The sequence below is a fragment of the Lithobates pipiens genome, unplaced genomic scaffold (assembly GCF_037356315.1).
Source record: "Lithobates pipiens isolate NorthernLeopardFrog02 unplaced genomic scaffold, aLitPip1_a1.2 Scaffold_16, whole genome shotgun sequence".
Lineage (NCBI taxonomy): Eukaryota > Metazoa > Chordata > Amphibia > Anura > Ranidae > Lithobates > Lithobates pipiens.
Genome location: NW_027507748.1, coordinates 24,725,314 through 24,868,517, shown reverse-complemented (window position 1 = coordinate 24,868,517; position 143,204 = coordinate 24,725,314). Strand labels below are relative to the sequence as shown.

At 46.0% G+C, this 143,204-nt stretch overlaps 2 protein-coding genes across 2 annotated transcripts; one reads left to right on the top strand and one right to left on the bottom strand.

The window, feature by feature from the left end:
* Positions 1 to 26,860: 26,860 nt before the first annotated feature.
* Positions 26,861 to 50,484, bottom strand: QTRT2 (queuine tRNA-ribosyltransferase accessory subunit 2). The gene is given in 11 exon segments (XM_077479696.1): positions 26,861 to 28,314; positions 28,317 to 28,377; positions 28,379 to 28,484; positions 30,703 to 30,823; positions 32,799 to 32,989; positions 35,580 to 35,779; positions 39,412 to 39,621; positions 44,076 to 44,152; positions 46,939 to 46,994; positions 47,127 to 47,350; positions 50,394 to 50,484. Coding segments are annotated over 10 exon segments (1,287 nt in total). The 5' UTR covers positions 47,330 to 47,350; positions 50,394 to 50,484; the 3' UTR covers positions 26,861 to 28,252.
* A 73-nt stretch (positions 50,485 to 50,557) lies between these two features.
* Positions 50,558 to 142,548, top strand: CCDC191 (coiled-coil domain containing 191). Its single transcript, XM_077479695.1, has 17 exons — positions 50,558 to 50,755; positions 52,549 to 52,587; positions 55,154 to 55,298; positions 58,635 to 58,775; positions 79,781 to 79,959; positions 87,916 to 88,139; positions 96,477 to 96,630; positions 99,145 to 99,335; positions 102,334 to 102,571; positions 105,165 to 105,625; positions 107,642 to 107,754; positions 113,539 to 113,621; positions 128,806 to 128,907; positions 131,297 to 131,440; positions 134,400 to 134,552; positions 135,463 to 135,617; positions 139,243 to 142,548. Exons 1-17 carry the CDS (start codon positions 50,663 to 50,665, stop codon positions 139,394 to 139,396), a joined length of 2,769 nt encoding a protein of 922 aa, XP_077335821.1. The 5' UTR covers positions 50,558 to 50,662; the 3' UTR covers positions 139,397 to 142,548.
* The last annotated feature ends 656 nt before the right edge of the window (positions 142,549 to 143,204 follow it).

The following is a 143,204-nucleotide window of genomic DNA, read 5'->3' as shown; positions in this document are numbered from 1 at the left end:
TTCACGACTCCGTTTTTTTTGCGATATAAGCGCAAAAAAAAGCGAAAATTTGGAAAAAAACCTATATTTTCTTTTTTCTATTTTAAAAGAAATCCAATAAAATCAAATTTTGTCATAAATTTAAGCCAAAATGTATTCTGCTACATGTTTGTGGTAAAAAAAAATTCCGTTAAGTGTATAATAATTGGTTTGTGTGATCACGGACATATGTACGCAAATGATCATGTACAGATGTGTGCAGGTGATCACGTACATATGTGTGCAGATAATCGTTGGGACATGTGATTTTAGTGGGACATATGTGGGGGACATGTTTTTATTATTTGGAGACATGTGTGTTTTGGGGACATATGTGGGGACTGTGTTTATACTGTGTGGTGTGTTGTGTATTACACTAGACTGGTGATCAGTGAGTAAAAAGCTGTAAAAAAACAGTTCATACTCACTGATCATCAGCCGGCTGCAGCGATCTGCTCTCCTCTCCTCAGCGATGACTTCTGTGTGAGGAGAGGAGGAGCCGATTGCCTAGCAACCGGCTGTTTGTTTACATCACATGACAGCCGTGATTGGACACGGCTGTCATGTGATCAGGAGGGCCAATCACAGAGCCCTCCTGCCGATCTGAGATGCGCCGTGTCCGGGTGACACGAGCACATCGGGATCGCGCCGCTGCGCGGGCACGCGCGCGCGATCCCGCTCCTTCTGAAGGACGTTCCTGAACATCCTATCAGAAGTAGACGGCTCCCACCCGACCGTATATGTGCATTGGCTGGGTGGGAAGTGGTTAAGAACTGCCCAGACAGCATGGGGTTCACTTTTCAGTGAGGTAGTAGTCAGAGTAGGATAGATCTATATATTTTTTTTAAAGGGAGACTCTGCTTTTTTGGCACCTGTGTGTCGGGCAGTGGAGTTTTCTGATCACTGTATTCTATCTGTGACTCTGAATGCCTCAGACATGCCTCCTAGGGGGAGGGGTATCTGGACATTGAATTCAGCCCTCCTGAAAGATGAGAGAGTAAGAAAATCCTTTGAGGATTTTTTTCAAGCACAGGTAACGATCCTAGACTTTTGCAACAGTAAGTCAGAATGGCGGGAGCTTGTAAAACAGCAGACTGTTGGGCTTTCAAGGCCATAGGAAGAAAGAAGCAGCAAGATAAGTATAGCACCTAACAGCGTTTGTGGAGGAAACTTGACTGCCTTGTTTCGAATGGAGGAGATTCTCCTTAGGAGACATCAATATGACCGGCACGTGTCTTTGGTTCAGGAGAGGGATTACAGGAAATTTCATTCTCCTGACCCTTACCAGAACTGTAAACAGAGTAGCAGTTAAGACGGTCAATGGCCTGAAGGACCGTATGGGCTCTCTGATGAAGTCTAGGTCAGGGATCCTGGAGGTTGTCAGGTCATACTATGCCGATCTCCTGGGAGGAGATCAGACAAGGATGTTGGGTTTTTTGGACTCCAAACTAGGTCTGGAGAGTAATGTTCCTTTGATGAATTTGACAGATGAAATCACTGCACATGAGGTAATCCAGGCTATTGATAAACTGGCCATCAAGAAAACGCCAGGGCCAGATTGTTTGACAGCCCAATTTTATAAATGTTTTAAGACGATCCTGGCTCCCTACCTTGCAGAGGTTTTTAATGGCTGTTTGTATGAGGGTTCTCTCCCTCCTTCCATGAGGCAATCTGCAGTGATCATTCGGTCAAAGGGTAAAGATCCTTCGATGCTTGGGAATTGGTGCCCATTATTAGGTATTAGTCTTCTTAAGGTCGATAGAAAGATATTGGCAAAGATTTTTTTTTTGGCGATTATCACCAGTGGCAGGAAGTTTGTTATCCCACCACCAGCACTGCTTGGTCCAAGGTAGAAGCACTTTCTCAGCAGTGTTAGCCATCCGGGAGGCCTTGGAGTGTTGTAGGGCTGCTGGTTGGGGTAAATGTTTGCTAACATTGGATCAGACTAAGGCCGTTTGATCGGGTTAATCATGAGTACTTATGGCTCCTTCTTGGCATTGGCAAATATGGCCTGGAGGGGGGTTTCATTGACTGACTCAAGATTTTGTGCAAAGGGGCTGAAAGCTTTCCTATGGTTAATGGTTGCTTTGGACAGCCCTTTGTGGTCGGCTGTACATCAGGGGTGTCCATTGAGTCCTCTGCTATATGCATTTGCAATCGACCCCTTCATTAGAAGGCTGGAGAATGGACCATTGTGTGGGGTACCTATGGGCATCGCTGGTGAGCCTCCTTTGAAGGTTGTGGTCTATGCTGATGATGTTTCTGTTTTTGTCTCTGAGGCCGCGTACACACGCGCGGACTGTTCGCCCAACCTTGTTCGGCAAACAGTTTGTCAAACAGTCCGCTCAAAATTTGCATGAGCGGACTTGCCCACACACGAGCGGACTGTTTCAGCGAACTGTTTGCCAAACAGTTCGCTCAACTTTTGAAATGAACGGACTCGCCCACGTAAGGCGGAGCCAAGTCCGCCCATTTCGAGCGCGTGTACAGGTAGGCGGGGCCCGCGAAGGAGACGTCGCGGGCTCCGCCGCCTGGAATGGGCTTAAAGGGGAACCCCAACGCCGAAAAAAATCGGCGTGGGGGTTTCCCCAAAGTCCACACCAGACCCTTGTCCGAGCACGCTACCCGGCCGGCCAGGAAAGGGGGGCGAGCGAGCGCGCCCCCCCTCCTGAGCCGTACCAGGCCGCGTGCCCTCAACATGGGGGGGTGCCTTGGGGAAGGGGGGGCCGCGCGGCCCCCCCACCCCAAAGCACCTTGTCCCCATGTTGATGAGGACAAGGGCCTCTTCCCGACAACCCTGGCCGTTGGTTGTCGGGGTCTGCGGGCGGGGGGCTTATCGGAATCCGGGAGCCCCCTTTAAGAAGGGGGCCCCCGGATACCGGCCCCCCACCCTATGTGAATGAGTATGGGGTACAATGTACCCCTACCCATTCACCTGTGAAATAAAGTACAAAAAAAAACACAACACAGGGAAAAAGTATTTTATTGCACAGCTCCGGGGGTCTTCCGTCTTCGGGGGTCTTCTCGCCGGACTCCTCCGCTATGTGTGTGTAGCTCTTTTGCTAGCGGAGGAGTCCGGCTTTCTTCCTCCCCACCGCCGGCCTCTTCTCCCGACTTCGGGGGTCTTGTCCCCCTCTTCGGTTCTTCTGCCGGGCCGCCGCGCCTTCTTGTAGCTCTTTTACAGGCGGTGGCCCGGTCTTCTGTCGCCGCTGTCGTCGCCGCCGCCGCCGCCGCCTTCCGTTCTTGTTCTTCTTCTTGTTCTTCTTCTTCTTCTCCTGGAGATGTTGACTCAGTTTCAGCGGACAGTTTTTTGGAATTTCCGAAAGACTTTGTCCGTCCAACTGTCCGCTGAAACTGTCCGCTGAAAGCCCACACACGAGCGGACTGTCCGCCCAAACACTGTTCAGCGGACAGGGTTGGGCGAACAGTCCGCCCGTGTGTACGCGGCCTGAGACTGGGGAGGTGCAGGAGGTGGTCTCAGTGATAAGGCAGTATACAGAGGCATCGGGTTCAAAGGTCAACCAAGACAAGTGTGAAGCTTTCTGGATGGGCGTGAAAGGGGAGAGCTTTGTTCTCCCGGATGACTTCCCGGAGCCCCAGCAAAAAGTTTGAGTTCTAGGCATTGAATTTGGCCCAGGTGTCTATGGTCATGCAAATTGGTTGAACAGACTGGAGAATGCTGATGCCAAGGTTTCCTTGAGGGAAAAGGTTGATGTGATCAAGACTTGCCTGATTCAGATTTTTCTGTATGTCAGTTTTGTTTGCATTTTGACGGTTTTTATAGTTGTTTCTTCCAGCTGTTATGGGGGAACAAAATAAGCCTTGTCAAGGGGAAAGTGACTTACCTTCCTAGGCGGGAGGGTGGTCTGGGGATGTTCAACCCTGTAGTCTTTTTCTCTCTTATGTTTGTGAAGTACAGTCTTGGTAAAATGTTGGCAGAGAGACCTCCTGGGTGGGTTGGTATTTTTCAGTCCTGGTTTAGGCCATTTCTGCGAGACTGGGAAAATGGTGGGCCAGTGAAAAGCCTGAGGGTCAAGCATGATAAGCTCCTGGCCTATCTTTCCCCCGTGTTTGAAAATGCTTCGGCAGTGGCAAGTAACAGCAGAAGTCAGATCTCTTCCAAGGAAACTTCTTAAGAAGCGCATCATAAGCTCTGCTTTTTGCAAGCCACTGGCCTTGAGGGATTGCCCAAGGCTGGTTTTTGGGTGTGGGTTTGTGATTGATTCATTTGGAGAGAATCCCAATGAAGTTTAGGAATCAGGCTTGGCTTGCCTTTCATGGAAAACTATATGTGAAGGGTAACTTGAAGTTTCTTTCCATGAGTGATCGGGGCTGCCTGAGTGTGGAGTAGGGGTGGAGTCCATGGATCACTTTCTACTTCAGTGCCCTTTTAATATAGAGGTGTACAAGAGGGTGGGGAGGACTCTGAGCATACCCTTTCTCCCCCATATGAGTTATGCAGAGTGGGTGTATGGGGCATTCCAGACTAGTTGGGATTATGATATGGAAACACTTTTTTAAGTTAGTCTAGTAGTGCGTTATTTCACGTGGCGTGCACGGTGTCAGGTATCCTTACGGAGTAAAATCCTCCCTGACGAAGTGGTGATACAGAACATTCTGGGTAAGGTTGGGAAGATTCAGGATCTTGAGAAAGACAGGTGGCAGCAGGAGGCCTGGATAAGGGTGTGGAGGAATATCAGGGCTCTGTAGCTGCTGCCTGTTGATCTCGGGGTGTGCGGCTTTTCTTGGTATTCTTGTTTCACTCCAATAGATTTTCAGATCAGATATAATTTCGATAAAAGGCTACATGCATGGTGACGGTGATGTTCCTTAGTCTGGCTCTCTTGTAGGGATTATGTTGTGCGCAATTTGGTTTTCACAATTTATTATGTTCTTGTTTTGTATAGTCATATTCAATTTTGTAAAAATGTTTTATTTATTTATTATGGTTTTATTGTATATAAGTTGTTGTTTGTAAGATTTTCAATAAACAAAATTAACCCCTCATAATGGGCACAGCAGGTGTACAGACCAGGGAACTCAGGACAAGGAAGGTGGGAACCCCTCATAATGGGCACAGTGGGTGGACAGACCTGGGAACTCAGCACAGGGATGTTGGGAACCCCTCATAATGGGCACAGCAGGTGTACCTACTTGGGTCCTCAACGCAGGGATGGTGGGAACCCCTCATAATGGGCACAGCCAGGGTACAAACTGAGGGAACTCAGGACAAGGATGGTGGAAACCCCTCATAATGGGCACAGCGGGTGAACAAACCTGGGAACTCAGAACAGGGATGGTGGGAACCCCTCATAATGGGCACAGCGGGTGGACAGACCCAGGAACTCAGCACAGGGATGGTGGGAACCCCTCATAATAGGCACAGCGGGTGGGCAGACCTGGGAACTCCTCATAATGGACACAGCAGGTGTTCAGACCCAGAAACTCAGCACGAGGATGGAGGGAACCCCTCATAATGGGCACAACAGATGTATAGACTCTGGAACTCAGAACAGGGATGGTGGGAACCCCTCATAATGGGCACAGCGGGTGGACAGACCCAGGAACTCAGCACAGGGATGGTGGGAACCCCTCATAATAGGCACAGCGGGTGGGCAGACCTGGGAACTCCTCATAATTGACACAGCAGGTGTACAGACCCAGGAACTCAGCACAGGGATGGTGGGAACCCCTCATAATGGGCACAGCAGGTGTTCATACCCAGAAACTCACCACAGGGATGGTGGGAACCCCCCATAAAGGGCACAGCAGGTGTGCAGACCCAGGAACTCAAAGATCTCACCAATAGCCCTCAATAGATAGAAGAGACTATCAGAGGATTTTAACTTTAAATGCAAGTAAGGGGGGGGGGAGTTTTTTGGGACTTTAGATGAGGCCTGGATAACGCCTCCATCCCGGTAATTTGATATGTGTAGAAAGGGAGGTTTGGGACTTTATATGAAGCACTTGGATAGTGGAGGAGAATTTTAACCATAATTGGATATTTATTGATTGTTCAATGAAAAACCATATTTTGTAATAGTAGAACAAATTCATAATATATATATAAGCATCAGTACATTAATACATTAAAACACAGTATATAGTATCCACATAACAATACTTGACAATGGTAATTACAATAAATAAATGAAGTGGCATAGTAATGCCTCTGACGGCATGCCCGGCATTGATGGGTGTACCCACATGGTGAATAAACATCCACTAGCAGTAATTAATATATAGTTAAGTTCATCAATTCATAACTCAATAAGTATAATCTCATATAAAATATAACTGAAACATCTAATCAATAAGGCTCGACGCGTTTCGTGGGTGTCTCCCCACTCATCAGGAGCTGATGTTATTACGAAAAATTCCTGTGAAACAAGATAAAAAGTATAAAAATAATATACCATCCATAATGTTGAGGATTTAATGCACATAGATAGTTTGGCCAAAGCAAACTCACCAAATCAGACGGTGAGCACTGCATGTGCCGGTGGATGCTGGGCGGGCGAGGCATATATTCCCTCCCTGGGAACTGAGGCGGCTAAAAGATGGAAGCGGCCTCGGGCAAAGCAGAGAAAGCGCCAACATATAAGAGTGTGTCTAAAAATTAAAAAATATGATGATAGTTGAACCCAAATAGATCTAGGGACAAGGTGTGGGATGTAGATATTTACACTAAAATAATGTAATAATAAGAAATTATTATGAAATAAGTGGTGAACCCCAAAAACCCAAAAAAGGGGATGAGCAAATAAAACAAAATGGTGCATAGTTGGACTTGTGTGAATAAGAGTGTCAGTTGATATGATGTACTAATTGGAGGGAGTGGCATGCATGTATGCATGGAAGTGTGAGTACGTAAATTGAGGTGAAAAAAAGATAAGTGAGAATATGAAGTGTATGTGACGAAATAAACAGAGGGAGATGGAGAAATTAACCATGAACAGAAATGTGATAGTTGAATAAGAAAGGGGACAGAATTTTTACCCGAACGTCGCTCCAATGGAAACACCAGCCAACCGAGGGGTTGGTGTGTTCAGACCCCATGCAGAGAACAGCGGCAACAGACCGCTGACTCCGAGTGGGGTTTAAATGAGCCGCCAACGCCACGCACGTGAGAGCGCACAGGGAGGGGCCACGCCTGGCCTGGATTAACAGCCAGCGACAGGCGTGCCGTGCCCTCCCACTGGCCTCACGGAGAAGGAAATGCCAAGCGCCGGCGCAAGGACGTCAGATACTGACGTCATACGCACAGCGTAGGCAGCGTGACGCCGATGCGCAGAGCGGAATCCACCAAAACATCCCGATCAAAAAGCGATAGGGGAGGAAGGGAGGATACGCTGGCGCATCGCAGTTCCCACACGGAGGAAAAAAAAGCCCAGCAACGCCCAGACACCCAATAGCCCCACACAGGACAACACCAGTCGACCAGTGGGCATGCAAAGAACAGGCCCTAATAATTAAACATCCATGTGGGATACCCATACAGTGTCGATGAATGCTGACAGTTAACAAAGTAAAATAGAAATTGTAAGTATACAAAACCATAGATCTGAAAGTATCAACATCGTTTAAGTACAGTGCTCACCGTCTGATTTGGTGAGTTTGCTTTGGCCCAACTATCTATGTGCATTAAATAGGATTTTAACTTTGTTTTTAACCCAAGAACAAAATGTAATATATGTGATATATTAAGCAAACCAAAAGAGATCAAATAAGAGAAGTTCATTCTTAGGGCTGACATATACTTTAACTCTCCAGTATCTGCCGAAGACTAATTTCGGTTGTGAGTGGAATGCCCCTTTAATTAATAATTGCACAAGATGATATGGGGGTTGACGGTTAATGATAATCATAAAACAAAAGAAGCATCCGGCTGGCTCTTCAGAGGATCTAAGAAATGTAAAAATTCTATGGCTCTAATTAGTAATTGGATGACAGTAGATACCTACTTACCTGCTGGTCATGTCCACCTGTAAAGAGGACCTGTGGCCCTCCCAGCCCCGTACCTTTCCTGTGCAGTGTCGCTTGCATCATACACAACCATTTACAATGCCGGAGACAAGCGATAAGCAGCAGACAGTTTAATGGGTCTCGTTTAAGCCGTATGTATATACATTTATAATGGCTCTAACAGCTGCCGGTGGGATTCCATTAGATACTCTGCGAACATAATGCCACAATGTCATCGCAAACTCCCAGCGTGAATCTGATGAGAACACAATGTGATCTATTATACCCGGCCGCACTGCCTCATTAGCCTGATTACAGGCGCCAATTTCCTCCCAGACACGGCGGCGGAAATGTAAGAATGCGCCGTATACATAACCGCACTCGCTGTAAAGCTGGAATCTGTTTTTAAGGTGAAATCGCTAAATGTAGCTGATTAAAGTGCATCTCCATTCAAAACATTTTTGTTATGGAAGGGTAAGAAGGAACCCTGGTCAGCTCCCCAGCACTTCCAGTTCCCAACATATAATAGTAAGGCTAGAGGAAATTTCTGCAAAATTAGGGGAGATCCTCTCCGTAGACAGTTGTCACCAGAAGCTGTGTCCCTTTTATTAAGATTTCCCCTCACTTCCTGTTCAGGTGACAACTGAAAAAACGTGGGCTTTCCCATCCCTTTCTGTCTTGGTAACAGAGGTGATCGGGATGCGTGGAGAGCGCGATTCCCCTAGCTGGGACAGAGACAGGAAACAATGGCTGGACCATCCAAATCAATAAAACAGCCAGAGATATATTGTAACCATCTAAGTGCTCTCTGGGAGCTCCTCATTAAAGCGTTTCACCCAACAATGGGAGCAGGGATATGCAATTAGTGGACCTCCAGCTGTTGTAAAACTACAAGTCCCATCATGCATCTGTCTCTGGGTGTCATGCTTGTGGCTGTCAGAGTCTTGCTATGCCTCATGGGACTTGTAGTTCTGCAAAAGCTGAAGGTTCGCTAATTGCATATCCCTGTTATAGAGCTTAAGTCCAGTGTTGGATGATGAGGAGGCTCCATGGGGGGGGGGGGGGGCTATTAAAGTTTGTCCTGGAGTAATAAAGTTTGACAAGCGTTGGGTGTTGCGAATAGGATCTCACTACAGTTATGACAATTAATGGGTGCAATGCAAAAACGATGGACATCCCAGGTCAGGCTTCTTAGAAATATGTTTTGGAATAATAAAGTCCTGATATGTAGCTGCTGTACCATGTCCTAGTATGAGAAAGCATCCTCTTCTCTTTGTATTGCTTCCTCTGTGTGAAATTCCTGGTGTTCCTGCCAGTCCCTCTGCTTTCCTATGAAAAACCGACCACACTAAGCAGGAAAGCACGGCGTGGTCAGTTCTCTTGCTATACTGGGAACTTAGTGTGCTCTCCTCCAATGATCAGACTTTTCCTGATACACAGCCATTCACTGGGAAGCTGACTGTGCTGCTGCTTATCCTTCCCCCAGCTCTTATGCAGCTGAGAACAGAGGGAATGTGATCAATTATAAAAAAGGGAATACAAATAAATTTATGTTATGTTTGCCTTTCATTTCAATTTTAAACTGAATGTGTTGTTTTACAAGTTGATCGTTTACAATCACTTGAAGCCCATTGTTAGGGAAGGAGGTCCCATAGGGGGCTTCATAAAGTTTATCCAGAATTAATACAGCTTTACAAGTGTTGAACGTTAAAAAGGCTACATATTTTAAAGTCATCCCATTGTTTGGTGAAACTCATGATCCCAGATGGGTCCCAGTTTGTCCTGGAGTAATAAAGTTTTACAAGCATTGGATGTTGCATAAACAATATCTATACAATACAAGAGGAGGAATTCCCAGACATTATGAATATAATATCTCTATAATTAAGCCCATTGCTAGTTGAAATGCATTAGAGGAGGGGGTCCTAGATGGAGCTTCTTAAAGTTTGACCTGGACTAATAAAGTTTTACAAGCAAGAAACCTTATTTCTACAATTAAGCCCTTTGTTGAGAGAAACCCAATAGAAGAGAGGGGGTCCCAGAAGGGGTGTCTTAAAGTTTGTCCTGGACGAAAAAAGTTTTACAAGCATTGGGCGTTACGAATATCTTATCTCTAAAATTAAGCCCAGTGTTCAGAGAAATGCATAGAAGAGGAAGTCCCATTGGAACTTCTTATGCCACGTACACGCGATCGGACTATCCGGCGGACAAACCGCCGCACTATGGAGGGAGTCCGCCAGACTTTTGAAATGGACGGACTTGCCTGCACAAGGAGAAAAGTCCATTCATTTTGAACATGGCTCTAGGTAGCCGGGACTAGCGAAGGAGGTCAATGTCGCCGCCTCCATCGGCGAGATTGACACCTCGCTGGCCCCGTCACCTGGTATGGACTTAAAGCGGAAGCCCTATGCCAAAAAAACAGCGTGGGGTTCCCCCCCAAAGTCCATATCAGACCCTTATCCGAGCACGCAGCTCGGCCGGTCAGGAAAAGGGGTGGGGACCAGCGAGCGCCCCCCCTCCTGAGCCTTACCAGGCTGCGTGCCCTCAACATAGGGGGGGTGCTCTGGGGAAGGGCCCCCCCACCCCAAAGCACCTTGTCCCCATGTTGATGAGGACAAGGGCCTCTCTTCCCGACAACCAACGGCCAGAGGTCTGCGGGCAGGGGGCTTATCGGAATCCGGGAGCCCCCTTTAATAAGGGGGCCCCCAGATACCGGCCCCCCACCCTATGTGAATGATTATTGGAGTACCATGTACCCCTACCCATTCACCTTGTGAAAAAAAGTGTAAAGAAAAAAACACCACATGTTTTTAAAATAATTTATTTGACAGCTCCGGTGGTCTTCCATCTTGGGGGGTCTTCTCGCCGGACTCCTCCGCTATCTTCTGCTAGCTCTTTTACAAGTGGAGGAGCCCGGATTTCCTCTTCATTGTCGCCGCCACCATCCGGTGGTCTACTTCTGTCTTCGGGGGTCTTGTCCCCCTCTTCAGGTGTCTTGTCCCCCTCTCATTGTTGTGTGAAATGTGTCAGTCTAGGAGGTTCCAGGTGGGGCTTCTTAACTCTTTCGTGGTGACTGTACACAAATATGCAGCCTCTCGGCGGATGGCCCTTGGCATGAAGCAGCTGCATATTTGCATACCACACTGGAGATACAGCTGTACCGAGAGTGTCCACCCTAAGAACTCCCGCCACAGTTCCCGGTGGCTGGTGGAAAGCTTTGTGATCATGTGACCATCATGACAGCCAATCAAGGTGTTCACATAATCATAACCCCCGCCCCCCCTCCCAACATTATCAACCTCTTAAAGGGCTGGCTCAAAGGGGTTAAAGTTTGTCCTGGAATTATAATTTTACAAGAGTTGTACATTTACAGATCTGATATCTCTATAATTAAGCCCATTGTTGGGTAAACTGTATCAGAGAAGGTAGTTTTTAGAAAGGAAGTTACAAATGGAGATTTTCATTGTTTGTCCTCGAATAATAAAGTTTTACAAGCATTGGACATTACAGATCTGATATCTTTTTAATTAAGCCCATTGTTGGGTGAAATGTGTCAGTGTAGGAGGTTCCAGATGGGGATTCCTAAAGTTTGTCCTGGAAGCATTGGATATTACAGAACTGATATCTCTATCATTAAGTCCATTGTTGGATGAAACGCGTGAGTAGGTTCCAGCTGCGCCTTCTTTGAAGTTTGTCCTCGAATAATAAAGCTTTACAAGCATTTGACATTATAGATATGATATCTCTATAATTAAGCTCAGTTTTGGGTGAAATGTGTCAACGTAGGAGGTTCCAGGTGGGGCATCCTAAAGTTTGTCCTGGAATAATAAATTTTTGCAAGCATCGGACACTACAGATCTGATATCTCTATCATTAAGTCCATTGTTGGGTGAAACGCATAAGCAGAAGAGGTTCCAGCTGTGCCTTTTTTGACGTTTGTCCTTGGATAATAATGTTTTACAGGCATTGAACATTTCAGATCTGATATCTCTTTAATTAAGCCCATTGTTGGGTGAAATGTGTCAGTGTAGGAGGTTCCATTGGAAGCATTGGACATTACAGATCTGATATCTCTCTCAATTAAGTCCACTCTAGGATAAAACGCATAAGCAGAGAATGTTCCATCTGTGCCTTCTTTGAAGGTTGTCCTTGAATAATAAAGTTTTACAGGTACTGGACATTACAGATCTGATATCTCTATAATGAAGCCCATTGTTGGGTTAATTGTGTCAGTGTAGGAGGTTCTAGGTGGAGCTTCCTATTGTTTGTCTTGGAATAATAAAGTTTTACAAGCTTTGGATGTTGTTGTGAATACAATACCTTTACAATTAAGCCCATTGTTGGGTGAAACGCATAAGAATAGGTTCCAGGTGGGGCTTTTTTTGAAGTCTGTCCTTGAATAAGGACTTTTACAAAGAATAAGGTTTAACGTTGGACATCACGATGAGCTTCCGGTTGATCTTCTCCAGATATGTTGGCCGATCGGAGTGAGGACGTGGCCCCCTGCTTGAGGTCTGCTGAGGGAGTGATCCATTATATAGGACTTTTACTCTTACGCCCCATACATACTATCAGATTTTCTGCTGATTTTTATCTTCAGATTTACCAAAACCATGTAGTAGAAGGGCCTACCTGATTGCATACACATTGAAACTCCTAAGGTTTGACCTCATATTATATGATTTTGGTAAATCTGAAGGAAAAAAACAGCAGAAAATCTGATAGTGTGTATGGGGCTTAAGTATTTTGGCAGAGCAAACAATCCCCAACACCCACATCAGTCCCCGAAACCCCTCGCAACAGCAGAACCTGTCCCTGAAAAAAAAAGCTGAACTTTTAAAGCTGTGACAACGGTGATATTCCAGGTAAAAGTGGAGCCGGTGTTTTGACACAAAGTGTCCGCCTATCGGATAGTGTCCGGGACGTATTGTGCAGGCGCAGCGCTTGCGCAGTATGTGGGACAAGGAGAAGCCGAACATCTCAGAAGAAGAAGAATAGTCCAGGTTGAAGCCCCACCATACAAGTGGACATAGGGTTGTAAATAGTAAGAGGGCCCCTCGCGGGCTTGTCATGCTTCGGGCACGGCCTCTATGTCCACTTGGATGGTGGGGCTTGACCTGGACACAGTGTGCAGGCGCGTTCTTCTTCGTAGATGTTCGGCTTCTCGGCAGACACTATGTAACGGGGGACAGTATCTGATAGGACACCAGGTGGGCTGAATTCTCTACAACAAGAAGATCTCTGGCCATAATTCCTGACTCCTATTCCTGTCCACCTTGGAGTGTTGGATGTTGCCACTGATCTTTGTGTGTCCCGGCTCTTCCCTTTACATTCTCCATAAAATACAATAAAGAATCGAGCAGGGATGGTGGGAGCCTCTCCTGGTTGGTTGGCTGGATTGGATTGTGTTGGCACCTTAACACGCTGTAAATAAGAGAAATGTCAGAGGTCCAAGCTGTTGGATCTTGGTGGCTTTTCCTCTTTGACGTTCCACGTTAGATCAGCACCATGGACAGCGTCACGTCTTCTCCATCACTTGAGCAATACCTGGAGGGTTCTGAATTTCCTTGGATTTCCCTGAATTTCCTTGGGATTCACTCTGTCACATGGGCTTCTAGTGGTGACTACAAGGGGCCGATTTAACACACATTACACAGGCATGGTCCACCGTTGTCACCAACGGAAAAACACGCTCTGAGAAATGCCGTGCATCCATTGCTGGTATGCTTGTAGACAAGAAGTGGTTGCAATGTGGCTGCAAGGAGATCAGAGATGTAACAAAGGGTGAAAAAAGTGGAAAACCGCATGGCACAGGTTTATTTATAATACACAATGCTTTAGCATACTTAGGGGCTTTATTGATAAAAAACAATCATTAGCTGAATGCCACAAGCATTTGTCAAGAATGTTCACCATATTTTGTCACTTCCTATGATTATAGGGTGTAATAGGTTATGTTCTTGAAATACCTCAATCAGGAAAGTAACTCACCAGATCTCAGGATCATTTGTGATGGCTGGGTGAATGCTGGTGACGTTCAACTGGAATTTTTTTGTAATGTCATTTAATTAAGGTTAATGTAATTTCAGAAGTCTTTTTTTTATATTTTGAAATCTGCAGGTTTCATTAAAATAATGCCAGCTAATTTATTGTTAATGGATTTATTGTTTTATTATTATTAATAATAATAATAATAATAATAATAACATTAACCTTAATTAAATGACATTTGTGGGTCAATTTACAAAAAAATTCCAGTTGAATGTCACCAGCATTCACCCAGCCATCACAAATGATCCTGAGATCTGGTGAGTTACTTTCCTGATTGAGGTATTTCAAGAACAGCTAATTTATTGTTAATTGATTTATTGTTTTATTATTATTATTATTAATAATAATAATAATAATAATAATAATAATAATAATAATAATGATAATCATAATAATATCATAATTATTATTCACTTTTTGTTAATTTATTGTTATTAAATAATTAGTTCATTAATAATAAATTAATTAAAAAAACTAATAATATTAAATATAAAATTATTGAATTAACCATAAATTAACAAAAAATAATAATACATATTAAATAATCAATAAATAATTATTTTTTTAATTATTATTATTATTATTGCTAATGTATTGTTAATCACAGAATTAATTGATTATTTAATATGTATTACTATTATTATTTGTGTTTGTTCACTTATTGTTAATTAATGTATTATTCATTTATGATTTGTTAATTTATTGTTGATGTTAATTGCGAATTGCGCCCCCCCCCCCCCCCCCACACCTCAACCTCTACTTTAGGCAGTCCTGTTTGTTCTAGGACACACCCACAACTAGTTAACTGAACAACAAAGAGGCAAAAAAAAAAAAAATGTAATTTCAAAAGCCATTTTTAATATTTTTTAAATCTGCAGCTTTCATTAAAACCAAGCCATGAGGGTCCTTGCACAGACACTTCCTATTACAGGGTGACAATGCTCAGTACCTGTTACCCAACTGTGCTCCTGCGTTGTCACCCTGTCACAGGGTCTCCCAACAGAGAGTACAAGCAGCTGTGTTGATGTACATTACACAGGCCATGTCCATTGTTGTCACCATCAAGAAGTCAACCTTCAAATTTCATTAGGATGAAAGAAGATGAAAACAATATTTTATTTTATTTTTAAATGTAAAAGGTTGCGCTGTCTCATAAACAAAGAAAAACTCTTATCAAAAAATATAGCAAACACAATGTATCAAATAGTGATAAATAAAGAGTTCAATAAAAGTGTCCATGTGTATCAAAAATGATTCCATTGGTATTCCACCAACCAACTGGATGTGCGATCCACTGTTCCCAGTGATAATAAGGTATAACACTCCAAACAAAAACTAAATTGGCCTTTTACCAACTTCTGATGATCGCATGATGAACGCTCTGTAAAGCCTCGTACACGCGATCCGATTTTCCGCAGACAAAATCTCGGACTTTAGTCCGAAGGGCGTTGGCCCAAAACTTGTCTTGCATACAAACGGCAAGCGATTGTCGGCCAACAAACAGGAACGTAGTGACCTACTAGACGTACTACGAGCCGATAAAGAGGAAGTTCAGTTGTCAGGCGCCACCCTTTGGGCTCCTTCTGCTAATTTCGTGTTGGTAGAAGTTTGGTGAGTGTTGATTCATGCTTTTCATTTGGTGCTTTTCATTTTGTGCTTTTCAGTTCATTTCTGAACGGCCATTTATCAACCAGTCATTTTGCGGAATCGGAGGAGATAACGTGTTATTTATTATTGGCTTTGGAGTTATTGCTTTGACCCAAGTCCAGCCCAGGAACAGGAGGAGGAGGATTTCTTGGACCAAAAATTGGTTGCTTTATTAATGGTGACCAATTATGTCATATGCCTTTGCTGCGGGAGCTCCAGGAGAATAATCCGGATGATTTCCGTAATTTTCTCTGGGTGGCGGACCCCTGCTTTCACCAACTCTTGGCATTGCTGACCCCCTATATTAAGAAGCAGGACACATGCATGAGGCTTTTATTTTTTGGTTGAATAACAATGATTTGATTTGGTATATTTTCTATATTTTTGAATGCATAGAATGAACTTTTTGGTTAAGTTATATTGGCAGATAGCATGTCTAATTTTATTTGTTTTCTTTTTTTTTAATGCACATTAAAAAAAAATTGTGTAGAATAATACTTGGCTGTGTGTTTTACTTCAAATGGCAGTTTTGGGAGTAGGCAGTTACTTTTTTTTTAAAAATACAATGAAAAATTCATGAGGGACACCAACATAGTTGTATATTTGATCTTAAAATCTATGGGATAATGGTGCTGTGGTAACTTGCACCAAAAAAACAAAACAAAAAAAAACAAGCATAATAATATTATTCTTGATATCACTAGAAAATAAAAAGCTATTTAAAATACGTTTGGCAGAACTCCATCAGTATCACCAGCAAAGCAGCTTCATTATTATCCCATTAAAGAAGAAGAGAATTGTGCGCTGCATTTTCAGATTTCATAATTTGCCACGTCACAAATGTTAATTCTCCATTACGATCGCTAGTTTACAAGACCGACCGCTTCCGGCTCATCCTTGCTTCCGAGCATGCGTGTTTGGACTTTGGATTTTTGTCTGACAGACTTGTGTATACACGCTCGGAAAATCCGACAACAGACATTTGTCTGCCGAAAATTTTAAAACCTGCCATCCAACATCCTGATTTAAGGAGGGGGTCTATGGGGGACCCTGATGTAAAGGGGGGATTTGGATTCTAATGTAAGGGGAGACTTTGGGGACCCTAATGAAAGTGGGGTCTCTGAAGTAAGGGTGAACTCTGGGGGCCCTGATTTAAGGAGCCGGGAGTCTTGTAACCCTGATGTAAGGGGGGATGACTCTGGGGACACTGATGTAAGGGGGCTTTAGGGACACTGATATTAGGTCCGTCCCTCCATCATCGCAGGCTAGTGAGCGCGCACTAGGGTTGCTTTGAGGACCCTAATGAAAGTGGGGTATTTGATGTAAGGGTGAACTCTGGAGACCCTGATTTAAGGAGGGAGAACTCTGGGGACCCTGATTTAAGGAGAGGATCCTGATGTAAAGGGGGGGGATTTTGGATTCTAATGTAAGGGGAGACTTTGGGGACCCTCATGAAAGTGGGGTCTTTCATGTAAGGGTGAACTCTGGGGACCCTGATTTAAGGAGGGGGGGCTCTGGGGAACCTGATTTAAGGAAAGGATCTCTGGGGGACCCTGATGTAAAGAGGGGGTTTGGATTCTAATTTAATTCATGAAAGTGGGGTCTCTGATGTAAGGGTGAACTCTGGGAACCCTGATTTAAGGAGACGGAGTCTTGGAACCCTGATGTAAGGGGGGAAGACTCTGGGGACACTGATGAAAAGAGGGGGGACTCTGGGGACCCTGATGTAAGGGGGCTTTAGGGACACTGATATTAGGTTGTTTTAGGGACCTTGATGTGTGGGGGAATTCTGTGGACCCTGATTTAAGGAGGGGGTCTCTGGGGGACCCTGACATAAAGGGGGGGATTTTGGATTCTAATGTAAGGGGCGACTTTGAGGACCCTCATGAAAGTGGGGTCTCTGATGTAAGGGTGAACTCTGGGGACCCTGATTTAAGGAGGGAGAACTCTGGGGACCCTGATTTAAGGAAGGCTGTCTCTGGGGACCGATTTAAGGAAGGTTGTCTCTGGGGGACCCTGATGTAAAGGGGAGGATTTGGATTCTAATGTAAGGGGAGACTTTGGGGACCCTAATGAAAGTGGGGTCTCTGAAGTAAGGGTGAACTCTGGGGACCCTGATTTAAGGAGTGAACTTTGGGAACCCTGATTTAAGGAGCCGGGAGTCTTGTAATCCTGATGTAAGGGGGATGACTCTGGGGACACTGATGAAAGGAGGGGGGGACTCTCGGGACCCTGATGTAAGGGGGCTTTAGGGACACTGATATTAGGTCCGTCCCTCCATCATCGCAGGCTAGTGGGCGCGCACTAGGGTTGCCACCTCATCCCTTTAAACCTGAACACATATGAATTTCACAAGTTCTGAGACTAATTTAGTGCAGATAAGGCACCAAGTGAGTTTAACCACTTCAGCCCCGGAAGGATTTACCCCCTTCCTGACCAGAGCACTTTTTGCGATTTGGCACTGAGTCGCTTTAACTGACAATTACACGGTTGTGCGATGTTGCACCCAAACAAAATTGAAGTCCTTTCTTTCCCACAAATAGAGCATCCTTTGGCGGTATTTAATCGCCTCTGCGGTTTTTATTTTTTGTGCTATAAACAAAAAAAGAGCGACAATCTTGAAAAAAAAAAAATATTTTTTAGTTTTTGCTATAATAAATATCCCCCAAAAATATTTTTTTTAAAAACTATTTTTTTTCCTCAGTTTAGTCAGATACGTATTCTTCCACATATTTATGGTTAAAAAAAAAAAGTTAATAATCGCATATTTATAAAACGCATGCAAATAAAAATGGGGGGCTGTTGCGCTTGCGTTGCCATCTTTTTTTGCATGTATAATATTTTGTTCTGTGCCTTTCACTATTAGCGGCACCCCATCGCAAAAGTGGCACGTTAAAAAAAAAAAACGCATACAGCCTGACGCTCATAAAAGGTGCGTGAGATAGTTTGGCGTGCGCCGGGCAGCGTCATGAAATCGATGGGCTGTTCTATACATAGGGCACAAAGAGAGCGCAAAAAACGTGGTTTACAAAACGCAGAACGTGGTCGGATCCTATACAGCTCTGACCATGTGACCAAAGACCAGTTGTCAGACTAAGCTCCGCCCACAGCGCCCGGCTCCCTTGTCTCGCCCCCCCCCCCCTCCAGAGATCCCCCTCTGCCGCTCCCAGCCGGATGAGTTGGCAGCTCCGGCCTTTCCATTCCGCAAAGTTTGGCAGCCGTTCCAATCACAGGAATTATTACAATTGCATATCGCCCCCAACTCGATAGACGGCGAGCGGCGCGGCTTTGTAATTGTCGCTTTCAGATGTGAACGTTTTCTCCTCCCCCGGGGGGGGGGGGGGGGGGAACAAGCGCAGTCACCTAAGCGTGCAATCGCCTCTGCCAGGGATGAGGCTTCGGTGCCAGTTAACGTATTACGCTCACAGCGGAGCCGGCGAATTAATAAAACTGCAATGGGATAGCATCAATTACCGCGCAACTCGTTTTTATCCAATTTGGAGCAGCTCATTTGTGGCGACGGCAAAACAAAAACAGAGAAAGCATCAGCCGCGGCGAGACGGCGAGGAATGACACGGCTGAGCTGTCGCCTGTCACGGGGAGGGAAAAAAAAAAAGTTATCGGGGGGGGGGGGGATGTGAATCGCGGTGACAAAACGAACTCTGCGGAGAGAGTCGATTAACCTCTTCACCGCCTGGCCTGATTGTATCCGCCAGACCCGACACGGGGAGGGGGGAGGGGGGCGTTGTCTTCGTAAAGACGGTCAAAGAATAAAACCGAAAGAGGAGAAATAAACAGAGAATTAGTCCTTGCAAAATCATGGAGCTAGTACAAGTACGATAGTCTGTATTTATATCAGCTTCCTGTACAGCAGCACAAGATTCTAATAATATTTTATATAAATAGATTAATATTCAAAATATTGTTACAAAAAAAAAAATATATATATATATACACACCAAACCACTCACGGGTCTTGAAAGGTGAATGCAATTCGATGTTTCAACGAAGAACAAGTTCGTGCTTCATTGAAACTTTCATCAGTGTCCCCAGAGTCGCCCCAAGACTCCCCTTTCCTTAAATAAAGGTCCCCAGAGTTCACCCTTACATCAGAGACCCCACTTTCATTAGGGTCCCCAAAGTCTCCCCTTACATTAAATTCCAAATCCCCCCCTTTACATCAGGGTCCCCTGGAGACCCCCTCTTTAAATTGGGGTCCCCAGAGTTCTCCCTCCTTAAATCAGGGTTCCCAGAGTTCACCCTTACATCAAAAGATGCCACTTTCATTAGCGTCACCAAAGTCTTCCCTTACATTAGAATCCAAAATCCCCCCTCCTTACACCACACATCAGGGTCCCCAGAGTCCACCCTCCTTTCATCAGTGTCTCCAGAGTCACCCCCCCCCCTTACATCAGAGACACCACTTTCCCCAAAGTCTCCCCTTACATTAGAATCCAAAATCCCGCCCTTTACATCAGGGTCCCCCAGACACCCCCTCCTTAAATCAGGATCCCTAGAGTCCCCCTCTCCTTAAATAAGGGTCCCCAGAGTTCACCCTTACATCAGAGACCCCCTTTTACATCAGGGTCCCTCAAAGAACCCCTCACATCGGGGTCCTTAAAGCGACCTAATATCAGGGTCCCTAAAGCCCCCTTACATCAGGGTCCCTAAAGCCCCCTTACATCAGGGTCCCCAGAGTCCCCCCTCCTTTCATTAGTGTCTCCAGAATTATCCCCCCTTACATCAGGGTTCCAAGACTCCCCTCTCCTTAAATCAGGGTCCCCAGAGTTCCCCCTAACATCAGGGTTCCCAGAGTCTACTCTTACAAGAGGGCAGCCATCAGAAGATTTGGGACCCCCTTACACAGCTTTAGGCCTGGGACCCTCGGGCCTGACCCTCTTACATCAGAGTTTACCTCTTTCATTAGGGGCCCCAGAGTTCCTTCTCCTTAAATCAGGGTCCCCAGAGTTCTCCCTTACATCAAAGACCCCACTTTCATTAGGGCCTCCAAGTCCCCCCTTACATTAGGATCCCAAAGTCCCCCCTACATCAGGGTCTCCCTGAACCCCTTCTTAAATCAGGGTCCCCAGAGTCCCCCCTGCTTTCATCAGTGTTTCCAGAGTCATCCTCCCTTACATCAGAGTTCCAAGACTCCCCTCTCCTTAAATCAGGGTCCCCAGAGTCCCCCCTCTTTAAATTAGGGCCCCCAGAATCTCCTCTTACAAGAGGGCAGCCATCCGAATATTTGGGACCCCCTTACACAGCTTTAGGCCTGGGCCCCTCATGCCTGACCCCCTTACATCAGAGTTTACCCCTTTTCTTTAGGGTCCCCAGAGTTCCCTCCCCCACTTTCATTAGGGTCTCCAAGTACCCCCTTATATTAGGATCCAAAGTCCCCCTTACATCAGGGTCCACCAGAGCCCCTCCTTAAACCAGGGTACCCAGAGTCCTCCCTCTTTTCATCAGTGTCTTCAGAGTCACCCCCCCCCCCCCCCCCTTATATCAGGTTTCCAAGACTCCCAGGTTTCCCTCTCCTTAAATCAGGGTCGCCAAAGTTACCCCTTACACCAGGGTCTCCACAGTTCCCCCTCCTTAAATCAGGTACCCCCTGTACATCAGTGTCCCTAAAGCAAGCCATATATCAGGGTCCCTAAAGGAGCCTTACATCATGATCCCTAGAACCCCCTCCCTTTCAATAGGGCCCCCAAAGTAAGAAGGGAAGAGCAGAGTGGGGTAAGGAGAGTGAGAATAGTTGGGGTAGTGGAAGGGGAGGAGGAAGTATTGTGAGGACCCCAGCTTACATCAGGATTTGTTCCTTCTCATTGCAGCAGTTGGCTACAGGACAGGTGGAAGGCTGCGCACTGGGACCAGATAGGTTTGGAGGAGGAACTTCCTCCTCCTCTGCATGCCGGGGCCTAGGAGAGGGGCAAGCAAGTGATTGGTTGCTAGGACATGGGCGGTCCTAGCAACCAAACCCTAGCACTGAGAACAGTGGTCGGCAGTGGATGCTGTCAGCCGCCGCACATTCAGGGACAGCTCTGATTGCTACTCAGTCTGAGCTATTGCTGTGCGGCTGTGGCAGCAGGAACGCTGACTGGGCAGGATGCTCTGGGGGGGGGCCCTTTGGCCCCAGCAACAACTGGTTGGTTGGGGCCCGGCCCCTACATGTGTATGAGCCGTCCCCCCCCCCTCCCGATGGTGGCCCTGGTGGGGAACATCGGCAGAACAGCGGCCGTTGCTGCGCCATAGGCAGCTGCCTAGTTCGCCTAGTGGTAGCGCCGGCCCCGGCCATGATGTTTTCAGGAAGCTGTGTACAGCCTCTCTCGCCAGCCACGATCTGCCTGCATTGCATAGAGAAGCATTGAGACCCAGTGTTGGCATTGCCAGGTCTACAGTAAGGGATTTAATAATAATTGGAAGGTTTTATTTAAATATTTAATTAGCCAGTTGTTGGGGAGAAGGAACCCAGGGAAGGCAAAAGGAAAAGCAGCTTCGAGGATCCATTCACACTTGTGCGACTTGGATATAAAAGTCGCACGGCAAGTCGCAGCCCATTCTTTTCATTGGCATCCCTGATCCTCTTCTTCTGGGGTCCTCTGGCAGCGCTCCAGGAGCTTCTTCTTCATTGGGTGTCCCCACGGAAGGCTGCTCTCCAAGGGGGCACCCGTGCGAGCTCGCTCCCGAGTCCCACTGCTGCATCCATTAACACAGACAGGACTCTGCCCCTCCCACGCATCACAGGCTTCGATTGAAAGCAGCAGGAGCCAATGGCTCCTGCTGCTACCATTCTGTCCAATGGTAAGAGAGACAGCGGCTGGAGACACTGCGCTCGTGCACATTGCTGGATCAGATCGGGCTCAGGTAAGGAAAAAAAGGGGGACGGGCTCTGCAGCACAGAAGGTTTTTCACCTTAATGCATAGACTGTATTAAGGTGAAAAACCTTGAGGGTTTACAACCACTTTGGGGTGATAAAACGACATTGTGATCTTGTTTTTAATTGCTCTGTCTGTGTCTGTATCAGATCTAATTACTGTGTAGCTCTCACCTGCAGAGTACTAGACTGAGAGACCCAGGAATTGTGGGATATGTAGTTTCTTCACAGGAATTGTCAGTTCTCACACTACAGACACAGGTCATGGATTAACCTGTGCAGTGTTAAGCCTCATGTTCAAACAGAAACGTCTGACAGAGGAATGTGAAGATTTCATCTACTATAGGCTGTGTGTACAGGGCAACAAATTACTCCATGGGGGTTGATTTATCTGCATAGAAACCAATCAGCTTCTAACCTCAGCCAATAATACCTGAAAGCTGATTGGTTTCTATGCAGAGCAATATGCATGTGAAAAACACAAGGTGTGGGTAGGAAGGCTTATATTGCCTTTAAGCATCAAAGTGAATATATCTTAATGAGTATATAATATTTAACCAGTTCCCACCCAGCCTAAAGCTGAATGCTCCTCCTTCCCTGTGGACGTCATATGACGTCCTCTCGGTCACAGCGATTGTGTGTGTCCCTGGGGGAGCCCAGTGTGGCGATTGGTGGTGAGCCATTTCCCTCAGACACAGCGCATCCCCAATCAGGGTATGGAGCCAATGACATTGGCTTTTTTTTTACCATGGGATTAGCTGTGTCCAATCACAGCTGATCTCATGTAAACAAATACCGGTTATTGTTATCGGTATTTTCTTTCCTCAGCGCTGTCATCGGCTTTCATGTGACAGGGGCCATTTGCACTAATACTCAGGGCCCTGATTATCAGTGTAGCCCCATCAGTTCAGTATATCAGTGCCCAATCAGTGCCCATCAATGCAGCCTCATCAGTACCCATCAATGCAGCCTCATCAGTGCCCATCAATGCAGCCACATTAGTACCCATCAATGCAGCCTCATCAGTGCCCATCAATGCAGCCTATAAGTGCAGCCTCATCAGTGCCCAATCAGTGCAGCCTATCAGTGCCCATCAATACAGCCTCATCAGTGCCCAATCAGTGCCCATCAATACAGCCTCATCGGTGCCCATCAATGCAGCCTCATCAGTGTCCAATCAGTGCAGCCTATCAGTAGACGTGTGCGATTAGTTTTGTACAAATCGAAAAATTCATACGAATTCCAGAAATTCGAACATTTGTGAGGATCCAAAATACGAATTTTTATGCGTATGAATTTTGTACGAAAAAACTAAATTTCGTTTACGAATGTCGGATAATTTTATCATAACAAACTTTCGTTATTGTTATGAAAAGTTTACAAGCCTAACGGAAATTTGTATTTCGTACGAATCCAAACTGAATTTCGGACACAAATTACGAATTATTTTTAATACGAAATGGAACTAAACAAATTTATTGATGGCGCACATGTCTACCTATCAGTGCCCATCAATGCAGTCTCATCAGTGCCCATTAATACAGCCTACCAGTGCCCATCAATGCAGCCTCATCAGTGCCCATCAGTGCAGCCCATCAGTGCAGCCTCATCAGTGCCCATCAATGCAGCTCATCAGTGCCCATCAGTGCAGTCTATCAGTGTAGCCTCATTAGTGCAGCCTATCAATGAAGTCTTATCAGTGCCCATCAATGCAGCCTATCAGTGCAGCCTCATCAGTGCCCCATCAATGCAGCCTAACAGAGCAGCCTCATCAGTGCCCATCAATGCAGCCTACCAGTGCCATCGTTGCAGCCTATCAGTGCAGCCTCATCAGTGCCCATCAATGCAGCCTATCACTGCAGCCTCTCATCATCAGTAAAAGGAGAAAAGTACTTATTTACAAAATGCTATAATATAATATTAATGAAGAAAAGGTTTTTTTTCATTAGTATAGCAAAAAAAAAAAAAACCCCAGCGGTGAATAAATACCAACAAAGAAAGTTCTATTGGTGTGAAAAAAAGGTAAAATGTCACATGGGTACAGTGTTGCACGACTGCGCAATTGTCATTCAAAGTGCGAGAGCGCTGAAAATTGGCCTGGGCAGGAAGGGGGTAAAAGTGCCCGGTAGACAATTGTATAAATCACAGAACTGTGGAGCAGCCATCAGGAGGACATGCTGGGACTTCTGGTTCCTTCATTGTATGGACACTCCTTATATCTAGAACAAGTTTTATAAAGTCTCCTATATTATATCTTCTCTGACATCTATAACAGACAATGTCCTGCAAGTGATGTGCTGAGTGACAGGACTACAAGCCACAGAGCAGAAGAACATTTCCCTGTCCCCGATAATGACGCAGAGTCTGCACTCATCTCATGGCGAGGTGTCACAGGGTCATCGTCTTTATCATGGTTTTGGATTGATTGGGTAAGAGCGTCAATCCTGTCACATGATCCAAAATACAGACCACATCTGTTGCTGTAACTGGACCACAGAGCTTACTATCACCATACACAGCAGTTGTATGAAGGTAGTGATGAGCGGGGAGGGGGGGGGGGGGGGGGGTCTTGACCACACAACCGACTGATCAAAATGTCTGCATTGTGAGGAAGGAAAGGTCTTCAGTAAAGCGGATTTCATTTTCAGTTCCACTTTAGGCAGAAAAAATAAAAATAAATTCTTTCTTCCGCTTGTAATCATCACATTCCGAGTGTCAGCTCCGCCAACCTGGGGGGGTTTTTATTTTTTGCTGAATAAACGGAAAAAAAAAAAAAAGTTTCATCGGTTTCTGTTTTTTTTTTCCTTCATTGATGTGCACTAATGAGGCAGCACTGATGTGTGCTGATGGGTTACAAGGAGGATTAGTGTTAAGGTTATGGGGGTTCATGTTAGGGTCACAAGGAGCGTTAGTGTTGGGGTTACAGGTACACTTTATGTTGGGATTACAGGTAAGGTTAGCTTTGCGGTTATGCGTTGAGGATAATGCCGCGTACACACGATCAGAATTTCGGTCGGAAAAAGCTCTGATGGTTTTCCCCGACGGAATTCCGACGGGATTACGCTCAAACTGTCTTGCCTACACACGGTCACACCAAATTCCGACCGTCAAGAACGCAGTGATGTACGACGGGACTAGAAAAAGAAAGTTCAATAGCCAGTAGCCAATAGCTTCCATCTTGTAGTTGAATCTGAGCATGCGTGAGTTTTTGCGTGTCGGAATTGCATACACACGATCAGATTTTCTGAAAGTTTTTCTGTCGGAAAAATTGAGAACATGCTCTTAAATTTTTGCTGGTGGGAATTCGGCCAGCTAAATTCCGATGGAGCACACACACGGTCCGCATTTTCCGATGAAAAGCTCTCATCGGTCTTTTGCTGGCCGAAATTCCGATCGTGTGTACGTGGCATTAGAGTTGGGTTTACAGGAAGGGTTAGTGGTACATAGGTAAGTCAGGTTGAAAAAAGACACAAGTCCATTTAGTTCAACCATAATAATAATAAAAAAGATATATATATATATATATATATAGTTATAGTTATGGCCCTATGACCGAGAGAGATGTGAATCACATAAACAGGCGACAAGACTTACAACATAAATAGACCTGAAGTATGCCTTGATGGTCTGGTCTGTATGGCAAGAAAAGGGGGCATACAGGAGATAAGTAATGGGTAGTTTGTGAAGAAGGATATGTTGAGAAGTGCCCTGGAAAAGGGAAGGGCGGGAGGGTATCGCGCACTGGAACCGACAATGAGTATGGGCGAGCGGGCTGCTTAAATACCCTCCGAGCTCCTCCCATAAATTCAGGCCACCATACTGGCCTTCTTATTTATGGTCGTGGCCCTATGACTTACAACATAAATAGACCTGAAGTATGCCTCGACGGTCTGGTTGGTATGCCAAGAAAAGGGGGCAAAAATATAGGGAAATAGCTCTTTATTGATTTCTTGTGGTTATTGAGCCAGCTTGGTGAAGCTTGTGCCATTTCTTCCTGAGCATTTGGGATGTAGGTGGCAAAGCAAGCGGACTTCCATTGGCCTAGTTTCTTGATTACGGGATCTGGTACTCCATATTGGGAGGCAGCGGAGGCTGCTCCAATCCGGAAGGAATGTCCACAGAACTGACTGGGGTTGAGGCCCAAGTTGCTTAGGAGGATCCTGACATGCTTGACAAACTGGCTGCCACTGAGGGGGCTGGTTAGAAAGAGCTATCTTCAGATTGGCTGGGTAGCCGGGACAGTAGGACTGCAAGGAAGCCCTCTTTGAATTTTTTGCGCCATTTTAGAAAATCACAGAAGCTTTGGATTAAAATGAAAAGGTAATTTTTAATATTACAATAGAAAACAGTTATCCCGGCACTTATACACAATAAAATATTTTAATGAAAGTTGCGCTTTCCTCTGATGTATTCGCACACTAGGAACCAAGAGCAGACAATCTGATTTAAAGCAAACTGATTATATAATACAGACCGGGAACCTACCTCCTCCACTATGGGTCAGGTACCCTTCCATACCTAAACTTAACCGTTATTGTCCCCTGGCTCTCATAATGCAGCACTTGGGGCCCTATAGCTGCCAAGTGGTGGCAGAGGGTGTAACAGAGAGAGCAACTGCAGACAATACTGGGTTCTGTCTGTAGTCAATATAACCCTGTAAATGCCAAAATCCTGTGCACTGCACATGGTTGAAGGCGGCCCCACTGACTTGCATGGGTCACTTTCGGCCACGGTAACCGCTAGCAGGATGGGACTTGCTGTTGAACGTTTGCCACACAATGTGTACAGCCCTGAGCAGCTGCATGTCTGTGTCCAGGTGGGCATGTGGGGGGGGGGGGGGGGGGGTGCGGGGCAATAAAACCATGGCTCAACTGCCTCAATAGCCAGCCCTGGTCACAAGTGTGAGTGAACCCTTAGAGGGTTGACATAGGAACAGGTGTCCAATTGGAGGATTTTTCCTTTACTTCTTGCTTTGCCTCTACATACACTTTAATCATCAGATAGTGTCTAGCACAAGGCTGGTGGTTGAGCGGTTCTTCCTTCTTGGACACCAGGCAAAAATAAGCCTTTCTGGCAATTATGGGGTTTGGCCACAAGATGCCGCTGTTCCTCTAGTTTCCCTTTATTTGCACCTGGTGCTTTCCTCTGCTGTCCCTCAATAAAAAGAGAGAAAAACGTTTCCCCTTTAGATACATGTTGGGCACCAACAACTTTTCCAGCACAAGGCAGGTGCTAAGGGTAAGGTTTTTGAACCCGCAGAGCAGGGTGATAAGAGGTCATGCCTACATGGAGGCTATGCAAAAAAAAGTGAGTCCCTCTGGCAGTTGTGGGGTTTGGCCACAAGGTGGTAGCTTTCACTTCGTTGCTTTTTACTTCCACACAGGGCTCCCCTCCTGCAGGTGCCACTATAACCCACTGGTAATGCTATAAGGATCTCACTATGTCCCTTAATGAACGTGGAGAAAAAAAAAGTGTTGCTTTTAGGTACTGGGAAAACATGGGTTGGGTTTTTATTTCAAGGACAGGTTCACTTTAATATAAATATTGTGGGGGGGGGGGGGGGGGGGAACGTGTGCAGTACCCATCTTAGCCAGCAATGAAAATTGCGCAGTTCAGTTTAGACCCCCACCAACAATAAATGCAGATTTATGATTGGCTGCTCTTGGTGAATGGAGGTGGAGTGTAGACTGGCCATGGACTCAGGACGCCTTCCTCTGGATGACCTCTTTGAGAACGTGGAGCTTTCCATCTCTCAGAGCCCCCGCATAGAGCCGAAGAAGCTGAAATAATGCTGGAAGTTGTGGATGATCAGCAGGATGCCCGCTTAGTAACTCTTTGGAGATCAGGAGGTGGTGAACGTAGGCCCGGCTGTGGTTGCGGCAACAGTAACAGGTACAGCCTGGAAGCAGCGGTCTGAAGTCTTCCCGGAACCTGCAGGACATGAAGTGATAGAAATACAACAGGCTCAATTCACAAAGCTCTAAAAACAGGCTAAGGCACTCAATTTTCAGCCATGTGGTGTGCAAGTGGGATGGCCTTTGAGTGAATTAAATCTGCTCAAAGCCAGAAACATTGGTCAGGAGGCCTTGTCCCTGTTGTCCTGATGTGACCTATAAATCCTGCAATTAACTCAGCCCAGACTGCCTAATCCTCGTGGGAGGGACCACAGCCTAAAACAACAGGCCAACTGCCTATGTGATTTTTCACTGGGTATACACCTGCCGGCTTCACACCTTTGGTCAACCTAACAAAAATCAAAGCAGGGTTCTGACAAACCATAGGGTTCCTCCAGGGGTTGGGAGCTCTATTGCTCAATACCATCAAAGCCTTGAGCTGTGGTTGGTTGACCTCCCATTTGGTGGTGCCTAAATAGTTCCAGGACCAATGCCCATGGCAGAGCCAGCTGCATGACACCAATGATCTTTTCTAGCTGTCTAAGGGTGGCATTCTAACCACCAATGTAAGGAGCATTCTGCCCACTGACCAATGTATGGAGTAGTCTTCCCACTGGCCACCAATGTAAGGAGTATTTCTCCCACTGGCCACCAATTTATGGAGTATTCTTCCACTGGCCACTAATGTAAGGGGCATTCTTCCCACTGATCACCAATGTAAGGAGCATTCTTCCCGCTGATCACCAATGTAAGGAACATTCTTCTCACTGATCACCAATGTAAGGAACATTCTTCTCACTGATCACCAATGTAAGGAACATTCTTCTCACTGATCACCAATGTAAGGAACATTCTTCTCACTGATCACCAATGTAAGGAACATTCTTCTCACTGATCACCAATGTAAGGAACATTCTTCTCACTGATCATCAATGTAAGGAACATTCTTCTCACTGATCACCAATGTAAGGAACATTCTCCCCACTGATCACCAATGTAAGGAACATTCTTCTCACTGATCACCAATGTAAGGAACATTCTTCTCACTGATCATCAATGTAAGGAACATTCTTCTCACTGATCACCAATGTAAGGAACATTCTTCCCACTGATCACCAATGTAAGGAACATTCTTCTCAATCACCAATGTAAGGAACATTCTTCTCACTGATCACCAATGTAAGGAACATTCTTCCCACTGATCACCAATGTAAGGAACATTCTTCTCACTGATCACCAATGTAAGGAACATTCTTCTCACTGATCACCAATGTAAGGAACATTCTTCCCACTGATCACCAATGTAAGGAACATTCTTCTCACTGATCACCAATGTAAGGAACATTCTTCCCACTGATCACCAATGTAAGGAACATTCTTCTCACTGATCACCAATGTAAGGAACATTCTTCTCACTGACCACCAATGTAAGGAACATTCTTCTCACTGATCACCAATGTAAGGAACATTCTTCCCACTGATCACCAATGTAAGGAACATTCTTCTCACTGATCACCAATGTAAGGGGCATTCTTCCCACTGATCACCAATGTAAGGAGCATTCTTCCCACTGACCACCAATGTAAGGGGCCATCCTTCCCACTGGCAACCTAATGGGCAGTTTTGGTCTTAGCAGGGGTTCCCCAAGACCTAAAAATTATTTTGAGGGTTCCTATTGGGGAGAATGTAGCTGGTCCAGGCTTATCTTTTTGCCACAATCAGCTGCCAAACAGCACTTGGCATTGATTAAAATAATCTGCCGTCAAAGCACCAATAGGAACCATCTTTTCTACTTTGGTAAAAACCCAACTCATATATTGGCTATTAATATAGCTGAAGATCCTATTCTTGCATTGTCACAACATCACAAAAAAAGGAGGATGCGGTGCAGCAAAATTGTGAGAGAGCTTTTCCAGTTGGCAGCTTTATGGACTATCGATGGGAATGGAACATTTTAATCTTCCAACTCTCCTGAGAGGAGTAGCTCCCCACTATGGAACTGATCAAATGTCACAACATTGGATCCATCTTAACCTGTGTTGTCCTCCCACTGAAAAGTCTATCAAATACTTACTGTAATTTTCCTTTCCTGGCACCAATCCATGGCAGCATAGGCTACCACATGTGCTGCCATATTGGCGCATTGAAATACGAATTGGATACAGCAATCGATAAGACTGCAGCTCACATTTGGCCAGAAAACAACACCTGATAAGTTGGCCAGACCTCCATGATTCCTCCCTTGTAATACAGACCTCTTCTCCTTCAGGCAGATCTCATAGGAGGTGATCTGGGATGGGTCGATCTCTGGCTCCTCGTTCTTCGTCTTCTCTTCCCCATTCTTCTCGCCATCACAGAGCTCGGCCTTGTCTAGTACTGGAAATGAGAATCACACGATCACCCTTGTGGGAATAGCTGATGCCAAGAAAATATTTACTGATTAAAAAAAATGGAGAGTAGCAGAGCATGCTGGGAAATAGAAATGGAAAGCTTTAAATAGTCTAGGGCTTAAACAACTAATCGATTAATCGACAACTAATCGATTATGAAATTAATCGATCACTATTTTCATAATCGATTAATCGGCCAGTAACATAATGGGGTTAAAAAAAAAACTAAAATAAGCCCTTTATAGTACAAAAAGAACAAATCGCTAATGTAAATATTACTTTCACAGTTCTACAGTAAAAAAAATTAACCCCTTACAGTAGTGATTATCTGCTTTTTTCTACTATAAAGGGCTCATTTTAGTTTTTTTTAACCCCATTATGTTACTAAACGTCTTAGACCTGGTTCACATCTATATGTTTATTGGTGCTTTTTGCAGAAATGCACTACAGTTCATTTACATGGTTTCCTATGGGACACGTTCACATCTGAAAGGGTCAGGGACTTTTAAACGCAAAATGGTGCTTTATTTGTTCAATATACTTCAATGGAGAAGCTGCAGAAAAGCACGTAATGCGTTTTTACAGCAATTTGTGTTTTTTAGTCTGCCCAAAAAAAAAAAAAAAAAAAAATGCAAAAATTGCAGTAAAATCACGTGCGCAAAAATCAAAAACGTACAGCAAAAAGTACTGCAGAAACAGATCAAAAGAAAACTGCATAGGTGAGTACCAAGCCTTAAGCTGGCCACACCGATCAATTTTCAGATGAGAATATTCAGATGAAAAATCTTTGTACATTCGCTGAATGAAAATTTTGTTTGAAATTTTCACTTGTTTTTAACATTCTGTTTTTAAAATGAATGGCATTTTTTAAAGAAAACCACAAACACTGTCTGAAAATTCCTTTGACTAAGAAGTTTCCTATTTTTTCAAAATGTTCCCGTCACTGTGGTTGAAAATGAACGTCAATTTGACCCACTTGTTTTTTTTTTTTAAGGTTATTAACCGATTAATCGAAGCAATAATCGGCCAACTAATCGATTATGAAAATAATTGTTAGTTGCAGCCCTAAAATAGTCCTGAGCTACCTTAAAACTGGAGCCATTCAGTACAGTTAATTCACACATTTACCTGGTATCCTGGCAGGTGCCCTTTCTCTAATTTATAGGCAGTATATGACACCCCAACATGCACCCTTACATTGGAGTGTCTTCTTACAGCAGTATCCCCATCAGAGTCCCCCTTTGCATTAGTGATCCTCACCATCAGAGACCCCCCCCCTTACATCGGGATCCCCCACCCCACATCAGGTTCCTATCAGAGACCCCCCCCCCCCATCAGGGTCTCCATCAGAGCCCCGCTTACATCAGGTCCATATCAGAGACCCCCCTTCCATCAGGGTCCCAGTTAGGATACTCCCTTACATCAGTGTCCCCATCTGAGTCCCCCGTTACATCAAGGTTCCCAGCAAAGTATTCCCTTACATCAGGGTCCCCATAAAAGGGTCTCTCTTACATCAGAGTCCCACTTATATTAAAGTCCCCATTAGGGTACCCTTTTACTTCAGGGGTCCCCATCAGAGCTCCATCTTACATCAGAGGGGCAGATAAAACCTTGCAGAGGGCCAGATTTGGCCCAATGGCCGTAGTTTGAGGACCTCCGGATTACACAAATTCCAGCACCTCTCTAAGATGTTCTTCTGGAGTACAGTCTTGCCTGCCAGTCGTGGTAAGAAACCTTCACATTCATGTACATGTAAAACTCACTTAGTTCCCTTTTCTAAAAAAAAACTGAGTCATTTTGAGAACTGCAGAACTTCTGCTATGACATTCCCATTTCCCTTTTCTTTGATGGCTGGAAGGAACATTGGGGGTTAAAGTTCAATATCACGGAAGACATCACTAATACACCATCACAGTGCGGTGAGAGGCACAATGATATGGCAACACTAGGCACACAGATACCATTAGACTCGGGGGTACGGTCAGGATTCAGATGTCCACCTGCAGTCTCTGGGTCCGGCTCGTACTGGTGATCAAAGGTCAGAGCGCAGCCTCTCTCCGCCACTTCATAAGGGAAACTGCTGTCAAACAGATCCACGCCGCACTCTACGCAGTCTAGAATCTCATCTGGCCGGCCAACGCCGTGGATGAACCTGCAGGTCGGAAAAAGTAAAAAATATTTCAGCAGGGAGCCTATGCAAAATCATTCGGAGTCTTCTCCAAATCCCACACCCAGTCTGCAGCATATAGTGAGAAAATCTATATATGATGTGCAAAGGAAAAATTGTTTATTTTTAAGAGGAACGGCATCTACTACTCCTGTGGTATATAGTACAGTAGGTAATAACAGACATATGACCTACATAGGAACTCAGGAATCCCTCCTTACATCAAGGTCTCCCCTCAGAGCCTCCCTTACATCAGGATCCCCCCCTTAGAGCCTCCCTTACATCAGGGTCCCCCCCTCAGAGCCTCCCTTACATCAGGGCCTCCCCTCAGAGCCTCCCTTACATCAGGGTCCCCCCCTCAGAGCCTCCCTTACATCAGGGTCCCCCCCTCAGATCCTCCCTTACATCAGGGTCCCCCCTCAGAGCCTCCCTTATATCAGGGTCCCCCTTCAGAGCCCCTCTTACAGAGTACCCCCTCAGAGCCCTGCTTACATCAGGGTCCCCCCTCAGAGCCTCTCTTACATCAGAGTCCCCCCTCAGAGCCTCCCTTACATCGGGGTCCCCCCTCAGAGCTTCCCTTACATCAGGGTCCCCCCTCAGAGCTTCCCTTACATCAGGGTTCCCCCTCAGAGCTTCCCTTACATCAGGGTCCCCCCTCAGAGCCTCCCTTACATCAGCCCCCCCCCCCCCGAGCCTCCCTTATATCAGAGTCCCCCTTCAGAGCCCCTCTTACAGAGTACCCCCTCAGAGCCCTGCTTACATCAGGGTCCCCCCTCAGAGCCTCTCTTACATCAGAGTCCCCCCTCAGAGCCTCCCTTACATCGGGGTCCCCCCTCAGAGCTTCCCTTACATCAGGGTCCCCCCTCAGAGCTTCCCTTACATCAGGGTCCCCCCTCAGAGCTTCCCTTACATCAGGGTCCCCCCTCAGAGCCTCCCTTACATCAGGCCCCCCCCCCGAGCCTCCCTTATATCAGAGTCCCCCTTCAGAGCCCCTCTTACAGAGTACCCTCTCAGAGCCCTGCTTACATCAGGGTCCCCCCTCAGAGCCTCTCTTACATCAGAGTCCCCCCTCAGAGCCTCCCTTACATCGGGATCCCCCCTCAGAGCCTCCCTTACATCGGGGTCCCCCCTCAGAGCTTCCCTTACATCGGGGTCCCCCCTCAGAGCTTCCCTTACATCGGGGTCCCCCCTCAGAGCTTCCCTTACATCGGGGTCCCCCCTCAGAGCTTCCCTTACATCGGGGTCCCCCCTCAGAGCTTCCCTTACATCAGGGTCCCCCCTCAGAGCTTCCCTTACATCAGGGTCCCCCCTCAGAGCTTCCCTTACATCAGGGTCCCCCCTCAGAGCCCCCCTTACATCAGGGTCCCCCCTCAGAGCCCCCCTTACATCAGGGTCCCCCCTCAGAGCCCCCCTTACATCAGGGTCCCCCCTCAGAGCCCCCCTTACATCAGGGTCCCCCCTCAGAGCCCCCCTTACATCAGGGTCCCCCCTCAGAGCCCCCCTTACATCAGGGTCCCCCCTCAGAGCCCCCCTTACATCAGGGTCCCCCCTCAGAGCCCCGCTTACATCAGGGTCCCCCCTCAGAGCCTCCCTTACATCAGGGTCCCCCCCTCAGAGCCTCCCTTATATCAGAGTCCCCCTTCAGAGCCCCTCTTACAGAGTACCCCCTCAGAGCCCTGCTTACATCAGGGTCCCCCCTCAGAGCCTCTCTTACATCAGAGTCCCCCCTCAGAGCCTCCCTTACATTGGGGTCCCCCCTCAGAGCTTCCCTTACATCAGGGTCCCCCCTCAGAGCTTCCCTTACATCAGGCCCCCCCCCCCCCGAGCCTTCCTTATATCAGAGTCCCCCTTCAGAGCCCCTCTTACAGAGTACCCCCTCAGAGCCCTGCTTACATCAGGGTCCCCCCTCAGAGCCCCCCTTACATCAGGGTCCCCCCTCAGAGCCCCCTTACATCAGGGTCCCCCCTCAGAGCCCCCCTTACATCAGGGTCCCCCCTCAGAGCCCCCCTTACATCAGGGTCCCCCCTCAGAGCCCCCCTTACATCAGGGTCCCCCCTCAGAGCCTCCCTTACATCAGGCTCCCCCCTCAGAGCCTCCCTTACATCAGGCTACCCCCTCAGAGCCTTCCTTACATCAGAGCCCTTCAAATCAGAGTTCTTCAGTAGTGCATTGCAATTCAAAAAACTTTTCAGCATGCCAGGTTGCAATGGTAGCCCATTCATTTGAATGGGCTGTCTTAGCATGTAACATAATGTGCATTAACGCACCGCAAAAATGTAAATGGGCCCTGAGTAAATCAGACATTTGAAGTGCCCAGTTTTGCAGCACTGGGAGAATGAGAGCCTGCTAGGAGCCTGGTATCCGGCATTCACATATGCTGAAAGGAAGAGATAACAGAGGGACAAGCTCATCGGTCTTCTGCTTATCCTTCACTGTCCAATGCTAGGCTGGGAACGGAGGTATCCAGGCTGTACAAGTTAACTTGTCATGACACCAACCTAAACGCTGAACTCTCAGTTTTGGATAGAGTGTCCATTTATTCAGTAAAACCTGCAGAAGTTAGGAAAGAACGAACCTTGGCTTATCCTCCGGTAGTTCTGCTGTTACAGACGTGAGGAGGTTCAGTTTAGTCTCCTGGGTCATCGCAGTCCCCTGGAATCCATCCAACAAGAATCCTCCCACTGGCCTCTTCGCTGTCTCACGTGCTGATCTCAGCCTCTCCTCGAGGAGGTCGCCTCCTTCAATGGCTCCGATCACAACCTTATCCTTTAGTACCTGAGGCCAGAAATATCCCAAATCACAGGTCAAAATGGAGTCCATTTATTACAAAGGAAATCGTAAAGATTCATCATATGAACACATAAAACATGCAACGCATTTTAGGGCTAACACACCCCTCCTCCTCTTGAAGTTGCTATGAAGGTTTAAACGAACTCAGCAGGTAATCTGGGGGTATTACTTTGCATCTGGCTTATTTTCTCCTGGAGAGCTGGTGAAAACAAGTCTCCCAGTTCCTGCCGTCATTATTGGAAGACTTGCTTGCACCAACTCTCCACGATAAAATAAGCCAAATGTAATACAGATCTTTCTGGTCACCTGCTGCATTGGGTCCATTTATTAACATCTCTAGCTCTGATGAAGGGGGGAGCGCATAGACATGTGTTGCTATGGCTATTTTAGTGATTTTGATAGCACAAATATAGAATAACATTTTAAGACCTTGTATTGTTTAGAAGCCAAGATTCCCCTGTTGGTATGCTAATGAACCTGTTGGACTGGTGCGTGAAGCTCAGGACAGGAAATGATGCTACAGGAAGTACTGGGAGGGGAAACTGGACTTGGACACAGCCATGTTCTGAGAAGACAAAAGGAACTGGTGCTGGAGGACTCCAAGAAGCAGTCTGGAAAGAGATCATGGAAGATGAACTCCATCATAAACAAAGACTGAAAATAGGAACGCTGCCTGGGGATGACACTAAATCTACAACCTAGGTTAAAGGGATTATAAAGGTAAATATTTTTTCACCTTAATGCATTCTATGCATTAAGGTGAAAACACATCTGACAGTGCCGGCCCCCCCAGCTCCCCCGTTTTACTTACTTGACCCCTCGAAAGTCCCGCGCTTGCCCCCGACGTCCTCTTCGCCGCTCAGCCTGGCCGCTGATTGGCTAGAGTGGATGGATTGAAAGCAGCGCAGCCATTGGCTCGCACTGCTGTCAATTACATCCAAAGACGTGGCGCACCGGGGCGGGGCCCGAGTGATACAGTGGGCAGCTATAGCCGCTGGCTGTATCACAGGAGTGCGCCCGCAAATGCTACTCACCATGCGAGGGAGCTCGCATGAACGTGAGAAGTACTTGTGGGGGGGAAGCCGAGACAGCCACCGAGGGACCCCAGAAGAGCAGGTTCGGGGCCACTCTGTGCAAAACGAGCTGCACAGTGGAGGTAAGTATAACATGTTTGTTATTTAAAAAAAAAAAAAAAATTAAAAATATTAATTAACTTTGCTAGAAAGGAAAGCTTGAGCATGTGTACATTGTAGACATATTTTGTAATATCTGCAGGTCTTGTACTCTATTCCTACAACTGCAATAGTTTGTATGTACAGCATTTTGTTTAGTAAAAGCACATTAATACACTTAATGCTTGCTTAGATCGCTAAGAACCCTTACCCTTACACACCACTTTTGACCTACAGGTAAGCCTATAATAAGTCTTACCTGTAGGTACTGTGGATATCTCCTAAACCTGTGCAGTTTAGGAGATATCCACTGTATCGGCACATGCACACTGAAGAAATGTACCGAGCGTGCCATGTCTTCAGCTGATGACCGGCAGCTCTGACACGCATGCGACAGTCACGCCATCGCGGCTCTGGCCAATCACAGCGCCCGTGAATCCAGAAGTAACATTCCGGAGACATGTCGCCCGTCACAGCGCTGTGTGGGGACCGCTGCACCAGCTTCGATCCAAGGTAAGTATTTCATAATGAGCTAGTATGGGATGCCTACTAGCATATTATGCATTTGTCTTGCAGGTTTTTTTTTTTTTTTTTAAACGTTAACACTTTAACCACTTCAGCCCCGGAAGGATTTACCCCCTTCCTGACCAGAGCACTTTTTGCGATTCGGCACTGCGTCGCTTTAATGGACAATTGCGCGGTCGTGCGACGTTGCACCCAAACAAAATTGATGTACTTTTTTTCCCCACAAATAGAGATTTTTTTTTGGTGGTATTTGATCACCCCTGAGGTTTTTATTTTTTGCGCTATAAACAAAAAAAAAAAAAAAGAAGAGCAACAATTTTGAAAAACAGGCAATATTTTTTACTTTTTGCTATAATAAATATCCCCCAAAAATATATAAAAAAAACAACAAGTTTAGGCTGATATGTATTCTTCTGCATATTTTTGGAAAAAAAATAAATAAATTGCAATAAGCATATATTGATTGGTTTACGCAAAAGTTATAGCATCTACAAAATAGGGGATAGTTTTATGGCATTTTTATTATTTTTCTTTATTAGTGATGGCGGCGATCTGCGATTTTATCGTAACTATGACATTATGGCGGACACATCAGACACTTTTGACACTATTTTGGGACCATTGTCATTAATACAGCGATCAGTGCTATAAAAATGCACTGATTACTATGTAAATGACACTGGCAGGGAAGGGGTTAAACACTAGGGGGCGATCAAGGGGTTAAGTGTGTCCTAGGGAGTGATTCTAACTGTGGGGGGGGGGGGCTACGACTCACATGACAGTGATCACTGCTCCCGGTGACAAGGAGCAGTGATCTCTGTCATGTCACTAGGCAGAACGGGGAACTGCTTCGTTATCTCCTCATTCTTCTCCTCGTTCTTCCGCTCCGTGACACGATCGCGGGCACCCGGCGGCCATCGAGTCCGCGGTCACAGAGCACGCGCACGCGCCCACGATGCCGCATCTTAAAGGGGACTTACCTATACTCCATTTTGCCCACCCGTGCCATTCTGCTGGCGTATATTGGCGGTCGGGAAGGGGTTAAAAGGTGCAAAGCAAACCAATTGGGGGCTCGTCCGGGATTTGCAAGAAAATTTAACTGAAGAAGACCTGTTTTCAGTGGTGTTTTCTGTTGCTTGTGCTGGGAAATATGCTGCGTACGCTGTTTAAGAAAAGCAAAACAAGACCCCTGAATCGATATGAGATGTGGTCCCCCATGCTACTAAGTTAATAAAAAAAGACCACATGTGATAAATGAAACTGCTGCTAAATCTAAGGTGTTCACAATAACAAACAGTAGTAAATGTATAGTGATCAGTGCAATTTATCAACATGAAATAACTCAGGTGATGGTGATCCCCCACTTCCGGGCTCCCGGCTAATGGCTCTCGATATTTCCCTCAGGATTCCAGATTACATGTGGGAATGAAATAAATGCCTCCCATGTGTGTGTAGTATATTTAAACAATCAAAGATTTATTGAAAGACAAATGGAAGCTTACATTTAAAAGGATTATAAAAGCGCATTGAATAAAACAGTGGCGTTACAGACGCCTCTCACGTCACTTCCAGTCCATTCATTACTTCCAGCCACGCCCTATGCGTTACATCACGTGACTTCGTCAGGGGGGGTCACGTGACTTCGTCAGGGGGGGTCACGTGACTTCGTCAGGGGGGGGGTCACGTGACTTCGTCAGGGGGGGGGTCACGTGACTTCGTCAGGGGGGGGGTCACGTGACTTCGTCAGGGGGGGGGTCACGTGACTTCGTCAGGGGGGGGTCACGTGACGTAACGCGCAGGGCGCATTGTAAATATTTACAGAAATGTGAGGGATTTACTCACTTTTGTGAGATACTGTATACACACACGCACGCACACACACACACACACACACACACTATACAATGAAGCTGCACTCACGTCATTTTTGGCCAGTAGCTGCAGACATTCATCCAAGAAGTTCAGAGAGCGGTCAACTGACTTCTTCGCCCTCTTCTTAGAGGAGCCACTGGGCATCACTTCACCATCAGCCAGACACTGGAACCAGTCCACCTTCAGAGCACTCTGAAGGGACATGAACTTCTGAGGTGTCAGTTCGATTCGTCCTCCGGATCCCCACACCGATACCGCCTGTGAAGCAGGAAACGTCCATTCAGTGGTTAAAAAATGCGACTTCTGTCCAAGTCAGTTAAAAGGACACAATATCTACTAGCAGTAGTAACATTTAAATGGAGTTGTTTCGTTACATTGAGGACATATTATCCAAGCCACTTCTTCAACACCATCTGTCACCTACATATAATGTCATATTCAAGCATGTGAACCAAAGGACTAACTCCTATGCAGACATACTGACACCAAGGATGGGATGAGGTCACCAGAACAAGGGGGTTCCGCAATTTTCACACCTCCCACCGGGTCCATGGATAATCGTTATCTACACACTCTGTGGTGATTGGATTAAGGGTTCGGTGCTACCTGTGTGGATATAAATGCTGGGGTATCTTCCCAACACCCAGTAGAACTGATGAAGTGGTTTGTAGAAAATACAAAACGTCTTCAACCTTACAGAACAAGTCCAGTTGAATGTGACAAACTACTACTAGATATACTATGACCTGGATACATGAAAATCTTCACAGACCAAAAACACATAAAACTTGCTAGTCCTGGATTTGGCTCTTTGCTCTCTTGCAGAACTTTCTCCGCTGTGGGAATCTCCAGCACCTAGTGGGTCTGCTGTGCCCACCCTTCCCCCTCCAGACCTCTATGTCACTACTGGGCCCATTCAAAGCAGCAAGGACAAGATGGTAGTGGTTGGGGGGAAAAGCCAAAGTGGGCTGGCAAATGAATCTGACATACCAAGAAGTACTGGATGCTGAATGTACATTGGCAGTTGTACCTCTGCAAAAGAGTGAAGATCTGAGGCGTGGCTGGTAGGATGGGTACTACAGAGGCTTGGATAGTGGGATGGGCACTACCGAAGGCACAGATTGCGTGATGGGCACTACCAAGGCATGGGTGGCGGGATGGGGATTACAGAGGCATGGATGGATGGATGGTGGGACGGGCACTACCGAGGCATGGATGGTGGGACAGGCACTACCGAGGCATGGATGGTGGGACAGGCACTACCGAGGCATGGATGGTGGGACAGGCACTACCGAGGCATGGATGGTGGGACAGGCACTACCGAGGCATGGATGGTGGGACAGGCACTACCGAGGCATGGATGGTGGGACAGGCACTACCGAGGCATGGATGGTGGGACAGGCACTACCGAGGCATGGATGGTGGGACAGGCACTACCGAGGCATGGATGGTGGGACAGGCACTACCGAGGCATGGATGGTGGGACAGGCACTACCGAGGCATGGATGGTGGGACAGGCACTACCGAGGCATGGATGGTGGGACAGGCACTACCGAGGCATGGATGGTGGGACAGGCACTACCGAGGCATGGATGGTGGGACAGGCACTACCGAGGCATGGATGGTGGGACAGGCACTACCGAGGCATGGATGGTGGGACAGGCACTACCGAGGCATGGATGGTGGGACAGGCACTACCGAGGCATGGATGGTGGGACAGGCACTACCGAGACATGGATGGGGGACAGGCACTACCGAGACATGGATGGGGGGACAATTACTACTGAGACATGGATGGTGGAACAGATACTACTGAAACATGGATGGGGGGACAGGTACTACCGAAGCGTTGATTCAGGGGGTGGGATTAGGACAGGTACTACCGAACACTGATAGGAGGGAGGGGGGACAGGTATTACCGAAGCATTGATGGGGGGGACAGGTATTACCGAAGTGTTGATGGGGGGGGACAGGTACTATCGAAGCGTTGATGGGGGGGACAGTTACTACCGAAGCGTTGATGGGGGGGGACAGGTAGTACCAAAGCGTTGATGGGGGGGGGACAGGTAGTACCGAAGCGTTGATGGGGGGGGGGACAGGTAGTACCGAAGCGTTGATGGGGGGGGACAGGTAGTACCGAAGCGTTGATGGGGGGGGACAGGTAGTACCGAAGCGTTGATGGGGGGGGGGACAGGTAGTACCGAAGCGTTGATGGGGGGGGGACAGGTAGTACCGAAGCGTTGATGGGGGGGGGGGACAGGTAGTACCGAAGCGTTGATGGGGGGGGGACAGGTAGTACCGAAGCGTTGATGGGGGGGGGACAGGTAGTACCGAAGCGTTGATGGGGGGGGACAGGTAGTACCGAAGCGTTGATGGGGGGGACAGGTAGTACCGAAGCGTTGATGGGGGGGGGGGGACAGGTACTACCGAAGCGTTGATGGGGGGGGGGACAGGTACTACCGAAGCGTTGATGGGGGGGGGGGGGACAGGTATTACCGAAGCATTGATGGGGGAAAAGGTACTACCGAAGCGTTGATGGGGGGGCGGGTACTACCAAAGCATTGATGGGGGGGCGGGTACTACCAAAGCATTGATGGGGGGGCGGGTACTACCAAAGCATTGATGGGGGGGCGGGTACTACCAAAGCATTGATGGGGGGGCGGGTACTACCAAAGCATTGATGGGGGGGCGGGTACTACCAAAGCATTGATGGGGGGGGACAGGTACTACCGAAGCGTTGATGGGGGGACAGGTACTACTGAAGCGTTGATGGGGGGGGACAGGTACTACCGAAGCGTTGATGGGGGGGGACAGGTAGTACTGAAGCGTTAAAGGGGGGGGACAGGTAGTACCGAAGCATTGATGGGGGGGGACAGGTAGTACGGAAGCATTGATGGGGGGGGGACAGGTAGTACCGAAGCATTGATGGGGGGGGGACAGGTATTACCGAAGCATTGATGGGGGAAAAGGTACCAACGAAGCGTTGATGGGGGACAGGTACTACCAAAGCATTGATGGGGGGTCGGGTACTACCAAAGCTTTGATGGGGGGGCGGGTACTACCAAAGCTTTGTAGGGGGGCGGGTACTACCAAAGCCTTGATGGGGGGGCGGGTACTACCAAAGCATTGATGGGGGGGCAGGTACTACCGAAGCGTTGATGGGGGGGGGACAGGTACTACCGAAGCGTTGATGGGGGGACAGGTACTACCGAAGCGTTGATGGGGGGGGGGACAGGTATTACCGAAGCATTGATGGGGGAAAAGGTACTACCGAAGCGTTGATGGGGGGGGGGCGGGTACTACCAAAGCATTGATGGGGGGGCGGGTACTACCAAAGCATTGATGGGGCGCGGGTACTACCAAAGCATTGATGGGGCGCGGGTACTACCAAAGCATTGATGGGGGGGCGGGTACTACCAAAGCATTGATGGGGGGGCGGGTACTACCAAAGCATTGATGGGGGGGGACAGGTACTACCGAAGCATTGATGGGGGGACAGGTACTACTGAAGCGTTGATGGGGGGGGACAGGTACTACCGAAGCGTTGATGGGGGGGGGACAGGGAGTACTGAAGCGTTGATGGGGGGGGACAGGTAGTACCGAAGCATTGATGGGGGGGGACAGGTAGTACCGAAGCATTGATGGGGGGGGACAGGTATTACCGAAGCATTGATGGGGGAAAAGGTACCAACGAAGCGTTGATGGGGGGACAGGTACTACCAAAGCATTGATGGGGGGTCGGGTACTACCAAAGCTTTGATGGGGGGGCGGGTACTACCAAAGCTTTGTAGGGGGGCGGGTACTACCAAAGCCTTGATGGGGGGGCGGGTACTACCAAAGCATTGATGGGGGGGCAGGTACTACCGAAGCGTTGATGGGGGGGGGGGGGACAGGTACTACCGAAGCGTTGATGGGGGGACAGGTACTACCGAAGCGTTGATGGGGGGGGACAGGTACTACCAAAGCATTGATGGGGGGACAGGTACTACCAAAGCGTTGATGGGGGGGGACAGGTACTACCAAAGCGTTGATGGGGGGGGACAGGTACTACCAAAGCGTTGATGGGGGGGGACAGGTACTACCAAAGCGTTGATGGGGGGGGACAGGTACTACCAAAGCGTTGATGGGGGGACAGGTACTACCGAAGCATTGATGGGGGGACAGGTACTACCGAAGCGTTGATGGGGGGACAGGTACTACCGAAGCGTTGATGGGGGGACAGGTACTAGCGAAGTGTTGATGGGGGGACAGGTACTACCGAAGCGTTGATGGGGTGGGACAGGTACTACCAAAGCGTTGATGGGGGGGGGGGGGGGGGGACAGGTACTACCAAAGCGTTGATGGGGGGACAGGTTGATGGGACGGGTGCTACCAAGGCATGGATAACGGGACGGGTTCTACCGAGGCATGCATGAAGGGACAGGTAGTAACCTCTCTTCTGCAAATGCTTGTATGTTCTCTATACCTGGGTATACTAGTACTGGGTATGTCACTTCACCAGGAGGTAAGTAGGGAAGTACAGGACAGAACAGAAGGTATAAATGCAGGCAAGGTGAGGGCATTAATGGACAGGTTCACTTTGAGGCAACCACTGACATCCGGTAATCTGCACGCACGCTTTAGGAATGGAACACAGAATGAAGTTATGGACGATACTGAATTTTATCTACAGATGCTGCTGGGATCAGATCTGTCCCCGGTGAGGACTTTACCTTGATTGTGTTGTATCCAGACGGGCCGGGGGTGACGGGGTCACTGACAGAACAATACAGAACTGTGTCACTCAAACCTGCATGAAAACAAAGCACAAAGCCGGAGCCATTAATGGGGTCACTTCCTGTTCTGCTCTTCCTCTGTCACAACTTTCCGACCACACTGATCACAGAAGAGACAAACATCCCCCCACAGGACGGGCCCCATATAGAACACCGTCACTGATCACCGCAACCGAGAGCAGGCCACAAGAGGACCTGCGTATACGGGGAACTGAAATCACAATCAGCACGTCTCATATTTATCACTTCCTCTGTTTGCGTTATTCCTGTATTTAGTGTTAAATATCACAGAAAATAACCAGTAACATCACATCAGTTTCTGTTCCAAAACAACTAATCCTGACAAACAGCAGAAATTCCACCTATCAGCAGAGGAAAGGGTTAACAGCAGGGCTGCAACCAACGATTATTTTCATAATCGATTAGCTGGCCGATTATTGTTTTGATTAATTGGTTAATAACCTTAAAAAAATAAAAATAAAATCATAAAAAAGTGTGGTGTATAATTTAGTTAATATGTAAAGTTTAAAAAAAAGCAATTTATTCTTAAATATATCTCTATGCAGTGGTAAATATAAATAACCAACTATATGGTTAAGGAGTAAAATCTTGAATCTACTCTGAGAATAATGGACAGAAGAGATATACTGTATATACCATTAGAAGAGAGATATACTGTATATACCATTAGAAGAGATATATACTATATATACTGTATATACTATTAGAAGAGATATATACTGTATACTATTAGAAGAGATATATATTGTATATACTATTAAAGGAGATATATACTCTATATACTATTAGAGGCGAGATATACTGTATATAATATTAGAAGACATACTGTATACACTATGAGATATACTGTATATACTATTAGGAGACATACTGTATATACTATGAGATATACTGTATATACTATTAGAGGAGATATACTGCATAAACTATTAGAAGAGATATACTGTATATACCATTAGGAAATATACTGTATCTACTATTTAGGAGGAGATATACTGTATATACCATTAGAAGAGATATACAGTATATACTATACGAGGAGATATATACTGCATATACTATTAGAGGAGATATATACTGTATATACTATTAGAAGAGATATACTGTACCATTAGGAGATATGTACAGTATCTCTCTTCTAATGGTATATATACACTATATCTCCTAATGGTACAGTATATCTCTTCTAATAGTATATACAGCATATATCTCCTCTAATAGTATATACAGCATATATCTCATCTAATAGTATATACAGTATATATCTCCTCGTATAGTATGTTCAGTATATCTCTTCTAATGGTATATACAGTATACTATACGAGGAGATATATACGGTATATAATATTAGAGGAGATATATGCTGTATATACTATTAGAGGAGATATATATTGTATATACTATTAGAGGAGATATATACTGTTAGAGGTTGAATCTGGTAAATTTCATCAGACTCAGAGATCAAAAAAAAAGTGAGACTGTTTTTCAGATTTTCAAACAGCCCTGTAATATATTATATGCTGGCCATACAAAAACAATGTCTTCCTTCAAAAAAAATTCATTTCAAGAACGTTCGTTCGATTTTGATCTGTTTCTGCAGAGCTTTTTGCTATGCGTTTTGATTTTTTTTGCGCACGTAATTTTGCTGCAATTTGCATTTTTGCATTTTTTTTATGCCTTTTTTGGCCAATTTGTTGTTGGGCAGATAAAAAAAAAATAAAAAAAATTAAAACCACAAATTGCTGAAAAAAAACCATTACATGCTTTTCTGCAGCTTCTCCATCAAAGTATATTGAACTAAAAGAGCACAGTTTTTGCATTGAAAGAAAGTCCCTGACGCAGCAACTGAAAAAAGCATAAATGTGACCGCTAAATGAACTGCAGTGCGTTTCTGCAAAAACCACCAAGAAACACAGAGGTGTGAACCAGGTCTAAGACGTTTAGTAACATAATGGAGTTAAAAAAAAAAAATAAATTAGCCCTTTATAGTACAAAAAGAGCAAATAATCACTACTGTAAGGGGATAATTTTTCTTACTGTGCAACAGTGAAAGTAATATATACAGTAGCGATTCTTTGCTCTTTTTGTACTCTAAAGGGCTAATTTCTTTTTTTTTTTTAACCCCATTATGCTACTGGCTGATTAATTGATTATGAAAATAGTAATTGATTAATTTCATAATCCATTAGTTGTCGATTAGGTGTTTAGTTAACAGAGCCTAGAGACCGGTGACATCACTAAGAATGCAGCCTATCCATTCACTAGAGACCGGTGACATCACTAAGAATGCAGCCTATCCATTCACTAGAGACCGGTGACATCACTGAAAATGCAGCCTATCCATTCACTAGAGACCAGTGACATCATCGAGAATGCAGCCTATCCATTCACTAGAGACCGGTGACATCATCGAGAATGCAGCCTATCCATTCACTAGAGACCGGTGACATCACTGAGAATGTAGCCTATCCATTCACTAGAGACCGGTGACATCACCGAGAATGCAGCCTATCCATTCACTAGAGACCAGTGACATCACTGAGAATGCAGCCTATCCATTCACTAGAGACCAGTGACATCACTAGGAATACAGCCTATCCATTCACTAGAGACCAGTGACATCACTGAGAATGCAGCCTATCCATTCACTAGAGACCAGTGACATCACTGAGAATGCAGCCTATCCATTCACTAGAGACCGGTGACATCACTAGGAATACAGCATGACCTAAATTGTTTTTCTCTGTGACCGTACCAGAAAAGTCTCCGGTGTACTCACCAGCAAACTTTCCAATCCCGTCCTTGTACTCCTCCAGGACCTCCTGATGTTCAGCCCTGCAAACAAAGACACCACAAAATTGTCTCCATTTCCTCCCATAGTGCTGAGAGCCAGAGGGGACATCTTCCAATTGGGACACCTGCTCTGGTGACAACTCACAGGAGATTTCTGTATAAAGCAGTACTTACAGTGTGGAGAGTGTGACATGAGTGACCGGGGGGACCCCTTCGATGGTTTGCAGCGTATCGTGGGTGAGATGGGGCGGGGACGCAGTCTTTGTGTACAGTAGACAGCCAGGAACCTCCAGAGACTTCTCCCCGTTCTGTCCCAGACTTGTGATGACTCCAAGACGAGCTTTTCCTGTCACCTTACTGATCGTCAGCTTCATCATGGTGACTTATCCCGTCAGATGCTGCAAGAAAGTAAAGAGGTGTTCATGGGTTGACATGATCAGGAACCTGACAACAAGCCTTATTTTAGACCCGGTGATGTTATTGCTGGGTCTCTCTGTTTCTCTATACAATGCAGGCAGATTGTGGCCTCCCAACTGCCTCCTAAGAAGGTTACATCACCAGGGCCTCCCAACTGCCTCCTGAGAAGGCTACATCTCCGGGGGCCTCCCAAGTGCCTCCTGAGAAGGCTACGTCACTGGGGCCTCCCAACTGCCTCCTGGGAAGGCTACGTCTCGGGGGCCTCTCAACTGCCTCCTGGGAAGGCTACGTCACCGGGGCCTCCCAACTGCCTCCTGGGAAGGCTACGTCACCAGGGCCTCCCAACTGCCTCCTGGGAAGGCTACGTCACCAGGGCCTCCCAACTGCCTCCTGGGAAGGCTACGTCACCGGGGCCTGCCAACTGCCTCCTGGGAAGGCTACATCACCGGGGCCTCCCAACTGCCTCCTGGGAAGGCTACGTCACCGGGCCTCCCAACTGCCTCCTGGGAAAGCTACGTCACCGGGGGCCTCCCAACTGCCTCCTGGGAAGGCTACGTCACCGGGCCTCCCAACTGCCTCCTGGGAAAGCTACGTCACCGGGGGCCTCCCAACTGCCTCCTGGGAAGGCTACGTCACCGGGCCTCCCAACTGCCTCCTGGGAAAGCTACGTCACCGCGGGCCTCCCAACTGCCTCCTGGGAAGGCTACGTCACCGGGGCCTCTGAACTGTCTCCTGAGAAGGCTACATCACCAGGGCCCTCCCAACTGCCTCCTGGGAAGGCTATGTCACCGGGGCCTGCCAACTGCTTCTTGGAAAGGCTACGTCACCAGGGCCTCCCAACTGCTTCTTGGAAAGGCTACGTCACCAGGGCCCCTCAATTGCTTCCTGAGAAGGCTATGTCACCAGGGCCTCCTAACTGCTTTCTGAGAAGGCTACGTCACCGGGGCCTCCCCCCTGCTTCCTGAGAAGGCTATATCACCAGGGCCTCCCAACTGCCTCCTGGGAAAGCTACATTACTGGGACTCCAAACTGCCTCCTGGGAAGGTTACAAGACCAGAGCCTTCTAACTACATCACCATGACCTCCCAACTGCCTCCTGGGAAGGCTATGTCTCCAGGGCCTCCCAACTGCCTCTCAGGAAGGCTATGTCACCAGGGCTTCCCGACTGCCTCTCAGGGAGGCTACGTCACCAGGGCCTCCCAACTGCCTCTCAGGGAGGCTACGTCACCAGGGCCTCCCAACTGCCTCTCGGGAAGGCTACGTCACCAGGGCCTCCCAACTGCCTCTCAGGAATGCTATGTCACCAGGGCCTCCCAACTGCCTCTCGGGAAGGCTACGTCACCAGGGCCTCCCAACTGGCTCTTGGGAAGGCTACGTCACCAGGGCCTCCCAACTGCCTCTCGGGAAGGCTACGTCACCAGGGCCTCCCAACTGCCTCTCGGGAAGGCTACGTCACCAGGGCCTCCAAACTGCCTCTCGGGAAGGCTACATCACCAGGGCCTCCCAACTGTCTCCTGGGAAAGCTGCGCCACCAGGTTCTCCCACCTGCCTCTTGGGAAGGCTATGTCACCAGGACCTCCCAACTGCCTCCCGGAAAGACTACGTCACCAGAGCCACCCAATTGCTTCCTGAGAAGGCTACGTCACCAGGGCCACCCAATTGCTTCCTGAGAAGGCTAAGTCACCAGGGCCTCCCTACAGCCTTTTGGGAAGGTTACATCACCAGCGCCTCTCCCCTGCTTTCTGAGAAGGCTATTATCACCAGGGCCTCCCAACTGCCTCCTGGGAAAGCTACATTACTGGGACACCAAACTGCCTCCTGGGAAGGTTACAAGACCAGAGTCTTCTAACTACATCACCATGACCTCCCAACTGCCTCCTGGGAAGGCTACGTCACCAGGTCCTCCCAACTGCCTCCTGGGAAGGCTACGTCTCCAGGGCCTCCCAACTGCCTCCTGGGAAGGCTACGTCTCCAGGGCCTCCCAACTGCCTCCTGGGAAGGCTACGTCTCCAGGGCCTCCCAACTGCCTCCTGGGAAGGCTACGTCTCCAGGGCCTCCCAACTGCCTCCTGGGAAGGCTACGTGTCCAGGGCCTCCCAACTGCCTCCTGGGAAGGCTACGTGTCCAGGGCCTCCCAACTGCCTCCTGGGAAGGCTACGTCTCCAGGGCCTCCAAGGAAGGAGCCGTCCTCATACAGGAATCCTGAGGCAGTGGTCATGGAACCATATTAAATTGGAACATAGGCGGGGATTAAAAGATAAAGAAGCTGCATACTCGATAAGTGATTCAATCAGCTGCTGAAAGTGCTTAAAGTGTAACTAAACCCACTACAGTAAAATCAGTGTGTATATGCAGTAAAGTGTGCTTGTTATACCCACTGTGGAACCTAAGGGGGTTAATTATCTGCATTGTGTAAAATGCAGTTTGATCCTGTCTTTTCTGATCCTTCCCTTCTTCCACTGTCCTCAATCCATCTCCTGATATTATAGAAGCCGGGGACAAGCTGCACATGCTCAGTTTGGTGTGTGTTGTCGGAGAGGGTTTTTTTCTTTTTGGGGAGGGTGTATGTGATCAGCACAGGGCCAATCAGCACTGTCCAGACAGAGGGTCAGGGGGTCATGCAGCCTCATAGGACAGTCAGAGCAGAATGGAAACTCCTCCTACAATCTTTAGACAGACACTGATAGAAGTCACACGACTGCTATATACTGCTGATGAGAAAAGGTATTTAGAATTTTATATTTACTAAAATAATTGCATTTCCATGTTCTGTGTACTGTGAGGGGCCGGATATAGTGAATGCAGAGTCCTGGGTTTAGTAACACTTTAAAAACTGAGGGTGTGATATCAATGTAACCGAACTGCCACCTATCCAGTACAGACAATGTATGGGGTCTGTGTATTGGGAGCATACATTGGGGGAGGAAGGATCCCGCTTTCTATCTCTCCACGTGATCTCCGGTGAAGAGCCCTAATACACAGAATTATCGGTGCCACCTGACCGGACACACTGAATCACTCTCACCTGTCCCATGTGTATGTGTCCCGGAAGTCGCTCACATTCTCCATCACCACCGTCCTCCAATCCGCCGCAGGGACGTCATCATCCGCCGCCCGTTGCCAGCAATTAGCTTCTGTTACCATAGATACCGCAGGACGCTTCCGTTGCGCCCCATGGCTTGTCGGGATATGTAGTCCGGCCTCAATTGCAACTGGAGTGGGAGGTCGCCTTGTAGAACTACCAATCCCAGGAGCCTTAGCGGGAACGGTTCCTGGCAGGGAGCGGAGGGTAGAATGCTAACCGGAGCCGGGGAGATGAGGGCAGGTGCTGGGGGAGCCCGGCCGGAGCTTTACCGATGGAAGAGGCAGAAGACGGGGGGCACCAAGGTGAGGGCCGGGGGGAGGGCATACCTGGGGGGTCTGTGTAACCCGGAGCCTTAGAGAGAAAGGGGACCATTGTACTACCTGGGGGCCTGAGCGAGAGTATAAATACATGGGCAGGGGTGATAACATGGGTAGGGGTGACAACACAGGGGGAATGGTGACAACTTGGGTAGGGGTGACAACACAGGGGGAATGGTGACAACTTGGGTAGGGGTGACAACATGAGTAGGGGTGACAACACAGGGGGAATGGTGACAACATGGGTAGGGGTGCCAACACATGAGCAATGGTGATAACATGGGTAGGGGTGACAACACATGGGCAAAGGTGACAACATAAGTAGGGGTGACAACAAAGGGGCAATGGTGACAACATGGGTAGGGGTGACAACATGGGTAGGGGTGACAACATAGGTAGGGGTGACAACACAGGGGTAATGGTGACAACATGGGTAGGGGGGACAACACATGGGCAGTGTTGACAACTTGGGTAGGGGTGACAACACATGGGCAATGGTGACAACACAGGGGCAATGGTGACAACATGGGTAGGGTGACAACGCAGGGGGAATGGTGACAACTTGGGTAGGGTGACAACGCAGGGGGAATGGTGACAACTTGGGTAGGGTGACAACACAGGGGGAATGGTAACAATATGGGTAGGGGTGACAACACAGGGGCAATGCTGACAACATGGGTAGGGGTGACAACACAGGGACAATCGTGACAACATGGGTAGGGGTGACAACACAGGGGCATCGGTGACAACATGAGTAGGGGTGACAACACAGGGGGAATGGTGACAACTTGGGTAGGGGTGACAACACAGGGGCAATGGTGACAAGTTGGGTAGGGGTGACAACATGTGTGTTTAGATGTACAGTGGTGGCAGTGTGTGAGTAATATCCTCAGTCATACAATAATATCCCCCCCCCCCCCCAGTACAGAGAACTACAGGGGGGCCTCATAGTTCCCATAAATGTATCTTCAGAGGAGAGGAGACACTCAGTACATGGAGCTGCAATGGAGAGGAGTCGGGACCCTCTACCAGTAACTCCACATTTTGAGAAATGCCCCCCCCCCCCCCAGGTGATCTATGTACAGCTCGGAGATTATAACTTGATTGCAGAGTCCTTTCCTGCATCTACAGTGAAGGAAAATCTCTTTCTTAGTCGATGTGCAGAGTGAATCTGAATGGGAGTGACTTTTATATTATAATCACCTGGTGCTCCTCTCTGTGTTCTAATGAAGAAAGTGGCAGTGTCGGCATCCCTTTAGAAGTAATTAACTCTTTGGGATTATCTCACCAAAAATGATTAAATTTTACAGAAAATGACAGAGCTGCAGATTGAAAAGGAAATGTCACTTTTAATTACATTCAATCACTTTATGAAGTGGAATTCCCCTTTAATCAGGGGACCCCCAACCCCCGAGCCGCGGACTGGTGCCGGTCTTGTTGATGAGTGTGATTACTAGGGGCACTGTGATGTTAGGTGGGGGGGCGGGGGCAGACTGGGGGGGGGACTATGATGAGGGAGGCTGTGATCACTAGGAGGACTGTGATGTAACGGGGACTGCACTGTAAAGGGGGGCACTGTAGAAAAATTGTCTGCCATAAAACCGGTCCCTGGTTCCAAAAGGTTGGGGATCACTGCTTTAATGTGATATAATAAGTTGGGGTGTCCCAGCATGAGGTCAGATCCAGACAGACAGAGGCCCCATTCATGAAATGTTGTCAGAGATGAGAAATATTTATGAGTGTTGTCACCTGATCTCTCCTCCCGTCTCTATTTACAGCCGGCCTTCGACTACAACAGTGTGGAGCACTGGATAAAGGTGAGACCGAGCGCAAGAGGAACAACAGCATACAACATTAATACACTCCAATATAGGACTTTACCTTTCTATATACTCCAATGTAGGGCTTTACCTTTCTGTATACTCCAAAATAAGGCTTTACCTTTCTGTATACTCCGATATAGGGCTTTACCAATCTGTATACTCCAAAATAGGGCTTTACCTTTCTGTATACTCTAATATAGGACTTCCCCTTTCTGTATACTCCAATGTAGAGCTTTACCTTTCTGTATATTCCAAAATAGGGCTTTAACTTTCAGTATACTCCCAATATAGGAGTTTACCTTCCTATATACTCCAACATAAGGCTTTACCTTTCTATATACTCCAATATAGGGCTTTACCTTTCTATATACTCCAAAATAGGGCTTTACCCTTCTATATAGTCCAATATAGGGCTTTACCTTTCTGTATACTCCAAAAAAGGGCTTTACCTTTCTGTATACTCCGATATAGGGCTTTACCTTTCTATTTACTTCAACATAAGGCTTTACCCTTCTATATACCCCAATATAGGACTTTACCTTTCTATGTACTCTAATATAGGACTTCACCTTTCTGTATACTCCAATGTAGGGCTTTACCTTTTCTATATAGTCCAATATAGGGCTTTACCCTTCTATATAGTCCAATATAGGGCTTTACCTTTCTGTATACTCCGATATAGGGCTTTACCTTTCTATTTACTCCAAAATAGGGCTTTACCTTTCTATATACTCCAATATAGGGCTTTACCTTTCTATATACTCCAATATAGGGCTTTACCCTTTCCATATAGTCCAATATAGGGCTTTACCTTTTCTGTATACTCCGATATAGGGCTTTACCTTTCTATTTACTCCAACATAAGGCTTTACCTTTCTATATACTCCAAAATAGGGCTTTACCTTTCTATATACTCCAATATAGGGCTTTACCTTTGTATTTACTCCAACATAAGGCTTTACCCTTCTATATACCCCAATATAGGACTTTACCTTTCTGTATACCCCAATATAGGACTTTACCTTTCTGTATACCCCAATATAGGACTTTACCTTTCTGTATACCCCAATATAGGACTTTACCTTTCTGTATACCCCAATATAGGACTTTACCTTTCTGTATACCCCAATATAGGACTTTACCTTTCTGTATACCCCAATATAGGACTTTACCTTTCTGTATACTCTAGTATAGGACTTTACCTTACAATATACTACATTGTAGGACTTTACCTTTCTTTATACTCCAACATTGGACTTTACCTTCCTATATACTCCAACATAAGTATTTGTCTTTCTATACGCTCCAATATAAGACTTTACCTTTAATTTAGTATATATGTATAGTATGTGTATATATAATGCCCAAATACCAGTCATTTGCTCTTATCATTCCTATTGAACAGCCCACTAAGACAAGGCGGGTCTTCATCTGCTGACTTTATAGAATTTATCCAATAGTACTCCCTGTTCTGTAGTCACATGATACATAAGGGTCCTGCAGACTCTATCTTACTGAATATACGTATGCATGTTCCTAATCATGTATTTTTTCCTGTAAATAATAACGCTTTAATAAAAAAAAAAGATTGAGGAAGAAATAAATGGTTCTATGGTAAGTGATTATATAGTGGCCAACAGCTGTGCCTTGTGGTTTTATTCCTCTAGGTGGGGGAGGGAGGGGGTGTTCTGTAGAAAATCCTGTCCCCTGCCAGCATGCTGTGAAGAAGAACCCTTTCTCTGTTTGAGGAAGCAGTGGTCTCTCTGCAGAGGTCCAGCACACCCTGGTGACTGAGACCGATAGCTCTGCAGCCAGCAAAGCTCATGCTCCCCACAGCTGTCCGCCGTCACCTCCACCATAAGGCCTCTTGCACGCTGCAGCTTGAAAAAGCTCAGTACAGCTTTTTTTTTTCCTTTTTTTTACTGAGCTAAAATACAGCCCATTAATTGTAATGTCTGTGCGTAAACAAGCATTAAAAAAAAAATAGAAAAATCTGGATTTCTGGTCAGTAATTTAGGCCTCATGGGCACATTTGCGCACAGTGTTTATTAGCATATTGTGCACGCGAGAATACGTTTGCACGCGAGAATAAGTTTGCACGCGTGAAATTGCACAATCGCATATGCAACAAAAATACGCGCAAATGCATACATAAAAACAGTAGTATCGCGTGCAAGAGGCCTGACACAGGTGTTGTGGGCAGGGCCAACATGCTGACTCCTCCCACAGGGTTGCTGATCCCTGGCTTGTCTAGTAAGGGAAGCCAGAGTGTGATTGGAGCCCACCCGCTGCCGAGAAGGGAAGAACAGCTTGGAAGCCTATTGGCAGCCATGTGACCTCCTAGAATAATATGGGAAAAGATATTTAATAGCGATTTTATTTTTTATGGCGTTATTATTGTTGAATGAATAACGCTAATAATAAAAGTCTTAGCAACTAGAAACATGACAGCTGGCACCACCTTGTGGATATGTGGCTACATTGTAATCAAATAGTCCCATCAGTGAATAAAGTCACTATTCTTGCTTCTCCTGTGTTCTGTCTTTTTTTGTATGTATAGAGGGTGGAGGAGGCCTCGGAATTCGCAGTTTCTGAAGTGTTCTCCAATAAAAAGCCAACTCATCGCACACAGAGAGCCCCGCGTCCCACGCTGGATCTTGAAACCACCGACCAGCTCCATGACCACGATGATGCTTACACTGAAGGTAAGCCGGATACGGGTTCTAGAGCTGCTGGTAAAGGTAGAACCATAGGAAGTAACTCCAATACAATCTTTGTCTTTTATGCCGTTAGCTATACACATCACAACCGCATCCAAAAACCCTGCAAGACAAAGGCATAATGAGCTTGTATGTATAGCAGTGATGGGCACTGATGGGTGGCAGTGATGGGCACTGCTAGGTGGCACTGATGAGGCATTGTTTTGCATCACTGGTGGGCATTGATAGGTGGCACTGTTATGCACTGGTGGGCACTGATTCGTGGCACTGTGGAGACTGGTGGTCACAGATGAGATCTGCATCTTCCTCTTCAGGACCGATGTCCTTTGCACAGAAGCTGTCAGCGTGAGGAGCGATTACCGATCTTCTGTTTACATCACATGATCAGGCCGGGACCTCATTGACTTGGCGATCACAGCGCAAGGGGAGCGTGCACAGGGGAGGACGTCTATTGACGGCCCACTCGACAAAGTAGGTTCGCGCTGTAGCCGTCATTCGGGCTATAGCACCGATCTGAAGGGGTTGTGGAATACTTTTTTTTTTTTTTGTGTTTGAGTGGAGAGGGATTAGAGCCCCTGTCAGTTTTTATTGCAGTCTGTGCCCTTCATTAAAGTGGTGTTGCCACCAAAAAATTAAAAGCTGCTTAAAATTCGTAAAAAAAAAAAAAAAAAAATAATTGACAAAAAAAAAATTTTTACTCACCTCTAAATACCGGTTGCTAGGGGGTCCCTCGTAATCTGCCTTCTTCATTGCCCGGGCTGGTGACATCACTTCCCCTCCCGCCGCACATTCACCTGGGACCTGTCATGTGTCCCAGGTGACTGTACGGCGTATCACGGCGCCCTGCACCGCTCGCGCATGCGCAGTGGGTGCCCGGCTGTGAAGCCACAGCCGGGTGCCCACAGTATGCATGACGGCGCCGCGAGCGGAGCGGGGAGCGAGGGGGGGGCTTCGTTCCCCCACATCGCTGGACCCTGGGGCAGGTAAGTGTCAGATTATTAAAAGCCAGCAGCTGCAGTATTTGTAGCTGCTGACTTTTAATTTTTTTTTTTTTTTAGGGGGTACCCCACTTTAAGGAGATCCTCCCTCTCTATTTGTCCTGTTTACGGTTATTGTTGAAAGTGAAAGAAAATCCCAAATTTTCATTACCAAAAAGTTTGAAAGAAAAACATTTTTCTTAGTTATAATTTTGTAAAAAAAATATTTTTTTTTCTCCTTTACTGATGGGGCAGCACTGATGGGGCGACACTGATGGGGCGACACTGATGAAAACTGATGGGGTAGCACTGATGGGGGGACACTCATGGGGGGGACACTGATGGGGCAGTGCTGATGGAAACTGATGGGGCGTCACTGTTGGGGCATCACTGATGAGGTGTCACTGATGGGCATAATTGGGCACAGACTGGGGTCACTGATGGGCACAAAGTGGCATCACTTATGGTCAATGCTGGGGCTGCATTGTAATCAGGGCACTGATGACCAGTGCCCTCATTACCTTTACATATCTTCCCTGTGACTTTTTCAGTGTGAGCCGAGGAAAGCTGATACACGGCATGTCCTTGTTTACATGTGATCAGCTGTGATTGGACACAGCCGATCACATGGGCAAAGAGCCGCAGCTGCGTCTCTTTGCCGAGATCGGGGTTGCCCTATGTCCCAGGAACACAGAGCGTCCGTGATCGCCATGCCGCGTGACTAAACTGGGCACCGTCATATGATGTCGTCCCAAAAAGCCGCAAGTGATTAAAGAGTAACTCCGCTTTTGTTGAGGGAAAAAAACATTCCCCCTCTCGATGATCTACGTACATTGCAGGGACTTTAACAAACTTTGTTGCAGAGACTTACCTTGTGTTATTGTGAAGAAATAGCAGTTTGTCTGTGTACAGAGTGAATGTGTATGGGAGTGATTATAATAATCAATCAGCTGCTGTTATCCTGACTGGGCGTCATATGACGTCTTTTAGGATACCGAGCCAGCGCACTTCCGTAGGGGCGTGCAGCATGGCGTTTGGTTGTGCTGTGTGTCAGTCTGACACACCGCAACACTGATCTCGGTAAAGAGTCTCTGACGGAGGCTTTTTACCACGTTGATCAGCCGTGTCCAATCACGGGGTAAACCGGAAGAGCCGTGTATTGGCTTTTCCTCTATCATGTTTGGCAGACATGACTAGAGGAGAGCCGATCGGCTGCTCTACTGACAGGGAGGGGGTCTGCACTGATTGATTATCAGCGCCCCCCCCCGAGGATGCCCTCATAGGACCACCAGGGATGCCACCAGGACCACCAGGGATGCCCACCACTGATGGCCACCAGGGATGCCAATCTGTGTCCACAAATGATGCCAATCAGTGCCCAAAACTAATGACTGACAGTGCCTTATCAGTGATGCCCATCAATACCACCTATCAGTAGTGCCAATCAGTACCACCCATAAATACCCATCAGTGTCACCTATTGGTGCCCATCGGTGCCACCTATCAGTGCTGTCTATCAGTGCTGCATAATGCCCCACACACGGTCAGACATTCCGACCACAAAATCCATCAGATTTTTTTCAGAGGGATTTTGGCCGAAATTTGTCTTGCATACACACGGTCGCACAAAGTTGTCGGAAAATCCGATTGCTCAGAACGAGGTGACGTAAACCACGTAGGGCGGGACTACGTAGAGGCCAGTAGCCAATAGCTTTCGTCTCCAAATTTTTTCTGAGCATGCGTGGCACTTTGCGCGTCGGAAAACACTACACACGATCGGAAAAAGTCCGATGGAATTTTGTTGTCGGAAAATTTTAGATCCAGCTTTCAAACTTTTTTCCGTCGGAAATTCCGACAGAAAAAGTCCGATAGAGCCCACACACGATCGGAGGGACAAGACCTGTAAAGCCCCATACACACTATCAGATTTTCTGAAGATTTTTGTCTTCAGATTTACCAAAACCATATAATATGAGGTCAAACCTTAGAGTTTCAATTTGTATGCAATCAGGCAGGTCCTTCTACTACATGATTTTGGTAAATCTGAAGACAAAAATCAGCAGAAAATCTGATAGTGTGTATGGGGCTTAAGTGTTACTTAACTGCAGCAGAGAAAAATCAGGTCTCCCACCTTTCCATACAGGGATGTACAGTGTAGCGGAGCTGTGTAATTCTCTGGAAGGATTTGTCTTTCTGTCCATCCAGTCCTTGGGTAAAACCGCTCCCTTAGATGTATTTCATCGGTATATTTATCTCTTTGCCTCTACTTTAACATTATCTCGGTATCTTAGACTGTATCCCTGTGATGTGTAAAGGGTTATTAATCCAGATTCTCTCCCTCCAGCCCAGGAGCTGCTAAGCGAGTGGCTGGGCAATAAGCTGAGGCTGGAACTAGCCAATGAAGAGGATGAAGAGCCAAGTACCGCCCCCGCAGAGCCCGCAAAACCCCCGGCTCCAGAGTTCATCAAGTACAACAGGTTTGATGGTAAGAATACTGGGGGGGGGGGGGGGGCTTCTCCAGCTGATGAGGACATTGGCTCCCTTTGTCCTTCCTGCACCCGGCAGATGGAAATCACACACGAGGGTCAGAGTAAGTCGTTCTAATGGGGTTTACACACATTTTACTCTACATAAAGAGACATATTTAAATCTTTCATTAGAGAGGCCAGACATTCATACTAATTTAAGACAAATTGTGACGGGGCGCTTGTTGAATAATCCTTTAAGCAATAATAAAGCCCATCTATTTTTTTCCCCCCTCAGAGTAATATACAGGGGTTTTTAGGGCACCTTGATGTAACTTTTTCAATGGTAAATACAGTCAGTAAGCTGCATTTCTCCTGCACCCTGCTGGACAGTGCTGGAGGGGTAGTAGGGACCCCAAGGACCCGCATATAGAGACCCCAAGGACCCGCATATAGAGACCCCAAGGACCCGCATATAGAGACCCCAAGGACCCGCATATAGAGACCCCAAGGACCCGCATATAGAGACCCCAAGGACCCGCATATAGAGACCCCAAGGACCCGCATATAGAGACCCCAAGGACCCGCATATAGAGACCCCAAGGACCCGCATATAGAGACCCCAAGGACCCGCATATAGGGAACCCAAGGACCCGCATATAGGGAACCCAAGGACCCGCATATAGGGAACCCAAGGACCCGCATATAGGGAACCCAAGGACCCGCATATAGGGAACCCAAGGACCCACATATAGAGCAATATGTTGTCTAGCTAAAGGGCCTAGATGTGTGCAGTTCATTTAATTCCGAATTGAAATTCAGACACATTTTTAGTTATTCGGAAATTGGAATGTATCCAAATTTGCGCATTACAATAGTAACAAATGTAAACAAATCCAATATAACAAAACAAAAATTTCAAATGAAATTTGAATTCGAATAGTTTTCGAATCGAATTAGACTTTCCAAAGAGAATAAAAGAGAATAGAAAATAAAGAAACAGAACAGAAAAGAACATTATAGCATAGAAAATAAAAGAATTCAATAGACGGTAGTAGAGTAAAACAGAACAGAATAGAAAATAAAAGAATAGAAAATAAGGGAAAATAATAAAAGAATAGACTAGAAATGAATAGAGTAAAAGAGAACAAAAATAGAATAGAAAATAAAAGAACAGAATAAAATAGAAAATAAAGGAATAGAGTAGAATAAAAAAAAAATAGAATATACCCATCTTCTGAAATTCGAATTTCAACTAGAATACAAATAGAATAGAATAGAGAAAAAAAACTATAGACTAGAACCTTCTTTGGAAATTCAGCTTTCATATAGAATACATTTGAAATCGAATAGAAAATAGAAGAGAAAATAAAGGAATAAAATACTGCAGCGGCGCTTTGTCGGCGGTTTTAATCCTTTTTCAGCCGCTAGCGGGGGTTAAAACCGCCCCACTAGCGACCAAATACCACTGCTAAAACTACGGTAAAGCGCTGCTAAAAATAGCGGCGTTTTACCGCTGACGCCCCCACCGCCCCAGTGTGAAAGGGGCCTTAAAGGAAAAACTAGTGTGCTTTAAAAGATCCCCATGTAAATGAGTTAAAGTGGGAGTCCGCGTTTTTTTTTTTTTAAAGCCAGCAGCTACAAATACTGCAGCTGCTGACTTTTAAAATAGTGACACTTACCTGTCCAGTGCGCCCGCGATGTCGGCACCCGAAGCCGATCTCTCGATCGTCTCTCGGGTGCTGCCGGCGCCATCTTGGGTATGGGAATCAGGAAGTGGAGCCTTTCGGCTTCATTTCCCGGTTCCCTACTGCGCATGCGCGAGTCGTGCTGCGCAATAAGGATGGTCCCCGCTGTCTCTGGGATCCGTGTGTTTCCCAGCAGGCAGCGGGGGACTTTTGGAAAGGGACGTAGATTCTGCGGAAAGGGGCGTACCTTCTGCAGAATCTACGCCGGAAGTGGGTGCAGATACCTGTACTGTACAGGTACCTGCACCCCCCTCCCCCTGAAAGGTGCCAATTGTGGCGCCGGAGGGGGTGAGGATTCCAATGAGCGGAAGGTCCACTTTAGGGTGGACCTCTGCTTTAAGTTATAAATAGTGCATATATCATTCACATTAACAAACATATGTGCCAACATTCCAAATATAAATTGCTGAGGAAAAGTATTTGCCACCTCCCGAATTTTTCTGCATATTTGTCACACTTAAAGTGGTGTTGCCACCAAAAAATAAAAAGCTGCTTAAAATTTGTTAAAAAAATAAAATACATTTTTTTTACTCACCTCTAAATACCTGTTGCTAGGGGGTCCCTCGTAGTCTGCCTTCTTCCTTGCCCGGGCTGGTGACATCACTTCCCCTTGCGCCGCACATTCACCTGGGACCTGTCACGTGTCCCAGGTGACTGTACGGCGTATCAGGGCACCCTGCGCCGCTCGCGCATGCGCAGTGGGTGCCTGGCTGTGAAGCCACAGCCGGGTGCCCACAGTACGCATGGCGGCACCGCGAGCGGAGCGGGGAACGAGGGGGGGGTTCGTTCCCCCGCATCGCTGGACCCTGGGACAGGTAAGTGTCCAATTATTAAAAGTCAGCAGCTGCAGTATTTGTAGCTGCTGACTTTTTAAATTTTTTTTTTTTTTAATTTTTTTTTTTTTTTTTTAGGGGGTACCCCACTTTAAGGCTACTTTCACACTGGAGCGGGAGCGCATTAGCGGTAAAGCGCAGCTAGTTTTTTGGGCGCTTAAAAGCGCCCGTGTTTTGCGGCGCTGCTGAATCACTTTGCAGGCTCTTTGGCAGCACTGCCCATTTATTTCAATGGGCAGGGATGGTGGAGGAGTGGTGTATACAGTGCTCCTCCACCGCGCCCAAAGATGATGCTTGCAGGACTTTTTTTCCTGTCGTGCAAGCGCACCGCCCCCCAGTGTGAAAGCACTCAGGCTTTTACGCTGGGGAGGCATAAGAAGTGCCTCATTGTGAAAGGGGTCTAAATGATTCAGATCAACATATTTTAACCACTTCAGCTCCGGACCATTTGGCTGGCAAAAGACCAGAGCACTTTTTGCGATTCTGCACTGCGTCGCTTTAACTGACAATTGCGTAGCCGTGCGAGGTGGCTTCCAAACAAATTTGACTTCCTTTTTTTTTTTTTCTCCCCCCCCCACAAATAGAGCTTTCTTTTGGTGGTATTTGAGCACCTCTGCGGTTTTCATTTGTTGCGAGCGACAATTTTGAAAAAAATTGCAATTTTTTTGCCATAATAAATATCCCCAAAAAATATATAAAACATGTTTTTTTTTATTTTAGTTTAAGCTGATACGTATTCTTCTCCTACATATTTTTGGTGAAAAAAATTGCAATAAGCGTTTATTGATTGGTTTGCACAAAAGTTGTAGCGTCTACAAAATAGGGGATAGTTTTATGGCATTTTTATTAAAAAAAAAAAAAATTCTACTAGTAATGGAGGTGATCAGCGATTTTTTTTATTTATTTATTTATTTTATTATCATGACTGGCGGACAGATCGGACACTTTTGGTGCTTTTTTGGGACCATTCAAATTTATACAGCGATCAGTGTAATTAAAAATGCATTGATTACTGTGTAAATGTGACTGGCAGTGAAGGGGTTAACCACTAGGTGGTGCTGTAGGGGTTAAGTGTGTCCTAGGGCAGTGATGGCGAACCTTGGCACCCCAGATGTTTTGGAACTACATTTCCCATGATGCTCTGGCACTCTGCAGTGTACTGGAGCATCCTGGGAAATGTAGTTCCAAAACATCTGGGGTGCCAAGGTTCGCCATCACTGTCCTAGGGAGTGATTCTAACTGTGGGGGAGGGGCTATGTGTGACACAACACTGATCACCGCTCCCGATTACAGGGAACTGTGATCAGTGTCACTAGGCAGAACGGGGAGATGCTTGTTTACATCAGCCTTTCCCCGTTCTTCCTCTCCGTGAGACGATCGCGGGTATCCCCACAGAAACAGAGTCTGCGGTACCCACAATCACACTCACTGAGCTTGCGGCGCACGCGTGCCCACAAACCGTGTCTTAAAGGGTAACGTACAGTTACATTAATATGCCTGTATGTGCCCCTTCTGCTGACGTATATCCGCGTGAGCCGGTCGGCAAGAAGGTTAATATTACACAAAGTTGACCCGAGTAAATACAAAATGCAGTTTTTGAATGATAATTTCATTTATTAAGGGAAAAAATCTGTCCAAACCTGCCTGGCCCTATGTGACAGGACAATGATCCGAAACACACCAGCAAGTCCACCTCTGGCTCAAAAAAATAAAGAAAATGAGGGATTTGGAGTGGCCTAGTCAAAGTCCAGACTTAAGTCCCATTGAGATGCTGTGGCATGACCTTAAACATGCCATTCATGCTGGAAAACCCTCCAATGTGACTGAATTAAAACAATTCTGCAAAGAAAGGCGAGACAAAATACCTCTGCATCGATGTGAAAGACTCATTGCCAGTTATTGCAAACGTTTATTGCAGTTGTTGCCGCCAAGGGTGGTATGACCAGTTATTAGGTTTAGGGGGTAATTACTTTTTCACATAGGGCAGGCAGGTTTGGACAGCTTTTTTTTTTCCCCTTTAAAAAAGGAAATCATTTTAAAAACTGCACTTTGGGGGCGTGGCCTGAAGTGCAATGAAGTAGGACACATGCAGTAAGTGCTCCGCTCGTCCATACTCCTGAAACGGCCATCCTGCACCAATCCTGCTTGGCCCAGTTCCCTGACAAACCTGCCTCAACCCTCGCACTATCCCTGGAGCCTTACGCCTGGTCAGGATGCCGCTCGGGGCCACTCTGGTAGAAACTCCCCGCCTGGGGGCTGCCTGTGGGACAGACCGTGGCTTCGGCCTAGTTACTGGAGCGGTGGCCATATTGCTCCACCCGGCGGCAGCCCTCGCAAGCCTCCACGGCCCACCTAACCACCCGCAAACTAACCTATAACACCAGCGGCCACCAGATTGCTTCTGGCCACCTTTTGCAGTGCCTGTTTCCCCTGTAGCAGCCGGTGGTACAGTCAGCGGCTCCGGCCCGGTCCCCGGAGCAGCGGCTATCTTTCTCCACCCGGCCGCAGCCCTTATAAGGCCGCGTACACACGCGCGGACTGTTCGCCCAACCTTGTTCGTCAAACAGTTTGACAAACAGTCCGCTCAAAATTAGCATGAACGGACTTGACCACACACGATGAACGAACAGTCCGCTGAAACCGTGCGCGATGACGTGAACGGCACGTACGACGGGACTAGAAAACGACGTCCTATACACTGCAATGCAACCTTCGGCGTGTAAATCCTTTCTGAGTATGCGCGGAACTTAGTTTGACGAACAAGCCTACACACGAGCGGACTGTCCGCTCAAACCAAGTTTCAGCGGACAGTTTTACGGAAATTCCGAAAAACTTTGTTCGTCAGATTGTCCGCTGAAACTGTCCGCTGAAGCCCACACACGAGCGGACTGTCCGCTGAAACACTGTTCAGTGGACAAAGTTGGGCGAACAGTCCGCCCGTGTGTACGCGGCCTAAGTCTGTCTGGCCTGCCTGACTTCCTCAACACCAATATCTTCCTCCCACAGCCACCAGGTCACCTACCATCACCTGTACAGCGCCTCTCTATCCCGCAGCAGTCAGTGGGACAGCCTGTGGAGCTGGCCTGGGCCTTGGAACGGTGGCCATCTTGCTCCACCCACTGCGGACCTGTGCAGGTAATACATGACCCACTGACCACCCTGAGCCCAGTTCTCTCCTGCTGCAGCCGCTGGTCTTTACAGGTACCCAGCCATTATTTATAACCCTAATTGCGACACTTTAAAACCATGGCGGGAGGGGACATTGAAGATCCGGCCTAGTACACAGCGCCCATATTGGAACACCCCAGACCATTTGCGGAACATGTCCCCACCTAAAAAGTCCTCCGAGGCTCCCAGGCCAAAGATGGCGCCGGTGCTCCCTCGGACACGGATCACTCTGTGACGGCCACTAACAAAGTGCTTGATGCTATAGCCCTATGTCAGAGCACGCTCACCACCAAAATTGAAGAGGTCAAAGAGACGGAGACCCGCATCAGCAGAGCAGAAGACATCTTACACCCCCTGCAACACACTACTGACGAGGTGCGCCACCAGCTGCAACAGATCAGCCTGAAACAGGACGACATGGAAAATCGCCTCCGGAGACGCAATCTCCACTTTATCGGCCTCCCTGAGACAGCTGAGGGCAACAATCCGGCGAGTTTCCTTGAAAATCTCCTGACATTCACCTTCAGAAGAGATGCATTTACGGTAATGTTCGCGGTGGAGAGAGCTCATCGAATTCCTGCCTGTCCTCCTCCCCAGAGGGCCCCACCGCGCACCCTGATAGCAAAATATCTTAACTTCAGAGACCGCGACAAAATCCTCTGCCTGACCAGGGAGAGGGGTAATATCCCCCATACCAATCTGCATGTGTCCTTATTCTCGGACTCTCCAGCGAGGTACAACGGCAGCGGTCCAGGTTCCAGGATGTTAAGCGACGCCTCCGAGTGCTACACCTCAAATACGCTATGTTGTGCCCTGCGAAGCTTCGTGTGGAACACGAGGGCCGAACCCATTTTTTTGAGGACCCTGCGCTGGCATCCACTTGGATTGATCAGAGTGAACACCGAGACTCGACATACTACCCTGCCTATAAGCTGTGAGTGCTCTTTTTTTCTTTCCCCCCGCTCCCCTAGGTGTTTGCGGTATCTCCTGCTGTTACTTTGATGATTAGCCCTTGGTGGGCACATCGCAAATATATGTCCTTTACTGGAGCAGGGGGCAGACCTGAAAATCCCTTTACACCCTGTAATAGACCTCGCAGCATAACTACTGTCTCCGGCCGACCTCACTGACTCATGATCCCCATCTCCCTTATACCCGAGAAATGCCTGCGGAAGACTGTAGATCAAACGTCATTAATAACTTTTATACTTTACTTTATCTACTATCCTGATGGCAGGCGGAGCTTCCCCCTGCTCAGCCGTAATGGGTGCTACACCTCTGTGGCTCCTACTCCCCAAGCACTTTTCAGAGAAGAAGTCACCCCCCCCTAGGATCTTGGTGTACTTTTTCATCCCCCATTTGCTTGACTTTCTTTTTTCCCCCTTTTTTGTTTTGTTTTTTCTTTTTATCATGGGTATCTATGCTCCTCTGAAATTAAGTTCCTTGCCTCCAATGGGTCCTAAATGTTGGATGTCGCCCGTTGATACTTGGTTATGGGGTATAATGTCCATGCCGTGTTGGGGTGGCACTGGACTGGGAGGGAGGGGAAATGTTGTGGTTATTATTTTTTTTACACCACCATGTTTGCAAACGTTTACTTATGCTAAAGGTACTATGTTAACGTCATACATGCATTATTGTTATTGGCTGTTATTGTGTTTTTATGCGATCCGATTTGGCCCATACCTGCTCTGCTGGTTCTAGTCCACCTGCGGTCTATTATATACGCCCTATACCCGCCATGTGCTCTCTAAAGTTCCTCACGTGGAATGTTAGAGGCATACAAAATAAGATAAAACGCACAGCCGCCCTGACATTCCTTAAGTCCCAGCATGCTGACATTATCACACTTGTTGAGACCCACGTTACTGGCCATCTTCAATCTTCTCTCAAAAAGCCTTGAATAGGTTGGGCATATCATGCCACCCACACCTCATATTCCAGAGGCGTATCGGGCCTAATTGCTAAAAGGTTGCCGTTTGACCTGGTGCTGCTCCAGACGGATCGGCAGGGCAGGTATGTATTTATGCACGCCACCATTAATGGATCCCCTATCCTGATATTGGCCTGCTATGTCCCCCCTCCCTATAACTCAGTCGTAATTAAGGAGGGCCTTGCCTTTATGGCACAATTCCCCTCGGTGCCGGCAGTGTGGATGGGGGACTTTAATATGACCCTCACTCCCGCTCTAGACCGAATGGGCACACCGGACCCCCCTTATTGACCCGCCGGCCCATACCAGACTACACCGCATACTGACCGACTTTGCTCTAGTAGATACTTAGTGCCACAAACATCCGCACGCTAAAGTCTATTCGTGCTTCTCAGCCAGCCATAACAGAATGTCGCGAATCGACTTCATTCTCATCTCAAAGACCCTGATACCCAAACTGGGAGATGTGGGCTTCGCTCTGATAATTCTCTCGGATCATGTCCCCTACTGGACTACGATACAGCTCCTGAAGGCCTCTCCCCCTCCTCCTTGGCGGCTGAACCCATTTTGGTTGACTGCCTTGCAGAAGCAAGACGACATCCCCACGGAATTGCAATATTATTTTACAGCCAACAGGGACTCGGCTACACACGACATAGTGTGGGAGACATTTAAGCTTCATGCCCGCTCCCTGCTCTCCACGCTTATTAACAGACTCAAGAGGTCGTCAAAACTTGTTGTCCAACAGGCTACAGAACACCTACAAATGCTGGAGGAAGCGTTTCACTGAGACCCCTTGCCCGACACTGCCAATAATCTCAAGATTCAGTTACGACAGGTCTCCCAATTGCATATTGAGAAGGCCAAGCAGCGCATCTTTTTCTGTAGGCAAAGGATATTTGAGTATGGAGAAAGATCGGGCAAACTACTTGCGTACCTTGGCCACTTAGATTCACGTCCGCCAGTGGTGGTGTCATTGACAGACATCTAGGGGAACGATATTACTGATCCATAACAAGTAGCGGAGGAATTTGCGAGATTTTATCATGCACTCTACACCTCCCGGGTCACACGCACTCCCCAAGATACCAGAGATTACTTAGCGAGAATTACATTTCCCAAACTGACAGACGCCCAACGTGAACTCTTAGAGGCTCCCATCACTAAGGAGGATATTTCTGAGGCCATCTCCTGTCTGGCCACTTCTAAAGCACCAGGACTGGATGGCCTACCACTTGAATTTTATGCCACCTAGTCTGAAATTTTAACCCCTAAACTCTATGACCCATATAAATCTATATTCGACACAGGAATCCTACCCCACTCTATGAGAGAAGCCCAAATTGTAGTAATTCCCAAGCCCGGTAAGGACCCCAAATATCTGGAATCGTATAGACCTATCTTCCTACTACAGGTCGTCATTAAAATACTGGCTAAGATTCTTGCCTCCCACCTTAACTAGGTCATCCTCTCGATGATCCATCCTGACCAGACTGGCTTTATGCCAGGAAGAAACACTGCCATGAATATTCGCCGCCTACTCATGAACATTCAGGGATCCCATGATGAAGTCGGCTTGAGGGTCGTGGTGGCCCTAGATGCTGCCAAGGCCTTCAATTCCGTGGAGTGGAACTACCTGTGGGCTTGCCTCTCGGGATTTGGACTTGGCCCCAACTTTATTCGCTGGGTCCAGCTCCTGTATCAATTCCCAAAGGCCAAGGTGTTTGTGAACGGCTGGCTCTCCGACCAATTCCCGCTGGAGAGAGGGACTCGACAAGGCTGTCCACTTTCTCCCATGCTGTACACATTGGCTGTGGAGCCATTGGCCATCATGGTTCGTGCAGACACCAGCATCCGTGGTCTTAGGATAGGGAATCTGGAAGAAAAGATTGGGATATATGCTGACGATACGCTCCTATACTTAGCCGATTTGGGTCCCTCCCTTGTTGCAGCCGTCCACTCCATAGAATGTATTGGTAGCCACTCGGGTCTGAGTATTAATTGGTCTAAGTCCCAGATCCTCCCGCTTCATCATCCCCCGTACCCACGTCCCCCCTGAATCTCCCTAGGGTCTCCATGATGAAGTACCTAGGAGTGCAAGTCACTAGATCGCTGACAGACTATGCACCCCTAAACATTGAACCCCTCTACACCCTGATCAAGAACAAAACACAAACTTGGGCCAGACTACCCCTGGGTGTTATGGGACGCATCAGTCTGGTCAAAATGATATTCCTCCCAAAGATACTTTTATTTGGTGTGACCTGCCCACCTGTATATACCACAATTTTTTTTTTAAAACAGTTGAATCAATTCTTAATTCATTTATATGGGGGCACAGCAGACACAAATTGTCTTGGAGAATTCTGAAGAACCCAGTGACATTGGGAGGAGCTGCTTTTCCAGATTTGCAGGATTATTATCTTGCCTCCCAATTATCCCATTTCTATCATTTTGACAAGAACAAGATACCAGCTATTACTCTGTAAACACCTTGATAACCCAGCTCATACCCCACCTCAGTCAGTCCTTAAGGCCCCATTGACAAGACATCCCCCCCCAACACAGAGCAGACATGCTGACACACCCCCGGAGGATATGGCGGACGGCCCTACAAAAACTTGGGACCCACCCTTTGGCTTACCATTCCAATTACACTGAAGCCAAGACTAGAGGGGTAACTATCCTTATCTCTACTAGAGTGCCCTGGACATTCATAGCTTCCCAAACAGACACAGAGGGCCGCTTCCTGTATCTGAAGGGGCTGATCGGGGACAGGAAGGTGACCCTGGCAAACTTATATGCCCCAAACGAACACCAAGATGCATTCCTAAAAAGGCGGGTAAACCACCTCATGCGTTTCTCAGAGGGTCAGCTAATCATAGGGGGTGACTTGAACATACCTCTGATCCCAACAGAAGATACCTCCTCTGGTACTTCTTCCACCACACGTGACACGCGCAAATGTATTGGCCTAACATTGCATTCCGCACAACTGGTTGATGCCTGGCGACTCTTCCATCCAGGAGAGCGCGACTACACCTTCTCCAAACCACACCAGATCTACTTACACATTGACTATTTTCTAGTTCCCCACAGACAACTCCATGCGATACAGGACATTAACATTGGTTCGATTACATTGTCGGATCACGCCCCGATCAGTATGCGCTACACCCTATCAGCAAACAAGACAGCGGCCACAATGGTGACTTAATGAAAGCCTAATACAGAACCCTGAAGTCCTAGCGGATGTGGTCAAGGAATTGGGACATTATTTCGATGACAATGGTACCCAAGACAGTGATGCAGGGGTGGTGTGGGAAGCCCACAAAGCCGTTATCAGAGGGGTTCTTATTAAACATGGCGCCAGACTCAAACAGGCTAGGTCTGCACAATTAGACACGCTTTTAACCAAACTCCAGACCTTGGAGTTGATTCATAAAATGACCCCGACCAGACAGCTTGGGATCGAGCTTAACACGATCCGCTCGCAAGTTACCGACCTCCTTCAATTTAAAGCCAAAGCTGCTCTGCAAATCTGCCGTAGGAAAAATTATGAATCGGGCAACAAATGCGGGAGACTTCTGGCCCAAACGCTGCAGACACAAAGGGCGGCATCCTACATCCCACACATCAGGACCACCGCGTGACTGAAAAGATCGTTACCCCTACAGATCACATAGGAATTTAAAACCTACTACAGCGCCCTATACAATTTAGCCACTACGCCACCCACAGCAGCGGCCACGACAGCTTATCTAGAATACACCCAAATGCCCTCGCTATTAAAGGAGACGCAAGAATCCCTGGAAGAACCCATCACATTACCCGAGCTTCACTTAGCCCTAAAAAACGCTAAACCAGGCAAAGTCCCGGGCCCGGGCGGTCTCACCGTCTTACTATAAGACCCTTCTCCCAACCCTAGGCCCACACCTAGTTTCACTATTTAATGGTTTAGGAACAGGGAAATCTTTCCACTACACTACACTGCAAGCACAAATCTCGGTCATCCCCAAGGAGGGCAAAGACCCGGCCCAATGCGGGAGTTACCGCCCGATTTCCCTCCTAAACACTGATCTGAAAATCTACACCAAGATCCTGGCCTCCAGATTACAACAATACCTGCCCCAACTCATACAGCTGGACCAAGTGGGCTTTGTCCCAACCAGAGAGGCTAGGGACAACACCACCAAAGTCCTCAACCTACTACACGTAGCGGTCGATAGTAAAAAGCCATGTATTTTCCTGGGAATGGACGCTGAAACGGCTTTCGACCGGGTAAACTGGTCTTTTATGTTCGAGACGCTGAGATACAGTGCCTTGCGAAAGTATCCGGTCCCCTTGAACTTTTCAACCTTTTGCCACATTTCAGGCTTGAAACATAAAGATATAAAATTAGAATTTTTTGTGAAGAATCACCAACAAGTGGGACACAATTGTGAAGTGGAACGAAATCTATTGGATATTTTAAACTTTTTTAGCAAATAAAAAACTGAAAAGTGGTGCGTGCAAAATTATTCGGCCCCTTTACTTTCAGTGCAGCAAACTCACTCCAGAAGTTCAGCGAGGATCTCTGAATGATCCAATGTTGTCCTAAATGACTGATGGTGATAAATAGAATCCACCTGTGTGTAATCAAGTCTCTGTATAAATGCACCTGCTCTGTGATAGTCTCAGGGTTCTGTTGAAAGCGCAGAGAGCATCATGAAGACCAAGGAACACACCAGGCAGGTCCGTAATACTGTTGTGGAGAAGTTTAAAGCCGGATTTGGATACAAAAAGATTTCCCAAGCTTTAAACATTCCAAGGAGCACTGTGCAAGCGATCATTTTGAAATGGAAGGAGTATCAGACCACTGCAAATCTACCAAGACCTGACCGTCCCTCTAAACTTTCAGCTCAGACAAGGAGAAGACTGATCAGAGATGCAGCCAAGAGGCCCATGATCACTCTGGATGAACTGCAGAGAACTACAGCTGAGGTGGGAGAGTCTGTCCATAGGACAACAATCAGTCGTACACTGCACAAATCTGGCCTTTATGGAAGAGTGGCAAGAAGAAAGCCATTTCTCAAAGATATCCATAAAAAGTCTCGTCTAAAGTTTGCCACAAGCCACCTGGGAGACACACCAAACATGTGGAAGAAGGTGCTCTGGTCAGATGAAACAAAAATCAAACTTTTTGCCCACAATGCAAAACGATATGTTTGGCATAAAAGCAACACAGCTCATCACCCTCAACACACCATCCCCACTGTCAAACATGGTGGTGGCAGCATCATGGTTTGGGCCTGCTTTTCTTCAGCAGGGACAGGGAAGATGGTTAAAATTGAGGGGAAGATGGATGCAGCCAAATACAGGACCATTCTGGATGAAAACCTGTTGGAGTCTGCAAAAGACCTGAAACTGGGACGGAGATTTATCTTCCAACAAGACAATGATCCCAAACATACAGCAAAATCTACAAAGGAATGGTTCACAAATAAACGTATCCAGGTGTTAGAATGGCCAAGTCAAAGTCCAGACCTGAATCCAATCGAGAATCTGTGGAAAGAGCTGAAAACTGCTGTTCACAAACGCTCTCCATCCAACCTCACTGAGCTCGAGCTGTTTTGCAAGGAAGAATGGGCAAGAATTTCAGTCTCTCGATGTGCAAAACTGATAGAGACATACCCCAAGCGACTTGCAGCTGTAATCGCAGCAAAAGGTGGCTCTACAAAGTATTAACGCAAGGGGGCCGAATAATTTTGCACGCCCCACTTTTCATTTTTTTATTAGTTAAAAAAGTTTCAAAAATCCAATAGATTTCGTTCCACTTCACAATTGTGTCCCACTTGTTGGTGATTCTTCACAAAAAATAAAAATGTTATATCTTTATGTTTGAAGCCTGAAATGTGGTAAAAGGTTGAAAAGTTCAAGGGGGCCGAATACTTTTGCAAGACACTGTGTATAGGCCTGGGAGATAGGATGCTAAATTGGGTGGCCGCGGCTTACAGGGCGCCATCGGCCAGAGTAAGGGCGAACGGTGTTCTCTCAGAAACATTCTCAATCACGAACGGGACTAGGCAGGGATTCCCCCTCTCGCCCTTGCTATTCGCCCTGACCCTGGAACCCTTCCTGTGCCACGTAAGATTAAACCCAGACATCACCGGCATAGGAGTTAATGAAGCACGTCACAAAGTATTGGCTTATGCGGATGACCTCATGTTTTTCCTCTCAGACCCCCTCAACCTCCCTACCACACCACCCATGGGAGTTCAACATTTACGGCCATCTCATGAACCTGAAAATAAATTTTACCAAATCGGAAGCTATGAGCATAGGGATACCGAAGCCCCAGCTCCAACGACTTAAAGATAGCTTCCACCTGAAATGGACTGACTCGGCCCTGAAGTACTTAGGCACCTACATACCCACTTCCATACCTCAACTGTTTAAGCTCAATTTCCCCCCACTACTGATAGCTGTTCAGAAATTACTTGATGAATGGGGAAACGGCCTCCACTCGTGGCTCGGTCGCTACAACATCCTTAAGATGTCAGTACTCCCCAAATTCCTGTATCTAATCCAAGCCCTGCCTATCCGAATACCAGGGAACTACTTTAAACAAGTCCACTCTGCATTTACTCAATTTATTTGGGCAGGGAAACACCCACGCCTGAATAGGAAATTACTTTCACTACCTAAAACACACGGAGGCTTGGCATTGCCAGACATCCGTATGTACTACCACCCAACACACCTTAGCAGACTGATGGATTGGTGTCGACATAAAGACACCAAATTGTGGACACAACTGGAACAGGACCAAAGCGCCATACCCCTCCAGAGAATCCCCTGGTGCCACAGTACCCTCCCACCCAGGATCAAACACCACCCCCTGATAGGCAACACGGCTAACATATGCTCGCAGCTAATGGCAAATTCATGCCTCACAACTTGCAACACCCCACTGCGGCCCATCATAGGTCATCCCCAGTTTGAACCGGGCCTACACGATAAGAAGTTCCATAACCTTCGAGTGGCAGGACTATATCAGGCGTCCCACTTCAGCACCTTGGGCAGGTGGCGGACATACGCGGAGCTGTCAGACCCCAACGGCCCATGAAAGTTAGACTTCATGAGAGCCTTGCAACTCAGCCACTTCCTAAACAGTCTCCCGCCCCCCCCCCCCCCCAATAACTCACAACAACCCCTCACTACTCTGGAAGAGCTTTGTACAGCAACTGGTGTCCTCACGCATACCCTCTCCCTGACTTATGCCATTCTGAATGAACCTCCGAAGGACTACCAACCCCAATCCCTCACCAAATGGGAAAGAGACCTTGACTGCCGTTTCACTGACAACAAAAAACAATACATAATCAAATTTATTCATAAATCCTCCCTCTGCGGCAAAACCCAGGAAATCCTCACCCGCTGGTACAGAACCCCTGCCCTATTGCACAAACTCTTTCCATCGGCCTCAGACAGATGCTGGCGATGTCAGACAGAGGAGGGCACCCTCCTGCACATTTTCTGGTCATGCCCCCGACTACAGAACTTCTGGGGGGAAGTCCGACGTATCACCCAAACATTCACAGACCGGACAGTGCCTGACGAACCGGCCTACTTTCTTCTACATGCGACAGACATACCAGCACGAGCCTACAAAAAGTCTGTGATCCGACATATCTTGGACGCGGCCAAGACCTGCATCCCACTAAACTGGAAGTCCCCACAGCCACCGACGGTTGCCCAATGGCTGCAAAAAATGGACGAGATCAGCCGTATGGAGGACTTGATCCTCACTAATCAACACAGACAAGAAACATACTCCCAGACATGGCAGCTTTGGAATATCTTTAGATACTCTGAGGAGGGACAAAGCCTCAGAGGGACTGAGTAACAACTTGTCCAATTGTCACATCCGATCCCGTTCCTACCTCGGATGCTGACTTTGAGTGTGTCGGAGAAGGGCGACGCTGCATAGAGGGGTTGGACACACGATTATAGGCTCAGACACATCACCTACCAATCCCACTTCCCCATTACCTCCTACACTCCCACCCCACACTCCTTTCTTATCTTCCTGCTCCTAGGGGCTTTGCCCTATCTTTTCAACCCCTACGGGGCCTGTGCTTTAGCTGATTTCTTACTTTACATACAAGATAATAGGGAGATCCTAGAAGAGAGACTGAGTCCACTGGACTAAGGGAACTCAACACTTCCACTTTCCGGCCATACCAAATCACGTCTACTGGACGGACCCGCTAAGGTTCCACATATAATATCCCGCACACCGACACCTTTTTAACATTCCGAATGGGAGGGAATATCATCTGTATAGATGTGTATTTGGATGTAACATTGTTATTTTTGTTAATGAGGTCCTTGTGGACTGGTCTTTCTGTCTTAAATAAAAAAAAAAAAAAAAAAAAAAAGTGGGACCCCTCAGGTTCACTCTCATACCCCTCTCTGGTTCAACACACACTTGCCTGAACTATTGTCCGTTCCAGACCCCGCAGTTTGGATACGTCATGGCATCCTGTACATGCACCAAATTATGACCAACACTGGGCTTAAAACATTCCAAACGCTAAAGGAAGAATTCTCTCTTCCTAACTATCTCCTCTTCAGGTACTTACAGCTCCGACATGCTATACAAACTAAATTTGCCTGCTCCAACCCATCCCTGACAGTCCCTTCTATAGTAGACATAATCACAGGTGCTGAGCCAGCCAAATTAATTTCCACCCTTTACTCCGATCATCCGTCTCCCTGGCACCGTGGCATTGGCTTATGCTGCTAAGACTAGATGGGAGGTGGACGTTGGAATAATTGAGGATGATGAGTGAAATGAAATCTTGGGGGACGTGAAAAGCGTCTCCCCCCAAGCTGTCGGACCGCCTCACACAGTTGTATATCATACACAGGACATACCTGACACCTCAGAGGATAGCGCGCTTCAGACCCATGTACAATCCAGGATGGCGCTTGTGCGACCACGCCCCAGGCTCCTTCTATCACTTTATATGGTCCTGTGCAATTATCCAAACATACTGGATACAGGTGATACGCTTCCTGCACGATCAGATGGGCTCTCCTGCTATCCTAGACCCAAAGATGTGCCTGCTCGGTCTGCCGCCAGATTTAGACGCTGACAAACCCCTTCGCACCTTTTTACATGAAACGCTATTTTTAGCGAGAAAAGTGATTGCTCGTAATTGGATGCAGGCCCTCCCCCCTACAGTCCAAAGCTGGAAAAAAGAGATTAACGACACTCTCCCATTCAAGAAGTTGATCTATGTACATAGAGAATGTCCACTTAAGTATGAGCAGGTCTGGAATAGATGGTTGGAGGATGGTGACTTGAAATGTTGATATGTTCATCCATCACCCCCCCCCCCCTTTTTTTTCCCCTTCCCTTGTTTTTTTTTAGGGCTGCGGAAATTAACGATTAATTGTTCGATTCATCGTTAATTTCTTTGATCGGTCAAAATAATTTTGATCGAGGACGATCCGCGGAGCGAACTCCGCGGTCTCACCCATAGGAAAGGCCGTGGCTTCGGCCCAGCTCCGGAGCCGCGGCCATCTTGGTCCACCCGACGGCGGCCTAGACGCGCGCGCTGACGTCATCATCGCCCGCCTGCTTGTGTCTACTCTGAGGGTGGACGGGTCTGCCTGCTGTCTATTCCAGACAGAGCAGACAATCATGAATATTAAGGTATGGGGGAGATGTGGACAGTACAGCATGGGGGGAGATGTTGGCAGTACAGCATGGGGGGGAGATGTTGGCAGTACAGCATGGGGGGAGATGTTGGCAGTACAGCATGGGGGGAGATGTTGGCAGTACAGCATGGGGGGGAGATGTTGACAGTACAGCATGGGGGGAGATGTTGGCAGTACAGCATGGGGGGAGATGTTGGCAGTACAGCATGGGAGGAGATGTTGACAGTACAGCATGGGGGGAGATGTTGGCAGTACAGCATGGGGGGAGATGTTGGCAGTACAGCATGGGGGGAGATGTTGGCAGTACAGCATGGGGGGAGATGTTGGCAGTACAGCATGGGAGGAGATGTTGGCAGTACAGCATGGGGGGGAGATGTTGACAGTACAGCATGGGGGGAGATGTTGGCAGTACAGCATGGGGGGAGATGTTGGCAGTACAGCATGGGAGGAGATGTTGACAGTACAGCATGGGAGGAGATGTTGACAGTACAGCATGGGGAGAGATGTTGGCAGTACAGCATGGGGGGAGATGTTGGCAGTACAGCATGGGGGGAGATGTTGGCAGTACAGCATGGGGGGAGATGTTGACAGTACAGCATGGTGGGAGATGTGGGCAGTACTTTATGGGGGGGGGAGATGTGGGCAGTACAGCATGGGGGAGATGTGGGCAGTACAGCATGGGGGGAGATGTGGACAGTACAGCATGGGGGGAGATGTGGGCAGTACTTTATGGGGGGGGAGATGTGGGCAGTACTTTATGGGGGGGAGATGTGGGCAGTATTTTATGGGGGGGGAGATGTGGACAGTACAGCATGGGGGAGATGTGGGCAGTACAGCATGGGGGGAGATGTGGACAGTACAGCATGGGGGGAGATGTGGGCAGTACTTTATGGGGGGGGGGGTGTGGGCAGTACAGCATGGGGGGAGATGTGGGCAGTACTTTATGGGGGGGGAGATGTGGGCAGTACAGCATGGGGGGAGATGTGGGCAGTACAGCATGGGGGGAGATGTGGACAGTACAGCATGGGGGGAGATGTGGGCAGTACTTTATGGGGGGGGGGGGGGGGGAGATGTGGGCAGTACAGCATGGGGGGAGATGTGGGCAGTACAGCATGGGGGGAGATGTGGACAGTACAGCATGGGGGGAGATGTGGGCAGTACTTTATGGGGGGGGGAGGAGATGTGGGCAGTACAGCATGGGGGGAGATGTGGACAGTACAGCATGGGGGGAGATGTGGGCAGTACTTTATGGGGGGGGGGGAGATGTGGGCAGTACAGCATGGGGGGAGATGTGGACAGTACAGCATGGGGGGAGATGTGGGGAAATGTGGACCGTACAGTATGGGGGAGATGTGGACATTACAGTTAAAGTTAAACTAACTTTCTACATTTTTCTTAAAGTTTAATAAAAAAAAATTGTAAAAACTGTATGTGCGTTATAATCGAAATTAGTCGATTAATCGATTAAAAAAAAAACGATTAATCGAACAGGAAAATTTTAATCAGTAACAGCCCTATTTTTATTTTATTTTTTTTATTTTTTATTTTTTTTATTTTTCCCCTCTGGGTTTTATTTTTTTTTTGTTTTTTTTTGTTTGCTCCCTCTTTCCCTGTTATCATATAATGGCTTTACCCCCAATGGGTATCCAACCCTATATTATGCAGATAACCCAATGTACTCATGTATGTACTACTGTTCTGGCCATGTTGGCCTATATCATTTATTGTACCATGCATATACCTAATATGTCCTCCCTTTTTTTTTTCTTCCTCTCAATAAAGTTTGTTTTTCGAAAAACAAAACAAAAAAAAACTGCATCTCGTGTTCACTCGGGTTATCTTTGTGTAATATTAACATTTGTTTGATCTGAAGCATTTAAAGAGGAGCTGCAGTCTGCTCACATAATTTGTAATAGAAACATCTTTGCCATTCTGAAGCTTCCCTCCAACCACTTTGCATATTATTTTATATATATACTGCATACCTCCCAACATTTTGAGATGGGAATGAGGAACACCTACTAGTGAACTATGTAGGCATAGGACACACCCCCTGCCACGCCCCTTTAAGGGGACATAACCAAAAAAATGTTAATTAAATCCATGAGAGTTGTTTTTTTGTTTTTTTTACCACTAATATTTCTTTATATTGGCTTTTAAAATTGACAAATGCAACAATTTAGAAATCAGATGAAAGGTTTAGCACTGGGAAACACTTTTTGAAAGATAAAAAGCGCATTTTATATGCAACTATATAGATCAGACCAAAATGAGGGACAAATGAGGAGGAATGAGGGACAGGGGGACATTGTTCCAAATCAGGGACAGTTGGGAGCTATATATAGCTCTGTACTTGCTATATATAGATTCTGTACTTGCCAAATATGCTGCAGAAATTTCCCTTCACTTAGTGCCCGTTCACACAGGGGCGACACGACTTGCAGCGCGACTCATAGACGCGACCTGCACACGACTTCAGCAGCGACTTGCAAAATGACTACTGTATAGAAGTCAATGCAAGTCACCTGAAGTCGCCCCAAAAATAGTACAGGAACCTTTTTCTAAGTCGGAGCGACTTGAGTCGCTCCTATTAGAACGGTTCCATAGTACAGAATGGAGCGCGACTAAGTCGCCTGACAAGTCGCGGTAGTGTGAACGGGCACTGAGTCTGGCTGCAGCCATTTTAACTGTGGGCAGCTGAAGCTGCTGCCTGTTCACTTCCTGGATTTACACAGAGGCACACCTCCAGCTCTGCAGCTCACATTGACCCTCTTATGACTCATCCCCACTCCCTTCCTGGCAATCTGAGAGAGAGAGAGCTGTGCATGATGTCATAAGCCTAGGCCTAATGACCAGATAAGAAATAGGAAGTGGGCTGTATAAGGGATTTACTGGCAGAAAAATAATGTTTTAGTATCCAAAGTTAAAACGACAACTAGGGCAGAGGATCTAATAGGTGAAAAGATACCACTGCTATTCCTTTATATTGGCTTTTGGAATTTACAAATGCAGCAATTTTGAAATCAGATGAGAGGTTTAGCGCTGGGAAACACTTTTTAATAGATAAAAAGTGCATTTTATATACAGCTATATAGATCAGACCAAAATGAGGGACAAATGAGGGACATTGCTCCAAATCGGGGACAGTTGGGAGCTATGATCGTGACTAAAGGATCATTAGTAAGGGAGAGAGGGTGTCCCTATCTGCTCTTAGCTATACACCACTGGCTGCATTTTGTGGCCCATTCATATAAGGAAAGGTGCGGTGATAAGTCCTAAATCTCCTCTCAGTTTACTGCTGCAGAGAGAACTATTAAACGAGTGGCCAATCACGTAACTTTGTCAGGGCACACAAATGGACTCTCCTCCCAGCTTTTTTTTTTTTTCCTTTTTAAGCAAGGGTATGGCCACGCCTAAGGCCATACTATTATTATTATTATTATTATATATATATTTTTTTTTTTTCTTATTTTTTTTTATTTACGGTATATATATATATATATATATATATATATATATATATATATATATATATATATATATATATATATTATATATATATATATATAATATTTATAATATATTACTTCTGCTCTTATTTTTATTTTATTTTTTTACTTGTTTCCCTGCAGATCTCTATCAGTATCTGGAACATGAGACCGAGGACACCACCACTCAGGACTTCCTGCAGAAGCTTCTCCAGAAAGAAGTGGTGGATTCCGGGATACTTGAGAACCTCCGGAGTGAGGAGGGGGAGAGGAAGGCCAAGCAGAGGGACCCCCGGGTCACCATGGAAGTGAGGCACCAGCAGGTGGGGTGCAGAAAACACAACACAAGGGGAATTACAGGACCAGAATAAATAAGAGGCTCGTATTGATGGAAAAATGCTGCTTCCTTTTATATACAGTTAGTTGACTCGCCAACTATTGGCATAGGTCAGTGATTCTCAACCAGGGTTCCGTGGGACCCTAGGGTTCCTCCAGAGATCGCTAGGGGTTCCTTCAGCATTGGGCAATTTCTGCCTCTCAGATAAGTTCCCACCGACACCATTGATCTTTTTAGATATCTGTAAGGGGGTAATTCTTCCCAATGACCACAAGTGTAAGGACCATTCTTCCCACCGACCATCACACTAATGTATCATGAGTTGTAGATTTCTCATTTTTAGCAGGGGTTCCCCCGAGACCAGAGAACTATTTCAAGGGTTCCTCTGTGTTGAAAAGGTTGAGAAAGGCTGGCATAGATTGTACAGCCTTGTCTAGTGCCTCTCTTCAGTGGGGCAGGTTGCAAGAGAGAGTAGTGGATGACTGTTCAGGCCTTTTAGGGTAAAGTATGTCATGTGGCCCTCCCACCCAGGGCTTTTTTCAGCCAGAACATGGTGGAACTCTGTTTCCTCCACCTTCAGCCTTCCACCCTCCATTCCCCGGTCACTGCTGTCACTTCTGTGGTTACAAGGACAGCATTCCTCTTGGCAGCTCTCGCAGATCCCTGTCTGCCCTGGTTGGGACAAGGGAGGTGCAGGTGCAGTGTGGGATGGGGCATCACATGGTAAGCTACACTGTGATACCCGCCAACGATCTCCCTGCCAGTGAAAGAAAGAGGCAGAGGCACCTACACTGCCGGGAGGTACTAGAGCTGGGCAGGAAAGGTGAGATGCCAGTTTGTAGTGTCTGCACACGGTATGAAACCTGCACATAACGCACTCCCGGTATTTATTGCCCCTTTAACCGTTTGCCGACCGGCTCATGCCGATATACGTCTGTGATAAAATTGAGTTTGGCACCCCTGACAGAGAATTGCTCTGCTCCAAGTGTTCAATAGGATGGTTTGTTTTATAGATAGTGTTGTATTAAGGAACACCCTCAATACGTTGATTGCAGTTTATCTGTCAGAGATAAACCCAATTTAATTATAACCTTAGATAAGCGATAAGTGAAGGACTAACAATTTATTCTTTTGATATACAGTATCTCACAAAAGTATTTGCCACATTGTGTTGGTCTATCACATAAAATACATTTACATTTTGGCTGTAACATGACAAAATGTGGAAAATTACAAGGGGTATGAATACTTTTTCAGGGCACTGTATATACTGTATCTCACAAGAGTAAGTACACCCCTCACATTTTTGTAAATATTTTCTTCTATCTTTTCATGTGACAACACTGAAGAAATGACACTTGTCTACAATGTAAAGTAGTGAGTGTACAGCTTGTATAACAGTGTCAATTTGCTGTCCCCTCAAAATAACTCAACACACAGCCATTAATGTCTAAACCGCTGGCAACAAAAGTGAGTACACCCCTAAGTGAAAATGTCCAAATTGGGTCCAAAGGGTCAATATTTTGTGTGGCCACCATTATTTTCCAGCACTGCCTTAACCCTCTTGGGCATGGAGTTCACCAGAGCTTCACAGGTTGTCACTGGAGTCCTCTTCCCTTCCTCCATGATGACATCACAGAGCTGGTGGATGTTTGAGATATTGCGCTCCCCCACTTTCAATTTGAGGATGTCCCACAGATGATCAATAGGGTTTAGGTCTGGAGACATGCTTGGCCAATCCATCACCTTTACCCTCAGCTTCTTTAGCAAGGCAGTGGTCATCTTGGAGGTGTGTTTGGGGTTGTTATCATGTTGGAATTCTGCCCTGCGGCCCAGTCTCTGAAGGGAGGGGATCATGCTCTGCTTCAGTATGTCACAGTACATGTTGCCATTCATGGTTCCCTCAATGAACTGTGGCTCCCCAGTGCCGGCAGCACTCATGCAGCCCCAGACGTGACACTCCCACCACCATGCTTGACTGTAGACAAGACACACTTGTCTTTGTCCTCCTCACCTGGTTGCCCCCACACACGCTTGTCACCATCTGAACCAAATAAGTTTATCTTGGTCTCATCAGACCACAGGACATGGTTCCAATAATCCATGTCCTTAGTCTGCTTGTCTTCAGAAAACTGTTTGCAGGCTTTCTTGTGCATCATCTTTAGAAGAGGCTTCCTTCTGCGACGACAGCCATGCAGACCAATTTGATGCAGTGTGCAGCGTATGGTCTGAGCACTGACAGGCTGACCCCCCCCCCCCCACCCCACCCCTTCATCCTCTGCAGCAATGCTGGCAGCACTCATACGTCTGTTTCTCAAAGACAACCTCTGGATATGACGCTGAGCACGTGACCTCAAATTCTTTGGTCAACCATGGCGAGGCCTGTTCTGAGTGGAACCTGTCCTGTTATACATCTGTATGGTCTTGGCCACCGTGCTGCAGCTCAGTTTCAGGGTCTTGGCAATCTTCTTATAGCCTAGGCCAGTGATGGCGAACCTTGGCACCCCAGATGTTTTGGAACTACATTTCCCATGATGCTCAACTACACTGCGGAGTGCATGAGCATCATGGGAAATGTAGTTCCAAAACATCTGGGGTGCCAAGGTTCGCCATCACTGGCCTAGGCCATCTTTATGTAGAGCAACAATTATTTTTTTCAGATCCTCAGAGAGTTCTTTGCCATGAGGTGCCATGTTGAACTTCCAGTGACCAGTATGAGAGAGTGAGAGCGATAACACCAAATTTAGCACACCTGCTCCCCATTCACACCTGAGACCTTGTAACGCTAACTAGTCACATGACACCGGGGATGGAAAATGGCTGATTTGGCCCAATTTGGACATTTTCACTTCAGGGTGTACTCACTTTTGTTGCCAGCGGTTTAGACATTAATGGCTGTGTGTTGAGTTATTTTGAGGGGGCGGCAAATTTACACTGTTATACAAGCTGTACACTCACTACTTTACATTGTAGACAAGTGTCATTTCTTCAGTGTTGTCACATGAAAAGATAGAAGAAAAGATTTACAAAAATGTGAGGGTGTACTCACTCTTGTGAGATACAGTATATACAGTGCCCTGAAAAAGTATTCATACCCCTTGTAATTTTCCACATTTTGTCATGTTACAGCCAAAATGTAAATGTATTTTATTGGGATTTTATATGATAGACCAACACAATGTGGCAAATAATTGTGAAGTGGAAGGAAAATTATAAATGGTTTTAAATTGTTTTCTTTTACAAATAAATATGTGAAAAGTGGGGGGTACATTTGTATTTAGCCCCCTTTACTCTGATACCCCCTAACTAAAATCTAGTGGAACCAATTGCCTTCAGAAGTCACCTAATTATCTGGTAGAGACATCCTCAAAAAGACTTGCAGCTGTAATTGCAGAGAAAGGGGGTTCTACAAAGTATTGACTCCGGGGGGAGCTTTTCACATATTTATTTGTAAAATAATTTGAAAACCATTTATCATTTTCCTTCCACTTCACAATTTTGTGCAACTTTGTGTTGGTCTATCACATAAAATCCCACAAAAATACATTTATGTTTTTGGTTGTAACATGACAAAATGTGGAAAATTTCAAGGGGTATGAATACTTTTTCAAGGCACTGTAAATAGTTACAGTGAGGCAAAAAAGTATCTGATTTTGTACGTTTTCCCCACTGACAAAGAAATGATCAGTCTATAATTTTAATGGTCGGTTTATTTTAACAGTGAGAAACAAAATAACAACAAAAATATCCAGAAAAACCCATTTCAAAAAACGTATAAATTGATTTGCATTTTAATGAGTGAGATAAGTATTTGTCCCCTTCGCAAAACATGACTTGGCAAAACCCCCGTTGGCAATCACAGAGGTCAGACGTTTCTTGTAGTTGGCCACCAGGTTTGCACACATCTCAGGAGGCATTTTGTCCCACTCCTCTTTGCAGATCCTCTCCAAGTCGTTAAAGGGGTGTTGCCACCAAAAATATAACCTAACTTGTATGTGCAGCAAAGGGTCTTAATAAAATTAATTGGATAATAAAAAAATTTTTACTTACCTATTTCTTGCGGTTGCTAGGTGGTCCCACGAAATCTGCCTCTTCCATTGCCCGGGCTAAAAACGTCACTTCCCTCGGCAGCCCGGCTCGCTAAGGCTCCTGGGAGAAGTATGTCACCATTTCCCAGGATGCCTTGGGCATCACCGAGGGTGTAGTGTCATATTTTGCTGCCTATCACAGGATGCTGCGGAAGTGACGTTGCCGCCAGAAATTGCGTACTGCGCATGCACGATGCGTTCCAAACACTCGCGCCGTGCGTTCCAACAGGCAGCAAAATATGACACTACAACGGCGCTCGATATAGCGCTGACTGCGCATGCGCGAGATCTAATCGAACGGGTGGTGCATGCTGGTCTTTTATCAGCGCACTCTCCCGGAAGAGGATGCCTGTGGGCTTCACATGCCCACAGGCAAAATGACAACCGTCAGGAGACGGTTTTATAAAATCTTTTTTAATGACAAAAAAGCATGCTGCTGGATGGAAAAAACGAAAAAGTAAGTGTTAGATTTAATTATAATAATGATTGTCAGTATGCAAAAAAAAAAAAAAACGATCAAGACAGTGGAATCCCGCTTTAAGGTTTTGAGGCTGATGTTTGGTAACTCCAACCTTCAGCTCCCTCCACATATTTTCGATGGGATTAAGGTCTGCAGATTGGTTAGGCCACTCCAGGACCTTAATGTGCTTCTTCTCGAGACACTCCTTTGTTGCCTTGGCTGCGTATTTGGGTCATTGTCATGCTGGAATGCCCATCCATGGCCCATTGTCAATGCCGTGGCTGAGGGAAGGAGGTTTCACACAAGATTTGATGGTACATGGCCCCGTCCATCGTCCCTTTGATACGGTGAAGTTGTCCTGTCCCCTTAGCAGAAAAACACCCCCAAAGCATAATGTTTCTACCTCCATGTTTGATGGTGGGGATGGTGATCTTGAGGTCATAGACAGCATTCCTCCTCCTCCAAACATGGTGAGTTGAATTGATGCCAAAGAGCTCGATTTTGGTCTCATCTGACCACAACACTTTCACCCAGTTCTCCTCTGAATCATTCAGATGTTCATTAGCAAACTTCATATACAGACCGGTACATGGGCTTTCTTGCGCAGGGGGACCTTGCGGGCGCTGCAGGATTTCATTCCTTCACAGTGTAGTGTGTTACCAATTGTTTTCTTGGTGACTATGGTCCCAGCTACCTTGAGAGCATTGACAAGATTCTCCCGTGTAGTTCTGGGATGGTTCCACACTATTCTCATGATCTCAAATAGTGTGTAGATAACCAAAAAAGCCAAACATGGCATAAAGTGAAAAAAGTCCAATTAAAGAAAAGTTCATAAGTGAATCCAAATGACGGACGTAAGTGTTTTTAAATGACAACACCCCAGTGGTTCAACACTTTCCAAGGCGCGTGAGATACCCGTCACCGTATGTTGAATGCGCTTACCAGAAAATATATGGAATGAAGCATATACAAATGATAAGTGGATGACATCCAGGTTAACCTTCCTCAGCTGGGTCAGCACTCCATCTCTTAGCGGTGTTTCCAAGATAATAGTCTGTTCAGTGGTCTCGATATGAAGCACTCAGAGGCCTGGCCACTGAACAGACTATTATCTTGGAAACACCGCTAAGAGATGGAGTGCTGACCCAGCTGAGGAAGGTTAACCTGGATGTCATCCACTTATCATTTGTATATGCTTCATTCCATATATTTTTTGGTAAGCGCATTCAACATACGGTGACGGGTATCTCACGCGCCTTGGAAAGTGTTGAACCACTGGGGTGTTGTCATTTAAAAACACTTACGTCCATCATTTGGATTCACTTATGAACTTTTCTTTAATTGGACTTTTTTCACTTTATGCCATGTTTGGCTTTTTTGGTTATCTACACATTATTTGAGGTCTTTTTGCATAATTGTATTAGTCTTTATTTTTATTTTCATATTTTATTTTATTTTTTAATTTTAATTTTATATTATATGTAGTGGAGGGTTGGCGCGGCTTTGTATATACTTTATTACTGTTGGGTGCCATATCACATTTATTGCTGCCGCCTATTTTGTTAGTTTGTTAATTTTACACTATTTTTCCTAGCGCGGTTTACATTTTTCCTATTCTCATGATCATTGAAACTCCACGAGGTGAGATCTTGCCTGGAGCCCCAGACCAAGAGAGACTGACAGTTATTTTGTATTTCTTTCATTTGCAAATAATCGCACCAACTGTTGTCACCCTCTCACCAAGCTTCTTGGCGATGGTCTTGTAGCCCACTCCAGCCTTGTGTAGGTCTACAATCTTGTCCCTGACATCCTTAACCCTTCTACACACGGTCGGACATTCTGACAACCAAATCCGTCAGATTTTGTCTGTCGGATTTTGTCCGAACACACGTTCGGACAAAGTTGTCGGAAAATCCGATCGTTCAGAACGTGATGACGTTATTTCATTACGACGGGACTACGTTCACGCTCCTAGCCAATAGCTTTGATGTAGGAATTTGATCTGAGCATGCGTGGCTCTTTGTCCGATCGGAATTCTGTACACACGATCGGAGTATGTCCAATCGGAGCATTTTGTCGGAAAATGTTACGGGCAAGTTGGAAAACTTGGTCCGTCGGATACTTTCCGACGGAAAAAGTCCGATGGAGACCACACACAGTCGGAATATCCGACAAAACTTACCGATCGGACACATTCCGACGGAATCTCCGACCGTGTGTACAAGGGCTTAGACAGCTCTTGGTCTTGGCCATGGTGGAGAGATTGGAATCTGATTGCTTCTGTGGACATGTGTCTTTTATAGAAGTAACAAGCTGAGATTAGGAGCACTCCCTTTAAGGCTAGGTTCACATTGAAGCGATGCGGGAACGCCGCAAATCCGCGGCGGGTTCCCGCATCGCTTGCCTCCCGGCGGCAGTTCACACTGCCCTATGCAAACTGCTGGGAGTGTCAGTGAAATGTTAATGGCACCCCCAGATCAGTTCGCATATCGCAGTGCGATCTGCAAACTCGGACAGGAATCGGATCGCATGGTGTGAACACCCATGCGATCCGATTCTGCTGCGGACCAAAAAAAGGGTCCTGTGCGAGTTTGGGTCGGGTGCGATGCGAATTCAGCCATACTATCTGTATGGCTGAACTCGCATCGCACAGAGATCGGATGTGATTTGCACTGCAGTGCAGTGCGAATCACATCCGGTTCTCATAGCCGCAGCAGTGTGAACCCAGCCTAAGAGAGTGCGTCTAATCTCAGCTCATTACCTGTATAGAAGACACCTGGGAGCCAAAAATCTTGCTGATGGATAGGGGATCAAATATTATTTCACTCATTAAAATGCAAATCAATTTATAACTTTTTTGAAAAGCATTTTTCTGGATAGTTTTGTTGTTATTCTGTCTTTCACTGGTAAAATAAACCGACCATTAAAATTATAGACTGATCATTTCTTTGTCAGTGGGCAAACGTACAAAATCATCAGGGGGATTTATAAATGCTGTAAATACCTAATTTCACAGCCATGATTGCGATCACATGACCAGCCAGCTCTCTCCTCCTCCCATCCAGACTGACATCAGCAGAGGAATCTCAGCCCCGCCCACTGCTTCTGTCAGAGGAGGAAAGGAGAAAGCTGGTCAGTCATGTGATAGCAATCTCGGCTGTGAAATGAGGTATTTACAGCATTTATTTTTATAAATCACACACAGAGGGGAATACTACAATAGGAGGCAGTGCTGATGGTGTATACAGGTTAGAGTGGCTTAACAACCACTTTTAAGGCAACAGTGTTACAGAATCTTGTTATATACTTCCACTGGAAGACCATCTTGTAAAACCTCTGACTGTCCCCGTGTTTTGTACTGACATGCTGTTGGGATGTCACATGATCTGTGCAGGTGAAGGAGAACCGGGCTCAGAGGCAGAAGGAGCTGGAGAAGCAGAAGCAGGAGAGGGCCATGAAGAAGGCGGCTCTGGCTCAGGCCCAACTGCTGGTCCAGGAGGAAGGCAAAAAGAAAACCTTGAAGGCCAAGAAGGAGGAGGAGGAGATCCAGAGAGAGATGGTGAAACTGCGCAAAGAGATGAATGAACGTAGAAGAGTCATGGAGGAGGCAAGGAAACTGTAAGAGAGATTCTTGCTAACATAATGACGTTTTAAAGTGTACCAGTCAGGAATTGGATATCTCTGCTCTGAAAGCTGAACTCTGGGCAAACCGGCACATTCACGTATGAAATACATGCACTGTATTACCAAAAGTATTGTGACGCCTGCCTTTACACACACACACATGAACTTTATTGGCATCCCAGTCTTAGTCCGTAGGGTTCAATATTGAGTTGGCCCACCCTTTGCCGCTATAACAGCATCAACTCTTCTGGGAAGGCTGTCTACAAGGTTTAGGAGTGTGTCTATGGAAATGTTTGACCATTCTTCCAGAAGCGCATTTGTGAGGTCAGGCACTGATGTTGGATGAGAAGACCTGGCTCGCAGTCTCCGCTCTAATTCATCCCAAAGGTGTTCTATCGGGTTGAGGTCATTCAAGTTCCTCCACCTCAAACTCACTCATCCATGTCTTTATGGACCTTGCTTTGTGCACTGGTGTGCAGTCATGTTGGAACAGGAAGGGGCCGTCCCCAAACTGTTCCCACAAAGTTGGGAGCATAAAATTGTCCAAAATGTCTTGGTATGCTGACGCCTTAAGAGTTCCCTTCACTGGAACTAAGGGGCCAAGCCCAACCCCTGAAAAACAACCCTGCTCTTTAATCCCCCCTCCACCAAATGATTTGGACCAGTTCACAAAGCAAGGTCCATAAAGACAGGAATGAGTGAGTTTGGGGTGGAGGAACTTAATTGGCCTGCATGACGGCACCCCAATGCACAAAACATGGTCCATAAAGACATGGATGAGCGAGTTTGGGGTGGAGGAAATCAACTGGCCTGCAGAGTCCTGACCTCAACCCCATAGAACACCTTTGGGATGAATTAGATGGCCTGGCTTGCAGTCTCTGCTTTAATTCATCCCAAAGGTCTTCTATCGGGTTGAGGTCAGGACTCTGCAGGCCAGTTGAGTTCCTCCACCCCAAACTCGCTCATCCATGTCTTTATGGACCATGTTTTGTGCACTGGGGTGCCGTCATGTTGGAACAGGAAGGGGACATCCCAAAACTGATCCCACAAAGTTGGGAGCATGAAATTGTCCAGAATATCTTGGTATGCTGACGCCTTAAGAGTTTCCTTCACTGGAACTAAGGGGCCAAGCCCAACCCCACACCATAATCCCCCCCTCCACCAAATGATTTGGACCAGTGCAGAAAGCAAGGTCCACAAAGACATGGATGAGCAAGTTTGGAGTGGAGGAACTTGACTGGCCTTCACAGAGTCCTGACCTCAACCCAATAGAACACCTTTGGAATGAATTAGAGCCAGGCCGTCTTGTCCAACATCAGTGCCTGACCTCACAAATGCTTTTCTGGAAGAATGGTCAAACATTCCCATAGACACACTCCTAAACCTTGTGGACGGTCTTCCCAGAAGAGTTGAAGCTGTTATATCTGCAAAGGGTGGGCCAACTCAATATTGAACCCTACGGACTAATGCCGTGTACACACGACCGGACTCTTCGACGGAATAGGTCCGCCGGTCTTCCCGACGGACTTTCGGCGGAGTTCCAATGGACTTTCCAAATGAACGGACTTGGCCACACACAATCGCACCAAATTCCGACGGATTTCAACGTGATGACGTACGACCGGACTAGAATAGGGAAGTTTATAGCCAGTAGCCAATAGCTGCCCTCGCGTCGGTTTTTGTCCGTTGGACTAGCATACACACGAGCGGATTTATTAATAGGAACTGGGTCCGGTGGAGTTCTGGTGAAAAAATGTGAAGCATGTTCTATTTCTAAAGTCCGTCAGATTTTTGGACAGCAAAGGTCCGATGAAGCGCACGCACGCACGCACGCACACACACACACGAATTGTCCGACGATTAGTTCGTCAGACCTTTGCTGTCAGTCTGGTCGTGTGTACGCGGCATAAGACTGGGATGCCAATAAAGTTTATGTCTGTGTAAAGGCAGGCATCCCAATACTTTTGGTAATAGTGTATATGTGAACTGTTTTGCCTGCCAAAAGATTTATATTTTTGTCCACCCAGTCCTATGGCTAAACAGCTCTGCTACACAGCACAGCCCTGTCTGGCAGGACAGGAAACCTTTTTTTGATGAGTCAATGTAACAAGAATTGTTTTATTCATAAAAAAAAAAACCATGACATAGCAATGTGAGTCCATACATAGTAAATAAGCATAACAATCCCATATTATTGACCAGATATTGATGAAAACAGTCCTAGCGACTTGGAGATGGCATATTGAGGTATCGGACACCATAATGGAGAATCGCTTGAAAAGCAGCATGATGAGGTAGCTTGGGAGTGGGTGAAATCAAACCATCTACAAAGAATATGGGGCATCAAAATTGTCCCGGCGCCCGTGCCATCCCATAGAACGCCTTTTGGGATGAATTTGAGTGGAGACTGCGAGCCAGGCCACACCTCCAATATGTCATCTCCAAGTTGCTATGGTTGTTTTTATGAATATTTGGTCAATAATATGGGATTGTTATGTTAAAGCCCATCTATTTTTTTATTTTATTTTAATAAATGGGCATTTTTAGGGCACCTTGATGTAACTTTTTTAATGGTAAATACAGTCAGTAAGCTGCATTTCTCCTGCACCCTGCTGGACAGTGCTGGAGGGGTAGTAGGGACCCCAAGGACCCGCACACAGGGGCCCCAAGGACCCGCAGATAGGGACCCCCAGGACCACCATATAGGGACCCCAAGGACCCGCACACAGGGGCCCCAAGGACCACCATATGGGGACCCCAAGGACCCACACACAGGGGCCCCAAGAACCACCATATAGGGACCCCAAGGACCACCATATAGGGACCCCAAGGACCCGCATATAGGGGCCCCAAGGACCCGCAGATAGGGACCCCAAGGACCACCATATAGGGACCCCAAGGACCCTCACACAGAGGCCCCAAGGACCACCACATAGGGGCCCCAAGGACCCGCAGATAGGGACCCCAAGGACCACCATATAGGGACCCCAAGGACCCGCACACAGGGGCCCCAAAGACCACCACATGGGGACCCCAAGGACCACCACATATAGACCCCAAGGACCCTCATATAGGGACCCCAAGGACCCGCATATAGGGACCCCAAGGACCTGCGTATAGATCAATATGTTGTCTAGCTAAAGGGCCTAGACATGTGCTTTTAATTTCATTCTGAAATTAAATTCGGACTAATTTTTCAGTTATTCAGAAATTCAAATGTATCCGAATTTGTGAATTACAATTGTAACAAATTTTAAACAAATCCGATATAACAAAAAAAAATTAAAAATCAGATGTAATTTAAATTAGAATAGTTTTCGAATCAAATTAGACTTTCCATAGAGAATAAAATAGAATAGAAAAGAAAGAAACAGAACAGAAAAAAAATATAGCATAGAAAATAAAAGAATAGACTGTAGTAGAGTAAAACGGAACAGAATAGAGAATAAAAGAATAGAAAAAATAGAATAGAAAATAAGGGAATAGTATAAAAGAATAGACTAGAAATGAATAGAGTAAAAGAGAACAAAATTAGAATAGAAAATAAAAGAAAATAAAGGAATAAAAAAAGAATAGAAATTAGAATATACCCATCTTCTGAAATTCAAATTTAAAATAGAATAAATTCTAATACAAATAGAGTATAAAAAATAGATTAAAATACAATAGAACCTTCTTCAGAAATTCAGATTTCAAATAGAATACGTTTGAAATAGAATAGAAATAAATAGAATAGAAAATAAAAGAATAGACTAGAAATGATTAGAGTAACAAAAATAGAATAGAAAATAAAAGAACAGAATAAAATAGAAAATAAAGGAATAGAGTAGAATAGAATAAAAAAAAATAGAAAATAGAATATACCCATCTTCTGAAATTCAAATTTCAAATAGAATAAATTCAAATACAAGTAGGATAGAAGAGAATAGAATAGGACAAAACAATAGAATAGAATAAAGTAGAATAGAATCTTCTTTGGAAATTCAGATTTCAAATAGAATAATTAGAATACAAAAAAAAAGGAATAGAATAAAAAATAAAAGAATAGACTAGAAATTAATAGAGTAAAGCAGAACAAAAATAGAATATTCTGTTCTTTTATTTTCTATTCTATTTTGTTCTCCTTTACTCCATTAATTCCTAGTCTATTCTTTTATTTTCTATTCTATTCCTTTATTTTATATTCTATTTCTAGTCTATTCTTTTATTTTCTAAAATAGAATAGAAAATAAAGGAATAGAGTAGAAGTAAAAAATAGAATAGAATATACCCATCTTCTGAAATTTGAATTTCAAATAGAATAAATTCAAATACAAATAGAATAGAAGAGAGTTGAATAGAAAAAAAAAACAATAGAATAGAACCTTCCTTGGAAATTCAGCTCTCAAATAGAATACATTTGAAATGGGATAGAAAAAAATAGAATAAAAAAATAAAGGAATAGAAAATTCCTTTAAAAGAATAGACTAGAAATGAATAGAGTAAAAGAGAACAAAAATAGAATAGAAAATCAAAGAACAGAATAAAATAGAATAAAAAATAAATAATTAGAGTAGAATAAAAAAAAGAATAGAAAATAAAATATACCCATCTTTTGAAATTGGAATTTCAAATAGAATAAATTTGAATACAAATAGAAGAGAATAGAATAGAAAAAAAAACAATAGAATAAAATAGAATAGAACCTTCTTCGGAAATTCAGATTTTAAATAACAAACATTTGAAATAGAATATAAAATAAAATAAAAGAATATAATGAAAAACACAATATAATAGAAAGAATATAACCATTTCCCCCAAATTTGAATATAATAAATTCAAATTCAAGTATAATAGAATAGAACAGAAAATAAAAGAATAGAATAAAAGTTGTAAAGTAAGTACTCCTGCGCTAAAAGGAATTTGTAATATATTTGAACGATAGGTGCTGCATCCACCGTAAGGACCAAACTCGTGTCCAAATATGTGTATAGTTGTAAAAAAAGGGGGAATGGTGTTGCGCTCCTTACAAAATATTGTATATATTTTTCTTATAATAGATTATTAAAATATTTGACTATACTTCAAACTAGCAAACATTCATCGGTGTCATAAATAAAGTGCAAAAGTGCAGATGAAGTAATATCCTGAATTAAATGGCATATATGTTAAAAGAAACAAATATAAAACATATATCAAACATGTGCGATGCTGCATAAAAAAATAATAAAATATAAAGTGTCACTGCAAGTAATTCTGAAACTGTGCAACATACACAAAAAGTGAATGGTTCATAAAGGTGACTTGTTTTAACAAAGAGAAAATTAAAATAATGTAAATATAAATGAAAACGAATAAATAAAATGCTTTTAACAGACTAAGTGTAACAAGTCTTAGTGCAATATTGGACGTTATTCCTTGGTCCAATGTGCAACAATAGTGCAGGTGTGCAAGTGTTTCACTGGAACACTGTGTGCTGCTATCTTGACATTTGGTGATACTGTGCCTTTAAAGCGGGAGTCCGCCGGGACTCCGCATTTTTTTTTTTTTTTTTTTAAAGTCAGCAGCTACAAATACTGCAGCTGCTGACTTTTAAAATAGTGACACTTACCTGTCCAGCGCGCCCGCGATGTCGGCACCCGAAGCCGATCTCTAGATCGTCACTCGGGTGCTGCCGCCGCCATCTTGGGTATGGGAATCAGGAAATGGAGCCTTTTCGACTTCATTTCCCCGTTCCCTACTGCGCATGCGCGAGCCGCGCTGCGCAATGAGGACGGTCCCCGCTGCCTCTGGGATCTGTGGGTTTCCCAGCAGGCAGCGGGGCACTTGCGGAAGGGGGCGGGCACTTGCGGAAAGGGGCGTAATCTACGCCCCTTTCCGCAGAGAGCTATCCCGGAAGTGGTTGCAGTTACCTGGATTATCCAGGTAACTGCACCCCCCTCCCCCCTGAAAGGTGCCAATTGTGGCGCCGGAGGGGGGGAGGATTCCGATGAGCGGAAGGTCCATTTTAGGGTGGACCTCCGCTTTAAGTGCAAAAAAGGTGAATCTTCAGTGTCACTGACACCCGTGGTTGTAATGAATGATTACCTTACTGCTGTAAGGTAAACAGCATGTAGCGAGATGTTATAGGGGGAGGGGGTCCCTTCGGATCGATCCTTTTCTAGGCGTTCGTACACTATATGGAGTGAAGCCAGGGGGGGGGGGGGGAGGGAGGGATGGTCCTTTCCCTTTTTCTCTCTTTCCACTAGGCGTTTAAATGTCTTGGATCACTCAAATCGATTTAAAAAAGATGAAAAAGAGGCCCACCATGGTGTAGTATTTTGAAAAAGGGTATACAGTTTTATTTAGATATGGTCATAAAAACTCACATTTTCTTATGTAAGCAGAGCGGTGTAAAAACGAGCGCCGAGCTCGTGTCTGGGCGTCTATTCCGGTGTCTGATTTGCCTCTGGTCTCCTACGCGTTACGTCACAACACACGTGACTTCAACTGGGAAGTTGTCAAGATAGCAGCACACAGTGTTCCAGTGAAACACTTGCACACCTGCACTATTGTTGCACATTGGACCAAGGAATAACGTCCAATATTGCACTAAGACTTGTTACACTTATGCCCCGTACACACGTTCCGATTATCGGACCACAAAAGTCGCTTTCGGACAGATCGTTCGATAATCTGATCGTTAGTACGCAGCTTTCGACAGCCGATCACGACAGTCCGTCCAACCAAATCCGAAGGGACAAACAGGAAAACTTTAGTCGGATGATAGCCCGTCGTACGACAATCGTGTAGCCAGTACAGTATGCGTCCGATAAAAGTCATTCGACAAACGCCACGCATGATCGGAAACACGAAAATAAACCAGAAGGACACACAGTTCACACGTATTTGACATCATTTAAAATGCGTAGCTACGCACGACGGAAGATTTTTCCAGAATCGTACGACAAAAATCTTACACACATTTTGAACTGTTGTATTCGATCTTAGTTGTATACAACAAAATGTGAACGATCGGTCGTATGATAATCGGAACGTGTGTACAAGGCATGTTTAGGCTCGGTTCACACAGGGGGCGACACGACGCGGCACGACTTGCCGCGCCGCGACCTGACAAGTCGCCCCCGTTCTGTACTACGGAACCGTTCTAAGAGGAGCGACTCGAGTCGCTCCGACTTAGAAAAAAGGTTCTTGTACTACTTTTGGGCGACCTCGGGGCGACTTGCATTGACTTCTATACAGAAGTCATTTGCAAGTCGCCGCTGAGGTCGCGGCAGGTCACGGCGCGGCAAGTCGTGCCGCGTCGTGTCGCCCCCCTGTGTGAACCGAGCCTAAAAGCATTTTATTTATTTATTTATTCGTTTTCATTTATATTTACATAATTTTAATTTTCTCTTTGTTAAAACAAGTCACCTTTATGAACCATTCACTTTTTGTGTATGTTGCACAGTTTCAGAATTACTTGCAGTGACACTTTATATTTTATTATTTTTTTATGCAGCATTGCACATGTTTGATATATGTTTTATATTTGTTTCTTTTAACATATATGCCATTTAATTCAGGATATTACTTCATCTGCACTTTTGCACTTTATTTATGACACTCATGAATGTTTGCTAGTTTGAAGTATAGTCAAATATTTTAATAATCTATTATAAGAAAAATATATACAATATTTTGTAAGGAGCGCAACACCATTCCCCCTTTTTTAAAAGAATAGAATAGAAAACAACAATAAAATAGAATATAACCATCTTCTGGAATTCAAATATCAGAATAAATTTGAATTGGAAGAGGATAGAAGAGAAAAAAAATAATAGAATATAGTAAATAGAATATAACCATCTTCCGAAATTCAAATTTTGAATAGAATAGAATAAAAAATAAAAGAATAAAGAAATAAAAAGGAAGCGAGTTGTCACCCTATGAAAGGAAGTTCCTTTGTGGGCTTTCCTAGGCAGGATTCATCCTCCTCCAGGCTTCTCCGGGTCATGTTGAGCCTTAATGATTGGAAGAAGTAAAATCCAATGAATGAAAGGGGCGGGGCCAGGGACAGTCGGGTAGATAATGCCGGACGTCCTCCAGCCAGGAAATGAGGCGGGGCTCTCTCTGACTTCCTGCAGCTTCTAATGCACATTGTGAGGATCTCACAGTGTGCAGTGAAATCAGAGGAAGCCTTTTTCAGTCCGGGGAGGGGGGATCCGGTACAACTAGAGGATGGAGATCAGATCTAAACACCGGGTTTTCCAGCTCATCGTTTATCACCAGTGTGGCTGTTACTGAAATGTTCCTGTTAGATTGTTCCTCAATATCTCCCCGTGTATTGTCCTGTTATATGTCTGTGTGCAGAGAGTGGAAGAGACGGCAGCAGGAGGATAAGAGGATGCAGGAGACACTCCATGTACAGCGAGGGGTCCAAGAGCTGGAGACCGAGAGAAGGACCCGGGAGAGGCAGGCCAAGATCCAAGAGCTGCTCAGCCAGGTTTATGCCGAGAATCACAAGGTGAGGAATCCTAAAGATTAACTAGGACGGGTTTGGGTCAGTTTTTAGTGCTTGTAAAGGTTTCCTCCCACACTCCAAACCAGGGCCGGGACAAGGAGAGGGGCAAAAGGGCATGTATTGTAGGGATGGGGACGCCGCAAGATCTTGCTATAAGGCTGACAGAAGTAGTGGCAGAGGCAACACTACTTCTGTTAGCCCAGCGCTGGAAGCAGCAAGGACAAGAGGGGAGAGCCGGGAGGAGGTGCAGGCTGTGCTCTCTCCTTCTTATAGGCTTGCATATAATGAAGGAGGAGAGATGCGGGAGGAGGTGCGGGCTGTGCTCTCTCTCCTCCTCATAGGCTTGCATATAATGAAGGAGGAGAGATCCGGGAGGAGGTGCGGGCTGTGCTCTCTCTCCTCATAGGCTTGCATATAATGAAGGAGGAGAGATCTGGGATAAGGTGTGGGCTGTGCTCTCTCTCCTCATAGGCTCGCATATAATGAAGAAGGAGAGATTCGGGAGGAGGTGCAGGCTGTGCTTTCTCTCCTCCTCATAGGCTCGCTCATAATGAAGGATGAGAGAGGCGGGAGGAGGTGCGGGCTGTGCTTTCTCTCCTCCTCATAGGCTCCCACATAATGAAGGAGGAGAGAGCCAGGAGGAGGTGCGGGTTGTGCTCTCTCTCCTCATAGGCTTGCATATAATGAAGGAGGAGAGATCTGGGAGGAGGTGCAGTGTGTACTCTCTCTCCTCATAGGCTTGCACATAATGAAGGAGGAGAGAGTCGGGAGGAGGTGTGGGCTGTGCTTTCTCTCCTCATAGGCTCGCATATAATGAAGGAGGAGAGAGTTGGGAGGAGGTGTGGGCTGTGCTCTCTCTCCTCATACGCTCGCACATAATGAAGGAGGAGAGAGCCGGGAGGAGGTGCGGGCTGTGCTCTCTCTCCTCATACGCTCGCACATAATGAAGGAGGAGAGAGTCGGGAGGAGGTGCAGGCTGTGCTTTCTCTCCTCATAGGCTCGCATATAATGAAGGAGGAGAGAGTTGGGAGGAGGTGTGGGCTGTGCTCTCTCTCCTCATACGCTCGCACATAATGAAGGAGGAGAGAGCCGGGAGGAGGTGCGGGCTGTGCTCTCTCTCCTCATACGCTCGCACATAATGAAGGAGGAGAGAGTCGGGAGGAGGTGCGGGCTGTGCTCTCTCTCCTCATACGCTCGCACATAATGAAGGAGGAGAGAGCCGGGAGGAGGTGCGGGCTGTGCTCTCTTTCCTCATAGGCTCGCACATAATGAAGGAGGAGAGAGTCGGGATGAGGTGCGGGCTGTGCTCTCTCTCCTCATACGCTCGCACATAATGAAGGAGGAGAGAGTCGGGAGGAGGTGTGGGCTGTGCTCTCTCTCCTCATAGGCTCGCACATAATGGAGGAGGAGACTGGCCCAATGTGGCATCTTTGCCCTGGGCACTGGATGATCTCGCCCCAGCACTGCTCCAAACACATGCCAGGGGGATAATTGTCTCCGGTCTAATCTGTCCCTGCATGCCACTGCAGGTACACCACATTCTTTATTCTCTTCTTCTCAGGTACTGAGCTGTGGGCATCATCGTTTTAGGGGAAAGGGTTCCCAGAGACCGGAAAATTTACTTCAAGGGTTCCTCTATGACGGGTTGAGGAAGGATGGGCCAGAGAAGTGCTCTATACTTGCTTTTATTTAGCTCTTGGGACTATTCCTCCCATTTATACATGTCACTATTCCATCTATAGCCAATTCCTCCCACTGACACCAATGATGGGGCACGATTCCTCCCACTGATAACAATGATGAGGCACTTTTCCTCCTACTGATACCAATGATGGGGCACTTTTCCTCCTACTGATACCAATGATGGGGCACTTTTCCACCCTCTGATATCAGTGATGGGGCACTATTCCTCCCACTGACATAAATGATGGGGCACTATTCATCTCACTGACAACAATGATGGGGCACTATTCCTCCCACTAACACCAATGATGGGGCACTATTCCTCCCACTGGCATCAATGATGGGGCACTATTTCTCCCACTGATATCAACAATGGGGCACTATTCCTCCCACTGATACCAAAAATGGGGCACTATTCCTTCTACTGACACCAATGATGGAGCAGCGCCTGTCCCACTAACACCAACAGTGAGGCACTCTCCCTCCCACTTACTCCAACAATGGGGAAGTATTCTTCCGACTGACACCAATGATGGGGCACTATTCCTCCCACTGACACTAACAATGGGGCACTATTCCCTCCGTCAATATCAATGATGAAGCATTATTTCTCCCACTGCTGACCACGGGTCTATTTACTTTTTTTTATTCCCACTGACCCCGGGGCATTTTCTTCTCCCTCGGGACACAGCCCCGCCCCTCCTGAATTCCTAAGACAGTAAATTGGGCCCTTAGTTTATAAAGTTCTGAGACCCCTACAGATGTCAGCATTGGGGTACTGATCGGATCAGGCCCCCCCCCCGATCTCATACCGCTCCTCCTCTTTTCCTCCAGTGCTTACAGAAGTATTTCTCTGCCTGGTATAAGCTGGTCCTGGAGCGGCGGGTGAAGACGGGCAAAGCCCGGGCACTGGCAGACTGGAAGCTTCAGCTGAGGACATTCCGTGCATGGAAGCAACAGGTGTGGTCACAGAAGCTGGACCAAGAGACCCAAAAAATGGAGCGCGAGCTCCGGGACCAAAACAGGTGACTAGTACTCCGGGGAGGAGCAAGTGTGTTGTATAGGGAACATGGCGGGCGCTTCCGATCAGGTCCACCTGTCAGTGTTTCATGCAGACCTGATCGCAAGGTCCATGCAGGTCTATGGACAGGCGGGTGTAAACGGACTTAAAAGGGGAACTGCAGTCCACTCACATAATTTGTCATTTAAAACATCTTTGCCATTCTGAAGCTTCCCTCCAAACACTTTGCATATTATTTTATATATACTGTGATTCTGTACTTGCCCAATATGCTGCAGAAATCTCCCTCCACTGAGTCTGGCGGTAGCCATTTTAACTGTGGGCGGCTGAAGCTGCTGATTGTTAGACATGTGCACTGACAAAAAAAAGTATTTTACAGATTTTTCCTTTTTTTTTGAGATTTTCACATTTCCAAATTTTCATATTCCTGAATTTCGAATATAAAAAATTCCATTTATTTTATTTTTTAATTATTTTATTCAAAATTCGTTTTTTTTTTTTTGCTTTCTAGTTTTCAAATTACCAAATTTTGATTAAAAAAGCAAAAAAAAAAAAAAAACTGTTTTTTTTTTGCTTTTTTAGTAGAAATTCCTTTTTCTTTTTTTTTTTTCTTTATAATTTTAAAATTATAAAGAAAAAAAAAAAGGAATTTCAACTAAAAAAGCAAAAAAAAGTTTTTTTTTTTTTGCTTTTTTATTCAAAATTAGGTAATTTGAAAATTAGTAAGCAAAAAAAAACAAAAACGGAATTTTGAATAAAATTATTAAAATTAAAAAATAAAATAAATGGAATTTTTTATATTCGAAATTCAGGAATATGAAAATTTGGAAATGTGAAAATCTGAAAAAAAAGGAAAATCAGTGAAATCAGTAAAATACTTTTTTTTGCTTTTTTATTATAAATTCAGTGTTGTGTTTTTTTTTTTTTTTGCTTTCTAATTTTAAACTTTAGGAATTTTGAATAAAAAAACAAAAAAAAATAAGTTTTTTTTTTTTTTTGCTTTATTAATCGAAATTCAGAAATTTAGAAAATTAGAAAATTCGGAAATTCAAAAATTCGAAAATCTGAAAAAAAAGAAAAAGAAAATCAGCAAAATTCGAAATAATAATGGTGTTAGTGCAGCAAATATACTCCAAGGATTAGCGGTTATATATATACTTCAGTACCCACATTCCATTGCAGACGCCCCCCCCCCCCCCATCCTTACAAATATTTAACTAGCCTACATGCCATCTAACTGCCATCTGGTCTGCCAGCTTTGGCACAAGTGCCGCAGGTTGCGGGCTCATGGCTTAGAAAACTCTGCAGCGTGTTTACATTAGAAGACTCTCAGGATTTTGGTAAGTAATAGGAAAAAAAAAAAAAACAAAGATGTTGGTGCTTCTGTTTTGAAATTTAAAGATTCATTTCTCCACAATACTTATAGATACAGAGGTGATTGAGGGCTTATATTAAACTACCTCCCACCCGCAGTATAGTAGGGTTGCCACTTTTTCTTCAAGTCAAACCCGAACACTTTAGCGGAGCACAGCAATTTTCTATTATTTTTATTTTAGCATACCATATAGGATTGTAAAAGACCTGGAACACCTTTGGGCACTCCGAAGGTAATAGTAATGTGGCGCACATAGCGCCCCCTCACCCTCCTGTCGGGCCCTGTTTCCAGACACATTTCTGTCTGAATATTGTGTCTGAGTCTGAGGTGGACTGAAACCTGGACACGTGATTTAGAACCCGGACTGTCCGGGTGAATCCCAGACAGGTAGCAACCCTACTGTATAGACAAATGACGGCAGGCGGGATGCTCTGTTGTTCTAGGACGCCACCATATGATGTCCACCCAGTCTCACAGCACTTGCATACCCACGTGGAGGGGGGGGGGGGTATGCAGCACAGCGATCGCGGGCTCGTTGTGTCACTGGGACATGGTGCAACCCCGATCTCGGCTCTTTACCCATGTGATCAGCTGTGTGTGAGGAGAGGGAGATGATCAGCAGCATTTCCTCACAGGGAAGACTGTACAGATAATCTGTGATGCAACTCATTGCTGACTATTAGTGCTCCTCAGTGCCCATCAGTGCTGCATATCAGTGTTATCTATCAGTGCCAATCAGTGAGGCCAATCTGTGCCCATCAGTGATGCAAGTCAGTGCTGCATATCAGTGTTGCCCATCAGTGCTGCATATTAATGCCACGTATCAGTGCCCATCAGTGCTGCCTATCATTACCATCAGTGCAGCCTTACAGTGCTCATCAGTGTTGCATATTAATGCCACTTATCAGTGTCCATCAATGTGCTTCTTATCATTACCATCAGTGCAGCCTTACAGTTCCCATCAGTGCTGCATATTAATGCCACTTATCAGTGCCCATCAGTGCTGCTTATCTTTACCATCAGTGCTGCATATTAATGCCACTGATCAGTGCTGTTTATCGTTACCATCAGCGCAGCCTTACAGTGCCCACCAGTGCTGCATATTAGTGCCACCTCATCAGTGCCGTCTCATCAGTGCCCACCAGCGCACATCAGTGAAGGAAAAAAATTAATTATATACAAAATCTTCTGACAAAAACTAAGAAATGTTTTGTTTTGTTTTCAATATTTCCAGTCTTTTTTTTTTTTTTGCGAAAAATAAAATACTTTTTTTTAAATAAAAAATAAACCACAGAGGTGATTAAATACCACCAAAAGAAAGTTCTATTTGTGTGAAAAAAAAAAATGATAAAAATGTCATATAGGCACAGTGTTGCATGACCGTGCAAGTGTGACAGCACTAAAAGCTGAAAATTGGCCTGAGCAGGAAAGGGGTAAAAGTCCCGGGTATTGAAGCAGTTAAAGTGATTTTACTGCATCTTCAGAATATGTGAATACTTTTAGCATGCATATTCTGGCCACAGCTTGCCTTTAAATCCCATTTTGTTCCTAAAGACCTGCGATACGTCTGACCTTCCAGTATTTTATTTATTTTTTCATGTTTTCATCTCCCTTGTCTTCCCTCCAGGAAACAGAAGGTGGCAGTAGAGAGCTACCACAGACGCCTCCTGCGTCACTGCCTGATAGAGTGGCAGCTCTGGTGCCGAGCAGAGAAGGAGAAGAGAGAGCTGGAGGCTCAAAAAGAGGAGACCAAGAGGAAGATGGCGGCTCTGCTGGAAGCGGCCTGCTCCGCGGGGGGCCGCAAACTAAACAGTGAGAGTGGTACTGAGGTGGCCATCGGGAGCCCAGAAACTGCTGCACAAAAGGTGATCGTCCCTTCTGTACCGCACATTCATGTATATGGATCGAAGTTGAACTTACGCTCTTAATTGTCAGTTAAAGCTGAGGATACCCCAAGCACTTAACTTCCATATAAGCTTTTAATAAAATTTCAAGTAATTTTTAAACTTTTTTTGATACGTGCGTTCAATTAACCCCTTGCCGACCGCCGCGCGCCGATATACGCCGGCACAATGACAGCGGTGGGCAAATGGGCGTACCTGTACGTCCCCTTTAATTGGTGGGGCTGGCGGCATGTCAGTGACAAGCGTGACAAGTGCCCGCCATGTACAGCGTGACTGCCCACGGGACCCGCGGACTTGATGTCCGCTGGTGTCCCAGCGATCGTGTCATGGGGAGTTGCCTATGTAAATAAGCCATTTCCCCATTCTGCCTTGTGTCATGACAGAGATCACTGCCCCCCTGTCATCGGGAGCAGTGATCACTGTTATGTGACTGGTAGCCCATCCCCCCACAGTAAGAATCACTCCCTAGGACACACTTAACCTCTTGATCGCCCTTTATTGTTTAACCCCTTCCATGCCAGTGTCATTTACACAGTAATCAGTGCATTTTTTAGCACTGATCGCTGTATAAATGACAATGGTCCCAAAATAGTGTCAAAAGTGTCCGATGTGTCCGCTATAATATCGCAGTCACAATAAAAATGGCGGACACTTTTGACACTGTTTTGGGACCATTGTCATTTATACAGCGATCAGTGCTATAAAAATGCACTGATTACTGTGTAAATGACACTGGCATTGAAGGGGTTAAACACTAGGGGGCAATCAAGGGGTTAAGTGTGTCCTAGAGAGTGATTATAACTGTTGGGGGGGGGGGGGTGGGCTACCACTGACATGACAGCGATCACTGTTTCCGATAACAGGGAGCAGTAGATCTCTGTCATGTCACTAGGCAGAACAGGGAAATGCCTTGTTTACATAGACATCTCCCCGTTCTACCTCTCCACGCCGCAATCGCGGGGCGCCAGAGAACATCGAGTTCCTGGGACCCGCGGGCACCCTCGCGTGGCGGGAGCGCGCGCCCCCGAAAGGCGGCAAATTTAAAGGGAGATACGGGTACGCCCATTTGCCTGCCTGTACCATTCTGCTGACGTACATCTGTGTGTGGCGGTCGGCAAGCGGTTAACCACTTGCCGACCAGCGCACGACGATGTACGTCGACAGAATGGCACGGGCAGGCAAATGGGCGTACATGTACGTCCCTTTAAATTTGCCGCCCTGCCATCGGGAGCGCGCCGCCGGCGGCGCGCTCCCGCGCTGGTCGGGACCCCCGTGAGTCCGGTCGCGGGACCCGCGGACTCGATCGCCGCGGGCATCCCCGTGATCGTCTCACGGAGCGGCCGAATGGAGGAAATGCTGTGTAAACAACATTTCTCCATTCTGCCTAGCAACTAGTGATGCTGATCTCTGCTCCATGTGATTGGAGCAGAGATCAGTGTTCACTAAATGAAAGCCCAACCCCCCCACAGTTAGTAACACATCCCTAGGAACACTTAACCCCTACACTGCCACCCACTGGTTAACCTCTTCACTGCCAGTGTCATTTACACAGGAATCACTGCATTTATATAGCAGTGATTACTGTATAAATGACAATGGTCCCAAAAATGTGTCAAAAATGTCCGATGGGTCCCCCACAATGTCGCAGTCACAATAAAAATCGCTGATCGCCGCCATTACTAGTAAAAAAAAAAATAATAAAAAATTATTAATAAAAATGCTATAAAACTATCCCTATTTTGTAAACGCTATAACTTTTGCGCAAACCAATCAATAATCGCTTATTGCACTTTTTTTTTTACCAAAAATATGTAGAAGAATACGTATCGGCCTAAACTGAGGGAAAAAAATGTTTTTTTATATATTTTTGGGGGATATTTATTATAACAAAAAGTAAAAAATAATGCGTTTTTTTCAAAATTGTCAATCTATTTTTGATTATAGCATAAAAAATAAAAACCGCAGAGGTGATCAAATACCACCAAAAGAAAGCTCTATTTGTGGGAAAAAAAAAAAAGGACGTCAATTTTGTTTGGGAGCCACGACCGCGCAATTGTCAGTTAAAGCGACGCAGTGCCGAATCGCAAAAAGTGGTCTGGTCTTTGACCAGCAAATTGGTCCGGTCTGAAAGTGGTTAAAGTAGCGCAGTGCTAAATAGCAAAAAAAAAAGCTCTGGTCATGAAGAGGGGTAAAACCTTCTGGAGCTGAAGGGGTTAAAAAAACATTTTGGTCCCATCACATGTGATATGATGCGTCGTCCTCCATGTAGAATTAAAAGGCCATGGCCACTTTCCCTATGCTTAGATTAGTAATCATTTTTGTCCAATTTTTCTCTTCAAATCATTTCCACTTGATGTGGAGGGAGGTCTGAGACCACCGAAACGCGTTGGTTAGCCTACTGGACTCCTACTACAGTGGTGGCACACTCATCCCTTCTACACTTCTTAGACTGTCCTGGGGACCCTCCAGGACGCCCCAGCAGACAGAAAGCTGGCCCCTGATTTTAGTCCAGTGCTCTACTAACATATTTTCCTTCGCATATATCTGCTTTCAGGGGGAAGGAAACAGCAGTGCACTCAGCGGCTGTCAGACGCCGGTCCTCCACAAGGCCTCCCTGGTACCAAAGACCCCTAAGCATGCTTGGCAGGTGACCAGGCAGCACGTGGCTCTCACCTCCGACGAGCTGAACCAGCAGCGGCTACAGCCCAGCGCCACCCCTCGGACACCGGCGCTCCAGAGGAAAGGTCCTCCCTATGGTGAGAACTTTGAGAACCGCCATCAGTTCCAGGAGCTGCTAATCTCGGAGCAGAGGCGGCAGCTCCAGGAACAGAAAGAGATGATACAGGATCTGATGGAGAACCAGAGACTGATGATCGCAAGAGGGGAAGCCAAGAACGCCAGTGCCGTGACCGCACAACTGTCGGGCCACGCCGCAAAACCAAAAGTGACCCGCAGGAGGGAAAGTGGCCCATTGACTGAAGAATCTTCTCCTGCCAAACAAGAGGCACCTCGCAGGTATTATTATTATACAGGATTTATATATAGCGCCAACAGTTTGCGCAGCACTTTACAACATGAGGGCAGACAGTACACTTACAATACAATTCAATACAGGAGGGATCAGAGGGCCCTGATCTTTAGAACTTACAATCTAGAAGGGAGGGTCAAGTGATACAAAAAGTAATAACTGTGGGGGATGAGCTGATGAATTAATAGTAAGGCCCTACATTGTATACAACTTTAACCCCTGTCCGTGCTATAGCCAAAAGACGGCTACATAGCGGACCTAATTTGCCGGGAGGGTGTCCATGGACGTCCTCCCGTGCTTGAGCAGCCTGTGCGCCCCCTGCAGGGCGTGCGGTGTGCTCTGTGATCAGCGAGTCTATGAGACTCAGCTGATCACAGATCGGAGTAAGGGGTCGATCCTGACCCCTGACCAGGTGATCAGCTGTCAACCAATGACAGCTGATCATGTGACGTAAACAGAGTCGGTAATCGGCTACCAGCGCGAGGAGAAGGAAAAAAGCCGATCACCGGTGGTTGTGAGAGGGACACCAGTCCCGATCGCGGAGACCCTCTGCAGAGGCCTTTGTGCCCACCAGTGCCACCTACCAGTGCCTACAGTACCACCCATCAGTGCCCACAGTGTCACCTATCAGTGCCTACTATAAATGTAACCAGTCATTGCCTCATCACCAGTGCTGCTTATCGATACCACCTACCAGTGCTCACAATGCCACCCATCAGTGCCCACAGTGTCACCTATCAATGCCCACAGTGCCACCTATAAATGTAACCAATCATTGCCTCATCACCAGTGCTGCTTATCGATACTACCTACCAGTGTCCATCAGTGCCACCTATAAATGTCACCAATCATTGCCTCATCACCAGTGCCCATCAGTGCTACTCATCAGTGCCACCCATCAGCGTCGCCTTATCCGTGCAGCCTCATGAGCGAATATCAATGAAGAAGAAAAAATAACCGTTTGCAAAATTTTATAACAAACTATGAAACATGTTTTATTTTTATTTTTTTTAATTTCTGTATTTTTTGTTTGTTTAGCAAAAAATAAAAACCCAAGTGGTGATTAAATACCACCAAAAGAAAGCTCCATTTGTGTGAAAAAAATGATAAAAATGTAATTTGGGTACAGTGTCGCATGACCACGCAATTGTCATTCAAAATGTGACAGCGCTGAAAGCTGAGCAGGAGGGGGGGGGGGGGTTTAAGTGCCTAGTAAGCAAGTGGTTAAAACCTGACCCCAGAAGGTGTCTGAAATTTCTTTGGCACTGTCCCCTGGAGTAATTTTTAATTTTGCCACTAGATGTCCTCAGTCTTTTCTGAGTTGAATGATACACATCATTCAACCTGAAAGATTGAGGGCCTACTGTGAGTGCAGGGAGTCATGCACCACCACCACCACTACAGTGGGAGGATGGAGAAGACTTACATTTAAAAATTTTGGAGAGAGCAAGGGAGGGATATAACCCCTGTAAGGTGTTTTTTTTTTTTGCCAACTGTGACCCATTGGGGAGATTTCCCTTCACTTCCTGTCCCGTAGCCAAACAGGAAGTGAGAGAAAATACCTGCAAATCGAGGGAGTTCCTTGGGGCACCCCAGGTCAACAGACCTAGTGACCCCATTGGAATATTTCCCCTCTATTACTTTTCTGGGGACAACCCAAAATGTGGTATTTTCATTTACTCCAGCTTTCACTGATAATGGTGAATGGGGCAAACGGAGAGGGTGAACCTCCTTAAAGGAGCCAGCAATAAAAACTGACAAGGGTTCTAACCCATCTACACTCTATCTAAAACGAAAAAAAGAGTTTTGCCTGTAGTTATACTTTAATCATTTGGGATCAGTTCAGTTAACATTTTTTTAAAAAAAGGGGAGAGATTTTTTATATATACGGTATATATATATATATATATATATATATATATATATATATATATATATATATTATGGGCACATTGGCTTTCTCTTTTAGCAAGGAATAAGGGGTTTTATTGTGTCTTCCACAGATTTTCGTTTTCATCTTCTCAATTTGAGGTCCCAAATGGGAGCCCAGGCCAGAGCACGATGTCTACATCACGGAGGGCCAGCATCTGCTCCACCCCGCACCCTACAGTGAGAGGTAAGTGTTTTATAGAATGAGGGGGATGGGAAAATATAACAAAATGATTTGCTGTGAGATGTGCCCTATGAAGGGGTGGCCCGTTCATTAAGGGCACATGGGTGCCGCTCCCTCCCCCCCTGTCCATCGCCGCCTTCCCCTATCCATGCGTCTGGCCCCTTTCAGGACATCAGTCCATGGATTCCAATGCGGAGGGGCTGTTTTTTTTATTTTTTTTTATTGTTTTAAGCACCAATTAGAGCCAGAGGCTCTAATAGGCTCCAATATAGGGCAGGCTCGGGTTGAAGAGAGTGAGCTCCGAGCCCACCCAGGTGTGTTACAACAGCGAGTAAATATTTGCTGCTGTAACATTGATCCTCTTCCCGACCAATCAGGAAGCGGTGTCTTGACACCGGCCACCCAATAGGTTCGTCTGTCCTTTCAACCAATTTGACACCTAGGAGGAGGAGGAGGAGGATAGGATCTGGAAGCCAACATGGAGGAGCCGAGCCGCTGCACCACACTGCCTGCCACCTGCCATGATGGGGTAATTGCCGGACTGACCGTCAAACAGCAGGGGGGGTTGGTGTTTGTTTGCTGCCCCCCCCCCCCCCAAAAAAAAGCCACCAGCCGCCACTGGCCCTATGATGACAGCGAGGCTTTGTAACCATGGCAGGTCCTCGTTGTCTAGTGACAATGATAAAATAGACGGGGTTTTGGGTTTCACATGTCTGCAGATTACTCTACCATGGGTATGTGCTTGGGTGTAGATTTAATTCTTTTTACCCTTTTTTTTGTTCACTAAACTTTATTTTTTATCACATAGGGAAACCAAAAGTCCCCTTTATAATACTATTTTTGTTGAGACAGGTTCTCTTTAATGAGTTATCGGGGGGTCTATTAGACCCCTGATATCTCTTCTGCCCTCCACTGAAGCTAATGGAGTGCAGATTGTGCTGCTGGGGGTGCGTGGAACTGATTGGGTGGCTGTGCGTCCGCCCCGTTGCTTCCACCTGACAGTCGACTTGTCAGATTTACACAGTGTGTGTGTGTGTGTGTGTGTGTGTGTGTGTGTAACCCCCATGTTGCTGTGAACTTTGATATACGTCAGTGACAGTGAAAGGGGTTAAAAAAGAAAAAGATACCCAAAAGCCTCTTTAACACTTTTTTTTCTCACACGAAGAAACGGTCACGTGACACAATGGGACCTGAAGTCTCCTTTTGCCTACAGCAGAGTAGGAGTTTCTTTTGAGCACCCACATCACTGCTTTCTGATTGGCTGTCCAGTAGGCACTAGAAGAATGTGATGTCACCAAGGGGGCAGAAATCAGTGTGTGGCGTGCACAGATAGCGCGCTGGATAACCAATCCTCAGTCCTGGAAGCAGAGCCTGCGGGGCACATGGAGCACACTCAGGAGAAGTCTAAGAGGATGTACTGCCCAGGTGTGGGCATCAGAAGGAATAGGCTGGCCACAGGATATAAACACTGCCGAGGACCACAGTGGCAAGAGCTAGGTAAGTGTAGGAAGGTAGGTTAGTTGAGCTCATAGGGGTAGGCAAGGCCGTCTTTAAGGCAGGGCAAAAGGGGCAGCTGCCCTGGGCCCTGTCATTGTTGTGGGATCCAAAACAGCTACCTCATACTTGCCAACTATCCAGGTTTAAATTCCTTTGTCCCTTGAAGTTTTAGTCCTGTCCTGTGCTGTGTCCTAATATCTCAGTGTGAAGTGCTGGTACTAATGCTGCCCAGCTCTGCCCTATTGTTGTGTACAGATGACTCACCTGCAGGCCCCGTGTTTACATGTAAATAACCGGCATTCATATGTAAATAGCAGCAACAATACTAAGTAAATAGCTGCAGCCGGTGGCATTGATATGCAAATGAAGGCAGCATTCGTATGTAACTCATGCACCCCTGCAGTGAGGAGATGATGTGCTGTGACCTCTAGCAACCAATCAGTGAGCCGTAATGTGTGCTGTAACCTCTAGCAACCAGTCAGTAGGCAGTAATAAAGTGCTGTAACTGCTGGCAACCAATCGCAATTGCTGCCTGATCTGATATAGTAAACTGATTTTAAGTCTAGCTGCTCAGAGCAGGCGGAGAGTGAAATTGCATGGGGGGGACCCAAGAAAGGGTCCATTCAATATTAAAGACTGCCTTGGGGGTAGGAGCACTTTGTAAACACTTTGATGCCAGAATGCAATGACAAATAATATATAGAAACCACTAAAAATCAACAAGTTGTCATCATAAATGACCATACAATACATGGAACAGATGCAGCTGATTCTAATCTCTACATGTTTCACAAACTAGGGCTTCTTCAGGAGTACTTTTATCAGGCACTGCATATATGATCACTATAAATTGAGAATAACAAAATTTAGACAAAATACAAACAAAATTATATAATTAGACAATAAAATTTTGTAATAATAATTGTGTTTGTATTTTGTCTAAATTTTGTTATTCTCAATTTATAGTGATCATATATGCAGTGCCTGATAAAAGTACTCCTGAAGAAGCCATAGTTTGCGAAACATGTAGAGATTAGAATCAGCTGCATCTGATCCATGTATTGTATGGTCATTTATGACGACAACTTGTTGATTTTTAGATGTTTCTAAATAACATTTTGATATTTTTTGATATATTATTTGTTGTGGCAAGAGCTAGGTAAGTGTAAGAGGGTAGGTTAGTTGAGCTCATAGGGGTGGGAGAAAAAGGGTAAACACTTTGTTTGATAGGTGCCAGAACATGAGAGCGACAAATAATATATAAAAAATATATAGAAACAACTAAAAATCAACAAGTTGTCATCATAAATGACCATACAATACATGTAACAGATGCAGCTGATTCTAATCTCCTACATGTTTCGCAAACTATGGCTTCTTCAGGAGTACTTTTATCAGACACTGCATATATGACACTTACCTAGCTCTTGCCGCAACAAATAATATATCAAAATATATCAAAATTTTATTTAGAAACATCTAAAAATAAACAAGTTGTCATCATAAATGACCATACAATACATGAGATGCAGCTGATTCTAATCTCTACATGTTTCGCAAACTATGGCTTCTTCAGGAGTACTTTTATCAGGCACTGCATATATGATCACTATAAATTGAGAATAACAAAATTTAGGTAAAATACAAACAAAATTATTATTACAAAATTTTATTGTCTAATTATATAATTTTGTTTGTATTTTGTCAAAATTTTGTTATTCTCAATTTATAGTGATCATATATGCAGTGCCTGATAAAAGTACTCCTGAAGAAGCCATTTTTTGGCAAAACATGTAGAGATTAGAATTAGATTAGCTGCATCTGTTCTATGTATTGTATGGACAACGACTTGCTGATTTTTAGTTGTTTCTAAATAAAATGTTGTTATATTTTTATATATTATTTGTCATCGTTGTGTTCTGGCACCTCCAAAAATCCCATATTCTGTTCTCTTGCCATGTATTTATCAATCAAGGGATGTGGTGCTGATGACTCCCAGACCTTCAGCAATTCTCTTTTTCAGCTTTGTTTGATAGATTTCTTGCCCCATTAATTTAGACACCATGCTAGACAAGCACACTCAGGCCCTTGGCCTCCTTTATAAATCACACAGGCAGATAAGCAATACAGAGTATTACAGGAACCACCCTAGCCTGTGATTGGACATTGAAGGGTCAGCAGTACACTTGAGTTTGTCCGTCTGCTCTCTCCTCCTAGGGATGTCAACTGTGCAAAGCATTAGAGCTCTATATGGATCAGAATTCTGCTCCTCCCTCTCCCAGGAGGCTGATTTCAAAACAGATTTAGGTACTCCTGCTAGCTGTATGTGAAAGTATAAGTTTTAATAAAAGCATTCCTGGAAAAAATCTTTTTTTTTTTTTTTTTAATATCTGCTTGAAGTTCAGGATTTATTTGTAATATCCAACACACCGCAGACTGATACCTACAGAAGTATGGCATGATTGAATCTGATTGGTCCTGGTTGGCAGTACAGGCAGCTAGTATTAAAGCGTAACTTTTCTCTTAACAACTTGATTAAAAAAATTGATGTTCTTTAGCAAGGAACATGCATTCCGCATTAATAATGATGCTACCAAAATTAGTGTGTGCTGTAAATTGCCTCCAGTTTTGTTCCTGTTTTGTTTTGCTGGAGGCCGCCATTTTGCTGATGCCCAGAGCCCCTGAGCAGCAGTAAATCTGTCAGCAGATCGGCCTCTACAAATTCAGCACAGTGCCTAAAAAAAAAAAAAAAAAAAAAAGCACAACAGAGCAGGGTAAGCCTGTGTATTACTGGATTTTAAACAGTACAGGCCCTTATTTTTAATGTTTTACATAGCGATGTCTGCAAAAGGGGCCAGCCTGAAGTGATCTAGTAAGACTTAAAGTGGTTTTCTCCTTCCTCATTGGGCAGATTGGTAGCAGCAGCAGCCATTGGGTTCTGCTGCTGTCAATCAACTGCTACAGTATGAAAAGGGAAGGCAGGGGGGGGGGGGGCAGGGCTGAGTCTCCGGTCTGTGTCATTAGATGCAGACTCGACAGCTCAGGAGTGAGCAGGCACAGGTGCCCCCAGGGAAAGTGTCTTTCTATGGGGGGGCACTTGCCGAAGAGGAGGGGTCTGGAGCGCTGGTGGGGGGGGACCCCAGAAAAGGAGGCTTGGGGCTGCTCTGTGCAAAGCCATTACACAGAGCACGTAGGTATGACATGTTTGTTATTTTAGTTAAAAAAAGAAACAGGTTTATTATCGCTAAATTTCCAATTTAACTGCTTCCCGCCCACCCACCATCAATAGGCAGCGGAGCGGTGGGGCTCTCGATCTGGGACGATGTCATATGACGGCGTCCCAGAATGAACGTTGTCGCGTGCCCACGCCATGTTGCTAGGACAACGCATGACCCCGATCTCTGGAAAGAGCTGTGTCCGCGGCTCTTTACCCATGTGATAGGCTGTGTCCAATCACAGCCGGTCACATGTCAACACGGAGATGCCAGTAATCAGCTTTCCTTGCCTCACACTGACAGAGTGTGTGGCTGGGAGAGCCCATCAGCGGCATCTCAACACAGGAGGGGGACATCTAAGAATGTAATCAGGGCACTGATTACAATATAGCAATATAGTGTCACAAATCAGTGCCCACCAATTCCAGCAATAAGTGCCCACCAGTGGCAGCAATCAGTGCCCACAAGTGCCACCAATCAGTGCCCATTAGCGCTGCCTATCATTGCTGCCCATCAATGCTGTCAAACAATGCCCATCAGTAATACCCATCAGTGTCGCCCATCAATGCCTATCAGTGCCTATCAGTGCCGCCTATCCGTGCCGCCTATCAGTGCCACATATCAGTACCACCTATTAGTGCCCATAAGTGTGGCATATTAGTGCCTCCTCATCAGTGCCACCTCATCAATGCCCACCAGTTCAGCCTATCAGTGCCCAAAAAAATTAAGGCAAAAAATTACTTTGTTACAAAATTTACTGACAGAAAAAAAGTAAACTTTTTTTTTTTTTCAAAATTGTTGGTCTTTTTTTTTTTTTTTTGTAAAAACAAAACAAAAAACCCAGCAGTGATCAAATGCCACCAAAAGAAAGCTCTATTTGTGTGAAGTACATGATAAAAAAAAATAGTTTGGGTACAGTGTAGCACGACCGGGCAATTGTCATTCAAAGTGCGACAGCGCTGAAAGATGAAAAATGGCCTGGGCAGGAAGGGGGGTACAAGTGCCCGTTAGGCAAGTGGTTAAAGAGGCTTTGCACGTCGGGAACGTTCTCATCGATGGTCTTCTTTTGTTGTAGCGATGGAGGAGAGAGCAGCCCAGCGAGCCGAGAGGAGGAGGATGCTGGAGGAGATAAAAAAGAAACGCGAGGAGGACAAGTTGGTGAGTCCCGTGTGCTGTTTATGTGAACCGTGTGGGGCATTTCTCCAACAGTGGATGTACCCGTGGGGGGGGGGGGGGGGGAGTCAAAGAACCACAGCTGAACACAGACCCCCGGCTTGAAGTGGAATCGCTGTGTTCACCAGTGAAAGGAAAGACTGCCACCATGCCAGGCCGCCACGTCCAATGGCCTTGTGTATTGCGGGTGACTCCTACCAGCAGACTCCCCACCACTGCAAACCAGGGAGGATATAAATGGAGTAGTATTTTATAGTAATCCCACCATAAGAGAAATACAGACGTTGGCATGGTCTGCTCCTTGCCATGGCAAACAAGAAGGATGGAAGTGCAGCTGCAAACCATTGTCTTTGGGCTTCTGTATTTTTTTTATGGGGGTCCTTCACTCCGAGTACCAACCAAAGACATGTATTGGGGGCTACATCCGTGAAGTAATGGAAAAGGCAACTTCTTATAGCATGGAAGGGTCACACACTCTGTCCGGTTTTTGTTCCTGTCTGTGTCCTCACTAGGAAGGTTCCCAATCTTTGTACAATAAAATTATCCAAATCAGTTTAACAAGGTGGATTTGATTTAAATCACAATTTAAATCACGAGTAAAAAGGCGCGATTTTTAGATCATCGTCTTTAAAGAGCAACTGTCATCTCTGCCCCGCAGCGGCTCCTCCTCTGACCCGCTGTTGACTCACCGACAGCCCCATTCCCTTTAATGGGACGGCTGGCGATGCGGCAGTGACACGACAAGGGGAGGGACGTGGCAGCAGCAGGTGAGTGGACGCCCGCTAACAGGCGCTGCCATGATAGATCTGAAATGACCAGTGCTCTTTAACCACTTTCAGCCCCGGACCATTTTGCTGGCTTAAGACCAGACCCCTTTTTGCGATTCGGCACTGCGTCGCTTTAACTGACAATTGCGCGGTCGTGCGACGGGGCTCCCAAACAAAATTTACGTCCTGTTTTTCCCCACAAATAGAGCTTTCTTTTGGTGGTATTTGATCACCCCTGCGGTTTTTATTTTTTGCGCTATAAACAAAAATAGAGCGACAATTTTGAAAAAAACGATTTTTTACTTTTTGTTATAATAAATATCCCCCATAAATATATAAAAAAACATTTTTTTCCCTCAGTTTAGGCTGATACGTATTCTTCCACATATTTTTGGTAAAAAAAAATCACAATAAGCGATTATCAATTGGTTTGCGCAAAATTTATAGCGTTTACAAAAGAGGGGATAGTTTTATGGCATTTTTTATTAATTCTTTTTTTTGCTAGTAATGGCGGCGATCTGTGATTTTTATTGTGACTGCGACATTATGGCGGACACATCGGACGTTTTTGGGACCATTGTCATTTATACAGCAATCAGTGCTATACAAATGCACTGATTCCTGTGTAAATGACACTGACGGTGAAGGGGTTAACCAGGGGGTGGCAGTGTAGGGGTTAAATGTGTCCTAGGGGCGTGTTACTAACTGTGGGGGGCGTGGCTATGTGTTAGTGAACACTGATCTCTGCTCCAATCGCATGGAGCAGAGAACAGTGTCACTTGTTGCTAGGCAGAACGGGGAGATGCTGTTTACATCGGCATCTCCCCATTCAGCCTCCCCGTGACCACGCGGTGATCGAGTCTGCGGGACCCGCGACCGGACTCGCAGGGGTCCCGACCGACATGCGCGCACGCCCCTGGCAGCAAATACGAATGGACATACCTGTACGCCAGTTTGCCTGCCTGTGCCATTCTGCCAACGTACATCGGCGTGCGCCGATCGGGAAGTGGTTAAAATGTAAGGACTACTTCTTGCTGTTAGTTAGAATCTCTAATATTTGCAAACAAAATGAAGGTTTCCTATTTAGAATAATAAGCTGACAGGTTAGTAAAACAGCAATATCAGAACCGATTCAATCATACGGTTTGTAGTGTACATAGATTTTCAAACCAAAGGGATAAAGGAATATTCCTGAACTTTGTTTTATCTCATTGTTACTGTGAAATTGTGTGAATGCATCAATACAGTGCATGTTATCTCAGCCTGCAGAGCTTGGATTCATTGAATTAGTTTACCAAAAATGTAAATATTGCAGAATATACAGCCTCGTGCTACATAACTAAGCTCCATTTCATGCTGAATAAACTAAATTATTAATGTATCTTAAATCGAAAACTATCTTTATATAGATTGTTACTCCAAAAGCATTTTATTAAAATAAATTTGATAAAAATCAAAAAAAAAATAGATTTAAATCACAAAAATATGATTTAATGACATGCCGACCGGGCCATAGCCGAAAGACGGCTACAGCGCTGTCGGCTTATTCTGGGAGGGCATCCATGGACATCCTTCTCCCCCCATGGATGCACCCAGGAACATCCATAACCGCTGGGTCCAGGGGACCTGGCGCATCACGGTAAATGGCCGCTGATAGCGGGCGTTTACCACGTGATCGCTCCGTCAAATTATTATTATTTTTTTTTTTTAAATCATTGATATTTTTTTTCTGTGCTACTATTTAATATGAAGACCTACCTAATCTACAGTGGGTATAGAAAAGGATGCCCACCTTTTTTTATTTATTTTTTATTTAAAGGTGCACAAAAGAGGACAAGTAAGAGTAAATGGTAAGCAGTTGGTGTGCCAGAAAAAAATACAGTCAACAGGATAACAATAATCCTCTTAAAAAAGTCCAACAGTCCATGCAAATAGAGCCGGAGAAGTCTGGCATGTGAAGTCAATAATGACTACAAGATATCTGACAAAATAGGATCTTACTGCCAGAATGGACGGGTGCCAGGACACTCCCAAAATATGTGCATATGTGTGCCCCCTTGAGATTCGCATCTCCAACAACGATCATCCAATTGCGGAAATTGTTTGGCCAGTAAGGATGGGGTTCTGTACCACCGTGTCACAATTATAAAGGCCGTTTCCTTATAGTTGCACCATAACAAAGATGTATGGGCAAAAAAGAGAATCCTATCTTTTTGTTGTTCTGTAAAAGTGACCCGAAGGTCCTTTTTCCCATTTGGCAAGAAAGGGGTGTTTCGATTGCGCATGGAGATCAAGTAGATATTTATATGAAGATTTTCGTATTGGACCTCCCCCCCCCCCCCCCCCAAACAGAGTTCTTCAAAGTAGCTGAGGGGCCTCTGGAAAAGTTGTGGCTTGTGCTCAAGAAATGTGACAATTTGAGGGCTCGTCAATGGTCCAGGAACAGAGACCCAGAGCAATGTTGTGGAGGCCTCCCTTGCACCTCCCACCTAAAACTCCTGAAGGTGGGAACAGAGAGCGTAAAGGCAAGGAGTAGCACGTGTGCCGTAGCATCTGGCTGGTGATGCCCACTCTTTAGGTGGGTAGAGCTGGTAGTCACAGTCCTCGGAACAGGATGCAAATGCAGCTTGGCACCAGAATATGGGATGAAAGTGGAACCAGGAGACAAGCAGCGGTCAGCGGCAACCGGGCAGTTAGGCACTAAATCGGCAGGCAAGTCCAGAGGATAGACCAGGGTTGGTATCAGTTGGGCAATGTGGTACAAAGTCAGCAGGCAGATAAGAGCCAGTAACCAAGCAAAGGTCGGGATGGTTGGTAACAGAGCTGGAGCACAAGCAGAGACAAAGTCCAAAGGCAAGCCGGGTCATAGACAAGTAAACAGGAAAAGCAGATCGGGTCTTGGGATGTCAGGAACAAGCTGAAGACAATGCAGCAACTGTTCACAGTGATAGAGCAGTTTTAAATAGGCCACTGGGCGCCAAGTGCTAATTGGTATGTGCACGCACGCATTCGCGTATGTATTTGCGCATGCGCACAAATACATGCGTGATGAACTGGCACTGCAGAAATGACATTGGCCTTTTGCCTATAAATATTAGCAGGTGTGCATTGAGCATGAGCATGTATCCTCCCTGGCCTTTTGGTGGTAGAGATCTGGTTTACCTTACAGTAGGGTTCTGCTCGGGATCCAGCCATTTGTGCAAAGGAAATAAGATACACGACACAGCCTTGCGGGTGAATGCCCCATCCCCCCCCCCCCCTAGGTTTAGGTCAGTGCAATTCAGGAGATGGTGACAAAAAAATGTCCAAGGCTTTATCAATGCCTAGAAGCACAGTGAAGTATATTATTTTTTGTTTTCAAAAAGTTTTATTAAAGCGATAAATAGAAAACAGCTTCAGTGAAAAGGATCAAATGACATAAACATCATATGCAGTTGGATGACAAGATTATAACAAAATGGCGAACAGACCATAGGGTTCTACAGTGGCATAGATCTTACATCCAATGAGAAATCGTAATAGAGGGAAAGCAAAAATATTCAATGTCCTGACCTTCATATTCGTAATGTATAAGAATAGACAGCACAAAGAAAGAAATGAGAAGTCTAGAAAGAAAGCAAAGAGAGAGAAGAGAAAAAAAAAAAAATAACAAAAGTAGAATTTTTTTTATTAATTTTTTATTCCTTAGTTCTTCTTTTTCCAGATGGGCAAGAGAAAAGAAAAAAAAATCCCCGATGTGATCATTTTTGTAATCTAAATAGGAACCATGGGTTCCACTTTAGGTCATATATATGAGTCGTGTCCTGTAAAGTATGGAAAATCTTTTCAGTCAGCATTACTTGATCAATGCGTGAGAGAACCTGAGATAAAGGGATCGAAGAGGACTTCCAATGTAATGCTATAGTCCATAGCATAGAAACGGAGATGGAATGGACGAGCCTCACTAGAGGTTTAGGGGTGTCCTGTGGGGTTTGGAAGAGAAAGACAGTGGTGGTAAGTAAGGGACATCGCTCTACCAGCGAGTTTGTCTATCAATCTCAAAATCTCCTGCCAAACTGGCCGAATCCGGTCACATTCCCAAAAAATGTGAACAAAAGTGCCTCGGTGATTGCAACCTCTAAAACAGTTGGGGGATGTATGAACATAAATCTTGTGCAAACGTACCGGAGTGTAGTACCATCTAGTAATTACTTTAACAGCTGTTTCCCTAATTGTTAAGGATCTGGTGCATTTACACATGTTGTCCCATCCCTCCTCCCAGTCCACAACACCGGTCCCTAGTGCAAGCTCCTGTTCCCATTGTGATCTATACTTCAGAGTCTGAACCATTGTAAGTCCCTCTAGAGCTTTATAGATCAGGGAAATCAGGCCCTTTTGGCGTGGGAAGTTAAAACATAAATCCTCAAAGATGGTGAGTTGGACCTGGGACCGGAGTCTGTAATGGGAGAGAAAGAAGTGACGGATTTGCAAGTATCTGAAAAGTTCCCTGTCGGGGAGTTGGTGCTGGGTCTGTAATACTGCAAAGGGAATGAAATCAGAACCCGTCACAAAGTCCCTTAACTGAGTAAGCTTGCATTGAACCCATACTCTGAAAGACTCAGGATGTAGGTAGGCTGGGGGGAACCTAGGATCGCCCAGGTAAGAGGCGCCCACAGAGCTCTCCGAAGTGAGGTTGTATTTGTGCTTGTAGCGATGCCACAGTTGCAGGCTGTCTGCAACCATAGTGTTAAGCGTGCATAAGGTTGAGTGAGGTCGATGGGTTGACCACATAAGGCCCGGGAGATAAAAGGGTGCTATCGAATCACTCTCAAAACGCACCCAAGGAACTCTGGAATTAGGGATCGACCATTGTGCTTGTTGCGTAAATCTGCAGGTAAGATAATACAACCAGATTTGAGGAACCCCTAGGCCTCCACTTCTCATAGAGCTGTATAGGACTCCCCTGGCAAACCTGGGCGACCTATTATTCCAAATGAATCTGTTAAAATGGGACTGAAGGTTGAGGAGAAAAGATTTAGAAAGCCTAACCGGTAGGGAGCGAAACAGATATAGCAGCCTGGGAAGGATGACCATTTTGAGCGCAGTGATTCTCCCCATAAAGGGGATATGTAAAGAGAGCCAGCTTTTAATAGTATTTTTAAGTTTTCTAATCAATGGGGGATAATTAACCCCAAAGAGGTCACGAAAATTTCCGGGCAGCCCCACTCCCAGGTAGGGTATGTGGGAGGTGGCCCATGTAAAGGAGTAGTTTTGTTTAATAAGGGCTAAATCAGTGGGATCAAAACCTATGGGAAGGGCTACCGATTTGGAAACATTAATGGCTAGACCAGAGACCTTTGCGAAACTTGACAGTGTCGAAAAAAGGTTGGGGAGTGAAACATGGGGATTAGTTATGAACATCAAAACGTCGTCTGCGTACATGCAAAATTTGTACATTTCGTCACCCTTAGTGTAACCTGTGATATCGGGATGTCTCAAAAGGGCAATCGCTAGGGGCTCCAGGGCTAAGGCAAAGATTAAAGGGGAAAGGGGGCACCCTTGTCTAGTGCCTCTACCTATGGGGAAGAATTCGGAGCAACAGCCAGGTAGTTTTATGCGGGTCCTAGGGTTATCGTAAAGGGCTTTGAAACCTACTAGGAATTTCCCCTGAAATCCCATGCGTGGGAGGATTGTGTTGATGTAATCCCATGTAACACTGTCAAACGCCTTCTGTATGTCCAGGCTTAACAGGAGGAGCTTGCGGGAAAATAGGTTAGCATCTTGGATAACGTCTGTTGCCAGGCGGATGTTGTCTGTAATTAAGCGGTGTGGAATAAATCCAGATTGGAAGGGGGATATCAAGGAGGGGATAAACTTTGCTAGTCTGTCAGCTAGAACTCTGCTAAATATTTTGATATCATTGTTCATAACCGAGATAGGCCTAAAATTTTGGGGCAAATTGTGATTCTTATTGGGTTTTGGGATTAGTGACATGTTGGCTAACTACATTTCTTCTGGGAAGCTATGGCCAAGTAGGACTGAGTTAAAGAGGTATGCCATTCTAGGGGCTAGGATCATGGAGTATTTTTTTGTAATAAAGGGCCGAAAAGCCATCGGGGCCTGGGGCGGGGCCTGTTTTCAGTGATTTGATGATCCCTAAGATTTCCGGAGTTGTGATAGGGGCGTTGAGTTCATCCAGTTGTGAGGTGGAAAGGGTCGGGAAGGGGATATCATGTAGCCATGTCAAGTCTTCAGGGGAGGGGAGAGTGTGGGGGGACTCTAAGAGTTTGGTATAAAATTGCTCGAAGATTTTGAGAACCTCCCTGGGATGTGAGGATACAAAACCGTCCTTATTAGACAACCTGTATAAATGAGGGGGGCGAATCGAGTTAGACAATCTTCTAGCAAACAAAGTTGATGCTGAGTTATTAAATAGTAAATTGCGGGCCTTGGTCCAACGGAGAGACTTTTCAACTTTGGATGACAAAAGGGAGTCCAGTTCTAGGCGCTTTTGTTCGATGGATTGCCTGGTGGAATCCAAGTGTAGCAGAGATGAGTTTTTATATAAATGATCTAGTTCCCTAGTTAACTCCACAATTCTAAGTCTATTAGACTTGTTGCGGGCTGCGGAAATACTAATAATTTTTCCTCTGATGACGGCTTTATGCGCCGTCCAGAGAAGTGAGGGCTGAGTGTCTGGGCGGGCGTTAAGCGAAAAATAGTCCTCCAGAGACTGAGCTAATTGGGAATCTACTGCTGGGTCAGAGAGAATGGATTCGTTCAATCTCCAGGAGTGGGGTGTAGGGGCAAGCCTAATAAACCCTGTAGTGAAAGATGTAACCTGATGGTCCGACCAAACACAGGGGTGGATGGAGGCCTCCAAAGAGTTGGCGAGTATGATGGGGGACGTGTATATGTAGTCTAATCTTGCATAGCTGTTATGAGGATGGGAGAAAAAGGTGAATTCCTTGCAACTCACGTTATGTGCCCTCCATGTGTCAGTGAGTTGAAGATCCTGTAAGCCACCAGTGAGAGATTTCGGGAAAGCTCTAGAAACAACCGTAGTTGACGAACGGTCTAGAGTGGCGTTAGCTACTGAGTTAAAATCACCACCTATGATCAAATGGGGGGAGTGGTATTGTGCTAATTTTTCAAAAAATGACCTAAAAAAGGCTGCTGAGCCGTCATTGGGTGCATAAACACTAGCAATAGTAAGTTCCCTGTTGTGGACAACCCCTTTCACAATCATATAACGACTTTCAGGATCCCTGAACAATTGTTTAACCTCCATCGGGAGGGAAGAGTGGAGGAGTATGGCGGCCCCCCTGGTCTTGGACGAGTGGAGCGAGTAAAAGGCTTGGGGGAAGTCTTTATGTAAAAATTTGGGATGGGAGGAGCGGGAGAAATGTGTTTCTTGGAGAAGAAGGATTTTTGCTCCAAGCTGTTTATAAAAGGTAAAGGCTTTACGCCGCTTGGAAGGGGAGTTAAATTCTTTTAACGTTGTGTGAAATACAAGTTATCGCCATGGCGTATGAGGTAATGCGTAGGCAGTTGGGGGATCAGAATTGATGGGGGGAGGGAGGAAGGGGATCACAAATGAGCACTTGTCCACCAGGTCCAAGAACGTCAGGGGAGTCCCCGCTTCATCCTCCATAGCTCGCATGAGTAGGGAGCTATGCAGCAACACTGAGGGCATGTTCAGATCACAGAACCGGAATATAAAAAGAACATATGCTGTAGAAGAATCGTAGGATTTGAAAAATGATTGACCAATATAAGAAAGAACCAAAAAACATAGAAAAATAAAAGTAACCTCTGAAAAAACAATCCCTGCCTTTAACAAAGACTTGGGGAACAACATTAATAACAGATATGGTAGCCTGTGGGAGAAAGTTCCCACGGCAAAGAGAAAATCATACATCGAGACGACCAGTAGGGTTGCGCAATGGGGGGGAGCACCCCCCAGAGAAGCAACCAACCACTAGGAAGGGGAGCCATGACATAGCTCCTAGGGACATGTATAGTGCCAGAGGAGTAGGCAGACAACAGTAGGGGAAGTATGCTTTTCCTCTCCATCTCCTCTCCCCCCCCCCAAAAAAAAGGGGAAGAGGAAGAGAGGGGAAAAAAATAAAAAAATAAAAAAATAAATAAATAAAAAAAAAGGGAGTATCTCTTGAAAAACCTGAAAATAAACGCACAGCGTGGATGTCCTCTGGGAGTCAGTATTAACCGCAAATAGAACCTCAAGATGGGCCGGAGAAGGTACCCTTAACGAGGGCTATCTTCCATACGTTCTCCAACATCATACCGGATCCTCCGTCTGTCTCTCCTTGTAGGGGGTGTTTGCCATATAGGTGTAGCTCTGGGAGTGGAGGGTAGCCTGCGAATCGCGGAAGCATTCAATAAGCCCAGTTTTACCAGGATCTCTTGACCCTCCAGGATGGTGGTGGCGGAGTATGTTGTGCCGTTATGAGGGATCACCAGGCGAAACGGGAATCCCCACCGGTATCTGATACGGGCAGATTGCAAGAACGTGGTAATCTCCTTCAGGTTCCTCCTCCTCTCCAAAGTCGCCGGGGCAATATCAGGGAAAATCTGTATAAAGTGGTCATCAAGGGTTATTCTCTGCTTATTGCGGGCAGCTCTCAATATTTCTTCCTTGACGAGAAAGTCTTTCATACAAAGGATGACATCTCTAGGGGGTTTGTCATCCGGGGGTTTAGGGCGAAGAGCCCTGTGAATACGATCACATTTGAACATGTTGGAGTCATGGTCAGGGAGCAGGGACTTAAACAATCTAATCACCACAGGTATGAGCTCAGACTCAGACTCAGGAATTCCGCGGAGGGGCAGATTATTGCGCCTGTTTCTGTTGTCAAGGTCTTCGATCTGAGACTGCAGCAACTTGACCGAAGAGGATAGTGCTTCATGTTCTCTGCTAAGGTCGTTATGAGCAATCGCCAACTCATCATGCTTAGTCTCTAACCTCTCCGTTCTGGTTCCCAGGGCAGAGATTTCTTGTGATAAGGCATGTGAAGTTTTGTGAAGTTCCGATTGGAATTTAGATGCCAATCTGTTATACATGGTTTCCAAACTTTCCTCTAGATCAGCTTTAGAGAGAGAGACAGGGCACTCACCATTAGATGAAGGGGCAAGTGAGGATGGACACGGCGAACGTGGAGAGGTGGCGGGACCCGGGGAGAGGTCCTCCCTGACTGCGCCATCCTGCGCCATGTCGGACTGTTCCTGAGAGCGAAGAAGATACTGTGTGAGGGTCTTTTGAGCGGTGCCCCGTGCTTTTTTTTTTCTTCGCCGGCATGCACCAAGGTTTTGCGGGTTGAGGGGTGATAAATAGAAAAAAAGGAGTGAATCGCGGTGTTAACGGCCCTCGGGGATAGGCAGAAGTCCCGGACGGAGCAGAGTTAAGAATTCAAACGTCCATCTTGCTCCGAGCCGCGTATGCGGCTTCTTTGGAAGGGGGTGAGCTGAAGTGAGTGTGGAAAGATAACTGCAAGTTTACTATCTATGGGCCTGCTGGGATATGTGGTCCCACAGAAAGAACCCGAACTTTAAGTGACCCAGGTCCTGCAGGGCAAGGAGGAAGGGGATACTCCCCAGGATATATACTCCAGCTGGGTCTGTGGTAGTGGGAGCTGTGAGGAGCTGGGTGTAGCAGGGTGTAGCAAGATGGCCACCAGGATCCAACATAGGCCGGAGCCAGGGACTTGCCTGGAGAGGGCTGCCAGGGACTTCCGTTGCCTGATGCAGTGGGATAAGGGGATCAGTCCACATAAAACCCCCAGAGGTGGCCCAGTAGGATGTCCTCTTGATGTTGTGGAGAGGGGAGGTGGAGGGGAGTAAGCAGGGGAGAGTTCGGATAGCCCCACAGGAGACTCACCAGGCCGGATGGATGCAGAGCAGGGGATCCCAGAAGACTCCTGTGTGCAGAGGTGCAGCGGGAGCAGCGATTCGGCAGCCGAGTACGCCCCCTCCGGGATGTCCGGGTCCGCCGCCGGAGCGGCCTTCGGGTGGCCCCGCAGGAAAGGCCGGGGATTACGGAGGCCTAGTAGGCCGCAGACAGCGGCCGAAACGGGCCGAATCCTGCGATCCACAGACAGCAGATGGCTGTCAAACGCAGATAGGTCTGTGGAGGAGCACCCGAGGAGCAGGGTGGTATATGTTTTTGGCAACCAGGGCGCTCTGGAGCGGAGGATGGCACCCGATTGTCAGAGGCCCAGCGGAGCTCTGTAGAGAAGCGTCCTTCCTTGGTTCCGGCCGGCCACCAGTGAAGTATATTATGAAGAAGTGTAAGGTGCTAGGTACAACACAGACCTACCTGGATCAGGACGTCGCTCCAAAGTGGATGAAACGGCCAGAAAGAAACTGGTCGAGAGGCCATCAAGAGGCCTACAGAAACTCTGAGGCAGTTGCAGGAATTTATGACAAAGAGGGGTCATTGTGTGCATGTGACAACAATATCATCAATTCTCCACAAATGGGGCTCGTATGGGAGGGTGCAAGAAAAAAGCCACTCCTTAAGAAAGGCCACATGCAGCCACCACTGAACTTTGCCAAAACTCACCTTGAGAATTCTGAGGCCACATGGAAAAAGGTGTTCTGGTCAGATGAGACTAAAATTTTATAAGTGGCCTCAACACCAAATGATATGTCTGGCGGAAATCCAATCCAGCCCACCATCCAAATAACACCATTCCTACAGTAAAGCATGGAGGGGGTAATATCCTGGTATGGGGGTGTTCCTCTGTGCAGGGACTGGAGCACTTGTCAGGATAGAGGGATGATGGGGCAAAATACTGTCACATTCTTGAGGAAAATCTGCTGCTCTCTGCCACAAAGTTGTCAATGGGAAGAAGGTTTACCTTCTAACATGACAATGACCCAAATTACACAGCAACAATGAGCACACATTGGTAGAAGGAGAAAAGGGTGAATGCCCTTGCATGGCCTAGTCAGAGCTCAGACTTAAGGCTGGGTTCACATATAGGCAAATTGGATGTCGGTTAACCTGCATCCTATGCGCACGACATTAGAGTTTGACCGGCTCTCAATAGAGCTGGTTCACACAGGTCCCGGGCAGCTGCGAAGCAGATTGCAAAAGGGTGCTGTGTGTTTTTTGGGTCCCATCCAGGTGTGAATTCAGGCAAAAATTCTGACCCAATTTGCACCTGAACCAATGAACAGAAACACACTGTCCCCCAAACTAAGCCTTGAAGTCCAAGGAATTGTCTGTAGACCTCCAAGACCGGATTATATGGAGGCAGAGATCTGGGGGAGGGTACAGAAACATTTCAGCAGTGTTGAAGGTCTCAATGAGCACAGCGGCCTCCCATTATCCATAAATGGAAGAAGTTTGGAAACACCAGGACTCTACCTAGAGCGGGCCGCCCAGCCAAACTAAGCGATCGGAGGGGGCGAAGGGCTTTAGTCAGGAAGGTGACTAAGAACCCGATGGTCACTCTGACAGAGCTTCAGCGTTTCTCTGTGGAGAAAGGAGAAACTTCCAGAAGAACAACCATCTCTGCAGCACTCCACCTATCAGGCCTGTATGGTAGAGGGGCCAGACGGAAGCCACTCCTCAGTAAAAGGCACATAACAGCCCATCTGGAGTTTGCCAAAAGGTACCTGATGGACTCTCAGACCATGAGAAACAAAATTCTCTGGTCTGATGAAACAAAGATTGAACTCTTTGGCCTGAATGGCAAGCGTCCTGTCTGGAGGAAATCAGGCCCCGCTCATCACCTGGCTAATACCATCCCTACAGTGAAGCATGGTGGTGACAGCATCATGCTGTGTGGCTGTATTTCAGTGGCAGGAACTGGGAGACTAGTCAGGATGGAGGGAAAGATGAATGCAGCAATGTACAGAGACATTCTTGATGGGAGCCTGCTCCAGTGTGCTCTGGACCTCAGACCGGGGTGAAGGTTCATCTTCCAACAGGACAACGACCCTAAGCACACAGCCAAGATAACAAAAGAGTGGCTATGGGACAACCCTGTGAATGTCCTTGAGTGACACAGCCAGAGTCCAGTCTTGAACCTGATGGAACATCTCTGGAGAGATCTGAAAATGGCTGTGCACCGACGCTCCCCATCCAACCTGATGGAGCTTGAGGTGGTCCTGCAAAGAAGAATGGGAGAAACTGCCCAAAAATAGGTGTGCCAAGCTTGTAGCATCATACTCAACAAGACTTGAGGCTGTAATTGGTGCCAAAGGAGCTTCACCAAAGTATTGAGCAAAGGCTGTGAATACTTATTTACATGGGATTTTTTTCATTATTTATTTTTAATAAATTTGTAAAGATTTCAAACAAACTTCTTTCACATTGTCATTATGGGCTATTGTTTGTAGAATTTTGAGGGGAAAAAAAATAATTTAATCTATTTTGTAATAAGGCTGTAACAGAACAAAATGTGGAAAAAGTGAAGCTCTATGAATACTTTCCGGATGCACTGTAAGCTTGTGGAAAAAATGTATTAACCAAACCTTGCCTCTGTACAAGCTGACTTATGAGGCTAGAGGGTGCCCAGGGAAATTTTGTAAAATTTTGGGACCCTGGCTAAATACACAGGATACTGCGGACTCTCTCCTTTTCTTGATAGCGAATCCTACACCATAGTTCCCCTATTTGATGGCTGTATCTAATGTTTGGCCACCACATGGTTTAACGGCTTCCCGTCCAACCGCCGCAGTAATACTGCGGCAGGTTGGCTCGCCTGCATGAGCTGTTGTAGCTATACGTCCCCTCGCGGGGTTGGGATAGCAGGTATGTGCCGCCGCACATCACCGATGGCGATGCTCATGGCTGTTGGTCGTGATGACCGCCAGCCACGATCGATCGTGAGTAGGAGAGACTGAACAGGGACGAGTGTGTGTGTAAACACACACTTCCCTGTTCTGAGAGGAGTGACAGATCGTGTGTTCCTATTAGCTAGGAATCACGATCCGTCACTTCCTCTAGTCAGTCCCCTCCCCCTTCAGTTAGAATCACCTCCCAGGGAACACAATTAAAGTGGCTGTAAACCCTTACAAACCACTTTGACCTACAGGTAAGCCTAGATTAAGGCTTACCTGTAGGTCCAAGAAATATCTCCTAAACCTACCTAAGAGACAGTCACAGCTGACTACGGCGCATGCGCCGTAGACAGCGGCGCGCAGGCGCACTATCGCCGTGCGCTTGCGTGGGAGTGACGTCATCGCTGCTCCGGTGCTGTGAGTGGCCGGAGCAACGATGCCCGGAAGAAGGACGCTCCAGACTACAGGGGACAGCGGTGACATCGCTGGCTCCTGTGTCAGGTAAGTGAAACATAATGGGCTACTATGCGATGCATAGTAGTCCATTATGCTTTACCTTTGCAGGGAATGAAAGAGGAAGTAACACCCATCAGGGTTTACTTCCTCTTTAACCCCTTCACCGCCCCCTAGTGTTAACCCCTTCACACTGCCAGTGACATTTTTACATTACACAGTTCATTTTTATAGTATTGATGGCTGTATTAATGCCACTGGTCCCAAAAATGTGTCAAAATTGTCCGATGTGTCCGCCATAATTTCGCAAGTCATGATAAAAATCGCCGATCGCTGCTATTACTAGTAAAAAAAAGAATAATAATAAAAATGCCATAAATCTATCCCCTATTTTTTAGACGCTATAACTTTGTGCAAACTAATCAATATTCGCTTATTGCGTTTTTTTTTACCAAAAATATGTAGAAGAATATATATTGGCCTAAACTGAGAAAAAATTTGCTTTAAAAAAAAAAAAAAAAAAAAGAATGGGGATATTTATTATAGCAAAAAGTACAAAATATTGTGTTTTTTTTTTTTTTTTCAAAATTGTCGCTCGTTTTTTGTTTATAGCGCAAAAAATTAAAACCGCAGGGGCGATCAAATACCACCATAAGAAAGCTCTATTTGTGGGGAAAAAAAGGGATGTCAATTTTGTTTGGGTGCAAGGTCACACGACCGCGCAATTGTCAGTTAAAGCGACGCAGTGCCGAATGGCAAAACGTTCTCTGGTCAGGAAGGGGGTAAAATCTTCCGGTGCTGAAGTGGTTAATAAGCACAGACAAGACCTACTTGATTTTTTATTTTTTCAGGCACAGGCCCTCCAGTTTAATATGCTTAAGAATGTGGGTGAGCACAACAATGACCCCCCCCCCCTTTTTTTTTTTTTTTTTTAGGGGTCGAGCTACTGTATTATTAATAGTTTGGTTATGTGTTAACTGACATTATGCTATCCTGTATTCAGAATATTCCTATGTGAATGTACATTTATCTGCATATACTCAATAAAACAAGTTAAAAAACAAAAAAAATACAATAAACAAGTAAAAGAAACCCATTTTATCTGCCTGCACTAACGAGTGTATGAGTTGATCGGCTGTGACTGTGATTCCTTGTAGGCCCAGCTGAGGGCAGCAGAGGAGCAGCGGGTACAGATGGAGGCAGCAGAGAGAGAAGCCCAGCTGGAGAAGAAAAGAGAGGAGAGGAGGATGCAGAAGCTGGTATTGCTCTCATTACTATCTCGTATACTTTTATATAAATTAGTTTTGTGATCAGAATATGTCATCTGATCCTTGCCGAGAGTTTATTGGGGATTAGCTGAAACTTTTTGCTTTGAACATTCTCTGATCGGAGAGCCCAGAGCTGCCTTCACACTTTGATGTCTTCCTGTATAAATTCCATTGATCCCATCTCTGGTAGGTAGGGGGGAGGGGCGTGCCCTTCCTCTGATCATTCAGCTGTGTGTGTAGTGTGACATCCTGCATGGTCCAACATGGACAAGGATCACTCACAACATACAGCCATATAGGGGTTCAGTACTGAGCCGTTGCAAATGTTGAAGTTATTGCAGAAAGAGATTTGTCAGCACACTGGAGAATCTTTATGCAACCAATAGGCAATTAATTGCCACAGTCGCTACAGGACTTGCAATGTTTTGCCCTTCTTTCTGTCACTTTTTTGCATTTTGCCTTAGTTTTTTTACTTGCCTGTTCCTGCCTTGGGAGTAGCTACATTGCCTTGCAGGGTCCTGTACAGCCCCACCATAGCCAGTATGTGACAGCCATTGTGCGTATGCTTCAGCATGGGTCAGGGGCGCGCATGTGCTGTTATCAGGGATGAAGGACTCTGTACTCCTGATGTGGGTGGGCTCAGGGCAGGGGGGGCGCATGTGCTGTTATCAGGGATGAAGGACTCTGTACTTCTGATGTGAGTGGGCTCGAGACAGGGGTACGCAGGTACTGTTATCAGGGATGAAGGACCACATACTTCTGATGTGGGTGGGCTCGGGACAGGGGGGCACATGTGCTGTTATCAGCAGGGATGAAGGACTCTGTACTCCTGATGCGGGTGGGCTCAGGACAGAGGGGCGCAGGTGCTGTTATCAGGGATGAAGGACTCTGTACTCCTGATGTGGGTGGGTTCGGGACAGGGGCACACATGTGCTGTGATCAGGGATGAAGGACTCTGTACTCCTGATGTGGGTGGGTTCGGGACAGGTTCACACATGTGCTGTTATCAGGGATGAAGGACTCTGCACTCCTGATGTGGGTGTGTTCGGGACAGGGGCACACATGTGCCTTTATCAGGGATGAAGGACTCTGTACTCCTGATGTGGGTGGGTTCGGGACAGGTTCACACATGTGCCTTTATCAGGGATGAAGGACTCTGTACTTCTGATGTGGGTGGGTTCGGGACAGGTTCACACATGTGCTGTTATCAGGGATGAAGGACTCTGCACTCCTGATGTGGGTGTGTTCGGGACAGGTTCACACATGTGCCTTTATCAGGGATGAAGGACTCTGTACTTCTGATGTGGGTGGGTTCGGGACAGGTTCACACATGTGCTGTTATCAGGGATGAAGGACTCTGTACTCCTGATGTGGGTGGGTTTGGGACAGGTTCACACATGTGCTGTGATCAGGGATGAAGGACTCTGTACTCCTGATGTGGGTGGGTTCGGGACAGGTTCACACATGTGCTGTGATCAGGGATGAAGGACTCTGCACTCCTGATGTGGGTGGGTTCGGGACAGGGGCACACATGTGCCTTTATCAGGGATGAAGGACTCTGTACTTCTGATGTGAGTGGGCTCGGGACAGGGGCACACATGTGCTGTTATCAGGGATGAAGTACTCTGTACTTCTGATGTGAGTGGGCTCGAGACAGGGGTACGCATGTGCTGTTATCAGGGATGAAGGACCACATACTGGGTGGGCTCGGGACAGGGGGGCACATGTGCTGTTATCAGGGATGAAGGACCATGTACTCCTGATGTGAGTGGGGCTTGGGACAGGGGGGCACATGTGCTGTTATCAGGAGGGATGAAGGACTGCGTACTCCTGATGTGGGTGGGCTCGAGACAGGGGCACACATGTGCGGTTATCAGCAGGGATGAAGGAATCTGTACTCCTGATGCGGGTGGACTCAGGACAGGGGGGCGCATGTGCTGTTAGCAGGGATGAAGGGCCATGTACTCCTGATGTAGGTGGGCTCAGGACAGGGGCACACGTGCTGTTATCAGAGATGAAGGACCGTAGGCTCGGGATAGGGGCACGCATGTGCTGTTATCAGGGATGAAGGACCATGTACTCCTGATGTGAGTGGGGCTTGGGACAGGGGGGCACATGCTCTGTGTTATCACTGGGGATGAAGGACCATGTACTCCCAATGCCCTGTGACCATTATATGATGTCTTCAGCAGAGGTTTCCTGCTCTTCCTTACCAGAAGTTCAAGGAAGTGCCACTTAGCCATGAGGGTATTATGACTACAAAATGTAAGAAGTTGGGGACATATTTTTAAAACAATACTTGATGCTGTAGGTTTCCTTAGTGGAAAGTGAAAAAAAGAGGAAGGCTTAATGCTGCTTTAAAATTGTATGTATTTACCAGAAAGAGGAGGAGAAGCAAAGGCGCCTGCAGAGAGAGAAGGAGCTCCAGGAGGTGGCGCTGTCGCACTACAAGCGGGCGCTGCTGAGGTCCCACGGCCTGGAGCCTTGGAGGAAACTTATGGCTCAGACCCAACAAAACACAGAGGTATGGACATGGCAACCGGGGACAGCTCCCCACTATGGGACACTCATATTATTGTATCTCTATGGAGAGATGTCTCAGAATAAATCTGAAACAGATTGTTTAATCCCTTCCCCTCTCACACCAGTACCGACCCCTATGGACCAGGACAGTATTTAATTTCTTCTATAGACCTATTCGGTAATAACTTTGTCATTTCTAAAGTATTGCATACAAGTTATTTTCCGTTTTTTTTTTTTCTTACTTTTTAAAATGTGGCACAAAAAAAAGAATTAACAAAACAAAAAAAAGAGAAGTTAAGTTATGACCGGCTGGGGGATGTCACCATGGGAGGACTGGGAGGTTAGGTTGTGGGAGGTTGAGGGATATCACCAAGACAGTACTGGGAGATTAAGTTGTGGTTGATTGTGGTATGTCACCATGGAAGTACTGGGAGGTTAGGTTGTAGAATATCAAAGAATGTCCACCTGGCAGTGATCGGAGGTTGATTTTTGAGTGATTTATTTTTTTGAGCGGGAGCCAATGGCTGTGCTGCTATCAATCTAACCAATCAAGAGCCGGGACCCCTTGCAGAGAGGCACAGCGCATCTCTGGTGTTGGAATTACGGGGCTTAGGCAAGTAAAAAAGGGGCCAGTGACTGCCAGAAGTTTTTTTACCTAAATGCATAGGATGCATTAAAGTGAAAGTACTTAAAGCGGTTGTAAACCCCCAAGTTTCTATCAATATGACAGCCTTGGAAGGTTAGATTGTGAGAGATGGCAAATCACAATGACCATGTTGGAAGGTTGGGTTGTGAAAAATGGAAAGTCACTATGACCATGTGGGAAGGTTGGTTTGTGAAAGATTATGGAAAGTCACTATGACCATGTTGGGAGCTTGGGTTGTGAGAGATGATGGAAAGTAACTATGACCATGTTGGGAGGTTGGGTTGTGAAAGATTATGGAAAGTCACTATGACTATGTTGGGAGGTTGGGTTGTGAGAGATGATGGAAAGTAACTATGACCATGTGGGGACGTTGGGTTCTGAGAGATTATGGAAAGTTACTATGACTATGTGGGGACATTGGGTTGTGAGAGATTATGGAAAGTCTCTATGACCGTGTTGGATGGTTGGTTTGTGAAAGATTATGGAAAGTCGCTATGACCATGTTGGGAGGCTGGGTTGTGAGAGATTATGGAAAGTCACTATGACCATGTTGGGAGGTTGGGTTGTGAGAGATTATGGAAAGTTACTATGACCATGTTGGGAGGCTGGGTTGTGACAGATTATGCAAGGTTACTGTGACCATGTTGGAAGGTTGGATTATGAAAGATTATGGAAAGTTACTATGACCATGTTGGAAGGTTGGATTATGAAAGATTATGGAAAGTCACTATGACCATGTTGGAAGGTTGGATTATGAAAGATTATGGAAAGTCTCTATGACCATGTTGGAAGGTTGGATTATGAAAGATTATGGAAAGTCACTATGACCATGTTGGAAGGTTGGATTATGAAAGATTATGGAAAGTCTCTATGACCATGTTGGAAGGTTGGATTATGAAAGATTATGGAAAGTCACTATGACCATGTTGGAAAGTTGGATTATGAAAGATTATGGAAAGTCTCTATGACCATGTTGGAAGGTTGGATTATGAAAGATTATGGAAAGTCTCTATGACCATGTTGGGAGGTTGGGTTGTGAGAGATTATGGAAAGTCTCTATGACCATGATGGGACGTTGGGTTGTGAGAGATTATGGAAAGTCTCTAAGACCATGTTGGGAGGTTGGATTGTGAGAGATTATGGAAAGTCTCTATGACCATGTTGGGAGGTTGGGTTGTGAGAGATTATGGAAAGTCTCTATGACCATGTTGGGAGGTTGGGTTGTGAGAGATTATGGAAAGTCTCTAAGACCATGTTGGGACGTTGGGTTGTGAGAGATTATGGAAAGTCTCTATGACCATGTTGGGAGGTTGGGTTGTGAGAGATTATGGAAAATCTCTATGACCATGTTGGGACGTTGGGTTGTGAGAGATTATGGAAAGTCTCTATGACCATGTTGGGAGGTTGGGTTGTGAGAGATTATGGAAAGTCTCTATGACCATGTTGGGAGGTTGGGTTGTGAGAGATTATGGAAAGTCTCTAAGACCATGTTGGGACGTTGGGTTGTGAGAGATTATGGAAAGTCTCTATGACCATGTTGGAAGGTTGGGTTGTGAAAGATTATGGAAAGTCTCTATGACCATGTTGGGAGGTTGGGTTGTGAGAGATTATGGAAAGTCACTATGACCATGTTGGGAGGTTGGGTTGTGAGAGATTATGGAAAGTCTCTATGACCATGTTGGAAGGTTGGGTTGTGAAAGATTATGGAAAGTCTCTATGACCATGTTGGGAGGTTGGGTTGTGAAAGATTATGGAAAGTCTCTATGACCATGTTGGGAGGTTGGGTTGTGAGAGATTATGGAAAGTCACTATGACCATGTTGGGAGGTTGGGTTGTTAGAGATTATGGAAAGTCTCTATGACCATGTTGGGAGGTTGGGTTGTTAGAGATTATGGAAAGTCGCTATGACCATGTTGGGAGGTTGGGTTGTGAGAGATTATGGAAAGTCTCTATGACCATGTTGGGAGGCTGGATTGTGAGAGATTATGGAAAGTCGCTATGACCATGTTGGGAGGTTGGGTTGTGAGAGATTATGGAAAGTCGCTATGACCATGTTGGAAGGTTGGGTTGTGAGAGATTATGGAAAGTCACTATGACCATGTTGGGAGGTTGGGTTGTTAGAGATTAAGGCAACATAAACATTTTTGAGGGAAAAGAAGGCTGCAAGAAATGTATGAGCAGATGTAGGAGAAGCTGGAAAAAGGTGACAAGTCTGTTTCTGGGTTATACTAAATGTTAAGCAGCCAGTCATTACTAAACTAAAGTGATGTTTCTGTGTATAAAATGCATTGATTGGTGTTATTGGTGTGTTTAGAGGGCGGACTCCCATCACCACTCTGCTCTCCTGAGAAGAACCCTGCAGACCTGGTCACACACTGTCAGAGAGATTGCCGCTGAGAAGATCCAACGGGCAGATCGCCTATGGGCTACAATCCTATTACGGAGGAGTTTCCACAGCTGGTTAAAGGTAAGTTCAGGAGACATCATTGTCTCACATAATAGTACCTGGGGCTCAGAGAGTGCAGATATTGTCTTTTTTTTTTTTTTTTTGCCCTGTTGTTAAGGGGAGGCAGCAGACCCTTGGGACCCTGCCCTATAGGAGGCTGAACACTAATGCCCCTTACATACAAGCGGGAATTCCACCAGCAAAAGTCCGATGAGAGCTTTTGGTCCGAAAATGCGACCGTGTGTAGCTCCATTAGACTTTTCCTGGAGGAATTCCAGCCAGCAAAAAATTAAGCGCATGTTCTCAATTTTTCGGTCGGAAAAAGTTCCGATCGGAAATTCCGATCGGCTGTACCAATTCCGATGCGCAAAACTCCTACACATGCTCGGAAACAATTCGGCGCACGCTCGGAAGCATTGAACTTCATTTTCTCGGCTCGTCGTAGTGTTGTACATCACGGCGTTCTTGACGGTCGAAAGTTCAGCAAACTTTTGTGTGACCGTGTGTATGCAAGCCAAGCTTGAGCGTAATTCCATCGGAAAAACCATCCAAGATTTTTCCGACGGAAATTCCGCTCGTCTGTACACGGCATAAGACTCCTCTCCTTTGGGCTACACTCCTCTACTAGACCCTACATTCCCAGTTAAGTGACTAGTAGGAGATAATAGAATGTTAATCCATATTTAAGATGACGCAGTGTTGGATCAGTAAACTAAGAAATATATTTGATAGCTTAGTTTTTTGCTGTTGATGTGGGAACATATAGGTGATAGCAGCAGCTTTCGCTATATAAAACATTTTCTTCACTTGTCACTAGGTGGCAGTGTTCAGCTGTTTTGATTTACTTAGTGCTGGATCAGTAAGTTGTATATAAGGTGACAGTGAGTTTCTACACTACATTCTCCTTAACAAGACTTTTCTTGTCTTCCAGTACAAGGACTACCTATCTGTCCAGGAGGAGAGGGCACAGCGGCGCTACCAGGCCAATCTGCGGAGAAAGATGTTCATCGCTTGGCTGGATCTGACACAAGAGGAAAAGATTGCCATGTGGGAGAAGCAAAGGATGGTGGCGGAGCACAGCCAGAGGTGGGCGGGGTTTTCTAGCCTCCCCATAGAAATCAGAGCACCCAGGATATGTAATATAAATATATATATATATATATATATATATATATATATATATATATATATATATATATATATATATATATATATATATAGTATCATATAGAGTATATACCTGGAATGTAAGGGGATTGGCAGGGTGAGGATAACATATGATTGGCTAAAGGTAATAAAGTGACCTTTTCAGTAAAAGCTACTGAAGTTAATTGCAGTGCAGTACTTTTCCTAGGCTAAAATGATGCCATCAGTCTGCTGCAGGCAGAAGAAAGCATTTCCTAAGTCCCCCAGCCCCCCCCCCCCCCCCCCCCCCAATGATCAGACTGTAGCATCATAACTTTGCAGCAAGGTGAGAGGTGACAGAGGGGGCTGATCTGTGTCAGACATTTTGTGAACAAAAGAACTGCACCGGTACCAGGATCGTGTCATCTCTCTGATTTGACATCTCAGTTTAGGAAGTAGGTGGTGACCCTATTGCCTGAACAACATTGGCTCCATCCTTCTAGAGAGAAATTAACTTATTCTTAGGGGGAGTCATTTGATCTCTTGAGAGGTAATAAACACCATTGAAAAGTTACATTGGCACAGCATTTAAAGCGATAGTAAACCGACAAAAAAAAAAAAAATCTTCTCCTTGCAAGTTAATGTCATAATGTGCTAGTAAGCACCACATACTAGCACATTATGAAAGTCTTACCTTGAAACAAAGCCGCCCAGCGGAGCGCTATCTCCACTGACAAGGTTTCCTTCCGGGTTTGCGGGCTGCGCCCATCTGATTGGCAGAGCCGCTATGTCACTCCCGGGCATGCGTGTGGGAGTCTAGGCCATGGCACAGCTCTCTCTGAATGGACAGAATGCTGTCCAATGAGAGTTCAGTGCACATGTGTCGAGGACAACACTGGCGCTGCGTAAGTGAATATCTCCTAAACAGCGCACATTATTTACTGTGCCTACAGGTAAGTCTTATATAGACATTATAAATCAGCAAAAACACCTTTACTACCACTTTAACATGAAAAATATATTTAAAAAAAATGTATAGTAAAACTTTAGTGCAACTTACATGGATGGTGGTGAGATCCAATCGTCATGTGTATAGCTATCTTAACATCTGTTATCTGATTGGTTACCATGGGCCAAACCTTGACTCTTCTTCTTTCACTGTTTCTGCCCTGTAGTGATGGTGTCACTGGTGTCTCTATATTCCCCTCTGTAGTGATGGTGTCACTGGTGTCTCTATATTCCTCTCTGTAGTGATGGTGTCACCGGTGTCTCTATATTCCCTCTGTAGTGATGGTGTCACCGGTGTCTCTATATTCCCCTCTGTAGTGATGGTGTCACCGGTGTCTCTATATTCCCCTCTGTAGTGATGGTGTCACCGGTGTCTCTATATTCCTCTCTGTAGTGATGGTGTCACCGGTGTCTCTATATTCCCCTCTGTAGTGATGGTGTCACCGGTGTCTCTATATTCCTCTCTGTAGTGATGGTGTCACCGATGTCTCTATATTCCCCTCTGTAGTGATGGTGTCACCGGTGTCTCTATATTCCTCTCTGTAGTGATGGTGTCACCGGTGTCTCTATATTCCTCTCTGTAGTGATGGTGTCACCGGTGTCTCTATATTCCCTCTGTAGTGATGGTGTCACCGGTGTTTCTATATCCCTCTCTGTAGTGATGGTGTCACCTGTGTCTCTATATTCCCTCTGTAGTGATGGTGTCACCGGTGTTTCTATATCCCTCTCTGTAGTGATGGTGTCACCGGTGTCTCTATATTCCCTCTGTAGTGATGGTGTCACCGGTGTCTCTATATTCCTCTCTGTAGTGATGGTGTCACCGGTGTCTCTATATTCCTCTCTGTAGTGATGGTGTCACCGGTGTCTCTATATTCCTCTCTGTAGTGATGGTGTCACCGGTGTCTCTATATTCCTCTCTGTAGTGATGGTGTCACCGGTGTCTCTATATTCCTCTCTGTAGTGATGGTGTCACCGGTGTCTCTATATTCCTCTCTGTAGTGATGGTGTCACCGGTGTCTCTATATTCCTCTCTGTAGTGATGGTATCACCGGTGTCTCTATATTCCTCTCTGTAGTGATGGTGTCACCGGTGTCTCTATATTCCTCTCTGTAGTGATGGTGTCACCTGTGTCTCTATATTCCTCTCTGTAGTGATGGTGTCACCTGTCTCTCTATATTCCTCTCTGTAGTGATGGTGTCACCGGTGTCTCTATATTCCTCTCTGTAGTGATGGTGTCACTGGTGTCTCTATATTCCTCTCTGTAGTGATGGTGTCACCTGTGTCTCTATATTCCTCTCTGTAGTGATGGTGTCACCGGTGTCTCTATATTCCTCTCTGTAGTGATGGTGTCACCGGTGTCTCTATATTCCTCTCTGTAGTGATGGTGTCACCTGTGTCTCTATATTCCTCTCTGTAGTGATGGTGTCACCAGTGTCTCTATATTCCTCTCTGTAGTGATGGTGTCACCGGTGTCTCTATATTCCTCTCTGTAGTGATGGTGTCACTGGTGTCTCTATATTTCCTCTGTAGTGATGGTGTCACCATTGTCTCTATATTCCTCTCTGTAGTGATGGTGTCACCGGTGTCTCTATATTCCTCTCTGTAGTGATGGTGTCGCCAGTGTCTCTATATTTCCTCTCTGTAGTGATGGTGTCGCCGGTGTCTCTATATTCCTCTCTGTAGTGATGGTGTCGCCAGTGTCTCTATATTCCCCCTATAGAGATGGTGTCATCGGTGTATCTACAGTATATTCTGTCCTGCAGTGATGGTGTCTCTATACCTCCTCCTATAGTGATAATGTGACCTTTGTCTCTATATTCACCCCTGTAGTGATGGTGTCATCGATGTCTGTATATTTTGTCCTAATATTTCCCCCTACGATGGTGTCACTAGGTGTACCTGTAGTGATGGTGTCTCTAGATCTCGTCCTGCAGTGATGGTGTGACTGGTATCATCATTTTCCCCCTGTAGTGATGGTATCACCGGTGTCTCTATATCCCCTCCTGTAGTGATGGTGTCACTGGTGTCTATATTCTTCCTGTAGTGATGGTGTCAGCGGTCTCCCTATATTCCCCCTGTAATTATGGTGTCAGTGGTGTCTATATATTCCCCCATGTAGTGGTGGTGTCTCTATATCTCCCCTGTAGTGAAGGTGTCACCGGTGTCTCTATATTCCCCCACATAGTGGTGGTGTCTCCATATCGCCCCTGTAGTGATGGTGTCGCCAGTGTCTCTATATTCTCCCCCCTGTAGTGATGGTGTCACCGGTGTTTCTATATTCTCCCCTGTTGTGATGGTGTCACCGGTGTCTCTATATTCACCCACATAGTGGTGGTGTCTCTATATCGCCCCTGTAGTGATGGTGTCACTGGTGTCTCTATATTCTCCCCTGTTGTGATGGTGTCACCGGTGTCTCTATATTCTCCCCTGTTGTGATGGTGTCACCGGTGTTTCTATATTCTCCCCTGTTGTGATGGTGTCACCGGTGTCTCTATATTCACCCACATAGTGGTGGTGTCTCTATATTCTCCCCTGTAGCGATTGTGTCACTGATATGATATCATTGTGTACATTTCAGGAGGATTCTCAGTTCGGCCTTCAGGACATGGAGACAGTTCCCGAAACGGATGAAAGATCTGAGGATGAAGGAGGAGAGGCTGATCTCTCTCAGGAAGAGGGTGGCCGAGATTCTCCCCGACTACCGAGCGTCAGGTGACAACCCCACCAGCTGACACTCACCTGGGTGTCACCCACAGCCGGATTGGGATTCGCTCCCACATACTCTGCATTGGACTCCTGAACCCAAAGTACCCGTCACCTTTTACAAGTTCTGTGTACAACTGACAGCTTATTTTATTAGCTGTGATTGGAAGTTCCAGTTGCATGGAATAGAATACATCTTCCTGCAGTTCCTTATTTCTGCCATTAGATGTCCTCAGTCTGAAGGACAGTAACATCCAGCCCACTTCCTCTGAGCCCAGGTATTCCTACCCTGTTTCTCCAAAAAATAAGACCTAGCGTGATTGTCGGTGATGGCTGCAATATAAGCCCTACCACCCAAATAAGCCCTAGTTAAAGTCCTTCTAGGTATTATTTTCGGGGAAGCAGGGTAGGGCTTATTTGGTTTGAGTTGTCACCAGAGCTATCCAAGCTTCCTTCACTTTGGAGAGATTTCCTCTTGCTTCACATTGTGCCGATAAGACTGGAAGTAAAGGGAAATCTCCCCATTGGAAAAAAAAAGATCCCAAAAGGCAAACCCAGATGGGTCGGTGAAGGTTCTCCTGTATCAGGTCATGGTATATCTAGTAGTAGTTGGTCACATTCAACGGGGACTTGTTCTGTCATATCGAAGGCGTTTTGTATTTTCTTCTCCAAGCCACTTCTTCAGTTCTAATGAGTGTCAGGAAGATACCCCAACATTTCCACAGTTATCACCGAGCGATCGAATCCAACCACCATGGAATGAGGCGAGGCAGATGTTGATTTTCCAAGAGTTGTGAAAATTGTGTTCTAGTTATATAATGATCCCATCCATGGTGTCCAGGAGTCTGTACGGGTGGTAATCCTTCGATTTACATGGCTGAAGGTGTAAATTGTCAATCTCGAAGGTATGTTCCAGACACATTAAAACTGAAGAAGCGGCTCCCCCACTGGGAAAAATATTCCAAAAGAAGAAAAATTTTACACAGTAATCAGTGCATTTTTCTAGCACTGATCGCTGTATAAATGACAGTGGTCCCAAAGTAGTGTCAAAAGTGTCCGATGTGTCCGCCGTAATGTCGCAGTCCCAATAAAAAATGGCAGATGGCCGCCATTACTAGTAAAAAAAATAATAATAATAATAAAAATGCCATATATCTATCCCCTATTTTGTAAACGCTATAACTTTTGCGCAAACCAATCAATATACGCTTATTGCGATATTTTTTTTTTTTTCTACCAAAAATATGTAGATCGGCCTAAACTGAGAAAAAATTAGCTTTTTAAAAAAATAAATAAATGGGGATATTTATTATAGCAAAAAGTACAAAATATTGTGTTTTTTTTTTTTTTTTTGTTTATAGCGCAAAAAATAAAAACCACAGAGATGATCAAATACCACCAAAAGAAAGTTTTATTTGTGGGGAAAAAAAAAAAAAAAAGGACGTCAATTTTGTTTGGGTACAACGTCACACGACCGCGCATTTGTCAGTTAAAGCCGAATCGCAAAAAATGGCCTGGTCATTCAGCAAACAAATCTTCCGGGGCTGAAGTAGTTAATAGACCCCCCCCCCCCCAGATCTCTCCATAAAGAGGACCTGTCACTACCCATGCTTTCACAAGGGATGTTGTTGTCCTTGTAAAAGCAATAAAAATTATTAAAAAAAAAAAAGACCCAAAAACGAAAGTGACCGTATTAAAAAAAAAAAAAAAAAAAAAGGTTTCAAATAAAAAGTAAACTGCCCCCTCCCCCCTGTGCTTATGCGCAAACACAAACGCACACGCAAGTCCCGTGCGCATATGTAAGCAGCTATCGCATCACACATGTGAGGTATCATCGCGAACGTCAGAGCGAGAGCAATAATTTTATCTCCAGACCTCCTGTGTAACTCTAAACTGGTAACCAGTAAAAGCTTTTGGAGATTTTTAAGAACTGTTGTTTTGCCGCCAATTCACGGCGTATGCAATTTTTAAGCCATGACATGTTCGGTATCTATTTACTCGGCGTAACATCATCTTTAATATTTAAAAAAAAAAAAAAAGATGTACTATATAGCGTGTAAGTGCAATAAAATTCATTGAAGTGTATTTAAAAAAGAAAATTGTGTTTGAAAAACTGCGGCACGAATACCGTGGGTCATAAAAAATTGCAACACCTACCAGTTTATTCTCTAGGGCTTTTGCAAAAAAAATATAATGTTTGGGGGTTCTAAGTAATTTTCTCGAAAAAAAAAAATACAGATTTTTTTTTTTTTACATGTAGGAGAGAAATGGTAACGTTGTTGTAGTAGTTAAAACAAACAAGAAATAACCCAGCAGATTTGTGGCAGTAATATAAGAATAAAAAGACTGCAATAATCGAATGTTGCAATTGCACTGAGTGTGCCCAGCGTTAGATTGGTGCTGCCCCGTTCCGCTGTTTGCTCACATAGGATAGTGATTGGTGCAGCTGTGCCCTTACCTGGTAGAGTGGCAAACATGCAGCAAGAGGAGCAGGGCCCAGCTGTGATTGGTTAAAGACTAGTGATCTGCTAAGGTTCAGCCCGACTCTCATGATAACAAGCTGCTGACACAATCGGTTGTGGAATTCCCTGCCCCCCCCCGTAACAAAGGGGCAGGGATGCTGGTGACATCATTGACCTAATATGGTCATATTTGGACAATGTCATTGACCAAATATGGCCCTGAGGCCATGTAAGAGGCGGGGCTCTTGACGTCATCGCTCCACCCTGTCCAATCGGAGAGCGTTTTGCATTCTTTAGATCTCTGAATTGTGCCCAGTGGCCGACCGCCTGTGTTCAGAATGCACCAGGGTAGTTGCTCAGCAAAGGACCCGGAAGCTAGTGAGGATCCTTATATAGACATATGAGTTCGGGGGCCCCCTCCGCAGTCCTCTCCTTCTGAACCTTGGGATTGTGGTATTTACTAACGCAGTGAGCTGTGGGCCGAATCATTCAATGACATTGACTAAATATCGACATTGCATCGATTCCGGTTTATTTTTATACAGACGAGTACCAATAACATTGCGGTGCGATTAGAATCCATATGAAATGAATGGGCTCAAATCGCACTGCAAAGAATTGCGTGCGCTTTGAACAGGAATGTGGTGACATTCCTGTCCAAATTGCATTCAGTTTCCCGCACCACTCCTGTATGAGCACCGGTGTTCCGTCAGATTAGACAACCCGTCAAATCTTGTAATGGAAGTGACGTTCCGTTGCGGCCATCTTGGTACACCTCGCACTCGGCCGCAGCAAGCCTGCAGTCTGAAGGTCGCCAAGCGGACATCTTTTTACACCCACTGGAGTTTCGCATTTCGCATGTTTACCACTAAACTGAGCTTATATAGTGAAATCCTGGATTTAGACGTCCATGACGCCGTTCATGATGTTCATTTGGTGACGTCAGACTGTAGGCTTAGTGTGCCTGGGTGTGGGGTGTACCAAGATGGCCGCGACAGGAAGTCACTTCTGTTACGAAATCTGACGGGTCGCCTAATCTGACATAACACTGGTTCACACGTGTACAGTGCGGGAACCACATGTGATTTTGAACAGGAATTAAAAAGCGTTCCTTTCTTTCTTAATTCTGATTTTATTGAGAATTTTACATAACCAACAAACAACTAAACACAAAAACAAGGGGGCGTGGCCAAGAGCGGCATGTGAGCGGACGTGTCTCACAGAGCTCCCTGAGTACATCCTGGAAACGATCCTTCTCCTGGCCGAACCGGGGCTTGTGCCGGGCGCGGAACTGCTCCACCGCCTCCGGGAATCCTGCGGGCATCATCTGGCCTAGTTGTCGGCTCCGGAGTCGCCATGCCGGCCCGCAAACCGC

Excerpts from the sequence above, each read along its gene's own strand:
- CCDC191 (XM_077479695.1), top strand. The coding sequence starts at position 50,663 with ATGCTAACCGGAGCCGGGGAGATGAGGGCAGGTGCTGGGGGAGCCCGG. Across the intron at positions 55,299-58,634 it reads CGATGATGCTTACACTGAAG|CCCAGGAGCTGCTAAGCGAG; the intron begins GTAAGCCGGATA and ends CTCTCCCTCCAG. Across the intron at positions 113,622-128,805 it reads AACGCGAGGAGGACAAGTTG|GCCCAGCTGAGGGCAGCAGA; the intron begins GTGAGTCCCGTG and ends GATTCCTTGTAG.